Source organism: Melopsittacus undulatus, chromosome Z (genome assembly GCF_012275295.1).
Source record: "Melopsittacus undulatus isolate bMelUnd1 chromosome Z, bMelUnd1.mat.Z, whole genome shotgun sequence".
Taxonomy (NCBI): domain Eukaryota; kingdom Metazoa; phylum Chordata; class Aves; order Psittaciformes; family Psittaculidae; genus Melopsittacus; species Melopsittacus undulatus.
In genome coordinates, this window is record NC_047557.1 from 22059914 (window position 1) to 22183258 (window position 123345).

General features: G+C 38.1%; 1 protein-coding gene across 1 annotated transcript; it reads left to right on the forward strand.

Moving 5' to 3' along the window:
• The first annotated feature begins 45648 nt into the window (after positions 1-45648).
• RNF180 (ring finger protein 180) lies at positions 45649-115008 on the forward strand. Its single transcript, XM_031051629.2, has 6 exons — positions 45649-45770; positions 48023-48118; positions 51662-52585; positions 89584-89809; positions 94563-94688; positions 111820-115008. Exons 1-6 carry the CDS (start codon positions 45669-45671, stop codon positions 112023-112025), a joined length of 1680 nt encoding a protein of 559 aa, XP_030907489.1. The 5' UTR covers positions 45649-45668; the 3' UTR covers positions 112026-115008.
• The last annotated feature ends 8337 nt before the right edge of the window (positions 115009-123345 follow it).

Sequence of the window (123345 nt, forward strand, 5' to 3'; positions counted from 1 at the left end):
CAAATCATCAACCCTTGAATGAAACAAGTCAGTGTCTTGGCTGACTTGAATTACTAAAAGCCATTATTTAGCTGGAAACCTGCCAAATGTTCATCATATACACTGAGTGGAATGCTGGGAAAAAAATGAATGCATAAACATAAGATAGGATGGTATGACTCTCTTAAGCAAAGAGACTTTGTGACTTAACAAGATGAAGTTGGGGAAAACTTTGTCACTAAGGTATTTGTAGTTCAACTTTTAATAACCTGGTTAAGGTTTTATGTTATACATTTTTTATAGATGGAGTTGAAAGAAGTACAATAAAATTATTGGCTGGTATGAATACAATTCACCATCAAAGAAAGTGGTAGTTTAAAGAACAATCCTTCCTTTAAAGGCAAATGATGGTATGACTCTATGATGATATATATGATATATATGCAAGATTTGGAGCTTGTGAGGAAAAAGCAGACAAACCATAACCATTTAGCAATCTCTGTGACAGAAAATTCATGCTCACCCCTAGTATGTTTCTCATTTCTATAGGCACAGAGGTCAAACACTGTAGTCTGGTGATGTGGACGGACCAGGAGACAGCAAGCTCACGTGTGTGTGCTCTCCATGAACATCTTCCCTCAGCAAGCCAGAATTCTTTTGATAAATGATCAGACATTGGACAGAAATACATCTGATCAATTTTTAGCTACACATAGCCACTATTTATCACTCTGAGATATGGGGTTACACTTGACAAAAAGTAAAACACATATTTTTATAGATGCTGCATTTTTATGGGCTGGGAATTTCCTGGACATCAAGGGAAAAAAATAGGCTAACACTGAATGCATCTGAAAATATTTTCCTAATGGAAAGAAAGTAGTAACAGAGCAAGTAGACATTTTAATATATTTAATTACTATTTATTGTTTCTATTAATTATTATTTTGTGTTACTACTAGTGTCCTGGGTTCAGCAGTAGCAGTCATTTTTCTCCTTCTTAGTAGCTGATGCAGCGCTATGTTTTTGACTTTCAGTCTGGGACCAGAGCTGATAACACCAATGTTTTTAGTTGTTGCTAAGCAATGTTTACTCTGTCCAAGGACTCTGTGAGTCTCATGCTCTGCCAGGGAGGAGGGGAGGCTGGGTGGAAGCAGAGACAGGACACCTGACCCAAACTCAACAAAAGGGTATTCCATACCAAGGCACATCATGCCCGGGGAGGTAACTGGGAGTTCCCTGGAAGAGCTCACTCTCTTCTGTGTCGGGCTCATTTTGGCAGGTGGTATTGTATTCTCTTCCCTTGTTACTTCCCTTATCATTATGATTATAATTGGTGGCAGCAGCAGTGGTTCGTGTTATACCTTAGTTACTGGACTGTTCTTATCTTAACCCGTGGGAGTTACATTCTTTTGATTCTCCTCCCCATCCCTCTAGAACAGGGAGGGGGGGAGGAAAGAAAAGGATGGGAGTAGGGGGTGGGAGAGAGACTGTGTGGTTAGGTTTAAACCATGACAACTAGTTATTATTTTCTATTAATAATTTAAACAGTTTGGGCAGCATCAGCCATTGACAGCACCCAGTTCTATAGTTACGGCCAAGGCAGGCAGCTTACCCTGTCTGTTCTAGTCAGTTAAATGGGAATGCTCTTGGGCAGTGAAGTGACAAGTGTGAAATGCCTACAGCTACGCTAACAATTTCTCTTAGCACCCAAAAGATGGTAGCTGTATGCAGTATGTCCTTTAAGAAGCAGTTTCTAAGAAAGCACAGAAATTGACTGGAAGTGACAGATGATCTGAGATGAAGGTATCCCACAAAAAACTTGTGCAGTATAAAGGGGAGATATTCCAGTGCATGAGTATGTCTGGGCTACAGCTTAGCAGCTACAGAAGGTGTAAGCCGCAGTAGATGGACTCACAGAATTCAGGTGTATTGTTACATTTATAATTTGATGTCTAATCTCTCACACATGCATACACATGTATGTGCAAATCTGAACAGTTACAATCACATGGTTCAAAAATCTTCTGTGATAAACTGCCCAGACTAGAAGGGCAGGGACTGCTCTTTTATTTAAATAGATACATATTTTGTATAATTCTAAATTTTGTTAATCTACCTTGCTTCTGCACCCAGATTTTCTCCTGTTCATTTTGTTTGACACTGGCACCAAACCAGGCTTCAGTTACTAGCCTTTGGCACAGGGTTACTGAAATGGGCTGTTGCTGAAATTATCAATATCCATAAAATGAGAAAGGTGCAATGGCTGGTTATATGCCATCCTGAGCTAGTGAAAGGGTAGGTTTGGCAGTAGTAAAGACAGACAGGTTTGTTTCTCTGGGTTAAGTCCCAATGGAATTTCTGATCATTTAGCCTGGTTTTTTAAACAAAACAGGCCATATTATTTCTGCCAATTGCCCCTATATTTATCCATATCATACAGTATCCAATTTTTATTTGAAAGCATTTGGGCATTAAAAAAAAATAAAAGAGGGAGGCTTTGATAGTTTGTTCCAATACTTTACACCTTAGCTGTTAAAGCCCATACTTAACATCTACTTGGAATTAGTCTCATTCCAGCTTCCAGTTCTCATTTGCAAGAATTACACTTTTTTTTTTCCTTCACAGTCAGAGAAGAGATTTTTAGCTCTGTGATATTTCAAAGGAAAAATGAAAGGATTGTAGCAACTTTCAGAGTAATCATCTCTCCCACTTTGGAAAAATTTCATGGTACATCTTTTCACCATACTTCTTAAAGAGACATACTCATTAGCAGTTTTGGAGGTATTTCTATATCTGTTAAAAGCACTCATCTGCTTTCCCTGATTAGCTGTTTGAACACTAAAGCACTCTCTCATTTTGAAAAGAAACACACTCAAAATCTCTTCAGGGAAAATCAAGACCTAGTATATTTTCAGCATTAACAAAGCTTTTTCCAGTCTGTGATGTGTTCATCACTTGTAAATGATATTCGCACTGGCTGGGTATGATAAGTGTATATGTGATACTCAGCAATATTTTAGAAATATATTTAATACTTAAATATTTACATTTTTAAAAAAAATTTTTAAGTGAATCCTATATGTGATTAAACTTGATTGCTTGTTCCTAAATGTTCACCATTTATTTCATATATCTATTATAGAGATATATGTGCAATTTATTTCATATATCTAGATATATGAACATATATCTAGATATAGTCATTATATAGATATAGTTCAATTTATTTCATATATCTAGACTAGTTTCTTTCTCTGGGTTAAGTAAAAACAGCTTCTAATCACACTGGTTGCTTAATTAATTATGAAAACCTTATTGATGTATTCCTCAGAAAATGTGTGCACTTCCTCTGTCATTTTTTGTCTACTGGTACAGTGAATTCCTGCGTCACTTAGTTCTGTGAAGATCACTGAATTCTTACTAAGGTATTTTCCCCTAGTATCTTTAAAGTCCTATAAAGAATTTAAAGAAAAAGTTAACTTTTGAAAATAGAATGCTAAATACTAATGAGTATGGCCATTTGAGGTGAAGTATAGTGAAAATACATACATAAATAAAGAGAATATTATTTGCAGTTGTTTCATGATATGACTCACAAAAGACATTCTCTTTTGGGTTTGGACCCTTTAATTTAACACAGACACTCTGAATTCCAGTCTTCTTGTCTTCCCTTCAAAGTACTTCAAATCCACCATAGTCCAGTGATATGTGCAGACTTTCTCAACATGTTCTTTATTTCACTATCCAGGCCATTAATTAAATTCCTGAACAGAAGCATGCACCAGGCAGATTTATGCAGTACTTCCAACCTCCCAGAATGAGAGCACACCTTTGAAAATCTGTTTGTTCCCCACTTTATTTCACCTGGACCATATTTCCTTAGTTTGCAAATAAGAATGTCATGCAGGATAGTGACAAAAGTCTTACTGAAACCAGTATATCACATAACCTGCTTCTTCCTCATTCGCTACACTGATTCTCCTATCAGATGAGGAAATTGCATTGAATCCATGATTTGATCTTGACAAACCTACATTGAATACCTTTGTCATCATTGTTATCCCATAGATGCTCACAAAACAGATTATTCTACACTTTAACTAATACTGATATTAGGCTGACACACCTATAATTCTCTAAGTTCTTCCCTGGTCCTCTTCAAGTTATGTTGCATTTTTGCCTTATCCTTTCCAGATTCAAAGTGCTAATCTCTACTGATTCTAAGGTTGCTCAGGATTTCTTCAGAAAACCAAACTGAGTTTTGCCAGCCCTTGCAACCTGTAGTCACAGAATAGTATCAGATTAATCCAGGATTGTGTGTTGGAAGAAAGAATCAGGTAAGAGACCAAATTATACACTCCCCTATCTCAAGCAATCACAGGAGATTCCAACCAAAGTATAATAGATCTGTAGTCTGTGGGTTACTTATGCATTATGCTGGAAATTAAGTGAAGAATCATGTGATTGATATAGGTCAGATGCTCTACTGTGGTGTCTGAAATAGTCAATATTTCTCATGTCCATCTGCTTGTATTTCTGTGAAGTGAGGCTTAAGTAGGCAGAGTGAAAACTGATCTGACTCATAAGCAATCAGGTAGGTTTGCTGCAGAGGCAGCAGTTCTAGCAAGAAGCTAGGTAGCAAGGTGGGGGCAGTAAGCTCTCTGGGTTTGCTAACAACATACATCATCTCACAATGCCCAAAGAAAAGCAACTGTGGCAACTTGCTCTGGACTATTACACCTGTTAGCTGCATGGAGCCACTAGATTAGGACCTGTCACTAGTGGTGTCCCCCACAGGTTGATTTGGACTCAATATTGTATACTATCTCCATGACAGGATCAAGTGTACCCTGACTAAATTTGCTGACAATACCAATTTGAGTGGGGAAGCATATACTTTGGAAGGAAGAGCCACCCTGCAGAAAGACCTGGATAGGCTGGGAGAGTGAGCTAACAAGAATCCTACGAAGTTCTGCAGGAGCAAGCAAAAGCTCTTGCACCTGGGAAAACATAATCCAGGAGTGCAGCACAGGCTGGGATCTACTTGAGGATCTACTGGGATGTATTTGTTCAGTCTTGAGAAAAGAAGGCTCAGGGAGAGCTTATCACCACATTCCAGTATTTAAAGGGTGATTACAGAGACGGTGGGGAATCCCATTTTACAAGGAGTCACATGGGAAAGACAAGGGATAATGGGTACAAGTTGACCCCAGGGAGATTCCAGTTGGACACTAGAGGAAAATTTTTCACAATGAGGACAATCAGCTGCTGTAATAATCTCCCCAGGGAAGTGGTGGATTCCCCAGAATTTGACAGTTTTAAGATTTTGCTGGGACATCTACTCTAGATCCTGCTCTGCCAAGAAAGGTTGGACCAGATGATCCTTGAGGTCCTTTCTAACCTGGTATTCTATGGTTCTACAATTCTATAATTCTATGATTGTATGACTTTGGTTAGCAGTGGATTTGCTGGAAAATCTACATATATCTTCTGCAAGACTAGTTTAACTGTTAACCGCATCTACATTTTACCTCACCTCAAAGGTAGGCCAGTCATTGAAAGCTTGGAACACTGCCTGTCACTCCTGAAGGACTTTTGGGTTCTACTAATGCTAAAAGCATGAATTCAAGTTTTTATGCTTTTAAACCTTTTCTTTATTCTATGTAAATCATGTATGCCCTGTGTAACAGGGAAGGTTTTAGAGACTTACGCTCATAAAGACAAACATATAATCTTAACCATCTCATCCACCCAAGATTTTTTGAAAAGGCCATGGTTTATATTATATAGAACCTGTTTCTCTTATCGTGGACGATTTCCTCTTTTATTACATATAAAGTTCTCTATTTCACATTAATACATAGCAAATGTTAAAATGTTGCCAAGGTCAGATGACAGTATTTGATGTTTCAATTGCTTTGATACATATCACACCATGCGGGGTAATAGGTCATTAAAAGAGTAATTTTCTACTCTTCGTGTAACATGTCACAATAAAGAAGATTTTATTTCACCATTTCTTACATGTGAATAGAAAAATGACACTCAGCATTTGTAATTTCTGTCTGTTTAGGCTGTGAATCACTCCTGCTATGCAACACTTCAAGGCTGTCAGCAATATCTTTTAGAGGTGTCAAAGCTTTTAGAAGTCTTCCTGCAGTATTTACTGATTATAAAAATGATATGCAGCTGCATGCCATGCATCACATGGTGGGGGAGTGTATATTCTTTAAAACAGATTTATTCAGCCATTGCACAATACTCTGGGATTGAAATCCTGTTCAGTGGTGAATCGTTTTCTACTGGAAACATCTCTATTTACACAGAAACACTGAAATAATAAAATATTTAGTGATGATTAAAACTTAAGGCAAATAAACCTATTAGATACAATTCAAAAGATTTATTTGTCTTATTGTTTCTCCTTCTTTTTCTGACTCATCAGGATACCAGAATGTATAAGTCAGGTACAGCTTTTCAAACTTTTTATACAGCCAGAGACACAGTAAACACACACTCAAGACATACAACATGAAAATAAAACTCTCTTTCCATTATTGAGCCTCCAGTTTGTTAGAATTCAATTGCACTAATAGGGGAAGAGCAACCCCTTACAATAATTCTTTTGCCTATTAAGTACGTCTATACCACATGCAATATGTTGTTGCTCTAGACAGGAGAGCCATTCTGTTTCTGTAGCAGGATCCCAAAGACCATGCTGATGCTAAAGGTGGATTTTCGTTCCTTCACACATGTCAAGCACAAATGTTTTGAGGATTCATTCATTCACAGGTCTCCCTTTGTGTTCTTAGCATTTTCTTAAGGCCTATTCCCATGTGCCTTAGATAAACCAAATGGCAGTACTGTGACTTGGTAGCAGCTTTGACCTGTGGTAGGAACCTTCTCCTGGTCATTAACATTGGTCAGGCATAAATTCAGAAGAAATATGCTAGTTCCAGCAGATCTTTATGAGAAAGCCTGATTGTGAATCTTAAAGGTCATGCCCACTCCTTTTGAACAGCTACTTTTATCTTCCAGTACCCAAGAGTGTGTCTGGGAAGCTTAGGTCAGTTAAGTAATTTCCAGAGATGTTATCTCGTGTCTTCTTCCTAGCATTTGTTCTGAGGAGCAGGCACATGTAATATGATCTTTAAGAAAAAAAATGCTGTCATCACAGGTAATTACATGTTCTATCAAACTAGTTAAAACTAAATTATTTAATCTGGGGGGAGATGGTAGCCCTCTCTCCCCTGTACACCCCTGGACTACTACCCTCTTTCACTCTTCTCCCTCTGTCTTTGATTTTGACATTTACCACAGTCACACAGTCAACTTTTATAAAATTATAATTTAAGAAATGTAACTCACTTTGAAAGCCCAAACATACTTGTTGGTTTTCTCATTCACATATTCGTGGCATATTCTTCTAGGAACAAAAGATGCACTATTATGTGTGCCATAAGAAAAAGTTAACACCTGCATGTTAATCTGCTCTTCCCATGAGAACTTCTGAGTCTGTTTTTCCTTCAGTCTCAATGTTTTCCACTGGATTAGGTGGATTCTGTAACATCAGCAAATGCTAACAAGCAAATTTTTATGCCACCAGTACATAAGAGGGTAAGTCTGTGGCATGAAGAAGGGCAGAAATCTCAGTGAAATATATACAGAAAATATTTTTCCAAAGTGAACTGCACTGAAAATTGGACAGTTAAGCATAGATAAAATTAGAGAACAAAATATAAAATAATGAACAGTTATATTTTCTCTGTACACATTTCACAGCAGTGAATGTAACTACTTTCTGCTCAAAGCAGGACTTTCTTATAGTCCTAACAATGAAAATATTGTGTATTCTCATACTTTTATCTGTAGCCACAGTACCAAATTCTATTTTCTTTAGATCACAGCTGAGTAAGCTTTCCCATCATTACAGAATTCTCATATGCATGAACCTCATTGTGATTCTGCATATTTCTCCTTTATTTGATTGAAATTCATGGCTCATATACGCTGATGTTTTCTTCACCTCTATTTTATCCAACCTGATCTCTACTATACTCTTCACTGGCAGAGATTCATAAAACTACAGAGCAAGGCTGGGCTTCCTTTGAAAACAGGTCTTTCTTTTGATTTCCTTCTGCTCGGGTACTATCACAGCTGTGGAAAATTTTATGCAGTGTTTCTGTTTTATACATTTACCATGGTTTTGATATCTTCAAAACTTAGTCACCTTTAGAAGACTGCAATTTAGCAAATCTAAATCAACTTATTCCCCAAAGGTTATTAGTCCATTTTTTGTTCATAAAGCCCTATAGCAAACATACTGTAGCACAGTTCTGTATGGAGAGAGTTTTCTCTATATCTATAACCTGACTGTATAGACAGATAGTACAGGGTCCACAATGTCTCAAAAAAAGTTATATATTTTTTGGTTTTGTTTAAGGTAAAAGAGAAAAAAATCCTTACCTTGGCATTAAGCCTCGCTAAAATTGCACAGTCTTCTAGATACAGCAAATGCTTATCTCTTGTATTGAAAACCAGTTTTTCAATATTCAGTCGTCTGTTATGATTCATGGCGCCAGAGTTGCTTAAAGTAATAGCAAGCTCACTGGGAAAGTCCTATGGAATGAAGGAGCAAATAAATCAAGGAAGAAATCTAAAACACAGATTGCAGAATTTACTCACGCAAGCTATGATTTGTACTCGTACAAGACATCCCTCCTAAAGGATTTTATTAAAATAATTGTATGATTATTAAAAGTGTCTGTGGTGAAATAATTTTTCCATCAATTTTTGTTAATATTCAGAAGTAACATGTTACTCATTAAATGCTATTTCTGAAAAAGCGAATAGCATCTGACATTAGGATGTTAACCTAATGTGAACTTTTTACAAAATGAAATAGAAGTTTAAATGCACCTGCACAGTTAAATGCATAACAAATGCTAGCAGAAATATCATTGTCTTACATAACACTGGTAAATAAAAAAAAAAATCTATTATTGCAAGATTTTATTCTTTTTTATACCTAGAGTTTCACATGTATTAGAAAGCAGGTTCTCACTTGGTGACTTGTGAACAATTGAGTGATATTAGAAACATTTTTTTTCTTAACAGCTAGATGAAGATGTTGAAACTCAGGGACTGAGTACACCCGAGAATAAATCACATAACAGTGTGAGGATAACAGAACTAACGTATTTTCCTTGGCCAAATTGTTAGCAATTTTATGTTTCTATTTTATTCTACTTAAATATCTCCACTTTTTCACCCATAAAAGTCCCTCTGATAACTTATTGCTCAAAGTACTAAGTACTTAACTGTTTTAAAAGAAAACATATAAAAAGTGGTATCTGCCAAGCACAAATTTATTTCACAAAAAAAAAAAATCCTGAATCTAGAAAAACTGTTTTGCAGAAAACCTTCAGACAGATACTAGTTTTTTCTGGAAACACTTATTTGTATGGCAAGATTTTGGTAGCAGAAGAGTTACAGTGCTGGCTTCTGTGAGAAGCTGCCAGAAGCTTCCCCTTTATATGACAGAGCCAACACCAGCCAGCTCCAGGATGGGCCCACTGCTAGCCAAGGCTGAGCCCATCAGCGATAGTGGTAGCACCTCTGGGATAACACAGTAAAGAATGCAGTGGTGGGAGGGGGAAAGTGCAATTGCAGCTGGAGAGAGGAGAGAATATGTGATAGAAACAGTTCTGCAGACACCAAGGCCAGTGAAGAAGGAAGGGAGGTGCTCCAGTGCTGGAGCAGAGATTCCGCTGTAGCCCATGGTGCAGCCCCTGATGAGGCAGCTGTGCCCCTGCAGCCCATGGAGGTCTATGGTGGAGCGAATATCCACCTGCAGCCCAGGGAGGTCCATGGTAGAAGAGGTGGATGAGCCTGAAAGAGGCTGTGACCTTGTAAAGAGGAGCCCGCAGAAAACCTGGAGCAGGTTTGCTGCAGGACTTGTGACCCTGTGGGGGATCCACACTGGAGCAGACTGTTCCTGAAGGGCTGCACCTCATGGAAGGGACCCACACTGGAGCCGGGGAAGAGTGTGAGGAGTCCTCCCCTGAGAAGTTGGGAATGGCAGAGAAAACGTGATGAACTGACCAGGACAGCTATTTCTGGACCTCGTGTGCCGCTGGGGTGAAGATGGAGCAAATCACAAGTTAAACCTGAGAGGGAGGGGATAGGGGAAGGTAGTTTAAGGTTTGGGTTTATTTCTCATTATCATACTCTGATTTGATACATTAAACTAATTTCCTCAAGTTGAGTCTGTTTTGCCCATTACAGCAATTGGCAAGTGATCTCTCCCTGTACCTATCTTGACCCACAAGCCTTTCATATTCTCTCTCCTCTGTACAGCTGAGGAGGAGGAGAAATGGAGCAGTTTTGGTGGGCACCTGGAGTTCAGGTAAGGTAAACCTACCACTGCACCAGAGTTCTTTATGCTAGCTGGCCCATTTTCCTAGTGTTACAGCTTTTAATGATGCAAAAAATCACTGTGATGTGAGGACAGCACCAGAATGCCATTTTTTATCATTTCACCTCTAAGGGGAGCTGGTAATAAGTCAGATAAAGAAGATACAATCTTCCTAGGAGCTTTTGTACTCACTACGGCAGTGATTCCTTTGAGAATCAGTGCATGGTGTTTATATTGGACAACCAGATCAAACACATCCAGCAAGGCTGAATCCACTTTTGTCACGTTATATAGTGCTCATGTGATTTGCAGTTTCTTGGTGGCATGTATTACTCAGTATGTACCACAAACTAAAGCTTTGAACTGGTCATGCTTCTTGTTAAGCAGGTCCTAAAATAAAAATTACATTATATTATAATTTAATTATAATAAAAATATTAGAAAATATTAAGAAAGGCTCAAACAACAATGAAAGAGCAAATACAGTGTAATTATTTTTAGGTGATAGGCACTTGGTGATTTTGCTGTATAGTTCTTGCATACAACATAAAAGAAAATACAATCTCAATTAATTTTAAATATAACATAGTCTCTTCTTCTGAGGAGAAATAAAGTCTGACAAATTTCCTGAGAAAAGCTTATAATCAACAACCCACCCCCTGGATACATCTTTTTAGTATAGCAAATGGGCACGCATATAGGACATGAGAAAATTGCGCCAGTTACACCTGCCTAAAGTCAGGTTTAGACATAAGTAGTGGGAGAAAGCCTCAGACCACTGTAGTGAATTACATTTAACTTAACCTCTGCCTGATTAAAGCACAGATTTATCAGTAAGACAAGAAAGGTGTAAATTCTCTTTTCTGTAACCACCCAGAGTTGCCTAAGAGGGTAAACTGTGATCTTAAGGGTAATGTAGTAGCTGATAGTAGAATACAAATTCCACCATTTGGAGGCTGGAAGGAAACAGCCTTTGAATGAGTGTGTAAGTCTGAATAACTTCATTTTCTGTATTTCAGATTTTTCTTCTATGGAAGAAAGCAAATTATTACCTTTCCAACACTGATAGATTTTCCCCCCTCGAGTAAATAAAGTTTATGATGGGAAAATCGTTAATAATTATTTTCAAATTCATCATTAAATGTAAAGAATTCCTTCTTTTGCCTTTTGTGCTAGACGGTATGCAGAACTCAACAACTCTTCAAAGATCGTGACATAGAAATTATAACTGGATTTTTTCTGAAGTTAGGTAGAAGGCATGCTTCAAATTACTATTAGCATTTGTTCAAGGAAGCCTAAAAACCAGAAGAGTAAATATTGTTTACTGTTATACTTAAATTTGTTCCTATGACAAATTAGGTCTTTAAAAATTACTATGTGTAGCCATGTGCAGCATTTTCAGTATTTTTTATTGCTTATCTTCATATTCTGGTTTCCTTTCGTGTCTTTCCAGATCAGCAACTGCAATGCAGTTGTTTTCATTCTGTGAAAACTTTGCTATGACTGGATATAATGCAGATGGATTAGCTTAAGACATTATCATTTTAGATCTACTGAACGAACTTGAAAGTATTATGCTAACAAGGATCACTTGTAAAAAATTGTCATTGGAAACAGATGTCTGTCATTGCTGGCTAAGACCATTGCTGGATACACTTAGAATGTGGTTTGATATTACTTTAATCCCAACATAAATGTAGGTTACTGCTGAAGGAGGTGATTTACATCATCCACATAACCCTCATCAGCACATTCAGAGTGCACATGAACATTTGTTTGGTCACTTGATGAATCATAACAGGAAACAGATCCAGCTGAAAATTAATCTTTTAAGCTATTTGTTTATCTTGCTGATTCCAGCTGGATCACTTCCCAGACCCAGCTCGCTTACCTCAACACAGAGATCTGCACAAGATAGGGACTAGGAACAAGTGGCTGCAGGTAAAGGGCATTTAGGTCAGATTAAAGGAACCATGAAACAACAACCTCAGAGAACAGCAGTAAGTGGTTGTGCTTCTTTCTTAGGCTGCTGACTTACACTTCTCAAATCTGTCACTTTTTAAAGTTAAATTATAATAAAAAATATTAGATTTTGTCAAAAGGAGCTCTGCACAAATCATACTTTTAATAGAAGAATTTATATTGACTACCTAATACATTCAAAATACAATGTCTGTGCTAGATTTTTAAAATGCTATTTTAAAGATATTAACGTGTACAAAATATAAATAAATAAAAAAATCCAATTTTACATGGACATAGATGTACACAGAGAAGAAAATCAATATAAAAATACCCTGTGATCCTGTTTTATCATTAGACAAGAGTAATAATATATACATATATAACATAAATTAGTTTCCAACAGGTATTTTAGATGAATCTCACAGAACTTACTTGGTAATCTGTAAATGTCAAGATAAGCTGTGATTTATACAGTTTATCAGAATGCAGCCTATGGCACCAGCACAGGGAAATCTCAAATTTTAACTATTAGCTTTAAACATAGCCATGCTATCTTTAGGTACTGGATTGTAAAATAACATTTACCATAGGAAAGTTTTACTCTTGTGTGCTACTGCCAAGTAGCCCAAATATGATTGCATTTCTAAAGCCAAAGCAAAATCATGTTTACTGGCCTCCTGTTTTCTGAGCCTCTGAAGACAAGCATTTTCAGATTTTCCCCTACTGTTCACCAAACTATGAAGAGGGCTTTATGGCAGAGACACTTAAATTATGTTTTATATGTGATTATGTTTTAACGTGTCTCTTGTTCCTACAAGACCTGTTCTTTAGTTCTTAGTCCTCAAATCAGTTTTGGTTTCCTTGTTGATTTTTTTTTCTTGGCTTTTTGCTTGTTTGTTTTTCTTATTTTACACATATGTGGATTAAAGAAAATGTCTCCATGCAGCCTCTACACCCAGTGTACCCTCTGCCTAGCACTGGCATAACTTTTGGATCTAGAATCAATCCCCAATGCCTTAAATAGGCTCCATAGAAGGACCTAGTGGAGCATGGTGCCAACACAACTAAAACCTTCAAAAGGTAAGTTTTGTTTCAGGGCAGCTTTGCTGAAAAATGCTGGACAAAAATTACTGTAACAAGCCATAGATTGAGGTCCTTTACCATTTTGTATTGTTTCAATACTGATAAAAGACATAGCACCTTCCTTACCTGATGTATACAATACACCAATTTTATAAGACTGAGATCTAAATTCTGTCCTCATTGTACAAGGTCATGCTCACTGAAGTGTAAGAAATTCTGATGCAAAGAAAAGACTAGGAACTGTCTTCTGTGTCTATTACTGCTTATCTATAGAGGAGAAGGGATTTAATTCCTTATGAGTCAAATGTGACCTGTGCAGAACTACTTTTTCTCTGATCACTGGAAGAAAAGAATACGCTTTGGTTTTCTGATCCCAGTTGTGCCTGCACATAAACATACGGGGGGGGGGGGGGGGGGGAAGGGGGGGGGGGGCGGGTGGGGAGGAGTATAGTAAAATAAACAGATTTGATCAGAAATAATGTGATATATTTACCAAACCTTCCCGGATCAATGAGCCACTTTGATGTTTGAAATAATGTGCATTGAACATAGTAGATCCTACCAACAAAAGTAATGTATTTCACAATTGCTGTCGGGTTTTTGTGTGGCAAAGTGGACTCTTGCAAAACAGACTGAAAAAATTATGCAATTCCCTGCACACTTGAACTGGCATGCACAAGCTCTCTAACTCAAAAAATTACTCCAGCTAGAGAAGGGTTTATTGAATTATGATACTGATCACACATCTTTTATAAACTTAGAATCATAGAATAGTTAAGGTTGGAAAGGACCTTAAGATCATCTATTTCTAACCTCCCTGCCATGGGAAGGGACACCTCACACTAAACCACATCACTCAAGGCTCTGATCAACCTGGCCTTGAACCCTACCAGGGATGGAGCATTCACAACTCTCTTGAGCAACCCATTCCAGTACCTCACCACCCTAACAGAAAAGAACTTCTTCTTTATATCCAATCTAAACTTCCCCTTTTGAAGTTTTAGCCTGTTACCTCTTGTCCTATCACTACAGTCCGTAATGAAGAGTACATCCCCAGCATCCCTATACCCCCCTTCAGATACTGGAAGGCTGCTATGAGGTCTCCACGCAACCTTCTCTTCTCCAGGCTGAACAGCCCCAGCTTTCTCAGCCTGTCTTCATATGGGAGGTGCTTCAGTCCCCTGATCATCCTCGTGGCCCTCCTCTGGACTTGTTCTAACAGTTCCATGTCCTTCTATGTTGATGGCACTAGACCTGCACACAATACTCCAAGTGAGGGTTCACGAGAGCAGAGTAGAGGGGCAGGATCACCTCCTTCGACCTGCTGGTCACGCTTCTTTTGATGCAGCCCAGCACACAGTTGGCTTTCTGGGCTGTAAGCGCACACTGAAGCTGGCTCATGTTCATTTTCTCATTGACCAACACCCCCAAGTCCTTCTCTGCAGGGCTGCTCTGAATTTCTTCTCTGCCCAACCTGTAGCTGTGCCTGGGATTGCTCTGACCCAGGTGTAGGACCTTGCACTTGGCATGGTTAAACTTCATGAGGTTGGCATCAGCCCACCTCACAAGTGTGTCAAGGTCCCTCTGGATGGCATTCCTTCCTTCCAGCGTATCAACCGAACCACACAGCTTGGTGTCATTGGCAAACTTGCTGAGGGCGCACTCAATCCCACTGTCCATGTCACTGACAAAGATGTTGAACTAGACCAATCATAACACCGATCCCCATGGGACACCACACGTTACTGGCCTTCAACTGGACATCGAGCCATTGACCACAACTCTTTGCGTGTGGCCAGCACGCCAGTTCTTTATCCACCAAATTCACATAATTGAAGACTCAGGATCATCTTAACTCAGATTTTGGGGGTTTTTTTATTATCCTGACTTCAATCACATTCTTGTAAATAAAATCCTAAAGAAAGAGAAAATAATCACAGATTATTTATTTTTGCTGTTAGAAGTGCAAATTTTATTCTATAATTTTGAAAAGGAAAAGATGGTTTGTAGGAACTTACATTGAAATTTATAGAAAGTAGATTAATCAGTGCTGTCATAAATCCCACACATAAATGCCTTCTCTAGAACCTTGTGCTCCTCTAATTAAACCTGTCATGAGAAAACAATTTTCAGAAAACAGCAAAGATTAAAACTATTTATTTGTATGACTTATCCTTGTGATCCTGTGTTTGTTTACAATGACAATGGGACTGTTCAGCCTGGAGAGGAGAAGGCTCAGGTTGGATCTTTATAAAGGGAGCTGCAAAGAGGACAGAGCCAGTTTCTTTCTGATGGTGCCCGGTGATAGGACAAGATGTAATGGGCACAGACAGAATCACAGGACACTTATTTTGTACATCAGGAAACACTTTTTTACTATGTGGGTGACTGCAGTCTTGCACAGGTTGTCCAGAGAGGTTGTGGAATTTCCTCCCTTTCAGATATTGAGGCTGCATTGCAAAAACTATGTTCAGTCTGGAGCTTCGCACTACAAGAGGTGCTAAAGTATGTCCAGAGGAGAGCAACAAAGCTTCTGAAGGGTAAGTCTTCTAAGGAATGGCTGAGGGAACTGGGTTTTTTTAGCTTGGAGAAGAGAAGGTGTCAGGTGAGACCTTTTCACTCTCTTCAGCTGCCTGACAGGAGGCTGTGGTGAGGTGGGGTCGATCTCTTTTCCCAAGTAAAAAGTTATAGGATGAGAGGAAATGGCCTCAAGATGTGCCATGAGAGGTTTAGTTTGGATACTAGGAAAAAAATATTCAATGAAAGGGTTGTCAAACATTGGAATAGGCTCCCCACGGAAGTGGTGGAGTCACCATCCCTGGAGGTATTTAAAAGACATGTAGATGTGGTGCTTAGGGACACAGTGTATTGGTGTACTCAATGATATTAAGAGTCTTTTCCAACCTAAATGATTCCATGATTCTATTCAATAGCTGTCTGGACATGATCCAGGGCAACTAGTTTTAGGTGACCGGGCCTGAGCAGTGGGGTTGGACAGAGTGACTTTCAGAGGTCCCTTCCAACCCCAGCCATTCTGGAATTCTGTGATTCTGTGACAACTAGTCCATTACTGAAGTAGAATTTTCATTAATTGAATCATAAATATTTATTGCATAATTATGCTTACTATACTTACAGGAACTTTGTATTAAAATAATATGAAGAAAGCATGTGGAATCAGTTCAACTAGGAGAAATGAATGACGTTGAAAGTCCAAGAGGGCTGCCCACTTTATTGCCTACAGCTTTTTGCCGTGAGATGAGGTGAGATCTGTAGAAGCAGAAAAAGGAGCAAAATGCCATTAGATGAGGATGAAGAAGAGAAATCTGAACATGTTTATCAATGAAGTAACTACCTCTTGCTTTTCCTATTGAAAAGTAAGTTAGGATTGATGCAGAGAACCTTTTATAATTAACATGTAAACTGACATATTGTTGATAGTTTTTCAGACCTTTTTTAATTTTGAATGGTTGCCATGTTTGTCAGTTACTTCACCTGTAGATCATCCTTCACGTTATTCATTTCATACTATAATACTTTTCTATGGTGTCATGGTTTAAGCCCAGCTGGAAACTCAGAACCATGCAGCCACTTGCTCAGTCCTCCTCTTTTTCCTCCCCCTGCTCCTGGAACAATAGGGAGGAGATTCAAAAGAATGTAACTCACACAGGCTGAGGTAAGGACAGCCCAGTAACTAAGGTAGAACACAAATCACTACTGCTACCACCAATAATAATAATGATAAGGGAAATAACATGGGAAGAGAATAAAACTGCTCACCACCCACTGACCGATACCCAGCCCTGCCATGGAATGGACTCAGTCAGAGATTAATATGATCAGACAAAAAGCCACTTATTGCAAAGCATTAACTCCTGCCTCAAAAGGAGCGTGACCAGCAGGTTGAAGGAGGTGATCCTGCCCCTCTACTCTGCTCTCATGAGACCTCACTTGGTCTGCCCAACCTGTATTGGGCAGTCTGCCCAACTCCTCACTTGGAGTATTGTGTGCAGTTCTGGTGTCCTCAACATAAAAAGGACATGGAACTGTTGGAACAAGTCCAGAGGAGGGCCATGAGGATGATCAGGGGACTGAAGCACCTTTCATAGGAACACAGGGTGAGAAAGTTGTGTCTGTTCAGCCTAGAGAAGAGAAGGCTGCGTGGAGACCTCATAGCAGCCTTCCAGTATCTGAAGGGGGCCTAAGGGATGCTGGGGAGGGACTGTTCATTAGGGACTGTAGTGATAGGACAAGGGGTAACGGGTTGAAACTTAAACAGCATAGGTTTAGACTGGATATAAGGAAGAAATTCTTTACTGTTAGGGTGGTGAGGTACTGGAATGGGTTGCCCAGGGAGGTTGTGAATGCTCCATCCCTGGCAGTGTTCAAGACCAGGTTGGATGAAGCCTTGAGTGATATGGTTTAGTGTGAGGTGTCCCTACCCATGGCAGGGGGGTTGGAACTAGATGATCTTAAGGTCCTTTCCAACCCTAACTATTCTATGATTCTATATACTGTTGCTTACACACACCTACAGCAATTTGGCATATCATGATTGGATACTTGTCTTGAAGACCCTTAGTGACTAACATATAATTGGTTAAGCACAGGTGTGAGAACTTGACCTCGAATGCTTGCCAACAGTCCACAGTTCTCATAACTCAGTGAACTCCAGCTTCTTCTTATCTTGCTTGCTTAAGCTTCCTCGGTGCTCTCATGGCCTTGCTGTATCTTTCAGTTATTCAGAGTTCATGTACCAAACATCCATTCTCCTGTGAGAACACTGTCTCCACACAGCCCAACCGCAGCAGTGATCTAGCCCTTCCGGGTAACTGACCTAAGTTTCTATACTGGGCATGACATGCTGTGGTATGAAATACCTCTCTGACTAGTTTGGGTCAGGTGTCCTATCTCTGCTTCGTCCCAGCTTCCCCTCCTGCCTGGCAGAGCATGAGACTCACAAAGTCCTTGATCAGAGAAACATTACTGAGGAACAACTAAAAACCTCGGTGTTATCGACATTGTTCCCAGGCTGAAAGTCAAAACCACAGCACTGCACCAGCTACTAAGAAGAAAAAAAGTGACTGCTACTGCTGAACTCAGGACATATGTTCTTTAGAGTTGTCAGAAATTAGAAACATTGATGGAAATTTTGGAAAATGTAAAATTTAGTCCACACAAACAAGCTCTTAACTGAAATATCAAAAAAGGCACTTCAATGCCAGCATACTGGGACTCTAAGCCAATTGGTAAGAAGGAATTTCTTTCTTACCTGTGACTTCATTAGTAAATTTGAGCTTCAAAGGAGCTGTTAGGTAAGACAGATAGTTGCAAGTCAAGGCTGTAATACAAAATCTGCGTTATTGTGATCCCAGAGTGTCCTAATAAGAATGCTTTGCCTGTATCTCCATTGCTCCGCTTATTTTGTGTCCATAATATATTACCTTTACTTAAATGCCTGAAAGGTTCACTTTGGAAATCAGAAATAGATTAAAAATCAAAAACATCAGAATTCGTATACAAAGTCACATCTCAACTCCAAGACAGTCACCAAAATACTGCTGTTGTTAAAGGTCTGCTCTTGTTGCTGCTCTGTGTGAGAGTGGAGCATACAATTATTAGGATTCTGCTAAGCTATTATTTCCTTATTTAAAAAGCTAGAAAGGATGTTTGCTTTTGTTTCTATTAGATTTCATAGACCATATGTATAGCCTGACTCCCATGGATGCCAAGTAACAAAAAAGTCATAATGACCAAGCTCAGCTGTCAAGAGTTGAATGAAAATCAGCAGTGAGACAAACTTGTTAGACTTATTATAATTCATAATCCATACAGCCATACACACGATTAGCACTTGTGAGTACATATTGCATTCCTTTTCCTCATCTACTGTCTTTTTGGTATGTTAAAACAGAAAGTTCTTAGTCTGGGGACTCTCGTATTTCTTACTAATGCTTTGAACCCGTGGAGATCATTCAGCTTCCTGCACATCTCTCCAGAGTTATGCAGCATACTTCACATGAAGAGATGAAGTAATGCAGCTCCCCTTATGCTCCAAATCTCAAAAGTCTTTTCTATCTGTGATGCCAACTGCTTTTGCTGATAGCTTTGGTTCAGAGTAGACTAGACTGGGAATGATGGAAAGATATGACTGGGAATGATGGAAAGATATAACTGGGAAAAGACTGCAAGTGCAGCAGTGTAAAAATCCCAAGGTTGGTTGCTTAACAAAAGTGTCTGTACACAATTTGAGTAATAAAGACATGCAGTTAGAAGAATTGTGGCATTTTTGTGTCCCCTTTTATCAAATCTACAAGCAATTCATTTTATTGCACAGCTGTTTCCAACATCTCATCCCTGTGCAGTTTTAGCATGATGGTGCATGAAGGAAATATGTGCAGCTTTAAAAATAATAAGCAGCTTAAAAGATAACACAGATATTGTCAATGGACAGATACTACACTAATATGTAAACTCCATTTAAGATTTATTTATACCTTATTTTAATGATCTTTATAGGAAAAGAGTTGAAACCGACACTTTCAATTAGATAATCCTTAAAATTACTGAAGTCTTCAAAACTGTTTTCCAGAAAAAAGTAAGAAATATTGTTCAGGAATACTTCCAGATCTTCTCACATTTGTACCAATAAACTTTCAGCTATTCTTGATTCTGTACCTTCATTCTGTGGCTCTTTGATTCTTTCAGCTAGAATCTGCAGCACCATAGACATATTATGTGACAAGCAGAACACTGTGTCATCCAGGAAGAAGAATGAGACTGCTTCAGAATGTAGTAAGACATCAGAATAATGGATAAAGCATGCCTTAACAATCAATTATGGCATGAAACTCAAGACTTCAATCAGTTCTTCAATACCATTTAGGATTTGAGGTAAAATAGATTTCAATTGGTTTTGAAGAGGAAATTTCTTTTCCATCACTAGTGAGGACATGAAATGTTTGACTACTTGAACTCAGACTGCTGCAGAATATATTTAACTCAGACAGGTGCGATCAACAAATCCCTTCTGTATCTTCAAGAGCTTCTTTGATATAGGTTTCATAGTTTAACAAGTAAGAAATTGCCCTTAAGAATGAGTTAATTATTTACATTCAGCTACATCACTGTATTAGCAATCATTTTCGAGTAAAGCTAAATTATCTTCTCAGAATACCTTAAGTCAGGGTAATGTGCATATATTAAATATCCATATTAGTTGGCCTAAACTGGATGGGTACACACAGAGCAAACACCTGTTTTAGAGAGAGATTTAGAAACATAGCTTTCACTCTGCCTGGCTTATGACTTTAGGATTTCTCTCAACTCATAACACCTAATGAAGTTCCCTGTAATAATGTATATTGTCTGTCATTTTTAGTGTGCAATTTGTACTTTTACCTTGCTTGAGTGAGAAAATGCACCACGGGCGCATTTTGAGAAGCAGGATCAATGCTTTCACACTAATAAATCCTGTGACTGAGAGCTTGCAACACTTTCTGTGCAATAGTAGGCAAAGATTCTGTACAAGTGAATGTATCAGTTCTGGTTGAAATGTAAGAAGGAGGTAAGCACATTCATGTATAGTCTTAGGATGCTCAGTCATATGTCAAGGAGCCAAGGTTATTCTGGATGTCTAACCTGAAAAGAGGAATAAGTGAAGCTTGCAAAGTGAGATTGTTACTAGCCCTTCATTATGCCAGTGAACAAAATTATATAATCCCTCTTGTGTCACTTGATGTATCATAAGTTTAGCTAAGTGTGCCTGCGTACCAGTTGCTGACGTTAAACAAGAGAGAATGGCTCACTTCCACACTCCTAAATTATCCTAGCCTCTAAAACAGCATGGGCACATACAAACTGCCTAGTGGAAATGATTTGCAGTACATTACGAACTCGGCTTGGAAATTGTTTGGAACAGTGCAAGCTCACATGGGCCAAAAAATATAGTAGGAAACTCATTAAAAATTCCACAGCATGTACAATTGAATTTCAGTGCTTAGAAGTGTTCCCTTGCACTACTCAATCTCATAGTAGGTTTCAGAAAGACAAATGATAATAACAGTGAGATTAATGGTCTACCTGTGCATTTTTAATTTATTTTACCTAATACCTAAACCTCTTCATTTTCTCTTTTCCATTTTGGCCTTGTTTTGTTCTCTTACTGAAGGTGAACAAATTTCCCTATGTTGTCTGACTTTCAAAGATTTCTATCAGGACTGGATTATACTGTGTGTCCTTAGCAGTTTTGCAGATCAGGCCTTTCAGATTGTACTTCCTCTATCTGCAGCTGCGGCTCTGTGCTTGAAACCAATGCACGATCCAAATGAGAATGTAGACCAGTGATGTGGAACTAAAGTTCAGAGGAAAGAATTGAAGTGCCTCATTTATGTCTGATGTCTTAAATCTGGAGTCAAATGTAGACATTCGAAATACCAATACTGTCAATTATGTTATATTCAGAGGTGAAAAATTAATCTGAAAGGGTATTCCAGGGGGATGACAAAGCATTATGGCTTGAGGGTGTTATGCCTCACTAAGAGTGCAATTGCTAGTTCCAGAACTTGAGGCAGTGTAGATGTTACACTGTGTGCTTGCTCATCACTTGGGACTTCTGTCCTCCAGTTGATGGATCACATTAGCAGACAGTAGAAACAGAAGAGTTAACCTTTGGAGATACTGGTTCAGAATCCTTCTACAGAAACTGAGATTCTTCTACATCTTCCCAGTAGTCCTGTCAGCAAATGCACAGATGTGAAGCAGTGTCGTGGTTTAAACTAAATCTGCACAGTTCCCCCTTTGTTTCCCCTCCCCCCACCCCTCACCTTCCCACTCCCAGAGGGATGGGAAGGAGAGCCAGAGGAATACAACTCCCACGGATTGAGGTAAAATCAGTCCAGCAATCCAGGTGTAACAGAAATCACTACCGGTACCAATAACAAATCAATGTTAGAGGAGACAAACAGGGAGAGAAAATACGATACCACCCGTCGCCACGAGGCCAGCCCGGAAGAGAGAGCTCATCCCCCCCTCCCCTCCTGGCCAGCTTCCAGTTCCCTCCCCGAGCAGGACGTGCTGTGGTATGGAATACCTCCCCGACTAGCCCAGACCAGGTGCCCTATCTCTCCCTCCTCCCTGGCAGAGCATGAGCTACTGCTGAACCCATGACAAGCAGGCTTCTGTGAAATGCAAGCAAATAGTTGCCACTTTTGAAGAGATGGAAGATAGCTTCCTTCCAGTCTTGCTCTGCTGCATGAAAATCCAGCTCAAAAGTTAAGACTTAAGTTTTGGAAAGTACAAAGCACAGATCTGACCTCTTTTTTGCACAGAGGTAAATCTTGCTTACACATGGAAGCAACCAACTAAGGCTGCTGGATGATACCTGGCACAAAAGGGCTATGTCTGCACTATGCAGACATCCTAGCTGCAAAAAATAGCCATGTCAAGGTAAAGTATAAGCCAAAGAAGACAGTTAAAGAAGAATGTATTCTCATTCTGTTGCCTTTCTAAATTGTAAATGTGAGATTACAGCCTTAACAGTAGAAACTTCTCCTCACATTCACTGTGCTTCAAGATACCGTTAGCTGTTACAATGACTACTGAGTAACACCTCTGTTTGTGGGAGAGGAGATTGTTTTCTAGATCTAGCACCTTAGACTTCTTCCATACACTGAGAAGGTTCAGAGGGGCAAGCCTATGTATGAGGCAAATTTCAGCCCACCTAATTTTATTACTAGGCAATGGAAAAATCCCTTTCAGTGTGGGCTAACAGAGCAGGTACTCTGTTTGTCATCTAGTAAGCAAAAAGCAAGTCTGTAAATCTTAGAGCAGATGGTAGATTTATGCTACAGTCTGTGTGCTTTTCAAGGGATTTATTACCATATGTGCTGCTTCTATTTTACCATCCTTCTGTTTTGATTACTGATACAACTCTGTTTGAATGCAAGAACGATTAGGGCTCAGTGTAATGAATCCAACTCAGGTTCCAAAAGAGCAATAAGCAATGCACTCATCCTTAATGTAAAGATTGTACCAGATCAAAAGTTAAGATTAGATGAAAGAATTCATCAAATTAATTTAGTTATCTAAATTTTTATATGCTGTGCCTTGGGATTTGAATTCTCCAAAGAAGGGGCTAATGACCACCATAAGCTTTTAAGAACATTCATTCTAAATTAGCATTAATTAGCACTAGTATTAGCATTTAGCTACACACTCAAATCCACGAGGCAGCTGGCAACTTCTGAAAGCCTTCTTGGGTAGAGTGTTAGACAGGTGCCTCTTCTTTGTCTCTTCAGTCCAAGATGCAGACTATTATTCCTACTCTTCTTTCATTCTCTCATCCTCTTCTTTTCTGTCTCTTTCTTCATTTCACCTAATTGACTTCAACAGATGGGAGAGGAGCAGCCGAAAGGTAAAAATATTCAGCCAAAGATTAATCAAATGTACCTTTATTTCTCTGAAGAAGTTAGTGCCTGTCACTTCTGTCAGGTTGCAGAATTAGAAAGAGGATTAGTATATTTCACTGGAAGTAAAAATTAATTTTGCAATACCAGTAGCCCAGAAGAGAGGTGATATTAATTCTAGAAGTTCAAGAAGAAGCTCTGTTTGACGTCCTACCACTCTGTTCTCCTGCATACCTTTGTAACAAGGAGTAGGATGGACAGAACCTAGCCCTCAAAAAACAGCTATGACTGTGGTGCTATTTTCATTGAGCTATAAAATGCTCTAGGCCTATCCAAAAAAAACATCATCTTTCCTGGTTTCCATTTGGTTTGGTTGTTCAAGGAAAAGGGGAATCCACCTTTCCAAGGATGTGTTTGGTTTTTTTATTTGTTTTTTCTATTCCAATAATACTCTGGAATGAAAGTGGTTCATTGTACATTATTGGTGTCTAATCGTCGTCTTTTTCTATTCTGGTAATAATCTGTGACTTTGGGACAGCCTAGGACAGCTAATAATCAAAGAGTTGTGTTCTATTTGTTTACTGTTATATAAATGCTAAAGTTATGTCAGACACGCTGGAGAGGTCAATCACAGCCCACTCAGATCTGTGTATAACATACACTTGAAACCTGACAGAGTCAGTAAGAGCCAGTAAATCCCTACTCAGAGCATGTATTACTGACCCATGTTACAGTTTGCATACCCAGAAGTGCCAGAAGAAGGATTACTCTTCAAGTTTCTTATTTTTTTGAAGCATAACACCTGAAATCATTTGCCATGCCACAGGGTAAATTCTGGAAATAATTAGTCAGAAACACAAGGCCTCACCTAAAGTTCAGTTATCTCCTACCAAGACACTTTATAAATAAAGGTAACTTTTAAACAAATTACAATAACAGAAATGGAAACCACATATCACAGTGAAAGCCTACTACAATTATGCTTGAGAAAACCTCGAGTACAAGTCTGCTCACACCCAGCACCATTCAGCACCAGTACTAGCAGTCATTGGGCTAACTTTAAAGAAGCTAAATCAGGAACCTTTGGGAATCTAGCCACAGTCACACAGCTCAGTGGAAGTTAAATTTAACCTGGTAAATACAGTTTCTTAACTCAATGGTGCTTTGAGTGGACAGCTCTTCATTCTCACGCGAGGTTTGGTATACCCTTATAGTTAGAGCAAGTCAACATCCTTAATAGCCTTAAAATAAGCACCCCAGTATGACTCGGAGAGTGTACCAAGTGAAATACCATGCCTGATATAGAAAAGGGGACATACAGTTTTCTAAACCAGTTGTGAAAAGGAAAAACCTGAGTGGCAACACTTATCAAACTTTGCATTTGAATGAAAGGGTTGATATCTGTGTCTGCAAATATTTGTTAAGCATATAGAATCATAGAATCATTATTTCTCTCAAATAAAACCTTACTTTCTTAAACATTGCTCCCTTAGACCTTTTAGAAACTACATGATTACTGTACTTTGGCAAATACATTACTACAACATGTCACTCCTACTAACAGTGGGCTCCTGGGAAATAAATATAATTTGTAAGTTGACATACAAGTCAACATACAAAACAAGTAATAATGTCCACATTCATCTTTTCAAGATACTACAAGTTCTTTTGAAGGTAAATACTATTGGTAGTGAGCCAACACCCAGTTATACCAAATATAAAATAGTGCAACAGAAACAAATCCACCAAAGACATGTTAGGTGAATGTCTAGAACTATGCATACCAGAGCAAGCAAGGCTTTTCTGGGGAGGAGTAATGGAGAAATAACACATCTGCCAAAGGAAAAACACACAAAAGTTGAATATATGCATTTTAGTCAATCCATACTAGTGTTTTCTTCCACCATGCATTATTTTTCTTTGGAAATTCAAAGAAATCCAGAATTTCTCCAGAGTACAAATAATACTATGTAAATTCTGTATTTTGGAGGCAGCTTGATGGTGAGATAATGGTGGTAATTAACATACCACCAATGAACATACATTGATTATCTCACATAAAAAAGATACTTTATTAGACAATCTAAAAGTTAACTAAACTCGAGGTGGTGCATGTAAAAGATGCTTTTTGATGCCTCAAATCAATTAAAATTCCTATCATTGATGAAAATATCATTGTGGGTGAAGAGGCAGTAAGTATAGCAATATGTCTGAATAAAGTCTCAGTCTTGTTCTTCCAAATACTTAAACCATTTATGTCATGATACTGGGATGTTGTCTGCAGTCTGATGATGTCTCCTTTCAATGGTGGTCAGCCTTCTTGAACACTGCTTGATTTTTTACTGATCACATCACTCATTCTAAGATAAGCTATTAAACATCCCTAGAAACCTGTCCCCTGCCAAATAGAAGAAACTGACTCAAAAAAGTCTTAAAAAATGACACTCGCTAGTGGAATACTTCTAAATACCTGTCTTTCAAACCCTATGTCTATATAAACAATTCAGAAGAATTAACTTTTTAAATTCTATATCAAAATAATCACACCAACTTGTTATTGTTTAAGCCCAGCAAGTAACTCAGCACCACTCAGCCATTTGCTCATTGTCCCACTTCCCCCCACCACTCTGTGTGGGAGAATCTAAACCCCACAGGTTTTGATGAGAACAGGCAAATAATATACTACTATTATATAGTAGTATAATATAAAACTACTACTACTACTAATAATAATAATAATGATGATGAGGGAAGTAACAAGGGGAGAGAATATAAAGCTAAAAGGGGTATGGAATTAAAACAACAGACACAATGCACAATACAACTGCTCGCCACCTGCTGACTGATACCCGGCCTGACCTGGGCAGCGATCTGCCCTTCCGGGTGACTCCCCCCAGTTTATATACTGGGCATGATGTGCTGTGGTATGGAATACCCCTTTGGCTAGTTAGGGTCAGGTGTCCTGTCTCTGCTTCCTCCTGGCTTCTTGTGCCCCTCCTCACTGTCAGAGCATGAGAGACTGAAAAGTCCTTGACCAGGGTAAATGCTACTGAGCAGCAATCAAAACATTGATGTGTTACTGGCATTGTTCTTAGACTAAAGTTGAAACACAGCATGCACCAGCTGCTAGGAAGGAGAAAAAAATAACTGTTACAGTTGAAGCACAACTAGAGCCAAAAATAGCTGGTGGGTCACCCTCCAATTGTTTCCCTGACAATATTTTAAGTTTCTCTTGTAGATGTTACACATTGACGAGACTCAATGACATAGCATAGAAATCTTTATGTTAATCTTTGCATTCTTTTGAGAGTGCCAGTGCACACAGTATTTGCCATCCCTCAAAACTTTAGTTTTTATGTTTTTCATTACCAACAACTTCAGTTTCCTTTATCTTTTGAAATTCTAATTTTCTGATAAGATCTGAATTACATGTATTCTAGTCAAGAAAAAAAAAGGAAGAAGAAAACATTACCTAACATCATCTCGCTTTCTGAGGAGAATATGGATTTGGTTGATGTTATCAAACTGCTAATTCTGAGCCTTATTTTCAGACTGCAAGAGACTGTTAAAATAGGAGTAACAGGTGTCCATTCCTTGATTTAATGCTTCTATTTTATTAGATGACAACACCTGTAAAATTCTGCTCATTGATGGTTCCCAGCTTGAGACAGGATTTTTAGGAGAAGCATTCTGTCTCAACATAGTACCTAACACAACAGGCCTCCCTGCCTCAGCTGCAGCTAGTGTGAAATTACTGTAATATTTAGCAATTAATTATGGTGAGCTAGATGTTTCTGTATTTTCCCTTTGAATGTTATTATTAGACATCCTTAAAGCAGCTCCTAATGGCCAAAAGCATGCTGAGTTCTATTGTGGCAGGTACAGAACAAACATATAGGAAGTAAGCAAGGTTCATAATTTTCAGATGGATTTGCTGGGGGGGGGGGTCCATCTTCTTTGTACTGAATTTTGGAACTATTTCTATGTAGTAAATGAGTAATTTTTTATTATCAAAATATATATCAAAAGCTTTTGATATATTGAGAAAATGCTATCAAAATAAAGTAACCCTCTTGACAAAATCAAATACTCTTTCACTACCCTCCTCAGTGGCAACAGTCTAGGTAAATATTACTTTGGCCTTTGGCATGATCTAAAGACCAACAGCAGTAATCCTCCTTACTTCAGCCAAGTTCCAACCAGTCTGTATGTATTACAGATCTGATTACTTACCCAAGAATCCACTGGGTGTGGTTTAAATTGTGATTTAGTACTGCTTATTGTTAATAAACTGTTAAGAGTATGCTTTCTGAAAACTACACACTATCATGTCCTTTTATCTTATGCTTTGAACTAAAATGACATCCTACAACACTGTAAATCCATAAATTGCTATTTGGACCATAAACATGGTACATTGAATGTTATTGTTCCTAACAATTGACTTTCTGTGAATCCTGACACCTCCTCAGTTAGAGTAATTAGCCTTTAGCTCATAATAACCAAGTCCATTATTTTTTTTTCTAATCTAAAGGCTCAAGAGAGCTATTGCCCAGCAGCCCTATTTTTAATAGAACTAAAAGTTAATTTCAGTAAATTATGGAAGGAAGGAATGAAGGAAGGATACCAAACATAACCACAAGCTTGTGTGGGTCAGTTTAATTACTGGGCCGTTATTCAAGTCAGTCCACTTTGCATATCATCTCTATTCACCCTTCTCTGTTTCTGGTAAAATCTGAGAGAAACCAATAATTAAATAATCTAGCACAGCCCACAGCTTTCTTAGAGTTCATTACACCTAGAGATCAATGACTGCTTGCAAAATGCTGACAGCTCATGGATAAATCAATCCCCCTTTTCCATTCATTCCCAGGAATGTACTTCAGGAAAATCTTTAGAATTACTGAGAACAAACATTCTGCAGAAACATCTAGAGATTTTTACCTTGTTACTTGCTCAGAACATACTGATCAAAATAAGATTCATAATGTTCCAGGTACTACCAGTGGATTAATTACGCATTACATAGGTTGGCTTTATGAGTTTTTAATGGGTTTTTTTACATAATTCCCATAGTTAGTGGTGACGATTTTGTTAACCAATAAGCATTACAGCAAGAAGATCAATCGTTTCAGTTTACACTCTAATGAACTGATATGAAAAATTACATGTTCCAGTAATGAAATAAATTTCCCTATTAAAGACTTAATCTCAGTTCGTCAATATTTGATTTGTAGCAATCATAAAGATAAATATCACCACCATTAATTAAAAGCAGTTCCTCAGTAATGTTTCACACATCTAGTCAGCTAACCATTATTTCTGCATTCTTACTTTCTAAATTCCTCAAACTTTTTACTAGTTAAGTAAGAATTGCAGCTATTTCAAGATAATACTTTCTGTTTAGGTAGCTTAAGTATTTTGCTTTAGCAATCTCTTTTTCTTACACATCTCCTCACAAGCTTTATTCTTACGCCTTTCCTGGCACTCCGATGCTCGCTTTTGAGGCTGCAGTCAGGCATCCTTGATAGAGAAGTAATGACTGTGGAAATCTCTCCCTCTGGTGGTCATTCTAGCCTCTCTCTTTCAACAGTTTCCAGTCTCAACCCAGCATTTACCAGATGCATCTGATCTACGGTTTTATCTTTTTCTATCTGTCTAGTGGCCCACTGTCTGGAAGAACAGTTTATATTTTTGCTTCACTTCAAGAAATCATCCCATACGTATTTTTACAGTGAGCAAGAGATACTGTCTTCATGTTTTCTGTTGAGCTCAGAAAATGATGAGAGGAGATACTTGGTAAACAAAAACAAGGAAGAAAAGCAGTGACAGATAAATAAAACATACTGACTGCAAATACGAAAAAGTTAGATAAAAAACATAACACAGAATATTACTACTTTCAACAACATAAGACATACAAAAGTTTGCAAACGGGAAAAGAAATGTTTTTAAAATATTAGCACAGAAAAAAATACACAGGCTAAGCAGGTACCAAAAAGTGCATTAAAAATGCAATTAGGAGAAACATGGAAAACAGAAAAAAGTCAAAGGCATATACCTAGAGCTGGATTCTGTAGCTACTCCATAAACTCTGTGGTTACTCTATAAAGCAGTGTGAGAAATGTATGTATTCCATGTAGCGTAGGATAAGTGTGCAGGACCATCAGTTTAGATCAGGGCTGTATTGCTTCTGATCATTGACAATTCAACCTCTTGGAAGATTATGGATGGCTGAAAATGCAATTCTCCTGATGTTTCTACTTTATTTAAAGAATGTTACATTAAAAAATGCCAAAGCACGCATCTGATTTCTCAGACTAGAAGACATGCATGGTTATGGGCACAAGCCTCTTCATGACATCTAGTTGTTCCTTCCTTCAGATGCAGAAATAGTACCTTTAGCTCTTTTGTTAAGTGATGCGCCACTTTAATGTCACACCAAAGGTAGGTTGCTTCGGGACATGCCTGTGTCCCAGAATCATTCAGAAGCATCCAGAGCAGTGACAGATGTGCTGCCTACACACCATGACTAATCAGGAACAGAAAACTGAAGGGCTAGTGTGGGCCTAGGAGGGAGAACACCAGTCCACAAATCTCTCCAGCTGTTCTCCTGGAGCTCTTCAAGCACTAGTCCAAATAGGCTCTCACTGCCAACCTGACGCAGGCAATATTCCAAGAGGGGAATGTGATTCTTTGACCCATCACTTAGCTTCTCCTTGGCATGTTGCTTGGTTCCAAGTATACACAGAGCACAAATGACTTTCTGATGTTATATAGATTCTTTTAGCCATCTATTTAGATTATTTTAGGACATTGTTTTTTTCCAAATGTTTTAAATTAATCCCTCTTCTCAGTATAATATGAAAACATTTTATTTCTCCTTTTTATTAATGCAGAATTATGCTTTCAAGAATTCAGCTTTAAAGGACAGTAAAATGTTACTACAATCCCGCTATTTCTATAACCCCATGAACTGGGCAGAGACTGTCACAGAGAACTAAATTTGCTTGCAAAGTACTAATAGTTCTTGGCATTTCACCTCACCTTATAATGCATGAGAAGAATTAAAAATACTTCTATGAATGTATAGAAGGATTTATTATTCATAATTAAAATGAAAGAACAGCTTCTTATGATCCCTATTGTTTACATTGCGTATTCATTTACAATTATTTTGCTGTGCATAAGGAACCACAGGCTTCCTTGTAAAGTATGACACTATTAATACAGAAATCAACAAATATTGTTTCTCATATGTCATTAATATTAACAATCTAACCAAACGGGGAAAAGAGTGCATCAAAACAAAATCTGAAATATACACAACAGATCTTGGATTCCTGCAGCACAGAAAAAGAGATGCTATAGCAAGTATTTGGCACATTCAGAAACAGTGACATCATGGACCAAAGGACAAAGCATTGGCTGAAGATTCACACTCAACACAAAAATTAGGATTACATGCCAGTTGTGTGTTGCATTCCCACTTTATACAGTAGCATTACTTAAGAGTTCCAGTCAGAAATCCAGTCTCTGTCATACTCATTGCTGAAGATACACACACAAACACACAAAAAAAAAATCGCTGTGCAGGCTGTGAGGATTTTCAGTTTGAGTGATGTGAGTGGACCACCTGGAGAAGGCCACATCTGGACTAATGAGTGATGAGGCGCATGCTGTAGCTGGAGACCACCCCACCCTGACAAAGGGCTTCATGGCTGTGCCCCATCCCACCAGACAGGCCATCTCAACCAGACTGCAGCAGACACAAGGGGGAAGTTGTGCACAGCACCAGGAGAAGGAGGAGAAAGCATTGTGTGTTGGGATAAAAATACCAGCTGCACTGTTTGTAATGAGGACTAAGTCTTTATCTGCAGTTCCCATAGTTTCATTTTCTTCTTTTCTGATTAGATTATTAGCTAGTGCCTTCAAGTCCCTTTGGGGGACAGTGAATGCCCTAGCTTGCTGGTCTGACCCTATTTTCCTTGGCTTCTGGGGCACCCTACTGCTGCCAGAGGCATGGCCTCTTGTGGGCTGAAGAGGCCCATGAGCTGCTGGCCTTCCTTTCTGGAGGGTGCTGGGGCATCCCAGGTGAGCTATCCAGGCCCTGGCAGCAGTGGAAGGATCTGCCACCACATGCCCCAGCTCCTCATACAGCATCTTCTCCTCCTTAAGAATGGGGCAGGATCTCCCCCAGGGAGGCAGCAGGACCAGGAATGGCACAGTGCTCTCCTCCTGCTTCTCAGCAGCAGCAGCATAGGAGTCCAGGAGGTTCAGCTGTGGGAGCATCTCTCTGCATGGTTCTCCTGCAACACTGATAAGCTGGCACACAACTGTCAGTACTCTTTGCTGCCTAAGAAGCCATGCTAGGAAGCTCAAAAGGAAAGGCACATTTTGCACAGAAAATTCCTTGGATATGGCAGAAGTACAACACTTTCAGAGATTTTTGGAGTTGTTCACTCCAGGAAACTAATTCCCCAAAAGGTTTTCTCTTTCTTTTCCTATTTATCATCCTTAAAAACAGAAATACTTGGGCAAATAAGAACCCCTACTTTTTTGACATCTCAATCTCAGATGTAATATTAACACTCCATTCAATTCCCAGTAAAAAGGCTTCTAGAGCCATATGTCATGCCCCCAGATACAGAACCTGGCCTCCAGATGCTGCTCTAGAAGGGTATGTTGTATCTGCCAGTATGATAAATATGTGAGCATTCAAGTAGCAATAAAGGCATATGTGTGGTTATCTCAATCAAGCCTGGTATCAAAATCATAAAAAGGACTCTGAACACCAGCTTTCCACAGCCAAAAAGGTCTTAAAGTGCCTGTGATTTGCAATGTCCACATATAAACTACAAAATTTTTAATAATATTTTTTCTACTGTTTTGCTCAGAAACCTGCAGTGCCTTAAGTCTGAAGAAAGGATACGACTAAACTAAGACAAAGCGATTGCTTTGCTAGTTTGCAGCATCAGTACTTCTACTTAAAAGAGAGTTCAGCGTCATAATTAATGGGTATATGTTCTTACTGTCTTGCTCAGGCAGCATCCTGCCAAGTGCTGGAACAGAGAACTGCCCTTTAAAGAATCTCACTCTCCACTGACTCCGTGGGACACATGGCTGACCTGAATCACCTCATCAAAGCAGGGAATTTCCTTTTAGCCCATCAGTACATAGTTTTGGCAAAGGAAATAGACACTTTAATAGGTCCCTTTGACAGGATAAACCAAAGTTTACATTTAAAGATCACAGAAAGGCTTCCATGGCAAAAGCTATGAGGTAACACTCAGTTTATATAGAAACTGGTAAGAAATAAATAACTGAAGTTAACACATTGTTTGCTGTAGCATCTTACTCTGACATATTTCGGATGCCTGTATCACAGGAGAATTTTTTATCTCTGTGAGATGCATCAGAAGAGATGCATTCACAGGCATCATATTTCAGTAACAGTAAAAATATTATACATAATCAGGCACGAGTGTAGGAGGATTTTTTGAATACAAGAGTATTTGAATACAGTATCATGTTAGAAAAACAAACCTTCCAAGTCCGTTTTGCTTCTGTTAAGCCACTAAATTGCAAATGTTAAGTACAACATAGCATTTGCCAGACCACAATTCTCAACTCAAAACCTGTAAAATATAAATGATTATTTTTCAAAAAAAGTGGAGCTAGAAATTACCTCAAAATTATTTATGTCCTCAACTGAAATTGATATCTGAATCAAGATACCATCCTCTGAGCATAAGACAAGTTAAGTTGTGAAAAAATTGAATGTTTACGTTGTGTGATATGAACTGGAATGTGTATGTAAATAAGCTAACTCTGAAGTAATTTAGAGATCAATTTATTGCCCATTGTTTTATTACAAACCATGTTTTTTAGTTGATAAATTCAAGCAAGTTAACAGGCTAAAAAGTGTTTAGAATGTCATTAATAGAAAATACAACTGCACAATCTGTAGAAATCATTAATTATGCAAAAATACCTTCTGCACACTGTATGTCCACTTAAACAGGTCTTACAAAACTAACACTTTTATCTGCTCTCAAGGAGAAAGATATACCTTAACCTGCGGTGTCTTCTAAAATGAAAACCAGATTATGTTGTTTTCTTCATCAGTCAGACAAGTTGCTTATTCTTTCTACTTCCTATCTACTTAATATTTGTAAACTATAGGATTAAATATATTATGTGTACAGACATCCAAATGAAAGAAAAGCACTGCTTAAAAGCTAAACTGATTTAACGAGTCTATACAGTAAAAGCAATTTTCAGTTTAAGGGGATAATTAATTTATTTGCATCTCAGCCTGAGGACAAGCCTGCTACACGCAGGCATTAGCACTGATGAGTGAAAGAAACTTCCACTGCTTTCCACTAATTCCTGTTGAAAAAGTGAAATTGATAATTCTAGAAAGAAAATTAATTTCAGGCTGCTGTCCTAAACCATATAACATTGGACTTATAGAAAAAAAAAAAAAAAAGATTTAATTTAGACAGTGGTAACACACTGTTGGAGTCTTATGAAATCTAAAACTTCACCAGATAGAATTTACTGTGGAGAGCTGCTCAGAATGTTTGAATGATAGCACCACTGAAAAAACCCAAACTCCCTTATATCCCTTCTGAAGGATATAAAAGACATTTTTACACTTCTTAGGAAATTTTATTTTATGTAAGTATTAAGCACTGACAATGCAGTGCCCCTCATGGAACAGGAAAATCAGAACTAAGCCCACAGGGAGACACTCAGTCACAAGATAGCAAATTACCAAGGATAATCTCCTTTTCCCATAAACTGTAAGATTTAAAAGAAAAACAACCAACCAACAAAACAAACAAACAAAAAACCTACAAAGAACCAAGCAAACAAAAAAAAAAAAACAAAGAGCTGGGACTGTAGTAAAAGAAGACTGGAAAGAACCTTCGAGATCTTCAAGTCTCACACCAGCTGCTGTAAGCTTCATATCATAGAGCTGTACTTCAAATCAGTTGGTGGTTTTCTCCAATACTTTTCTTAGGAAGCTCTTCCAGTAATCTCACTGGTGGAACAATTACAACTTTTTTATTTTCACCCTAATTTTTTTTATAGTCAATTCATACCTACTTCTTTTTTTTCTTTTTTTTTTTTGCATACATCTTCTAGGCTGTACAGTGTTGACATAAATCTTTTATTTCCCCACTGAAGACCTATCAAGAAGAACTATTCTCAACATTGCTGAACTGAATAAGTAAAGCTCTGTCTTCCCATAACACAGACTCTATCCATTTTGATCATCTTAGTATTACTTCTTTGTGCCTATTCTAGCCTCAATTTCTTTCTCGAAAAAATTATTATTACAACCATCTCTATTACTTTAAATAAAGAATTACCAGAGCATTGATATTCCCCCATATGTACTGGAAATATACCCACAGTCCAAGTCACAGATGGCGTTTTCAAAGCTACATCATCCTGTCAATGCAGACATTCTGTGACCAATTAGTATACTTCAACACTTCTCTTTTTACTTCCATTTGATGAGTCCTCAGCTGATAGCACAAATTCTTGTCAGCAGTATCCAAGTGCATAACTTTGCACATTATTCACCTGAATCTCAGTCATTTTCCACTTCTCTAATAGTCAAGGTTATTAAGTGCTTTCTTAATATTCTCTGCAAGTTCTAAGTCAGCTTTGATTTAAACAGTTTTTATTCCCACTCTACATTCTAAGAAATAACTTTATTTGCTGATCAGTATTTTTTTTAATTCCTTTCTGTTGTTTTCTATTCCTTACAGTGTTCATGTACTTCTAAAATCCTTCTTTAAGTGACTACCCATTTAGTTCTGGCGCCATTTCTGAAAGTCTTTTCCATGCTCAAATATAAGGTTTTGGTACTTTAAATAAATTTAACTTCAATTTCAGATTTCCTCTCCATTAAAACTCCTGAGCAGCTCAGACTGAAGTTTCCTTAGCTTATCTAAGCTTACTCTTCAAATCAAGCACTTCACTTGAAGACATACTTTTTTTCTGAAGGAAGGTTAGACTTTTTTGGCTAAGCTGAATCAATGTAATCAAAAGCCCTGATCAAAATTTACAAGGACTGATTTAACTCCAGTGTCATTGTTTACCCAAACTAAACATACAACGGTACAAAACCTGTTTCAAAGGGTTGTTAATTTTTACTTGTCAGCTTAGTGTAGAACACTTGAATCAGTCCTTGAATTTCCTTGAAATTCTCTTTCCCACAAGTTCTACAATTCTTTAGGCACAGTCATGTTCTCTTCCATCCCTTATAGTCCCACATACCATAAATACTTGGAAGCTGTGCCATTGTGAAGAAAATGAAAGTGTGCTTTTAGCTCTAGCTAGGTAACTAGTATGTTCTCCCAAGTTAACAGAAATATGGGACAAATAAGCAAGTTGTAGATAGAAGTGATCTTGGGTCTCTTTTCTGTGTAAGTACTTCTGTGCAAGTACTTTCACTTCTAGGAATTAGTTCCCAAGCGGTGATAAACAGAACACACCTAATGAACTTCACTGACCTTACTCATTTTCAGAACATGGCTTCTTTATGACGTTTTCTTTTACCCTACCTCAAGACAGCAGGATTCCTTGATCAGCAGGATTCTGAAGCACAGAGAAGATGTTTGCATTTAACAGACTTCAGGGTTCCATTCCAGGAAACAAGTGACCACAAGATAAGAAAAAGCTATTAAGAATTACTCTGCTAGATCTAGCCCTTCGTGACTTAAAAAATGTTTTTCCTAGTTCTAATACAACCTACGACCATACAGAGCAATTTTAGACTGATCTAATTGCTTTTCAAAAGGAAATAAAATTATTCATTAACTGATGGGTATTCTGTATAGGCTTTAAATTTCTTATGAGTATCACAAACTTTACAAATCAGATTTGGAATCTTAACTGCAAATATAAACCATTATCTTCAAAGGAAAGAGAAATAAATATATTTTTCTTACAATTGACTTTGTAAGAGGAAAAGCTGTTCAATGATAAGTTAAATAGCAAATCAGGGTGTATTTTTGATAAGTTTAATTGGAAATCAGGGTGTATTTTTGAAAGGACAATAAAAAGCAAAAATATTATAATCTCTGTACAATGAAATGTTATGCTTTATGTAATGCCTAGTGTTGTTAGCAAAGTTTTTTCCAACGATTAATCCTATAGTGAAGGCTTCTCCCACTACAATGCTGTGTAAGTATGCAAGCTGCTTAGAAAAAAACAGGTAATGGCAACAATAAATTTCCTCCTGTGCTCAGTATCAGGACCTGAAAGTTCTACCTAACAGCTTCCATTTCTTCATTCATTTCTCCTCTCTGACCACCTTCTTAAGATACTTTCCTCTAGCACAGATGATGAAATAATAGATATGCAGGTTTTAGAGGCGGCCCAGTTGATGGGGACAGCCTAACAGGCATCCCAGACTTTAGCCATTATTGCACTCCTGAATATCTGGAGAAAATGTATTTTTTTCTTTTGGAGAAGATGTATTTTAGAAAGGAAATCTACAGGAGTAAAAGTCAACTCATTCAGTTTCTTAGGCAGCCAAGGATTATTTTTCCCAGCTTCATCAACACTATTGGCAAGGAAAATGATGCATCCATGCTAGGGCTTTTGGAATACGCTGCCACCTGTCAGAAGTGTTCATGGAGCACATGTGAACTAGATATAGTATCTATGTGCCACGGACATGAAAACAGTATGAGTCATTTTCTATGCACAAATCACAACACCACTGCACACTGTTTCAGTGATCACTAATACACTGCATACAGCCTTCAGTTAGCCTTACCACTATACCATCCTTGTCTCAGAACAGCATACTCTGTGGCTGCTGATTTCCTGTGTGTTAGTTTGACACTGATCCTTGGACTGCTCACCACAGACTCAAGGGGCTATCCCAGTAAAAAGCAATTCATATGTATTCTGCCTTGAAATTAACATCTGCACCAGGCTGTCACACATCCCAAAGCCACAGCACAAGCAATACCCATTAAACTTCTTAGTGATCACCTAAGCCACTCTGAACTTTGCACAGGCCAACTGCCCTGCTCTCATCCTCTGACAAACTTTAAGAAAATAAACAGAGCTAACCACACCACTGAATGGCACATTGTCCTTGCTTCCTTTGTTTAACAAAATCAAATATGCTGAACAAAATTCTCAAAATATAATCTTATAGAAAGTAGCAATGTTCTATTTTTCCTTATGCTATTTGCTGTTGCTGTGACATGAGCCATATGGTGCCTTTAATTTCTTTCCCTCCATGCTGTCTTCACTGATATTTCTCCTTAAGGATCTGTTGCCATTAAATTCAAATAGTCCAACCCTACATCTTACTAAAGTGGAAGCAAATGAGATAACATTTTAAGAGTAAAAGCTTTCTCCCCTTATAGTTTCAATATTCTTTTATGTCATATGATGAAGCCTTAAAGTAATTTTAATTTCCTCAATTCATCTATTTCACTTGTTTCTACCTGCCTTTACCAATTAAGTTTACTAGAAAATGCCTTATAACCTGCAACTCCTTATATATATAGCATATAGATACCTATAAATATACACTGTATAGATAGTGCTTTATCTAAGCAGTCCTTTTAGTTTAAGTATACTGTACCACACTAGAAATTATTTCAAAATAACAGCCTGTCTCTTCTACATATAATTACTGCACAATCATGGCAGAGCAAAACAGAATTATTGTGAGAATTTCTAAACTTTATGTAGACTTTCTTCAATAGGTCTACATTAAGCTAGAAAAAATATCAATTAGCACATGTCACCAAATATATCATTAAAAAAAACCTTAATGGTCCTATCCTCAAAAATAAAACCAACAGCTTTTCTAATCATGGAGTAGAGAGAGGATGTTAAGATAGGAAAATGGTTCATCATAGCACAGAGTAATCTGATGTTTAGAAAAAAAAACAAAAACAAAAACAGAAACAAACCCCAAACCAAACCAAGACAACCCACGAGATCCAATTATAGTGTTTAAACACAAGTATACAGTTAGTTAACTGTAATTAATGTAAAACAAGGCTTTCTGAACAGATGAGGTACATTATTACTTAAAATATTTGTATCACACTGTCTGAAAACTTTTTACATGATTAGAACTCTAAATAGCAGGAATAATCTATACTCTATCAAAACAAAACAGACTAAATACTTCTAGTGTTACTAGGCAGCCTGTTAGAATAATAACACGGCAGTAAAAAAAAAAAAAAAAAAAAAAAAAAAAAAAAACAGATAAGAGCACTGAAACTAATTAATTAATTAATGGTGGGAGTACACTTCTGTACCCATGACAGCCCAAATCTTACAGTGAGTCCTACCTCATCCAAAATAGCCTACCTGATGACAAACCTTGTCTTGATCCACAGGGAATGTGCATCGAAATGCAAGCAAAATCACTAAAATTATATGTAAGTGTAGGAGAAACAGTGAAATGGAGGTTTCAGTATTTCAAACCACCTCCACAGGAAAAAGTGGGCAGATTCTAAATTTTTATTCCTCAGCAATCTTTCAGCCTTCCTTACATTCACATTGCTTCAATAACTGGTCCCTTTTCGTGTTTGAAATTGAACAACTATTATTAGCAGACTGTCAGCTACGAGCACGTTAGCTCCTGCTCAAGTCACAGTACCATCACTAAAAGCCAGAACACTTCCGAGGTGAAAACAAAGCCCACTTAGTTTACCAGTTTCTACTCACTAGCGAGGTATGGACACCAGCGAACAGCCCATGGTGTTGCTCTCTTCAGAGCGGTATGCCTGCCTTTTCTCCCACGCAGCTCTTCACAATTTGCAGAAATTCCCTATAAAAATTTCACAAGTTTACTTCATTTCTTCCCCCCCTCCCCGTCTTTTTACTGTAAAGCTCCCTCTTTGCTCTTGCAGCCTACTAAAATAGTCAGGGGCTACTTATGACACCCTTCCAGTATGTGGTTCCTTGCTGGCACTTGCCAGTCCCTCTGATGTCCCTAGCCCCGCTCTTTTGACTTCTGGGTCTGGGCTTGTTCCTCGGGCATGAAGGCACGTATATTTTGTCCCACTTTTTCCTGAGAAGTTTCCATTCAGCTCCCCGTAATTCACCGTTGCACCCTTGCCACCTTGGCTGACCCCACCCCGGCTCCATCTCTGCCAGTCAGGAGACGAGAGGACGTGCCACCCTCAGGCCTCGGCAGGGCGCCGGCTGGCGCGGCCGCTGCCCTCTTCCCGGTGACAGCAGGGCCGGCCCCGCGGCTGGCGATGGGCCCGTCCTCCCGCGGAGACGAGGGACGCTGCCGACGCCGCCCGAAAGGTCTGGCCTTCCCCTGGGTGAGTTCCACGGCCGGTCGGGCCGGGCAGGCGCCGCGCTAGCGCAGCGCTTTCCGCCGCCGTTTGTCTCCCGTCTCTTCCCGTTCGCCGGAGCAGCTGCTGCTGCTGCGCAACCCCTTCCCCACCCGCCCGCTCGCTCGCTCGCCCCAGCGGCGTCGCCTCCTCTCAGCCTCGCAGAGCGCGGCCCGGTGAGCTGAACCCGGTCAGGGTCGGGGCGGGAGGGCGGAGGGAGGTGCCACCGCCGCCCGTTGGGCTGAGCCGGGCCCTGGGCTGTGCTGGCCGCCGAGCTGGGGGTGCTGGCTGCGCGGGGTGAGCGCGGAGGTGCAGACACCTGCCCGGAGCGGGGGGTCGGCGGGGCTGCCCGTCCCAGGCGTGCATGAGGGGGCGCCGGAGTGCGGCGGCGACGGCCCCGACTTCTCAGAGTTAACTTGGTGGTGTCGCCGCCGGCGGCCAGCACCCGAGACGCCCCGGGAGCCTGGGGAGCCCAGCCCAGCCCTCCCTGTGCCACTCTAGGGCGGCTGCCGCGCCCCCACGGTCTCCTTACGACCAGCAGGAGCCCCGGCCCGAAGTTGGTCGGTGCCAGGCCGGGGCAGCTGCGGCGGCTGTGCAGCCTGGTGGCTTGCGATCGGTAGCTAACGTTACGCTGGGACGCGGGCATAGTATTCCTGCCTCTGTCGTCCTTCATTCCGTGCTACAACTAATGTTAGTGCATGCAAGAGCGTGAAACGGACAGTACTGGTCTGAAGAATCTCATGGAGGAAGGACATTCCCAGCCGATCCGTGGTTTTCTGTTGACCTCTTAGGTCTGCTCCCTGTCAAAGAAATTGTTGCAATGTCTGCTAGACCTGTTGACTTAAGCAGCATGCAGTAGCATTTTTTAACAGGTTAATATGTTGCATTTATTAACTGCCTTTATCTTAACTGTCTATTTAGGCTACTCTTGCTACAAGAGAAAGTGTATCATACACTGGCCATTCTTTCTCATCAACCAGTGGGCCGTGATAGGGGAGCTGATCACACAGCAACAGCTGATCTTGTAGGGCAGTTCATAGTTGGGCAGGGGCTGGCACAGGAGCAGGTGGCACAGCTCTTGTGCACCTTGCTGCCTTGCTCTTCTGGCAGCCTGGAAGCAGTTCTTTAAACTTTGTTTTCTGTCTTCCAATCTAAATCCTATTTTATTGAGAAACATTGATGATGTATTTAAAAGTGTCTCTTAAGGAATAAACACTTAGGAGATCACACAATAGCAGCAAGGGTGTTTTTGTAGCAGAATGCCTTTCATGATTGTTTCTCTTCCTAGCAAAGTGTCAGTTCCTGCCTTTCTGGGAGCAGGAACTTCTTGTATGGACACTTGTTGGCTAGGACAGCTCATCTAGCTTCTGTCATGTCATCCTCCTTCAAAGGTGCCACTCATCTAATATTTTTTCAAGACTCTTGTTAACTAATGCTCAAGTTTCTGTGCCCTTATTTCTCGTGACCTAATTATTGTTGTAGTGTCCATGGCTGCAGTAGTCTGAAAGGATCACAGGTGACTGAACAAAAAGGCATTGAGAACCACTGTGCCACTGTACTATTTTTTTTTCTTTTTCAATTTATGCATTTGGGGATTAGGGGCAAGCTAGCTGAAAAATTCTAGGCCAGGTTTTCGATAGAAATTTAGGGGCTTGTATTTAGTTCTTGATTTGTAACTTTTGAGAATTTTTTCTTGGGGCTTTACTTCATGTTTTCCTGCAATCTTTTTGAAGAAGAAACGGGCAAAGCTTAATGCATTGTACACTTCAGATTGTATAAGGAACTTAAATATAAATATCAAAGAGGACTTCTTACTAGTGAGAGGATGCTAGAAGGGAAAGTGTCCCATTCAAGGAGTGCTGAATAAACACGAGGCTGATAAGCTTTGTACCATTTCTCTGACTCCTGTCTGCTGCTTGGTCCTTCACCTATTTTTTGTTGTTTTCTTTGTGACTAGTTCCACTAGCTTTCTGTGGTGTTGCTCCTAGGTTTTCCAGACAAAATGGGAAGAGGGGAAAAAATGCGGTTCCTGTTTCCTCTTCCTTTAACATGCTGACGAGCATGTATGAATCTGAAAATCTTAAAAATCTCATGCTGAAATTCCTTAAAAATTATTTGTTGTTGGGAGTTGTTATTTAATGTTCCAGTTACCTGCCCTTATAACTGTAAGAAACAACATTTTCAAATGAATCCAGTGAATATTTTGTATTCATTTTCACCATAGTGAGGCATTCTCAATTCTTTTTTACCCTCGAAAATTTATACGAGTGGTCTAGTGTGCTCCCTAGACAGTGAAAACTTTATTTTGAGTTCTGCGTCCAGATTTAAACACTGCTATGAAAGAATAGGTGACCTATTTGAAGAGTTCACTAAACAGCAGTGGCAGCTGGAGATCAAGAAACCATGATTGGTGAAGAAAGAGAGCAAGAAGTGGGTTTATTTAGCACAAAGTCAAGTTTGAAGGAGAGCTAATGTATCTAGTAGGTGTTTAAAGTTGTAAAATTTTCTTTATGGAGAAAAAGAGTTGTTCTCTGTATTCACGGTGAATAAGGGAAATTGCAAGAAAATTCAGGGTATATATTGGGGAAGAATTAAAATAATAGAAGATAAGAAGGTAATTAAATAGTTTGGGAAGGGTGTGAAGTCTCTGTCAAAGGTCTGTAAGAGAAAGACAAATGGTATGCAGGAAAAGGAGCTGAAAGCCTGACTTGGGAAGGAGGTCTTAGGACCCTCTGCTCTTGGCTTTTCTGGGACTGAAGCATAGAAGAACATTTGAAAGAAATAAAACAAGACACATGAAGGAGCACAGGCTTTTTAACACTTTGATAAGTCTACATACTATTCTGGAGGGAAGCATGAACTCACACAAAGCAACTGAACTGAAAGCAGGACAGCCACAACAAACATGGCTCAGTGCCAAGCTGGAAAGATCCAGTGAGACAGACCCTGTTTAGTTTCTGAGTGGCAAACTGGAATATTTTCTCTTTATGTTGGCATTTTTTGCTGAGAGACAAAGCAAGGTGAGAACAAGTTGCCTTTAACAGTTTTAGAGATAAAACAATACAAATAAAACCTTTTTAAAATATATCCAGACCACTATAGTTGATCATCCTCATGGTCCTCCTCTGGACTTGTTCCAACAGTTCCATATCCTTTTTATGTTGATGACACCAGAACTGCACACAATGCTCCAAGGGAGGTCTCACAAGAGCAGAGTAGAGGGGTAGGATCACCTCCTTCGACCTGCTGGTCATGCTCCTTTTGATGCAGCCCAGGATATGTTTGGCTTTCTGGAGGAAGACCATAAGGATGATGAAGGGGCTGGAGCACCTTCCTTATGAAGACAGGCTGAGAAAGTTGGGGCTGTTCATCTTGGAGAAGAGAAGGCTGTGTGCAGACCTCATAGCAGCCTTCCAGTATCTGAAGGGGGCATACAGGGATGCTGGTGAGGGACTCTTCATTAGGACTGTAGTGGTAGGACAAGGGGTAACTGGTTAAGACTTAAACAGGAGAAACTTAGATTGGATATAAGGAAGAAATTCTTTACTGTTAGGGTGGTGAGGCACTGGAATGGATTGCCCAGAGAGGTTGTGAATGCTCCATCCCTGGCAGTGTTCAAGGCCGGGTTGGACAGAGACTTGGATGACATGGTTTAGTGTGAGGTGTCCCTGCCCGTGGCAGGGGGGTTGGAAATTGATGATCTTCAGGTCCTTTCCAACCCTAACTATTTCTGTAAGTCTGTTATTCTGTGTTATGCATAGAAACCTGTGCAATGTGTTAGAATGCATTTATAGCTTTTCTTTCTATGTAAGAACTGCAAAAGACATATACATGAAGACCTACAGGAATTTTCCTTTTTAAATTCTATGAAGCCAGAGGAACACTTCAGTCTACTGTGGGATAGTCTTAAAAAGTATTTACATTCTGATGGCTTGTTTTCTGTTGTTTTTTTTTTTTTTAATGAGTTCACTATTAGCATTCTTTGTTACACAAAATACAACCTATGCTGTGCAGGTTATGATATTATTATTATTATATATATCTTTCTGTCAGGAAAGGGTATTTTAAAATTAAAGATACATGCAGAAATATGAAGGTCATTTTAAAGTGTATAAGTATAAAAAAAAGAGCTTTTATTTTGCAGTACAACTGTGTTTGCTTGCTAAATATAATTCAGTTGAGAGGGATGTTTACATCACTTCAAATGCCAATGATCCCTGGGCAGCCTTTGTTTGCATGACTTGAACCTTGTCTTTTAAATATAAGAAATGCATTCATCTGTCAGTCATTTATCTTTTGGTTCAGATTACCACTAATAGTTTTATACCCCACCCCAGTATTAGCCCCAAATGAAGCAGCTGTTCAACAGATAGCAAAACAGGTTTTTCTATAACAATTAGCATAAGAGGAACAGGACATATACAGAGGCTTAAATATATACTATTTGAGTACACATATACAGCATATAAGGTATGCAAGATGTATATCACTAACTGTAGTACATTTCAAGAATATATTTTAATCGCTAGGGATTTGGCTGTACCTGAAAAACACATCTGAGCTAGCTTTATGTAAAGTCTTTTCAGTCCTTCCTGGTTGGTGTTAGATTTGAAGTTCTTACTGAGCTGTGATAAGATTAAATTCATTCTACCAGCATGTTACAAAATTGTGAACAATAAATTAATTAGAACAACTTTAAAATGTTTGAGAGATAAAAGCAAATTCATAACTGGTAATAATTTTTTCAATACCCTTTGAAGTCTAATGCCTCATTTATCACTGCAAAGTGATACACACAGCCTGTAAAAATCTTTCAGAGCCTGAATTTATTTGGAAAAAAAAAGAAGTCATTCATAGAGAGGTCCAGGATTTTTATACATTACACTTTTGAAATGTGTCTGATACAGAAGGTAGCAGTGCTGACACAGCAAGGTTAATAAAAACTTAAGAGAGATTCTGATTTAGTCAAGGCATTGAATCATCACGTTTTTGTCATAAACAAGACAGGTTTCCAGTGTGAATTCTGCCTTTTCTGTGAGTGTCTCTTCCATGATACTTTGCTTGGCCACCTTAAATTAATGAAGTCTTAAATTATAGAAATTACTTACAGGCATATTCTGGGAAAACTGGAATTGTCTTTTATCTAAACATTGAGGAAGTTTGTGGGTTTCACTCTTTGTTTGGGGTGTGTGTTTTTAAATTAGGTCTTGTTGTTACCTTTTAGTAATGTATGCAACCTGGAAATAAAAACAACTCTTTTCATTTTTGCTATTAAAAATGTCTAGGTGATATGCTACATAAGATCAGAGAAAGTTTGTAAATAATGTCTCCTCTATATAGAAGAGGCTATTGATAGACATCTGGGTCACAAAAAGAAACCATCTGTGGTTTCAACAGGTGACTGAATTGAATTTTTTGTATGTATGTCTTTACAGGTAGCCATACAGAACTGAAGAATCACAAGTTGAAATGAATAACCAAGAGGCTGATGTTCTGCGTTGCTGGAGATGCAGAAAATATGTAGCAAATTCTGTTTGCCTTGAAAAATCTCATAAGAAAGAACCTTCTAATGTAAGTATAGCACATGGAGGGAGTTTGTAACATTTTCCATTGTCATTGGTTTTAAATAAAGGAGAAGAAATTAGGTGTGCCCTCAGTTATTAATTAATAATCTGTGAAGATAAGTACTAAAATATGGAAAATTCCACAGAGAGTATGTAAGCAGCCATGCTACAGAAGCCAAGCAAGCAGTAATCACCTTTTTGTTCTGCAATAGGAAGGCTGGTATTCGTGACTCATTTGACTACTAGATTGTGTGGAGTATATAGTGTTACCATTTTTCATATAAGACTGGGTTCTTATTCTTTTGACAGTTTTAATGAAGTAATGTTTTTGTTTTAATAACTATTAATAGAGAAGTCTTTTTTTCTAAGGAGTGTTTTAAATACAGACACTGATTTCTGCTGTGGTAGTTGAGTGTGCATTGAGAGTTTCCTACATCAGAAACTTTTGCTCTTCATTTTGAAAAAGTAGGGGATAGTCTGTGCACAAAAATAGCTCAGATTAGCCTGCCCCGAGGGGGGAGCATGTTCTGTAAGGCTAAAACGCCACTTAGTCATTTACATTATTCTGTTAATATATTAAAATGAACAGAAAAATAATCACAGGGAATAAAACAATGACAGAGTATTTCCTCTGCTTTATAATGGCAGTTAGTAATCATAAAGAATTAGTGTCTTTCCAAATATGCCAAAAAACTGTGCTTTCATTGCATGATCTTCAATCAAAGCAAAAAAGCAAATAGAAGGGAAGTTTTATTAATGTTTTTATTAATACACTAGAAATGTAACACCATTCTTTTTGGCACTGGAGGATGGTATAAGCAATAGAGGTAGATCTAAGTTGTTATTTTTTAGATCCTGATATAATTATTATTGTTATTATTATTTTAATCAGTCTTCTTACAGAGCTTGAGGTTCTGTAATAACTTTCATACTTGGGAGTCTTTATTTTGTCCATCATTTGAAGCAGCTTTTGGGCGTATGGGAGGGAAATTTCAACTTCTTTAGTGGGAAAGACGTAGTGAAAAGAAGGAGATTTCTGTGCCCTGTGGTGGAGCTTTTAGTTGTTAGTGGAGATCTACCATCACTGTGCACAAGACTGAAGCATCTCCTTCCCTAATTAAGTAGGATAGCAGATAAAATAATGTAATTTAGTGCTACTTCCCAAGACACTGGGAGGCAGATTGTACTATGATGAGAAATGTTTTCAGTATGTTATCTCTCCCTGATGAATTTTAGACCTTTAGTCAAAGACATAGCTGAAACACGAGTAAAAGAGAAAAATCTTAGAACAGACCTTAAAACCCATTGTTGAAGTTACGAATGCAGTATAAGCACCTTAAATCAGAATTACATCCAGGCTGAAGTACAGGTACTGTCCAAAGATAGAAGAAAGATGGTAGCATAGACATGGCAAACCATTCTATCTGTCTGCTGTCATTACTTGGAGAATTTCTAAAAGTTTCTGTCTTCTGTGTATAGCCCCACTTTCAATTTTTAGCATAATGAAGTTTATTCCTATGAGTTTCATAACATAGGAGTCAGTGATATTCCATATTCATAAATTTTAACAACAGGTTTTAAGACTTTCTCACCAGTTCTCTTATCCTTTTAGCCATCTTTAGAACTTTACTGACATTCTAAATCATATTGAAAGATGTAATTACAGTTGTATCACTTCTGTGCTAAAAAGCAGTTAGGTAATTGTTTTTATGTTAGGATCAATTAATGAAATGCTACAGTTCTTAAGATTTTGTTTTCTCTTCAGTTAGTCACATTGTCACAGTTAAAAATCAAAAGCTACTAAGAGTCCCTGATTTCTCTGCTAGTTACTCTAACAAGCATTAGAGAAATAATTTAAAATATTTTTGGCACAGTTGTGTGGTACTAAAAACAGTCTTTATATAAACTACAACTTAAATTCTGCTTTCTTTACTGGAAAATTGTGCCAGCTGATAGTGCTTCTGAAACAGATTTCTGAATATACTTGGGAGATCATAAGTTGCACACTTTTTTGTTAATAAAATGAAACCACCTCCAAATGCCTGCATCTCCACAGTGAAGTCTGTCCAAAATAGAGAAATATTGACAGCATTTACCTGATTTTTAGCTTAAGGAATGCACCAACATCTTTGAGTTCTGTCATTTGTTAATATTTACTGAATTTAGGAAGCTGACTCCTGGGTATATTTAGACAAAAAAAAATCTTAAATAAAGTTGAGTATCAGGACAATAATTCTTTCTTTTTTTTTTTTTTAACAGACATCTCAACCTTCATCTGCTGCTCAGGAGCCTTGCAACGTATGGCATGTGAAATTAGAAGCAATTCCAGAGTGGGTGAAATGTGTTATTGAAAAGGTAGATAATTTTTTACTTGCCTCTTTATAATCCTAAATGTGAAATAAGTAAGAGAAACAAATTTCAAGGGCATTTTTCTTCCAAGGTCCACGTGTTTTACAGAGACCCTGTAACTAAGGGGGCTCTTGGTAACTTCTGTCATTACCATTTACAGAGGCATTTTTTTTGATCTTACATGTTGGGGTTTTTTTTTACGTAGGCACAAAGCCTACAAGTGATAAATTCTGTTCCTGCCCATTTATAAATGAATGTATTTCAGTTTGTCCAAACAACTGTTGCAGGCACCTCTGCAACAGTTCCAGTGCTTAAAATTCTATTATCTAGGCTTTGGGTTTTGGTTTGTCTTGGTCATCGTGTCTTGCAGTACTGGCACATATGTTGACAGTGACAGTAAGAAGCATGTTTCTCCATAAAACTGCGCTGGCGTTTGTTAAGATTGCAGTTGCCAGAATATGATGTGAAGTCTTTTATATTTAAGGTGTTATTTTGTCACATCAATAGAAAGCAAATTCAAAGGCCTGATGACAAGCCAGTGTCACTGCTTTTGAGTTTTAACTCCCCATCTGAAATGACAAACCATCCCACAACTTTTCTGTTGTACTGTTGCTTGAATTAAGTATTTTCTTTGGCTTAAGTCTACAAGTTAATGTTGAATAGATATAATAAGCAGAAACAGTGCTTTTCCTTTGCCCTACAGTTTTTCTCTGATGGATCTTTGATTTTTAAGAGAAGTGATACCTGCATTTTGCTTACACTTCAGTGTCTAAGTTTTATTACACTGCAAGTAACTTCAGTCTAAGCAAATGTACCCTGAATATGTGAAAGAAAAAAACATGATTGTAAACCTAAGCATTCAAAAATCAGGAAAAATTGTTTCATCTTTCCTCATTGTATTGCTCTCTGTTTTATTTTGTTAAACATTAATTAATTTTAAAATTACTCATCTCTTCAATAGTGCATGACAGAATAGTGTATCTGTTTCACAAACATTAATCTTGGTGGTGTATGTGAAAATTAGGAGTGATGAAGTATTTCCTCACTTTACAGAACTGCCTGATCTTGAATGCCTGATCATAGGAATGGAGGTTTTTACACTACTTTGCATTGTATATTATTTCAGTAATATTGGATTCAGTATTGGTAGTAATACTGCTCTTTTCACCTTTAGCTGTAAATGGCTGGCCTTCTGCTTTTGAAAGCCTAGAGGGTCAGGTTGGAGACCTGGGAAATACAGAACATGTAGACAGGTCAGGAAAGGCTTAATTGCTCAAGATTGCAGAGGAGCAGTGCTCTGCTGGTGGCAGAGGCAGAGAATGCAATTCTCTGTGAATATCTTCAGTGTCTTAGTGTTCATTTTGCGCTTTAGTATCCTGGGAACTCTTGCCTCATTCACTTCTGACTTCTCTGGAAGAATCCTGTGGGTTTATGGACAGATGTGTGGGTTTTTTAAGCAATTCTGACTTATCCCCAGATCTCTTGGGCTCTGAATAATTTTGTGATCATGTGTTATTTTCTCTCTTATGACTCCTGAATCAAAGGCTAAATCATTTTACATAAGCACAAAGTCTATTTGCAGGCTGTAAAAACCCACTGTTTCCCAGCTAGTTCTTTTTTGCCATCTGTCCCTGTTCTTAACCAATCTCATTAGGTTTCATGCACACATTAGTGTAAACTTCAATAATCACAAATATTTGGGTAGTGATACTAGTGAACTTTATTTGCCTACATTTTCTTTTTCCCATCACTCTTCACTTGTATGAGCTTCTTTGACTAACCTGTCTCAGTTTTTCCTCTTTATGCTGTCCATCAGGAAATCTGTGTACCCTCAGCTCCTTTTCGTATCTTGCTGATTTTCCCCCTACCACCTCCTCCAGTAGTAGGCTGTTACTTATTTTACTGAGTCAATGCTTTATCAGTCCATTGCCAAACTCATGCTAAATCAGTCCTGGACTCCCTTGTACTGCACCTCATCTCCCAGTTTCTCTGCACATACGACCTAGAGATGTCCTTTTTCTTCCTATCATCTATTGAATTCCCAGTTTTGCCAGGCTTCTAGCTTTCTTCCCAGACATTCATGAATCACTCTTTCTCTCCGTTTGGAGATCCCAGTTTCTGTTCCATAATGCCCAAGTGGCAGAAAGACACATTAGCAGCACTAGAGAGGGCTTTCTCTGAATTTCAGTGCATAGCCCATGACACCTGGATATGAAGTGTAGGAGACTTACAGTAAATCTCTGAGCCATCTTAATTCTTCTTTGGAAATGGCATATGCATAGATTGGTCAGCCTTCTAAACTGAGAGTGACTGTGCATGTTCAAGGAATTTTCAGGGATTTGAAAGCCTTTGGACATATGTCAACTGAGATGTTTTTTTCTCTATGTTAAAAACATATCCAGATTTAAACAGAATCTCTTAAGTGCAGTGAAAGGCACATCTTTGAAGGTTTGTGATGTTTTGCAGTATTAACCCACAAGGCAGGAGGAGTATGTTTCTCAAAGAAGTGTTTTCAGAAGTTTTTCTAGCATTGCATATGAAAAATAATCTTTTTTTTCTGCACAAGATTGTTTGTTTTTTTTCTGAAACTGCAAAAGTGATTTTACTGAAACTTTCTGAAGCATTCAATCAGACAAGCATCAGTCATAGAATCATCTTGTCAAACTACCTTGAAAGACATCTGCAACTTAAAGCAATGCTTTAACTAGAAATGTTCAGCTTCTGTATTTATGGCTCAGCCCCACTTTAGGCACACTATTGAATAATATGTGACTGGAGCTGATAATGTTGTTTCTCATACAGGCTTTGATCCTACAAACACTTGCATAACTTTAATCCTCAAAAATATTTCTGCTGAGATATTTACTGAATTTAGTAATAAGTGTGCTAATATGTAAGAGTTTATAGATCTTTGATACATATTTTCTTTTGAAAAGTGCCTTTAAGATTGAAATGAAATTCATAGAATAACAAGTAATGAAAATAACTGTCTCCTTACAGATAGTGTATTAAGGATTTTCTATAGTATTTGTACAGAGATTATGCTGTAATAATATATACACCAAAATGCAAATGCCATTTCAAGCTTTTGTAAACAAAGCAAAAAGCTGTATTCTTTTTTGTAAGAAAAGTCCTTCCACTGTACTTAGTATGCAAGAAATGTATCAGCATTCAGAAGACTCAGCTGAGAAACTGTGCTTGCCAATTCCAGATTAACATGGTAAACTGATTTTGCTGCTTCAAAGGAGCTAATGTTTTCCTTAGTATTGCAGCATAATTCTATCTATGGACAATTTTTAAAACATATTTTTAAAACTACATTTTGAAATGTGTGTTCTAGAGTTCTTAGAGTAAGTTATCACTGCAGCAAGCAGAATTTTGACCAAAACATTATTTCTGGTGGATTTGCTTTCTGCTGTGAAGTCTCATTTGTTATATTTGAAAACCAAAGAGTAAACCTTTTTATTAACAGACCAAAGTAACTCTAGTAATGATTTCTTAATGATTTGTTTGCAATGAATGCTTCTGATTTTTTTTTCTTATCAATAGGCACAATGGACAATTGGGAAACTGCACTGCCCGTTCTGTGAAGCGCGCTTAGGGGGCTTTAACTTTGTTTGCAACAAAAAATGTTCCTGTGGACAGTTAGTAGATATACACTTCTGTAAAAGTCGGACTGACTATCAGCCAGCTTTCTCCATTAAACTGGCAAAACCACCAGGGAAGCACTTACCTCTCCTCAAAATTCACTCTGGCTTTAGCAAGGATGCCTGCCATGAAGTGGTAACTGCAACTTTGGAAATCAAAAATCAAGGGCTTTCGTGCATGGCCAGGAATAATAATAATACTGGCAGATTAACAGAAGCACTTTGTCTAGAAGTAAGAGCTCCCAGTTTTGAGAGAAGTAAAACATTTCCTTTAAATCAGAAGAGAAGTATTTCTGCTTTCTATCCTATGAATGATACATGCAAACTAAAAGCTTTTCACAGAAGATCACACAGTTTGGATTTAAGTATCAGAGAGAGACTTGTTTTGTCACCTGCATTATATGAAACAATTTACAGTAGCCAAAACAAAAATCCACCTGTTTACACACGAAGTGGCTTGCAGTTAGAGTCCAATAGGAAAGATGTTAATCCTTTGAAGGACCTGTCTAATTCCAGTGCTGACAAATTACAAAAAAGGTTTCAAGTTACTTCCTTTACCACATTGCTACATAAAGAAACAGAAAGTGAGCATGATTTTGAAGTTCCTGGACAATCTTCTGGAAATGCCATTGCTGATGGGTCACCTTTTGTGATGAATCTTTCTTCACCTACAAATGCTGTGGAAGAGGAACAGTACATCACACCTGTTGATTTCGTGCAGCCTACAGGTATTTCTTTCAACCAAAGGCTGAGTAAGAGAGAAAGAAACAAGTTGAAAAGCTTGAGAAGAAAACAAAGAAGGAGAGAACGGTGGCTACAGAAGCAGGTAGGTGTTTAATTATGATGCTTTTTTTGCAAACTTAGCCTTGCTTTTGTAATTTTATTTTATTTTTTTTTATGCTGTCCCTTAATACAGCTTAGCATGGTATTGTCCAGAGTCGTGTCCTACAGACCAGGATTTGTTGCATCTTCCTAGATGTACTTTTTCTAACTCAAACCAGTATGGGTTTTTTTCTGTGTAAAATCAAAGCTTGGTGGGTAGATATAACTAGTTTCTATTGGCCTTCTTATTGGTTTGTAATGTAATAATAAATTTGAAGTGGAAAATAGTAGGTTAAAGTTTATTCAGTGTTTAATCCACTTGCAGTCCTTTCTCTTCAGTGTTCTCACAACCCTCCTGTAAATATGCGTGTTTTATTACAGCAGTACTTAAAATAGGAAGCTGATCTGTAATACTGTGTAACCATGATTTCCAGTATACTTCCCACATAGGCTTAAGCAGTCAGATAGTAAAGAAAATAGAGTATAAACCTCTCAGTGAGTGGAGTGAAAGAGTTTTTATAAATGACAATGTGAAGTATTTAATTTAAGGGCTCTTTTGAGAAGTACTTCAGTGTAGCAGAACCCTAATGTGAGGTGAATCTCTTCTAAGCTCTTTCTGTTAAAGGCACTGTACATCTAATTTTTACATTTAAATAAAGCTTTTTGGGTGGCAGTCCAAGAAAACAGGCTTGTTCAGACTTTTCAATTTCTTTGTAAATGCATAGGCTGTGACTGTAAGTTCATTTTGTAATGTGGTAACTTTTATCTGTCAGCCATTTTTTCTGTCTTGCTGTAAGCCAAAACGTGCCCATAAATGTTGTATTGTGGCAGAATGCACTCTGTTGTTGAGCTGAAGTATATAAACCTTGCATTTTAAGTAGGAGTGATAAGCCTCTGATCTGCAGTTGTCTCCAGAGGCCTACCCTGATGCAGGATCTGTGGTGAAGAGCAGGAGTGAGCTAGCCTGCTAACAGCAGAGGGACCCAAGCTTCCGCTTTCTGTTCCACAAGGGAAAGCTCTTAATGCCTGAGCTGGATGCTTGCATTTTATGTGTGTGTGTGCACAACAGTTGTGTTTATGGGGTTTTTTTAGGTTTCTGATATATTGCTAGGGTATGCTAATAACTACTTATGCCTAAGAATTGCAAGTACTAGTAATAATTCTTGTTACTGGTGCCATAGCCAAGAAAATGAAGCATTTATGTTCTAAATTCCTTTTTGTATATATCTTGTTTTATGTTTGTATTGTTTGCTAATGCCTGGAGCTTGTAATAATTTTGTGAAAGATCTCTCTTGCTTCTGTTCCAAGGTTATATTGATTACTATTCCAAGGAAATATTTATGAACAGCCTATAATTATAGAAATACTGTATGCTTCTTTCTTGTATAGTCTGTGAGTATTGGAAACTATTATAATTTTTCTAGAAGCCCACAAAGAACCTGGATTGTAACAATTTATGAGGCTTGCTGTCCCACAGCTTAGACAGTGACCTGTTTATGGAGGCAGGTTGCAGTGGTGTGCAGTTAGGTGCGTGCCAGAATTCCAGCATGGATTCTTATTACACAGATAGAGTGAAGAGCAGACTAAGTTGTAGTTACATAAGATGACTTGTGGCAGATAAAAATCAAGGTTCAACAATTGTATGAACAACAAAACAAGAATACTGTCATATTTATGAGGTTTACTATGTATTATGACAAGGACCACATCAAATGCACAAGGAGAGAGTTTGAGGTGAGACTTTATATAAGAAAAGAATGTTTTTTATCAATTTTACAGGATTTTGTGCCCCAGGTCTGTAGTCCTTCTACAAATTGTTACTGACTCAGAGTTAAGAATTTGAGTAAATTTTATATTCCTAGTTGGTTTTCATGGTACTAAACTCTCTTGAATACATATAAACTGAGGTAAATTGAATGCTGCTTGCATGGAGATGTAAGTAGAGTGCAGGGCTTGGGTCTTCAATTTTTTCTTTTTTTTTTTGAGGAAAAAAGGAATTCCTAACAACTGGGAGAATTAAAGCTCCTCATCTTTTTTTTTTAAAAACTATTTCTTCATGCTTTGTAGTGGTCAATCTAGGAATGTTTCTCATCCATGACCCCCCTTTAAATTTTACAGTATCCAGTTTCTAAGCATTTATTTCTCCTCATGTGTGTATTTGGAGAAAAGAATGCTGTTTCAAAAGATTTTTTTTTCTTTAAATTTCTTCAAGTATTTTAAGTAAAATTAGAGGCAATTGCTGAATAGTAGAATGCATAAAAAAGAATGCATAAAAAAGGAGTAATACAAACAGTATAGCTTTCATAAGAACTTATTGTTTCTTAAGTTGATTAATAATTAGTTATTTTAGTAGGAAATAGCAAAACTAAAGTAGAAAATTAGTGAAATAAATTATTGAAGAGATGTTGTATGGTAAATGCATTTCCGAAGTAAATGTAAGGAAAGATAGCATCCACTGTTACAGCTGAAGAAGTTGTCAGTCTCTTGGCATATGAATATCTTTTGCATATCCAAAGTACAAACTTATACCAATACGTTAAATAAAACAAACGTTTTCTGTGTTTTGATCTAACATCCTGTCGCTGGAAAGCTGTAACAACATAATTTTTTTTAAAGCCAGCTATTGCTAAGATTTTATTTGTACAATGCTTTTTCTCATATCATATGCTTTTTTAGTGCTTTTTATCAACACCTGAAGTAAAACAATTACACGTCAGAAGGGAAAGGTTTCCTTTATAAATGACTTAGCTAAAAACATGATTCATATTTAATAGAATTTAGAATTATGGGGATGGAATGTATGAAGGTTTTTTTTTTTAATTTCCTTTGAAGTATATATCATCTCTTTGTGAAGATGCTAGAAATTTGTCACTTCATGTTATTAGCAACTTGCAGTCCATTTTCTAACTAAATCATTTCACCTTTCATTTGAGCATTAGATTTGGTGTGTTGTTTCTAGGCACTGGAGACTGGAGCATGAACGAGAAAATGGACATAGTGAACATGAAGAAAAGAAACATTTTAGTTGAGTAGTGATCTCACACTTTTGAAAATACCATCAGTCAGAAAGAAATGTATTCATCTTCATTAAGTAAGGTTTCCTCACCATAGTCTTTTTAAAAGAAATCCAACAGTTTAATCCAGAAGGTTAATCAAATCTTTATCTTTTGTTGAAATATTTTAAGTGATCTTATTTTCATATTTTATACATCTCATTTTCTTCTATGTACAAATTGAGGAGAGCTTTCACTACTTTTAATAATCAATTTTGTATGAGTAGTAAAAGTGTGTAGAGTCAAATATTTGATGGTGTTAACGCTTACTCAAAGAAATAAATCATTTGATTCTTCTCTCAGCTTGTAATGGAATTATATATTTCATTTATCTTTAGTTCAGTAGCTTTTAAAAGCTGTTCTGAGTTTTGATTGTGATTTAGACTTTTTGCTAAAGTGCAGTGCTAATGATGTTTCAGAAGCAAATTGCAAATAGCTAGCAGCTTGAGAACTAAACTGTGATCCTAGCTAAGGGAGGCTGAGAGGAGGCACTGGTGAAGAAAGGTGATTCTCTTTCTTTTCATAAATGCAAAAAAGTTTAGTTGAAGGTTTATTAAAAGCTCTACAGAAATTGAAGAAATGTTTAACAAAAAATTGGGGTAAGAAAAAACAATTCCATGGACTTTTTTAAAAAGTAAGATTAGAAGATTCAAATACCTCAGCTTTCATTTGCAGATTTAAATTAGTATGTCTCAGGAAGAGGAGAGCTAGAATTATAGTGCAACTCTGAAATGTGCTTTACTGGAAAACAGAACTCCAACTGTATGCTTACTCCACTATTATTCTTGTCACATTAGTTTTCATGCAAAGCAATCTCCACAGGTTAAGAAAATAAGTCCTAGAAAACGATTTAATTCATAAAAAATAGAGCAAAGAGCATTCATTAAAATATTTAAAAGAGCTTGACTGCAGACATGGTGAAGGAAGAAAAACATTAAATAGTGAAAGAAACCGTGCAATGTGGAATGTTACATCAGTGGGCTCCCGGAATTGGAAAGGACAGGTGATCTTGACTGTTTTCCAGTCTGATATAGCAGAAGGTTTGTTGCTAAAAATAATTGTGTATATGATTAGAATGAAAAATAACAACTAAGATTCTGAAAAAAAAGATAAAAACTGGATGCCAGTCGTTCATATGGAAACAAATTTATATTCCTTGGTTTGTGTGTTTTCTCAGTACTTTTTACCCCTTTTGTTCATTTCAGCCACAATTGATGGTGTTTTATCTTTCGGTAACTACTAATATTTAGAAAACTTTTGGAAGGGGGGTAAAAAGTCTCAAATGTGGGAAATGCTATATATGAATTTTGCAAAAGGAAAAAATACCAGTAATAAAAAAAATACCAGTAATAAAAAAAATATTGTAGAAACCAAGCCCCATAGTAGCAGACCTGCCAGCATTGGCACATCCAGAAACAGCATGTCCACAGCTTCTATTGTTAAGTAGTACTCCCCTTGATGTGGGTCCAAAATCCAGACTGAACTGAGAATGTTAATTATATTACAGTAAAGTAATATTTTGGTATGCTAGCAAATTCAATTTTGGTTTTGTGCATTAGAAAAAACACTGAACAGAAAGATTTTTTTTCTGGGTGATCCTATCTCTTCTATAGGGAACTACTAAACTGAAAAGCAGAACACCATTTTTGTAGTTGCTGTGGCAGTATGTTGTTTCCCTCTGCAGCACAGCACAATAGACCAATCTGGTTTCTAATAGTAAGCTGGTTTAGGAGGATTTAAATAATGCATCAGAATTCCTACAAGATGAATCTTTCTGGATTGAAAACTTAATCTATGGAATATAACTGTATTTAGAACAGTATTAACCACTGCGTGGATGTCTGCCTTTTGTATTTCTTTGTTCTAAAAGTATCCCAGCTCCCTTTGGCTTAATTGTAGATGTAGCATTGACTAGTATACTGAAATTATTTTTATACTGATGTGTGAGCAGTACTGAATTTTGGAGACATATGCTGAAAACTACAATATGCAACCCATCGCAGTGGGGACAGAATGTGATAAAGATCTCCTGGGATTAAGTTGATCTACTATTAGTAAAATATCATCTCACTTCTTAATGGAGAGCCATAGTGGTAGGTGGTTGTTCAGCCAGAGTGCTGAGATGGGCTAACAGCTTTGTCCACATGTGCTCTATACTGAACTTCTGTAAAACCTGTCTTGGGAAGCAGGGGAAGATCTTACTGAATTCTGGCTCTACCAGTACATTAAATGAATTTTGTTTCACTTTACCAATACCACTATCTATACCACCTTTAGATACAAAGATACGTTTTTTTCTTGCTTCTAACACAGATTTTGTTCATCATTTTGAATCTTAACAAATCCATTGATTTGGTTAGGTAAGATTAATAGTATTTGTTTATCTAAGTTTCTCTACCTAATCTCTCTGTCCTCTTGGCAGCAGTTTGTCTCTTTTTCCCTTTCTATGCGCTATAGATGGTACCATATCAAGAGGCTTTGGACAAATGCGATTGCTATTTTGAAGTTTCGTGCATTTTCTTATCATCTGCTGTTCAATTTCTTATTTGGCAAGGTTTCTTCCTACTTGTCTTCCATCAGTGTTCTGTCATTTTTCAAATATGGATGTGCATGTTTTGTGAAAACAGACTTGCTGTTTATTTGCATGTAGTAAGCTTTTTATTATCATTTCTTGCAGATAGAGTTCAATTACCCATGTAATTCTTCATGAAAATCAGGCAGAAAGTGGGATATTGAGTACAGTGGAAGAAAACAGTTCTTACACCTTAAAGTGGATACCATAAAAAGATGTTTGTCAGTGTTTTCCTAGCCATTAGATGATGCATGAAATGTGCACTAAAATGGTACATTTTAGTGCCAGAGGTATTGACACATCTGCTGTAGGAACCCTCAACTAGTAAACTATGGCATAAATGTAACTCACATGTCACCTTCTGCACTCCTTTGCGCCCCAGATACTGGTTTGTAAGGGGTCCTTAGTATGTGGAGAGGGCAGAGAGCTGGCACAGAGCTAGCTGGAAGTTCACTGACAAACTCTGAATCTTGACTCCAAGAGTGAGACCACTTAGTCTGAGAAAGGAGAGGAACTAAGGGTGTCTTTTCTTCAGCTGTCTCTTGTCATGCTCTTGTTCTGTTGAATAGGACTGCAGTTGGAGGTGGAACAAGAAGAAAAGGTAGTGGAGCTGGAGTGCAAATGCATGTACTTTCCCTGCTTTTACTCTTCTTTGTTTTGAAGCTGGACTAGAAAGGGGAGTGGGGTGAAGCAGAACAGGTTCTTCAGAGGCATTAACTTTTTACATTCACATAAGTGAAATCTAAAAAGTAGAAAATAGAGACAGAATAGTGACTCTCAATTCACACTTATATTTGGATGTTTAAGAAAGAGGCCAGGAACGTGTGAGGGTATGTGAAACTCAGAATGGAGAGCATCTTTTTCTCACTTTGCGCTGTGTTTCTAAAAAAGAGGAAAGTTAAGACATTAGTAAAAAGCAAATAGCTGCCATTTCTGTGGTTTATCCAAGAACATCCTCTGTATACTCCTATGATCTTGAGAATTTATCTAAGGAACCTTGTCCTGGGTTCAGCAGTAGCAGTCATTTTTTCTCCTTCTTGGTAGTTGGTGCAGTGCTGTGTTTTGACTTTCGGGCTGGGAACGGTTGCTGATAGCAAGTATGTTTTGAGTTACTGCTCAAATGTTTGGTTTGTCCAAGGCCTTTTCTGAGCTCACGCTCTGCCAGGGAAGGAGGGAGGCCGGGAGGAAGGAGGGACAGGACACCTGATCCAGGCTAGCCAAAGAGGTATTCCATACCATAGCACGTCATACCCAGGAGGTAACCAGGAGAGACCCGGAAGGGCCGGAGAGCTCTGGGGGGATGGAGGAGGTATCAGTCGGTGCTCAGTCGGGCAGGGTGGGGTGAGTTATGGGCCTGTGGCTGGTGAGATGTTGTATTCTCTTCACTTGTTATTTGCTTTATCATTGTTGTTTGTAGTAGTAGTAGCAGTAGTGGTTTGTGTTATACCTTAGTTATTAAACTGTTCTTATCTCAACTCGTGGGGGCTTCATTCTTTGGATTCTCCTTCCCAGCTCTCCGGGAGTTGGGGGAGTAAGGGGGGGAGTGAATGCACAAGCTGTGCAGATTGGTTTAAACCACAACAAACCTCCTCTTTAGTGTAGAGCAATAATGTTGAACTTTCTTGTTTTTATGAAATTTTCATCTTTAGTGTCAAATGTAGTCAAGAAAACACAGTGCTTTGTCAAAATTGTGTTTCACCAAAAACCTGTGCTGAACAGCAAACTTCTTATTAATGCAAACAGCTCACCTTTCCTGATTTAGAACCTGCTAATGCAAGATGCATCTTCTATGGGAAGAAGCTCACTGGAGCTTGTGGAAGCTCACTAGCAATTCAAGACATATACTCCTTTACAGGATGGTCCTTTTGACAAGCTTACTAACCAAGCTATATGTTTGGCACAAGATGGCAAAAGGCATGATACTTGTACTATCCTGAATTGTGTGCCCTTCTGCAGGGCTCCTGTTAGCGACTTTGTGTAGGCTGTCTGAAGGATGCTGGCCTGTCAGAAATGGTGGACTGGAATGGTGGGTTTGTGACTGAACTAGAACTTTTCAGGAATTATGCTTTTGCCAGGAAGCATCAGCAGGGAAGGTACATGACTCACCACACCAATGATACACTATTGCAACATGGTTTTATGAATGATTTTCTGGGAGTTTACACAATTGTTTGTTCACAGCACTATCACAGTCAGAAACACATGGCAGTGCCAAAATACACCAGTATTTAATTATCTTTTAGAGTAAATGGTAGTGTAAGTAGGCAATGTAGGCAGTTGTTTCATGTTATAGTGGGTGAAAAGGAATCCACGTACAATTCTGGCCACAAGTGTCTGCTTCTCTTGTCTCATCTGACTACACAGTGCTTCAATTCAGAGAAGAAAAAAAAGGCAAAAACCAGAGTTCTCTCTTGATTCTTCTGACACATCAGCTCATGCTGGGTCAGCAGGTTGTTGTAGCCAGCATAAGAGTATAGTTAGAACTGTGCAGTTGGAAGTAAAGAAATGTTAGCTGATAGATCAGCTGAGCTGTAACATTAAAGGAGGGCTTTATACTTAGTATTTTTGCTAATTATTAGTTTCATATTCTAACAATGCTCCTAGAAAATGTACTGATGTTAGTGTTCTGTTTGTTTGCAGTCATATCGTTTCCTATCAGCAAATCATCTTCACCTGATGGATGTTTCTTATGATGGCTATAACAGTGTAGTTATTGTCAGTGGAAATAAATGTATGAGACATTATCTGAAACTGACTTGCTGTGAATGGAATTAAGTGGAGGGCTAGTACATAGTCACAGTGTATTGATACCCTGACTCTATAATGTGAATGATCTAGCTTTTATCTTCATGAATTTTTAAGATGGACTTCTGTATCTGCTTTGGAAATTTTGTAGCCTTACATATTTAATATATTTTAATAATCTATACTTAGATCATTACTTATTCTAACCTAGCACATACAATGATATGTTGCTTTGCATTATAGTCAGGGAGTTTGTATTTTGGTTCTATAGCATTTTCATGCTGCTATACAAATTACCGCATTTAGGGTTTGTTTTTTTTTTTAAAAGGAATGCTTTTTCAGCAGCAGACCAGTACCATGGAAAGAAGCATCTACTCATTATTATTTAATTAAGATCAGCTTCAGTAGCTATGTGATACTATTTATGCAAGGAAGTTTGTAAGAGATATTAATACAAATATATATTTGTTTATTTCTAAATGGGTAAATGTGAGACATCTGTTCCAGCTGTATGTTCCACTTCTGAAATGAAAAGTATTTCACAGTGATCTTTACAGAGCACTTCTTAGGCACTAAGAAAAGCTTGCTCATCTAGTTTTGGACAACCGTTTTTCCACAAGGCACTCAGCATATTCTTGTGTTAAAAAACAGGCATGGTATCATATAGCAAAAATTCAATGCAAACTATGTGGTGTTTTTAATTTCCACGCAGTATTGCAAGAATAAGGAATAGGAATATCCTACCCAGTAATTGTGCTGGGTGAACTGCATGCTGATAATACTGGATGACCAAAGACTTAAGATACACCCTGAGATTTAAGTTAGTCCTCAGCTGGTTCTAGGAAAGACAGATTTTCACTCTCATGTTTGGCTCCTTACTTTTGTGCTAATTGTGGCCTGGCTGGACATGAGTGGTTGGAAGAGACTTCAAACACCATCTAGTTCCAAGTCCTCTGCCACAGGCAGGAACACCTTCCACTAGAACAGGTTGCTCAAAGCCCTGTCCAGCCTGGCCTTGAACACTGAGAAGGAAAAATACTCCTTTTTTTCTGCCTTTACAGAGCTTAGTTAATAAATGGATATACACAGTGACGATGCTTAAGAGCATAAGAACTGTAAGAGTTACCCATAAAAACTGTTATGACATTTATTTTAAATATTGCTAAATTAATACTTAACAGTTTGGTTTGTAAGCAACATTTTTAGTGTGTAGTTTTTCTGTAGAAGTGACATACAGCACTTTAAATGAAAGATTTAGGAAATACATTATCCTAGCATCTTTATTTGTTTCAGAGAAGTTCAGAAGTGTTAGATGCTTTTCACCATAGGTAACTCAATAATCCCTGTCTCAAGGGCATGCAGTTTACTTTCAGTAATGATTCAGTGGAATAGAACAGCTAACAGAGAGATGAATATCAGCTGAACTAAAGAATTATACCATAGGTACTTCATCTGGAGCACTAGAAATTCGAAAAACCCAAGTAAAATGGATTCTCCAACCATGCTGAAAAGGCACTTCAGTTGTTGCACATTAATCATTTTGGACCTCTCCTGGCCAGTGCTGAACTTGTGTCCAGTAAGCCTGTCTTGGGGAGCAAGCTGAATTTTGTAAGTGTTCCAAGTTCCTTTGCTGTCATCTTCATCGTCACAGGGCAATAAGTGATATGCACTAAGAGCTACATACAAGCTGGTTCTGCAGTTTGCACCATCAAGAAAGAGCATGATACAGGACCATGAGGTTCTGTATGAATCAACATGAATCCAGGCAGGGTCACTCAGGTGTCTTCACCATACAATCCTGTTTCTGGATTTATCATGAAGAAATATCTCTTATATGCTAAATTTATTTCTTCACAATGAATAAAGTGGCTAGGCTGCTCATTTTTCTAACTGATGCTGAAAGCTTAAGATCAGCTTTAATGTGATTCTGGATCTGTGTAGGAGACCTGCTAGATATAAATGGCTGTGCAAAGAAGCAGTTGTCTCTGAACTGATGACAGTTAATCACAATGTGAAGAGACATCCCAGAAATGGGTAGTTGATCCTGCAGAATGAAAGATCAGTCTGTATCAGAATGTTAGCAGACAGTGGCCAGTGATTTTTCACAAGGTATTTCCAATGTCACAGGATTACAAAAGATTAATTTTAACGAGCAATGATGTGCTTGTTTTACAGCACATTTGAGGTATGCTTGTTTTTTTACATTATCATTTTACCCAATTGTAAGATTTATATATATATATATATATATATATATGTGTGTGTGTGTGTGTGTATATGTAAATATATGCCTGGTGCAAATCAAAAAATCATCTCTGATTTGAAAGATCATAATCTTACGAAGTAATTTTATCAGTTGGGTTAAAAGCTGCTGTATTGATAGTGGTATTTTGGAGCAGTCTGAATTATTAATTTAATTTGGCACGTTAAATAGTCTTTATTAGTGACAAAATATGATAGATGCTTATTACTGTGGTATCTGCATTTTAAAGATATTAGAGAATATTTAATATTGAGTATGCATGAATTAATGTGCTTCAAAACAGCATAATCTGAAACTAAAAATATATACTTGACAAAGAAAAATTCTGTGAAGAGTCTTTTATAAAAATCAAAACTACTTAAAAGGCTGTAGTTCAGGTAATACATTTAAAGTTTTAAAAGATGAGCTGTTTGCTGAATAACTGTTGCATATTGCTTTGAAATAACTTGTTTGAAGCTCTGAGTAGATGGCAAATAACCTTTATCAAGGTAGGTAGAACAGCTTCACACATTTTAGTAGCTGTCTAGAAACAGTTTCTGTTAGTAACATACATTTGGCTTGCTGTGTTAAAACGGGTGTGCTCAAGCCTGAGAGAGCAGAGGTAATTAGAATCATAGAATAGCTAGAATTGGAAAGGACCTTAAGATCATAGTTCTAACCTCCCTGCCATTGGCAGGGACACCTCACACAAAAACATGCCACACAAGGCTCTGTCTAGCCTGGCCTTGAACACTACCAGGGATGGAGCATTCACACCTTCCCTGGGCAACCCATTCCAGTGCCTCACCACCCTAACAGTAAAGAATTTCTTCCTTATATCCAATATAAACCTCCCCTGCTTAAGTTTCAACCCGTTACCCCTTGTCTTATCACTACAGTCTCTAATGAAGAGTCCCTCCTCCGCATCCTTAAAGGGCTCCTTCAGATACTGGAAGACTGATATGAGGTCTCCACGCAGCCTCCTCCAGGCTTAACAATCCCAGCCTTCTCAGTCTGTCTTCATATGGGAGGTGCTCCAGCCCCCTGATCATCCTCGTGGCCCTCCTCTGGACTTGTTCTGACAGTTCCATGTCCTTTTTATGTTGAGGACATATTGTTGTTTTCTCTGACAACTTTCCTTGGTTTTTGACCAAATTATCTTAAGAACTTATAAAAATTGTTCCAGTTTTTAATTTAAATAAGTTATAGTTCTTTCAAGAATCATATTAACCTTTGGATTCTGAAAACAATTCCACCTCTATTGTAAAGAACTACAGTAGATTACCATATGTAAATTATGTGTATATATAATTATAATGTGTACACATTTCATGAAATCAGTAGTTGCAGGTTTTTTCCATTATAAAGTTCAGGATCTTGACCTGTAATCTCATTTGGTACAAGGTAAGAGCTGAATGGGGGTATGTGTTCTGTAAATGAGTTTAAGGAGAAAAATACCAGCATCTTATTTTTGTAGCATGTGTACCTCCAACTGCTGGAAGATTGTAATTTTAAAAATATAGACCTAGAAAAGTGTATCATACAGATTGTCAGATTACATGCTTCTCTTGTAAACACTGAAAATTAAATGTTCTTTTGTGAGAGATAAAAGCAAAGTCATAAAGAAACCTTTTGCCAAAGGCAATGTCTGAGGTCATACTTTTCAAAGAAAAGGACCCTAGCAGAGGTAGGAAAGATTTTTTTTGTTTGGGATTTTTTTTGGGGGGGGGAATTTTTGATGTTTTGTTTGTAGAACATGTACTCACTTAGAAAGTCACCAGTTTGTGGAAATTTGCTCCTCTTACAGGTAGGCCAAATGCTTTGATATTAATTTCTCAGATTCTGCAATGATAGGTCATCTTTGCAGTAAACTAAATGACTAGCCAGGAAGAAATTTTTCAGACAGGTCAAACTGGTGAAGGCAAGTGTTTAGTACAGAAATCTGGACAAATTCATAGATTCCCAGTATTATCTGCCATTGAGTTCCTTCCTTTTAGTTTACTAGGTTGACAATTTTGCTTTCTTCTTTTAGTACAAATAAAAAAAACTTATTTCAGGATGCTGGAATGGCCTTTAGGATCTGTGGCTTTGGAGGGGCAGTCAGTGGAACTCCTGTCTTACTAGTTGTAATTTTAGAATACCGGGCTCAGGGATCCAGAGAGTCTTTTGATTCTGTTTGGTTTTTTTGGTTGTTTTTTTTTTGTTATTATAAGGTCTTTTAGCCAGTGCAGATCATATTTCCACCCTGCACTAGTTCAAGTAAATCTGCATCAGGCATGTAGGCATACCGGGTACATTTTTAATTGCTGTAAGAGGGCCAAGGAATCATCCTCTGACCTGCAGCCTTGGTGGCCCTGTTCTTGTCACTCTGCTAGGAACTCCCTTCCCCCAGAACATACTAGTTGTGTCCATCTTAGAATCATAGAGTCATAGAATAGTTAGGGTTGGAAAGGACCTTCAGATCATCTAGTTCCAACCCCCCTGCCATGGACAGGGACACCTCACACTAAACCATATCACCCAAGGCTTCATCCAGCCTGGCCTTGAACACTGCCAGGGATGGAGCATTCACAACCTCCCTGGGCAACCCATTCCGGTGCCTCACCACCCTAACAGTAAAGAATTTCTTCCTTAGATCCAATCTAAACTTCCCCTGTTTAAGTTTCAAGCCGTTACCCCTTGTCCTATCACTACAGTCCCTAATGAAGAGTCCCCCACCAGCATCCCTGTAGGCCCCCTTCAGATACTGGAAGGCTTCTATGAGGTCTCCACACAGCCTCCTCTTCTCCAGGCTGAACAGCCCCAGCTTTCTCAGCCTGTCTTCATATGAGAGGTGCTCCAGTCCCCTGATCATCCTCGTGGCCCTCCTCTGGACTTGGTCTAACAGTACCATGTCCTTTTTATGTTATGGACACCAGAACTGCACACAATACTCCAAGTGAGGTCTCACGAGAGCAGAGTAGAGGGGCAGGATCACCTCCTTTGACCTGCTGGTCACACTCCTTTTGATGCAGCCCAGGATACGGTTGGCTTTCTGGGCTGTAAGTGCACACTGCTGGCTCATGTTCATTTTCTCATCTACCAACACCCCCAAGTCCTTCTCTGCAGGGCTGCTCTGAATTTCCTTTTTGCCCAACCTGTAGCTGTGCCTGGGATTGCTCCCACCCAGGTGTAGGACCTTGCACTTGTTATGGTTAAACTTCATGAGGTTGGCATCAGCCCACCTCACAAGCGTGTCGAGGTCCCTCTGGATGGCATTCCTTCCCTCCAGTGTATCAACCGAACCACACAGCTTGGTGTCATTAGCAAACTTGCTGAGGGCACACTCAATCCCACTGTCCATGTCACTGACAAAGATGTTGAAAAAGACTGGTCCCAACACGTATGCCTGAGGGACACCACTCGTTACTGGTCTCCAGCCAGACATTGAATCGTTGACCACAACTCTTTGAGTGCAACCATCCATCCAGTTCTTTATCCACCGAGTGGTCCACCTATCAAATTGATGTCTCTCCAATTTAGAGACAAGAATGTCGTGTGGGACAGTGTCAAATGCTTTGCACAAGTCCAGGTAGATGATGTCAACTGCTCCACCCCTGTCCGTCATCTTTGTAGCCCTGTCATAGAAGGCCACCAAATTGGTCAGGCAGGATTTCCCCCTAGTGAAGCCATGCTGGCTGTCACTAAGCACCTTGTTGTTTTTCATGTGCCTTAGCATGCTTTCCAGGAGAATCTGCTCCCAGATTTTGGCAGGCACAGAGGTGAGACTGGTCTGTAGTTCCCTGGGTCATCCATTTTCCCCTTCTTGAAAAAGGTGATGGGTGAGAGCCCCAGATGGTGCCCTGCAGTCTGAAGAAGTAATGAGGCCTTGGATGTCTGCTTTGTTAGGTCAAAGTGGCTATATATGCTACAGCACTCCAGGGTGGTAATTTTACAGCATGATATTATGAGTAGCTATTGCTTGTCTAACAAGAGTACAGCCCAAGCATACAGAATAGTATTAAGGGATGCAAAACGTGAAGTTGTTAAAAAAAAAAAAAAGATGTGTTGTTCTTCCCTTTGTCATATAACACAGCTTCTGCTGAAAAAAAAATACATATTTTTGTTAATTGTTCTTGAATAGTGTCTGTTCCCCTACCTGTAAGCTAATTCTGGCATAATGGTGAATTAGTCACCATGGTTAAGTGACTAATTCAAAATGCATTGCTTCTAAGCACTTGTGTAAGATACAGCATTATTTCATAGAATCATGGAATAGTTTAGGTTGGAAGGTACCTTAAAGATCATCTAGTTCCACCCTCACTGCCACAGGCAGGGAAACCTCACACTAGACCAGTTTGCTTAAAGCTTCGTCCAGCCTGTCATTGAACACTTCCAGGGATGGGGCATCCACAGCTTCTCTGGGCATCCTGTTCCAGTGTCTCACCGCCATCACAATAACAAGTTCTTCCTCATATCTACTCTGTGTATCTACCCTCTTCCAGTATAAAGCCATTCCCTCTAGTCCTGTCACTACCTGCTCTTATTAAAGTCCCTCTCCAGCTTTCTTGTAGCCCCCCTTTAGGTACTGTTAGGCTGCTATGGAGTATGGAGGACTGTGGAGACTTGAAGGTCTCCCTGGAGCCTTCTCTTCTCCAATCTGAACAAGCCCAGTGCTCAGCCTGTCTTCCTAGGGTTCCAGACCTCTCATTGTCTTTGTGACCTCCTCTGGACTCACTGGAGCAGATCAATGTCCTTATTGTTTTTAAAGGTGGATGGTTATGCTTATGCTACTGAATTTAGAACTGCACTGAGGGTGGCTTATATAATGTGTTTTGTATAAAAATTATAGCAGTAAGATCTAACTGGATTGTATTACATTTTATTATAGGTTTGGGCTACTTACAAGATCTTTTTAAATAATATTTTAAAGCACTTAACAGGAATTGGTTTATTCGGGCATTTCAAAAATACCTGTTGAAACTCAAAGTTCACATGTAGTAATGTAAGGAGCAGTGTAAATGCACTGTGATTGCAGGCTGAAGAACTATTAAAAACTGTGTAGATTATTTACTTTAGTACACAGAACAAAATTTATAATGCTTTCTTATATTCTTTCTGTAATTAGCCTCCACAGTTGTGCAACAGGTAATTTGAGTTTTAATTATTTTCTTTTTCCTATTTTAAATAAAATAATGTTGTGATCTATATGCCTCCTTATTCCTGAAAAGATACAGTCTTTGAAAGAACAATTAAGCACTTATTTAGCAATAGCAGCTCAGTATCTTCAGGGCTGTGGTGTGCTGACCCCAGCCAGCAGCCAAACACCCATCCAGTCTCTTGCAGTGTTGATGGATGGTGAGAGGAAGGCAAGAAGACCTATGGATTGAGATAGTGACAGTTTAATAGGCAAAGTAAAAGCTATGTGCGCAAGCAGTAAAACAGGAATTTATTCATTCCTTCCTGTCAGCAGGCAGACGTCCAGCTGCTTCCTGGGAAGCAGGGCCACAGTTGCTTGCACAGTTGCAACAAGTAATGGTTGCTTGCACAGAAAAATGTGATAACCACAAAGCTCCCACCTTCCCCCTCATCTCCCTGAGAATTTATTGCTGAGTGTGACATCCTATAGTATAGCGCAGCTGTCTTGGCTATATCCACTCCCAGCCTCAAGCCCACCCCCAGACTACTTGCTGTGTCAGGAGTAAAGGAAGCATGAACACTGTGCAAGCACAGTGTTCAGCAGTAGACCAAACAGTAGTGTGTTACCAGCACTGTTTTGGCCACAGATGCAAAGCACAGCCACATAATATACTACTATGAAGAAATTTTCTTACTTCTCTCATTGCTGGTTGTTTACACATCTTCATGCTTTTCTTAGCATATTTTTTCCAGCAGCATCTCCAGTTTCCAGCTGAGTCAGTTTCATTGCCATTTCATACTCTGTGTATCCACTAAATGATCCATGGTTAAGTGACTAAAGTTGACAGTGATGGACTTCAGAGCTAAGACTGCACTCAGGCTTAAGAAGGGCAGAGTTCGCATCACTGCGTTTTTCTTTCAGGTTGACTGCACCAGTTAAATTTCATAACTTATGAAGGTTTATCTGCAGAATGAGGGCTAAGAACTTTTTAGTAACAAAATGTCGAGTGCTAGAGGATTTGGAATTGTTCTGTGCACTCTTTGTGCTGTTTCTACTCTTCACAAAGGCTTTATATTGGATCTTCTGCTTGAGGGCTTCAGCTTGCATCCTTTAAGACTAAATCTCCTAGCCCCCATTGAATGTACTGTGAAACCCATAAATTGAAAATATGTAGCCTAGCAGGTTTTATTCTTTTTAAGGTAGGCTGGTCTTTGAACAATAAAAAGCAAGCTTTGTTGCTCCAAATATGCCCTGATTTTGCCTGAAGAAATGACATAAATAATACATCTAAAACCAAACACAGTTTGGCATCTACAAACTCACATTAAGGAGGCAACCAACCCAGCACAATCAAACTGAATAGCATTGGTTTGTTTTGTGTGCTTCACTGTATTGGGTCTTTTGTTTATGCCTGTTAAGTTTCCTCATTATAAAAGATTTTTTCCATTCTGATGAAGTAGGACATAGGATGCTGCCCACATTAAGGAAATTAAAATCAGTAGCTAACATCAGAAAGCTTCCAAGACCTCACTTGAGAGTCCTGAATTATGTGGTATGCCATTGTGTGAGATATGTCCCCTGCTGAAGTCTAGTAAGATTATTTTGATAGTTTCTCCTTTCTTCCCCCTGCTGTTTTACTAGGTGCAAAGCAGGTTTTTAGTATCCTTTCTGTCAGTACAAATAATTAAAAATAAAATCATCTTTTACTGACATGTTAATAGTAGTGTGCAGTATTCGCAGTCTACTGAATTTTTCAAAAAGAGGGCATGTATTCTGATAAAAGAATAATTTTCAGCTCATTTTGCATCTGATTTTACTTTTCTCCTTGTGTGTATTTTGAACCGGTCTTCACACAAAAAAGCTGTGTTTTCCAATTTTGTTTTATATTTTTACAGATTTCCAAATTTCTCTTTTCTACATTCTTAGGGTAGAAGAGTCTTACAAAGACTTTCAGGCTGTCAGCAGTGGTATTTTTGAGATGCTTTGTCTACTAATGATTGTTTTCTATGTTGGCTACCATTGTCAGATCTGAGTATTATACCTAAGTTCAGTCAAATGGGTGAAGTATAGGGCAGTGTATTCACTTCTGTAAATCCAGGTATCTTGAGACTTTTAATGAATGTGTATAGCGGGTTTGCTGTAGGAACAGTTAAGCTTTCCAGATAAGGTGTACCAGTGCTAAGATAAATTCAAAAGCTGAAGATCCATTTTAGATGTAATATGATCATGTGTAAAGTTGGGGCTTTTTTTCCTGGACTACTTTATGAAAAATTTTAACCCTTAAACAAGAATCTTGCCTGCATCTGAGTATCACAGATAATATTTTATAGTAATGTTACTTTTGTTGAAAGATAAATAACTGCTCAGACTTACTCTGTGCCTGTTTATATAACAGATTATTAGCTACAACCTGCACATTTATAAATATAACTTCTCTGTGTAGTAGTTCTAAATGAATACATGCTATACTACTAAAATACACTAGGCATGTAATTCTGCAGAACAAAATCCTAGAGCTGTCCAGGTGACTTTACTGGGACATAGACTTCATGCTATTGTTTACCAAAGTGCTAAAAGTACAGTCACTTTAAAATGTATTGTAATTACAGAAAATTTTGTGCATTTTATAAATTTATGTATATTTGGTGGAATTAAATTGTTTACTGTAGTCTCATTCTATGTTGTATTTCAGGTTTTCATTAAAAGAAATTAATTCTGTCCTATTAACTTTTTTTTTTCATATCCTCTTTGGTCCTGAAAGATAGGGCCCAGCAAGCTTTTGGAATTAGTAAAGAATCCCGACAGACATTGTCTCTTCTTTGTAACTATGAAAATGTTCACATGTACATGGCTTGGGAGTAGATTCTTCCTGTAAGAGGTCAACTTAACATCTGAGTTCTATTTTTGTTTTTTATTGAGCCTAAAACATATTGCTTGACTGAAGCAGCATATTCCATATAAGTTCAGTAACAACAACAACAAAACAAAAAAAAACCTGTGTGAAGCTTTTTCCATTATTCCATTATTTTTTTATGTTAGTCTTTATTTGTCTACTGGTTCTGTTTGATTAGTGAATTCCTCAAATACTGGCTAATTGGTAAATTGAATATCAAAATTATTTAATTCTCTGTTTCAGTGCGTTTAGTGTTACAGGCAGAAGTATAAGCATTGTTTTCAAATTTTATTTTTTTTATCAGCTGTATTTTGTTGGAATGATAAAATTATGTGTATTTCCTTCTTACTCTTTTTTTAGCACTTGTTGGTGTGCGGACACTACAGCTGTGCTTGAGCATTTGTTGCTTTCTTTATTCTTAATTAGAAAATTGTGTTCCAGACATGTTCTAGTTGACCATCATTTTCTGTAAGTCTTAGGGAGGCCAATAAGTGATCCCCTGAACACTGAGCAGTCTGTGCTAACCGACCTGAATGACAGCTTCAGCAAAAGCTGATGGAGATTCCTGCAGAAATTTATAGAGATTGCCGCTATTTTAAGGCTTAATTTCTCCACTGAGGTTTTTCTAACCTTTTCATAGGTGATCTTTTACTATTCACTATCATTTGATTGACTTGCCCGAGGTGAGCAGCTCCCGAGAGGCGCCTTCAAGCACCGGAGCGTTGCGAAGGCGCAGCGTCCACCCGCCTCGGCCGTGAATTGCCAGAGCCACCAGGGGCAGTCCCAGGGCCTCGTCAGTCCTCGCTCGGGAGCCAGCAGTGCTGCTGACGCAGCCGCTGACTCATGGAGAGTGACCGCCGCCCCGGACCGCGGCGGACGGAGCAGGCCGACAGGCAGGGCAGCGGGCGGGATGGTGAGCTCTCGCCGCGGGGCTGGGCTCGGCTGTGGCAGCTCTGCACTGGCTGCCTCGGCGGTGTCATCGTCGACACCCTGGCGGAGCTGATGAAAGGGGAGGCTGCAGCGCAGACCTCAGGGTGTAGAAAGAGCTACTGGAGCCGCTCCAGCCAATGAGTTAGTTTTATTCGGAGTTCGGCTCAGACGCTGCTGTGGTATTCGGCAATAGTGTGGGGAGTAAATAAGACAAATTAGAGCTGCGTGCACCTATAGAGGGATATGACATCATTGGCATCACAGAAATGTGGTGGCATGGCTCCTGTAATTGGAATGTTGGAATGGAAGGTTATAGGCTCTTTAAGAAAGACAGGCCTGGCAGATGGGGAGGGGGTGTAGCTATTTATGTCAATGACTGGCTGGAGTGTATGAAACTCTGCAGAGATGGGTGATGGGCCAACAGAGAGTTTGTGGGCTAGGGTCAGAGGGAGAAATTCAACCATCAAAAGGAGCATGACCAGGAGGTTGGAGGAGGTGATCCTGCCTCTCTACTGTGCTTTTATGAGACCCCGCTTGGAGTATTGTGTACAATTCTGGTGTCCTCCCCGTAAAAAGGACATGGAACTGTTGGAACAAGTCCAGAGGAGGGCCACAAGGAGCTGTGGAGGCTGGAGCACCTCCTGTATGAAGACAGCTGAGAGAGTTGAGGAAAATCTATATCTGAAGGGGGCCTACAAGGATGTTGGAGAGGGACTTTTCATCAGGGACTGTAGTGATAGGACAAGGGGTAATGGGTTTGAACTTCAACAGGGGAAGTTCGGGTTAAATATAAGGAAGAAGTTCTTTACTGTGAGGCTGGTGAGGCACTGGAATGGGTTGCCCAGAGAAGTGGTGAATGCTGCATCTATGGCAGTGTTCAAAGCCAGGTTGGACAGAATCTTGGGTGACATGGTCTAATGTGAGGCATCCCTGTCCAAACCATTCTATGATTCTATTTACCAAAGTATTTTTCTTCTTTTTGTAAGGAAGTGTTATAATTTTATTTATTTGTACATATAAGCAAAATGGGAAGGAAGAAATTTAGTTGGACATCTGTTTGAAGATGAACCCAGGTGAAAAGTATTCACCACATAAAAATTATCAAGAAATTGGAATTCTTCAATTACAGCAGAATATGTTGGAGTAGCTTCAATTTCTGGAGTTGATGCAATATGAAATACTGTAATAAAGTTTCTTTTACAGTATAAATTCACAAGGTTTGAAGCATATTTTCTGCTTACCAGGACCTTTTTTCTAAAGAATAATCTGTAGGTGAAAATGAGAACACAAAGAGGATTTCTGGATATTGGCAAGTGTGAAACTAACATTAAAAGCAACGGGGCTGCATTTTAGTAACTGGCGTTGACGCTTCCTCTGGAAGACTGCTGTCCAAGATGTTCTAAGCAAGGACAAGTCTAAGTCTACCTCCTAAATATTGCCTGTTAAAATGCTGGGTAAAAGAAAGGTTTTCTTATCTCCTCATCCAGCTCATTCTTTGCAAAACTTTTTCTGCCACTTTTATGTCATCCACAGGGTTATAGTCCCTTTAAACAAAGATGAGAGAAATTTGAATTGAATTCCTGTCCACATGTAGTCAAGTGCTTGTTTCCTCTGCTAACACAATTTCATCAGCAAAGCAACTAGAAAAGAAAACCTAACATTGTTATTATTTTGATTTTTTTTAATTGAAAAGTCTAGTATAGTAGCAACATGTTCTTTAAACATTAACTCAAGGCATAAGAATTATCAGAGTAGCATGTGTTATGTAAATAAAACTGTGTATAACTTCATGCCAGCTAAAGAGGTACCACATGTCATGCCTAGCCCATTGCTAGGGGAAGAGGTTTCTGTACAAGAGAAGGAACAGCTGGCAGGGCTTGTCAAAAGACCTTGTCATCAGTCTGCTGCTTAACATTCAGAAAGCTTTAATTTGTGGACAGTCTAGACCTTTCATAAGGTTTATGTTTTAAGTAAGTTATTGCAAAGGGAATGGTGTTTGAAAAGTGGTGGACAGGAGTAAATGGCCTGGGATTTTTTTATTGGTATGCTCTTTCTCACACAGTTGCTTTCTTTTGCTAATAATGCTATTTTTAGTTAGTTACAGACTGTAGCAGAGTAATTCTTAAATCTTTCTGTTGGTGAGTATATTACACAGACGTTAATAGTTGTATCTTACTTTTATAATCCAGGCAGAGAAATGTGAAATAGCAGATGTTCATCTCAATCTTTCTATTTCAGCATCCTGTCATTCCAAAGAAAAGCTTTAAACTCACTTATGGAGGGTGAGAGGGGGGAAGAGATATTCATGCTTGGTTTCTGGGAAGCTTTGTGAGAGACTTCACTGGAAAAAAACACTGCAGTATTAAACTATAGCAGGGAGAAAAGATCGAAATCTTCAGAAATCATTATTCAGACTCCTCAGTGCTTTTGTAAAAGGCTCTTGAGAAATGTTGCCACCCTAAAAATTTAAAATGGCCTTACTGTCTTCATAAATAACTTCTGGGAAAAATGAAGTACGATGCAACGTGCTGCTTATACAACACAGAAAATTCATGTCTTGCATAAAATAAAGTCTGAGTGTTGTAATACTTGTTCAGTGAATGCAGTTTTCTCTCAGTGAAAGGAAAAAAATAAAAATAAGAAATAATTTCTGCTCTGTTTATCAGACAGAAAAGATTTGAATAGCAGTAGCTTAAATCAAGTATCTGGAAAGAGGATTTATTTATGTATCAGTGTACTGACAGCTGACCCCTTTGAGGCCATCCATGTTCAGCACTTTCAGTCTGAGGCTTCTAATGAATAAATTTGAGGAAAGCAAGCTTTTGCACATTTTCAATGACTTTGGATACGGCTGACTAATACCAAGAGAAGAATGTAGTGCTTATTCCTGACAGCTGCCATTACAGAACCATAATTTCTGACATAACTTCTGATAAAATACCATCAAAATTAGAGTTGAGGAAAGATAGCTTAGTCAAATCAAATATCTAGACATTATTTGTCACAAAAACAATATATGAAACAGTTGGATTGCCTTTTATTATTGCAGATCCACATGGATGGTTTTTTTTTAATAGCAAAGGATCAGATTTCAGTGTTAACTTTCCAAAGGTTGCATGTAAAGAAGTAGAAAAAGGGTCTTTTTTTTTTTTTCTCTATCACTAAATGAAGATACCTGAAACACTTTTGTATTTTGGTGGTTTATTGTTTTAATTTTTCATTACAATATCTCCTACAGATGGATTACAAACTGTAGGTTTTACTGAGTCTATGTAATCAAAATGGAGAAAAATATCTTGCTTCTTTTGGTTTTGTTGATGACTCCTAGAGTCTTAATCTTAATTTTTTTTTCAACTTCTTCTCTTTTCAAAATAAAATCTTTAGAAAGGTATTAGAAGTTTTATAGGAAATCAGAAATATTTGGACTTCTTGCAAATTTGTAGTAATTGAAAATCTGCCATCATTTTGCTGTTTTTTTGATGTAAAAACATACTATGTATTTCAGTGATCTGTTGGATTGCATTTTAACAAAACTATATGGTTTTTTTTTCAAGTCATCCCAGAACTGCATAAGAAGTTAATTCAAAGATTTTATTCTGATGAAGTTACTCAATAGTGATTTTAGTAGGTTTAAAAAAATTGAGCAACAGTGATGAAATGTGATTACCTTTCCCGCAGGTTTCTCAGACATATTCGTCTTTGAAACCCTTGTCTTTATTTTCCTTCAGTATAAGTGAATGAGGTACTTTAAAAACTGCTTAGAGGTGGAGTCTATTATGTAATAAATAATTAAATTGAGTTTAAGAAATGCAGTCAAGACACTTTAAATAGGTGGCCTGATTGTTCTGAGCAAGATGATCACTCAGTTATTCAATCCAGATATGGAAACTTCAAAACCGGGAAAATAGTTTTGTCTAAATACAGTTTTAGGTTCCCAATTTTAGACTTATTCTAAAGCAGTTCATCTTACTAGGTGGATCCTTTTACTGTAATATGTCACAAACTATGCCTCAATTGTGGAAACAGGGTACTTGCAAATTCATAAATCCAGGGTGTTCTATTTGTATCTTGATTTGTGGTGAGAGGTAGGAATGTCCCAGCCCAATGAAAAGGACACCTGTGGGAACCCAGTCCAACAGAGGGATGTTACATTCCAAAGATGCCCTCCTGAAGGGTCAGGGTTGGCATACCATAATATGCATCCAGGTGAATACAGAGACAGAGTTAATTCATCTGGGTTAAATGCCTTTTTGGAGTCATAGTTGTGATGGTTCTTAACTAAATTCTCTCTCATCTGATGAATAAAAGGCAAGAACTTTCTCACTTCTGCCCCAGTCTGTGTTGGTAATGTGTGTTATTACTGTATTAATAAAATCTGAGTGATTGTGTAGCCACCACAATTAATGACTGAAAGTATCATATTTACGTAATACTAATTTGTGAAAAATTTATTTTTGAAAAAGAAACCAACCCAAAAAAACAAAACAAAAAAACAACAAAACAACAAAACTGTGATGAGAGTTCAGTTCAGCAAACTCAGTTTTCTGTCCAAATCAGTAGTATGCCTTCTATAACCATATCTAACAGCCAGAAACTCTATGTAACTCATCTTATTGAACTCTTGATAGCTGTTAGTAGACAGATCTGCGCAGTTGGTGTAGACTGTATGAGCAGATAGAACTGTAACTTGGTGCTGGCAAATACAAGGAGCGAGGCTTCGGTAGGAAACTTGTAATCTGTAGACTGATGTTGTTATTTACAAAGGTGTGTTCCAGATGTGGCACTGCAAACAGTTTGTAAGTGCTGTTCAAAACAGTAGTGGACCTCCCTCTCTGACCAGTACTCTTCCCATGTTGCCTACTCCACTTTCTGCTGCACGGTGCTGGGGAAGGAACCTATATTAATGACAAGAGTAGGTGTTCTGCACTAAAAGGCTTTTTGTATGCTGGTAATTTAGATTGTGTCATGCATCGCTGTAATTTGCTTCAGATTTATGCTGAATCACAAGAAAAAATTCAGATGCATTATTTGATATATTTATGCAAAGCTGCCAAAACACAGCATCACTGTTACAGACATTCTTTTGCAAACATTATGAGTATTTTCCCTAACATAGTAATAGTATATACATTTGTGCAAAGCTTAGAAGTAAATGGAAAAATGAATGCACACAATTGTCTGCTATTTCAGTAGTGCAGATCTCTTTGTTAAAATATATGCTGTTTTTACGGGTATAACATTAATATTTCAGCATAAATACTTTACTGATTCTCTAGCTCTTTATGTACGTGAATTGACAGGACTTTCATTTTTTGCCATGTACCAGAACAGCTACTGGGTTGTACTAGAGAGCAGTTGTACTCTTCTTGTACTAGAGAGAACTCCAGCTGTAGATAGCAAATGCTTTGATCTAACTAACAAGGCAGTCTTTGTGCTTGGAGCTTATTTATTTCTTCAGGACTATAATTTAACCCTCCAGTCCACATATGTCTGTAAACCTCAACAGTATGCTTATTGCATGTGTTACTCCCAATTCTACGTCGTTGCAGTTTCCATAATACGAAGGAGATCTGTAATATCAAAAGGAAGTACAATACTCTCCTTTCCCCCCCCCCCCCCCATAAATTCTTTAAAGAAAAAAAAATTGTTAAAAAAGAAAATGTTTTCTCTGCATGGAATTCACACCAGAAGGACCATCTCAACCTTCTGTTATTTAGGCATTGCATCAAGGCTCAAGGAGATTCACAGAAGTTTCTGCAGGTCTCTGCAGAATTTTCCTCCTCTTTGAAATACGGGTTACAGTAAAGATGAATGATTATTAATATTTACTTGTTAGGCATGCTGACACTGATAGCTGTGCATGGGTGCTCTAGTCTGCATATTCATTTTTGGTGTGAAGTTTCATTTGCCAGATTAGGTGTACTGCTCACCATTCTCTTTAATGCCTGAATAAATAATGTGTGTGGTTTATTAAATACAAAATCAAAATAAAAGTGAAGATAGGCTTATAAGATGGCACTTCTTAAATACTAGTTTAGGGGTGGATATAAATATTAAAACATTCAGATGATTGTAGCTCAAGTATTTTGAGTAACATTTATTCCAGGTGCCATCTCTGAATTCATATTGATAATTAAATTATCTTAATAGGAATAATACTTTATGATAAGTCAATGAAGTAGTTGCCATGATCTTCAAGAGATCTCCATAAAAGCTGTGTTTAGAGATGTTGCTTGAACAATAAATCTGATTTTCCTAAGAGAAATTTCCAAGAGGGTAATAATATCTAGAGCTAGCTGCCAGTTTGGCTGTATATTCTTAAAGTTTTAATTCTCAGTTACTCCAAAGATGTAACTGCAGAGATTAACCAAACTGCATAACAAAAATGCTTAAATAATTTCAAATCAATCATAACAAGAAACTGAAATATATGATAGAAGATGCTTGGAGAGAAAGGGGATATGTGCATAATACAGCATCTAGCACAGGGGTTATTCTCTTGCACGTGGCCTGTTTCAACGTGATCAAAATCAGCAGTACAGCATCGTAGTCATTATTCTGGTTCTGTGAAGAGTGTACAGGAAAAAAAAGAGAAGATATTAGATCATTTTCTTCTGCTTTATCTTTTTTCTGAGTTTCATTTTTCATTTCTTCTACAGAATAAGCCTTTATCTCCTGACATAAGTAAGATTAAAGGTCTGCTGAAGTAAAAATACTTCAGTGAGACAAATCGGTTGACTTGCCACATAGACTTATAGAATCATAGAATAGTTAGGGTTGGAAAGCACCTTCAGATCATCTAGTTCCAACCCCCCTGCCATGGACAGGGATACCTCACACTAAACCATATCACCCAAGGCTTCATCCAGCCTGGGCTTGAACACTGCCAGGGATGGAGCATTCACAACCTCCCTGGGCAACCCATTCCAGTACCTCACCACCCTAACAGTAAAGAATTTCTTCCTTATATCCAGTCTAAACCTCTGCTGTTGAAGTTTCAAGCCGTTACCCCTTGTCCTATCACTACAGTCCCTAATGAAGAATCCCTCACCAGCATCCCTGTAGGCCCCTTCCAGGTACTGGAAGGCTGCTATGAAGTCTCCACGCAGCCTTCTACTTCTCCAGCCTGAACAGCGCCAACTTTCTCAGCCTGTGTTCATATGGGAGGTGCTCCAGTCCCCTGATCATCCTCATGGCCCTCCTCTGGACTTGGTCTAACAGTACCATGTCCTTTTTATGTTATGGACACCAGAACTGCACACAATACTCCAAGTGAGGTCTCACGAGAGCAGAGTAGAGGGGCAGGATCACCTCCTTTGACCTGCTGGTCACGCTCCTTTTGATGCAGCCCAGGATACGGTTGGCTTTCTGGGCTGTAAGTGCACACTGCTGGCTCATGTTCATTTTCTCATCTACCAACACCCCCAAGTCCTTCTCCACAGGGCTGCTCTGAATTTCCTTATTGCCCAACCTGTAGCTGTGCCTGGGATTGCTCTGACCCCGGTGTAGGACCTTGCACTTGTCATGGTTAAACTTCATGAGGTTGGCATCAGCCCACCTCACAAGCGTGTCAAGGTCCCTCTGGATGGCATTCCTTCCCTCTAGCGTATCAACCGAACCACACAGCTTGGTGTCATTAGCAAACTTGCTGAGGGTGCACTCAATCCCACTGTCCATGTCAGCAACAAAGATGTTGAACAAGACCGGTCCCAACACGTATGCCTGAGGGACACCACTCGTTACTGGTCTCCAGCCAGACATTGAATCGTTGACCACAACTCTTTGAGTGCAACCGTCCATCCAGTTCTTTATCCACTGAGTGGTCCACCTATCAAATTGATGTCTCTCCAATTTAGAGACAAGGATGTCGTGTGACCTAGTGGCAATTACAGAGACATGGTGGGACAGCTCACATGACTGGAATGGGCTCATGGATGGCTATGTCCTTTTTAGGAAAGATAGGTCAGCAAAGCGAGGTGGTGGAGTTGCTCTTTATGTGAGAGAGCGACTAGAATGTATTGAGTTCTGTCCAGGGGCAGATGAGGAGAAAGTGGAATGTCTGTGGGTACGAATTAAGGGACAGGCTGGTACAGGTGATACAGCTGTGGGAGTCTATTATAGACCTCCTGATCAGGACGAAGGAGTTGATGAGGCTTTCTACAGGCAACTGGAAGTAGCCTCGCGACTACATGCCTTAGTCCTCATGGAGGATTTTAACTACCCTAATATTTGCTGGAGGACTCACACAGCCAATCATTCACAGTCTAGGAGGTTCCTCCAGTGCATTGACGATAACTTCTTAATGCAAATGGTGGACAAACCAACTAGGAGAGGAGCACTGCTAGATTTAGTACTCACCAAGAAGGAGAGTTTGGTTGAAGTGGTGATGGTCAATGGCAGCCTTGGCTGCAGTGACCATGAGATGGTGGAGTTTAGGATCCTGTGTGGGAGGAATAGAATACCTAGCAAGGCCACAGTTCTGGATTTCTGAAGGGCCAACTTTGGCCTGTTCAATCAACTGCTAAGGGAAGTCCCATGGGAAAGGGTACTAGGCGGTAAAGGGGTTCATGGTAGTTGGTCAGCATTCAAGGACCACTTCTTCCAAGCTGAGGATCAGAGCATCCCAATGAGTAGGAAATCAAGTAAGGGATCTAGGAGACCAGCATGGTTAAACAAGGAGCTGCTGGGAAAACTCAAGTGGAAAAGGAGAATCTATGGATTATGGAAAGAGGGGCTGGCCACTTGGGAGGAATATAGGACAGTTGTTAGAGGATGTAGGGAGGCAATTAGGACAGCTAAGGCCTCCTTGGAAATTAATCTTGCTAGTCGGATTAAGGACAATAGGAAGGGCTTCTTCAAATACATAGCAAATAAAACTAACACAAGAGGCAATATAGGCCCACTGTTGAACGAGGTGGGTGCCCTGAAGACAGAGGGTAGAAAGAAGGCAGAAGTGCTGAATGCTTTCTTTGTCTCTGTCTTCACTCCTGCAGACTCTACCCAGGGGCCCCAGATTCCTGTAGCCCCAGAAGGAGTCAGGACAAAGGAGGAGTTTGCTTTGGTAGATGAGAATTGGGTTAGGGATCAGCTATGCAATCTGGACATCTATAAATCAATGGGTCCAGATGGAATGCACCCACGGGTGCTGAGGGAGCTGGCGGAGGTCATTGCTAGGCCACTCTCCATCATCTTTGGTAAATCGTGGGAAACGGGAGAGGTGCCTGAGGATTGGAAGATGGCAAATGTCACACCAGTCTCTAAGAAGGGCAAGAAGGAGGACCCGGGTATTTATAGACCTGTCAGCCTTACCTCCGTCCCTGGAAAGGTGATGGAACAACTTATTCTTGACTCCATCTCTAGGCATATCAAGGATGAGGGGGTTATTAAGAACAGCCAGCATGGTTTTATGAAGGGGAAGTCATGTTTGACCAACCTTATAGCCTTCTATGAGGAAGTGACTAGGTGGAGGGATGATGGTAGAGCGGTAGATGTGGTTTTTCTTGATTTCAGTAAGACATTTGATACTGTCTCCCACAGCATTTTCATAGATAAGCTAAGGAAGTGTGGGCTTGACGATCAGGTAGTGAGGTGTATGAAGAACTGGTTGAAAGGAAGAAGGCAGAGAGTTGTGGTCAATGGCACAGAATCTAGCTGGAGGTCTGTGACTAGTTGAGTCAGTGCTGGGACCAGTGCTGTTTAATATTTTCATCAACGACCTGGATGAGGGAACTGAGTGTACCCTCAGCAAGTTCACTGATGACACTAAACTGGGAGGAGTGGCTGACACACCAGAAGGCTGTGTTGCCATTCAGCGAGACCTGGACAGGCTGGAGAGTTGGGTAGGGAGAAACTTGATGAAATTCAACAAGAGCAAGTGCAGAGTCTTGCATCTGGGGAAGAACAACCCCATGTACCAGTACAGGTTGGGGGTTGACCTGCTGGAAAGTAGTGAAGGGGAAAGGGACCTGGGGGTCCTGGTGGATAGGAGGATGACCATGAGCCAGCAATGTGCCCTTGTGGCCAAGAAGGCAAATGGCATCCTAGGATGCATTAGAAAGGGTGTGGTTAGTAGGGCAAGAGAGGTTCTCCTCCCCCTCTACTCTGCCTTGGTGAGGCCACATCTGGAATATTGCATCCAGTTCTGGGCCCCTCAGTTCAAAAAGGACAGGGAATTGCTTGAAAGAGTCCAGCGCAGAACCACAAAGATGATTAAATGAGTGGAACACCTCCCTTATGAGGAGAGGCTGAGGGAACTGGGTCTCTTTAGCTTGGAGGAGACTGAGGGGTGACCTCATCAGTGTTTACAAATATGTAAAGGGTGGGTGTCAGGATGATGGGTCTAGGCTTTTTTCACTGATATCCAGTGGTAGGACAAGGGGCAATGGGTGTAAACTGGAGCATAGGAGGTTCCACGTTAACATCAGGAAGAGCTTCTTTACTGTAAGAGTGACAGAGCACTGGAACAGGTTGCCCAGGGAGGTTGTGGAGTCTCCTACGTTGGAGATATTCAAGGTCCGCCTGGACAAGTTCCTGTGTGATGTACCCTAGGTTACCCTGCCCTTGCAAGGGGGTTGGACTTGATGACCTTTTGAGGTCCCTTCCAACCCTTGGGATTCTGTGATTCTCTGTGGGACAGCGTCAAATGCTTTGCACAAGTCCAGGTAGATGACGTCAGCTGCTTCACCCCTGTCTGTCATTTTTGTAGCCCTGTCATAGAAGGCCACCAAATTGGTCAGGCAGGATTTCCCCTTAGTGAAGCCATGCTGGCTGTCACCAAGCACCTTGCTGTTTTTCATGTGCCTTAGCATGCTTTCCAGGAGAATGTGCTCCAAGGTTTTGGCAAGCACAGAGGTGAGACTGACTGGTCTGTAATTCCCTGGGTCATCCATTTTCCCCTTCTTGAAAATGGGGGTTATATTTCCCTTTTTCCAGTCAGGAGCTTCACCTGACTGCCGTGATTTTTCACATATCAAGCCATTTTATAAATTGGTTTGACCTTTTACTTAAGAGAAATAATATTAATATTGCATTTAACTAGTATTAACTAGTTTTTGTCATTAACAGGTTACTGAGGGTATTACAGTTCTGTCAATCTTAAAGAACCTCTAACCAGAAGTACAAAGAAATGCTCCAAATATTGTTCATTAATTTATTTAATAATTAAGTGTGTAAGAAGGCCATGGTTCCTTCAACAGTTAGACTAAATAAATACACCATGTTTCTTTGTAATAATTTTAGTTCTATCAAAGTCAGATGTCGTCAGCTTTCTTTGATATTTTTGAACGTAACTGCTTCTCCAGAGAAATAAAATGCAGACTGAACTTACTTAGACTTCAGTGAAGTGCCCATGTAAAAGGATGGGCATTATTATCCGTGAAGTGGTGAATTAATCCAGCCATGTCAGTGCTAGTACTGTCTCTCTGTTAACTTCTAACTGCAGCAGATCTGTAATAGTTATACTGATAAATAACCTCCCATAGGCTTTGTACTCAGGGTCTTATCCCTACTCCATTAATGTACATGCCATGAGATTAGCCATTTTGAAAAAAATAGTCCACATACATAGTCTGTAAATGGTGGAGTGTTTATCACCTTGATAATCTACTTAAACTGCTATTGTTCTCACTTGAATTTGAGGCTTATTTTCAGTTTGAAGTGTAATTGCATGTGTAAGATGTGGCATCTTGTTATTCCTTTTTCTGATCGATTTTAAAAAATCAAGTTGATTAAATTCCTTTGCCTTCTGTCGCATGATGTATTTTAAGCTTTTATATGTTTTTCTTGTGCCTTCTCTGTTTTTCAGTGCCAATTATAAATTATAGATGTTCAAACTTGGGTATGTGATTCTAGAAGAGATCTCAGTAACAACCTGTACAGAACTTCAGGAGAGTCTTTAAAAGAGTTCTGTGTAGGCAGCAAGAGATTAAATTCCTTTGGGGCAAGCACAAAGTATATCATTCCAGTGTGTTTTTATATCCATGCTTACTCTGTGGTTATGAAGGTGTCCTGGCATTCAGCACTTGGAAGAATTTTTTGGCCTTACAAGACTCTGTAGAGCTGGCATTTTTTTCATATCTCTTTGTAATCCATTAGTGAGGCCTCTGCTGATGACGTAAATGTCCTCACCAAAGAGGCAAAATTACATGGATTGAATGAAATGCAGAAATCCTTGCCTCTGGACCCTTGACTTCTTTCTTACTGGTCATAAGGAATAGTTTCCAGTACTGCTGCTCCAGACAGTCTTTATAAGCACTGAAGCAAGGCCTGTCTGTGTCCAAGTATATCAGTTGCTCAGCTCCTACTTCCCAGTTACCCAAGTGTTTCCATTTGGAAAAAAGTCTCTTATCCCTTCCTTTACTCTTCAACAATATTTTCAAGCTAATGTTTCCAGATCAGCATATGAAAATACTTACTTGTATTTCAGGGTGCTCAACACAACATCTTTTAACTCCTGAGAGCAGTGAACTCAGAGCAATTCTTAATGATTTGTTGACCATGCACATCCTTGTCAGAGCCTTTGATCCTTCCTCTGAACTGTGTCAGGTATCAGCACCTGAACAAAAGAAAGCAGTACTACTGCCAGGTGACACATTAGGGCTCATAACTAACAAGCATAATTTGCTCTCTTTGAGCATCTCATCTTCAGGCAAATTGTTTACTGTTTTAATCTCTACTAACTTTTCTGTATGCTATTCAGTATTTTCACATGCATGTTGATTTGTGAGTTAGACCTTCTCATGACTCAGCAGTAATTTGCGCAAATGCAGTCACTTAGTCAAGTCCAAACAACACTGTGCAGAACTTCACAAGTTTATAGCTGAGTAGGTTGGCAATAGTACAAAGTCACAGACTTGTGAAGTGCTCATATACTGAAATAATAGACTAGATAATTATCTTAGGCAGGAGTATGAAAAACTCATAGAGTTGTTGACCTGACTCTTTGTAGTATGTGTGATGTTTGGATACAGTAAACATTAAAAAACCCTAATACTTTCTCAACTATTATAGTTTCTCAACTATAATAATTCAGTAAAATTTAACTAGGTAAGAAATTTATCTTGCCTGTATTTTTTGCTGAGATCATTCAGGATTAAGAAAAGATTGTAGTAATACTATTGTAGCCATCATTACCTAAAGATAAAAACAATTTGAGACTGATAGAAAAAAGTTAGTATGTCTACATATATTTGATTAAACAAATAAAATGAAGCATATTTGATTGGGCAAACTTCTAGGGTGTGGAAAAAAACAAAGCTTGGAAAGTCAAAAAAGTCCTTTCATGTCTGAAAAGCAGTAACCCTCATGAATAAACATGACCTCAGAACAACCTTTGATAACTCAAATAGAGACAGAAAGGGAATTGAAGTGTTAAGGAACTGATCTTCCATGAGAAGCAGGAAAATAGGTTATTTTCTCTGGAAAATGTAAAAGGCTACATAGAGGTTAGAGTGCAAATATGTACTGAGAATATTCTGATTTTAATTTTATTATTTATTTTTATTATTTTATTTATTATTTATTATTTTTATTATTGTCTTGTTAGAGCCCCATATACAAAAAGCATAGGTATCCTATCAATAATTGACTTAGAAGCCTTGCAAGAAGACTTAGATCTGCAAAACGCCTGATCACACAAGAGCCACTCGACTGCCTGAAGCTACTTCTAAATGGAATATATATATATATGTACACTGATAGCTTTAAACCAAAGTTCACTAGAATAATAATGAAGAAAATGTTATTCAGTTTTATATTCTTGAGAAATTTATCCAACCCAAATGCAGCAGAGAGGGTATGAATGGAGGGTGTAGGAGTAGGCAGCTTCAGAGAGCTGGTTAGGCTGCTTTGCTCTGCTTTGAATTGCTTGCCTTTGGATTTTTCTGAAATATTGTATGGGGAGAAATTTTAGAGTGTAGAGAATTCAGACTGAATTATTGATTTGTACGGATATTTAAGCCATGGGCATTAGCATCTGCGGCCTATCATGGTATATATGTTTCAAGCTTAGGTTTGCTAGATATGTGGAAAGATGTCGTTCTGCATTCATTATATCAGTCCACCAAAACAGAGTGCTCAACAGCATACAAACTCTGGTGGATCTTACAGCCTGATTTGGAAGAACTTCTGCTAGATTAGGTTGTCAAGATTTTTAATAGGTGTTTTTCTACATTTTAAAATTGCACTGGCATTTGTTCTGTGTATTTTCTTTTGAAACCCCATAAAAATTCACCAATTTAGTCTGCAGAAATTAGGCTAGATAAATTCTTTTCATAACAACAAAGCACCTGCAGACTTCTCTGTAGCAATGACACTCATTTTTACCTCTCTACTCAATCTAGCTGTCAATTTTTATAAAATTTTCACGAACCAAGTATACCTGAGGTCACAACCCTTGTGTCAGATTTGTATACAATTGACTAATGGGTTCAAAAGCTGTTTTGGGATGATCTGTCGGATAGATGTGGCACTCCTACAAGCTGCATTTCTTTTGGGCTAAACCCACTGACCATTCTTTCCAGCAGGAACCAATAACTATTTATTTTTAATCCATTTCTATACAAAAGAGTATCTATATTCATTCTTTAAACTTTTTCAGACCTGGGTGTATAATTCTGATTACATAGTATAATTGAAGACTTAAAAGTCTATTTTAGAGCTGCAAATCATGATAGGTTTATTTATGTACAGTTTATTAATAGCATAGAACAGATTACCAAGAGGCATCTTCCAAGATGATGAAAGAGAACATGCATACTGCACACTTTCAAAATGTGAGGTATGTGCCTGTGCAGCAAATGAAGTCTTCCTCTTGATTTATAATGGTGAAAATGTGACTTCTTAAGCTTCCTACACCACTGTTTCTCTTTTTGAGGTACTGTTCATGTAGGAGAATAGGAACAGTTGTCTCTGCAAAGAGACTCCAGTTTTATCTACCTTCAAATTAAGCATACAAGGGCAGAGAGAATTTTTTTCCCTCCTAACCAGTTTAGATTGTAAAGCAGTCAAACACCAAAACTCTGGCTCTAGCTGGAACATATGGGCACTGCTTAATTGCAAATGCACAATAATGCCTGTTTAAATTATTGTGCATTAGCTTGTTGCCTGAGGAGGTTGCTCTGATTTTAGCTTTGCAATGCAAAATGATGCCATGTGCCTAGATAGGTCTTTAGGTCTTTTGAGAAGGGGCACAAAGCTGTAGAAAACTCTTCCTTTGATCCACTAAGGAGATTATTCTTAACTATAGTCTGGTTTGCACATCAGAATAATTTTGATCTTCCTTCTATTTGCAGTTGGTTCTGAGATTCTCCTGTTTGTGCATTTTATTATGATTACAAACCTATCGCAGAACCAACCATTGTCCTTGAGTTGTCAGCCATGTTGCCACTAACACCCTCATTTACCTAACTGCTCATTTACCTAACATGCTAAAGATGTTTAACTTTCAGGCACTGAGGTAGGCAGCTCCTCTGTACACATTTCATATTTCAAATCAGTTCTTATCAAAACCAGTCAGCAAAAACTTTCTTCTTCCCTTTCTCCCCTTGCTTCCATCTTTTCATTTTGTGCTAACTTCTGTAGATGTTAGTCCCAGCCGGACTTCTGCTGTCCGCTTATCAGTACAGCCTGGCTGCCTCTGCAGTAAGTTTCAATATACACTGAATTTTTCTGGTCCCCTCTCAAGTCTGGCATGGAGAAAATCAAGTTGGAGTGATAAGTGTTGAGGTAAGCACTACAAGAACCACAGTTATTAATGCTTAGGGTTGCACAAGAGCTTAAGTCTGGACACACTGCTAAAACCAAACTGTCTCCATGGGTTTGTGTCACAGCAGGACAGAATTTATAAGCCCTCTTGGCACCTAGTATTCTGGAAAGTACAATGTAAAAGCTGAGCTGGACTGACAAGATAAGTGCTTATCCAGAACTGATAGATTCTGGGTAAATACTTCTGTGTATTTTTTAATTAGTTCCCAGTACCCATACTGTTAGAATTATTCATTATTCGCAGTGTCCAGTATCCCAGGTAGAAGTGGACTACTGAGACACAGCAGAAAACCAAGCATATTAGCCATATATGCCATCTAGAGACTCCCATCTCTACAGTAGGCACAAAGTAACAGTCATTAATATTAGGTATACCAATAGCAGGCAGTGGTTGTCTGTAATGGTCTATGAGTGTCAGAAGTGGCCTGTGAAATACACAGCCAGTGGGCATGCAAATTAGATGCAAATCAAGCAGCTGCTCTACCACAGAGTAGTATTTATTGAGTAGCAGTGCATCAACAGGTGTCCTTAATGTCAGTTATAGGTGTCTGGAAAGACTTGTGGAACTAGTGTTGCAGGACTAGCAGAGTATCTACAGAGCTGTGGTTGAGCAAGGGACATGAGGTTGTTAAGAATGGATACTGGAGCTTGCAAGAAGTCACAGATACTACAAGGCAGCTTAGAATTAAGACGCTTAAACTAAGATAATGAGACAATGACTGGGAATTTAAAACAAGGGACATGAGGGAAGAGTTCTGAGCAGTATCTGATACTTTCCTCTCTCTTTGTTCTTTCCTGGTGGGTGTCTTAGATACTGGGCTGTGTTGGGTTCTGTTAGATGTGAAACAGGGAGAACGCATAGAGGAGCTAGAGCAAAATCTCTGTTTCTTGTAGGACTCCCATACAGATGAAAAAGATAGCTTTTTTCTTTAAGCCAAAAACCTCAGATGAAATTAGTATCAGATTACATGGGAAGGTTTAGTCATCTTGCAAGACAAAAGCAGAAACCTGGCAATATACACAAGGTGTTACACTTACATGGCAAGTACACTGTTTGGGAAGTCCAGCTATGTTCCCCTACAGATATATCAATGCAAGAAAATTTGGAACACACGTGCTGGCAAAAAACAGTAGTTACCAAAGATGTTAGAGGTTTCTAGACCCTACTTTCTTCTCTGAGGTTTAGATTCTGCATTATAGTAATACAGTTGTAGCTTATTTCAAACTGTGAGCCATTATTCTTGCTGAAAATGCCCTTTGTAAACTATTTTTCAAAGGCGGAATAATCCTGGGGTTATTTTTAGAGAATTTTTATTTTGTTTTGCCTTTCCTGGCAATGTAACCAGATATTTTTGTAATAAAGTTACAAATAATTTTTTAAATCCATATTAAAAGAAGGAACCTGATCATAGTAGAGTTTTACTCAGCCTTTTTGCTTTTGTTATTTTGTTCTTTTACTGTCTCATATGATTTTTGTTCTCGTTTCCCACAGAATGCATGTTCTGACATTCCTCTTATCATTATGTTTTATCATCTCGTTGAAAGTAACTTGTATTAAAAATTAAGAATATCACCAGTGTGTACCAGCTTCTTAAATGTTATTGAAAGTCACCTTCCTAGTGATTGGTTTATCCAAAATGGTTACGAGCTGAGCTGTGAAAAGATGTTTTCTTTTTCTTCTTGCAGACTGCAAATGATAACCTGCATACAGATGATGAGCATGACCTCAGAGGAGATAAAGAAAGCTATCTCTGTGCAGTGTGCCTGGATGTTTATTTCAATCCTTACATGTGCTATCCATGCCACCACATCTTTTGTGAGCCTTGCTTAAGGATGCTTGCCAAAGACAATCCAGCCAGTACTCCATGTCCACTGTGTCGCACTACAATTGCCAGAGTCTTTTTCCAAGCAGGTATCAAAATGCAAGTTTTTAAAATAGAGAAAAGTATTTGTGGCTTTCCCTGTTGTATTTATGGCCTGAATAAATATGTAGTTTAAAGTATAGTAAGGCCCTAATAAAAGAAAAAATAAATTAAAAACAGTATGCAATGGGCCACATCCAAAATGCATGCATAACAAAATTTAATTATGTTAATCCACTGTAAGGTCTTCTTTGCATTTAACTCTTCCTAGGACTATTCCATGCAGGCTTTCTTCAGTAGCGAGAAACTATTCTGAATGCATATTTTAAAACTTTTTGATTTTTGAAGTGTGATTCTGGTATTTTGCATTTCGTCGGCTTCCTCTTGCTAAATGCTCACAGACTCCAAACATAATAAACATTTTCTTAAAATATCCTACCAAGAAAAGCATTTTTAAAGTTACTAACATAACTACACACCAAAAAAATCGCTTTTCTTGGTTTCATGGCTTTAATTTAGCAATGAGTGAAAAGAAAGACTGGCAGAACTATATGCTCCTCACGAAACTTCTTTTAAAATTCTCCCTTCCTGGCCTCTTACTCCCTCATCTCTAGAGTTCCTAACTTTTAGCAGTAGGAAAACATGGTGAATAAGGGATGTTTGATGTCAGAAAAGGTACAAGAATAGAAGAGGGTAAGCAGATGTAGATGGGATACCTGGAACAGCACAAGTCAGCCTTTTATACCTGGAGCTTAAAAAGGTAAATTCAAGCACCATGGACAAAATTGCAATATGATAACTGGAGCTAGGCCTTTTAGAGTTCTTAGAATGTGCATAGACAGGTCACAAAGTAATGGAAATGACTCAGCCACTCAGGAGTATTTGTTTATTTTTGCATGCTGCAGAGATCTTGCAGCAATCCTTTTAAGCTGGGAGAGTGCTGTGATGATGACAGGTTGAGGATGCAGAGTATTGAAGTATGATATCACATTCATCAGCAGACCTGCCAAACTTGTATTTCTGTTTGTGCAGATTCTTGCTCTGCACAAGCTCAACTTTGTATAATTTCATGGCAGACCAGTTCAAAGAACAAACTGAGTCAAATACGAATTCCTTTAGGAGAAAATTTTCAAACTAACCAGTGAACCAGGATGGTTCAGTGTAGAGCTGCTGGTGGCCAGAAATAGGGACTGACTATATCAGTACTGCAGCAGGGAAAATGGATGGAAAGCATTCTCAGCACCCTGCCTGGCTGTTGTGTAGAGGTTTCAAGCTGTTCTCATTTAATTTGCTTAATGTTTGATGCTCCTTTGGATTTGATATACAGATGAAGTGTGTTTCACTGGTAGATAATTACTTTTAGTTGTTTCTTGAGGGCTATTTAAATTGAAAAAAGAAAGAAAAAAAGCTACTTAACAGGTTTGATGTAGCAAAATACTTTTGGGAGAGCACAAAGAGGAAATACAGATGCTTGCTAAAATGTATTTGCAAAACTTTTCAACACATTCAAAGTACTGCCATTTAAGTGAAATATTACCAGGATTATTTGGAATTTTTGAGTACTTAATATGCAATGTGTAAAATACGTGATGGGAGGGATTGAAGAGGGAGCTGGACTCTCCTCACTGGTGCCCACTGACAGTACAAGTAGTAGTGCTCACAAACTGAAACACCATGTGAAATTCCATGTGAACACAGGAAAACACTTTTTCCCTGTGAAGATTGTCAGACAAGTTGTTCTGAAAGGTTGTGGGGTCTCCAACGGTGAATACTCAAAACCCAGCTAGACACTCTAGGCTGCCTGCTGTAGCTGACCATTTTTGAGCAGGGTGGGTTGGACAGAGCCTTGGGTGACATGGTTTACTGTGAGGTATCCCCTGCCCAAGGCAGAGGAGTTAGAACTAGGTGATCTTAAGGTCCTTTCCAACCCTATTCTATGATACGGTGATTCTGTGACTGGTTGATCTCAAGACATCCCTTCCAATGTAACCCATTCTGTGAAAATATTAAAAAGGTATGTACTGGTTTTGAGGAAAAGTATTTGTGTGGCTAAAGTGTAAATACAATGTCATAAATATATAAATAGGGAGCTTAGTCTAAACAGAGAGCCATAGCAATGTATGAGATGTGTTTAGTATTAACAATTTCAGATGAGAGAAATTCATATGGCCTTACAGCAGCTATTTGTATATTGCTATTCAATACATAGAAATATATGCTTGACATGGCAATATATTTTGAAATTTACTGAATTTACTTCAATTTGTTATACATATATTAAGAAAAATACTTTGTAGTTTTCAAGTGCATATCATACTAAGTAGCTTTTAAATCAACCAAGAAATACTGATGATGATATCATATCCTTAGAGAAGTCAGTAAAATCAACACTTTAAGGAAGATGGCTGGTGCCAGATAAGTGTAAAGGGTAGTAAATACATTTTTTTTTTACTCAGAAGGTTTAGTAAGCCATATAATAGTTATGCTAAAGTCACTGCTGCTATAGGTTTGTGCAGCCAGCAAAACAAAGTTGCTAGCATTTTTGCGTATTGCTGTAATGCCACAGCTGAGAAGACTTACTTCACTCTCTAATTTATTCTGGATGTTTTCTACACCTTTGCTTTTGTATAACTGTATTTTACCTTACAAGCATGTCAAAAAAAGAAAACATTTAAGGGTATATTCAGAAATTCCCTTCTTAGCTTGCACAGTTTTGCAAACTGAATATAGCTGTAACAGAAGGTTGCATGTAACATGTAAAAAAAAAAAAAAAAAGAGGAGGGCTAGGAGTTCAATTATCCAATTATGAAGAAAAAGAGTGCTTAAACCAGAGCTACAAAGCTGGATGTGACCCATGAGGATACTTTCTCCAGCCTGTTGCCTTGATCAAGTGAGCTTTTTTTACTGATTCCCTTTAGAGTGAGTTCCAGTCCAGATAGGGTTAGGGTTAGGTTTAAGGTTAAGCTCTGATGGTGTCTGCTGTGCATTTCCATCTTTTTTAAAGGCTTTATTTAAAGTCCTTCTCACATCAGGATAAAATCATTTCTGGTCAGTTGACTGGTGCCCAGGATACGCCTAAGACAGCTTTTGATCTGATAGCTACAACCCAATTAAAGTAACTCTGAAAAAGTCCTTGATCAGAGTAAGCATTATTTAGCAACAGCTAAAAACATCGGTGTTTTATCAGCACTGTTCTCAGACTAAAGTCAAAAACACAGCACTGTACCAGCTACTAAGGAGAAAAAAATAACCTCTACAGCTGAATCCAGGACACCAAGAAACCTAAAAGCCAGTAAGGGTTGTCACCACTTCCTTTTGTGAAAAACAGGAATTGGATACTTGACCAGAGATTTCAGTATTTGAATCTGGACAATAAAGTTGAAAGAACTGTGTTGATTTTTATGACCAGTAGAAGAAAACTAAAATATTCTGTATTGATATGATGAGAGACAAGCAGAGTCTCATCAGAGGCTATTTCCCTGAATCTGAATAGTATTTAATCCAAATATATTCAGTAGCATATAAAGCTCTTGCATAAAAATTAAAATGCACATTTTGTTCCTTTTACATTTGGGAGAGAAAATGGCCTCTTTTCCCATTGGTAACAGAAGTTTATGGGTGCAGTAGCATTGTTCTTGCATAATGAGATAGAAGGATTTAGAGATTTCTGTAGTATGCATGTGTTGTGTTGATTCACTTCACCTGTGTTTTGGCATGGTGAAAATACAGGATATATTTTAGGATAAGACTGGGGGGGGGTTTGGCTTCAAATCTGCCAATGCATTCCTCTTATACAGAAAAAGCTACTGCAATCCAAGGGCATTTGGAATTTTTCCTTCTTTCTGGAACTTCACAAAAACCTTAGGTTCCTCAAATTTCTCAGAAAAAAAGATTTCATAAAATACAGATTATTGAAAAATTATGTACAGTTTCAGTGAAACAGGTAAACAAATAGTACATAAGACTTTTTGAAGGTCTGTGAAGGGTCTTTTTTTCTATTAAGGTACAGAAGGAATTATGGTGGCAGCTGCTGGTATTTATCTGGAGCCATGATGGTTTGAAGAGTCAAAATGTGGGGGTTTTGAAGCTTTCCCTGTTAACTTCTAGCTTAGCAACTCTGTTACAGGGTAAATCACTTCTTTCTGTCTTAGGAAAGTATGGTTATTTTAAAATAGTTTTACATTGTTAAATTACTATGGATAAGTTAGTTTTGACAGTTTTGAGTTGCAGTGCATGTAGGTATTTCACAAGATTGTATCATGAGAAGCTGATGATCTCTTGAGACTAATAAGGTATGTCAACTCTTGCAATGTGCCATTAGTCATTCTACAAATGAATTCCTGTTAATCCACAACATTTTAAAAATCTCCACAAAGGTTTTCAGACTCTTCCCATCTCTTTTCATTACAGACTGTTACTGAGCAATACTGTTAAACAGAAAAGCATTATGAACTAAGAATGTGTCAGTCAGTACAATAGGTGTCATTTTGATTCATAGAAGTCATCAGTTTTTACATGAAATGGCCTGATTTTTATATGCTTTCTTTTTGCTAGATTGCCATCATTGTTCCTAAATGGAAACAAAAGGAACATAATCAAAACAGCCATGTTTAAGACTTGTTCTTGCTATATCTGGAAATATTTGGGTTCATGTGATATTAAAACAGCTTAAGAGATGTTATAATTAGAGAAAGGATTACACAGTAGATAAAGCTTTTTTTTTGTTTTGTATTATAAGTGTATGCAAATTATTGCTATATTTACAGCATTGATTTGTACATTCTTTCCCATTAATTACCATAGAACTGAACAACTCCACCAAATCTTTTTTTCCTACGGAATATTTGAAGTTAAAAGAAAATTTTCAAAAATCAAATTCTGCAAAATGGCCTCTACCAAGCTGCAAGAAAGCCTTCAGAATTTTTGAAGGTAAGTTCTTTAATTATTCCCTAAACTTCACTCAGTCCTGAGTATAATATTTGAAAATAAGTTTCTAGCTGATATTTGCCACAGGAAATCAAAGATGGATGACTATTAAGTTAGAACTGAACTAAATTCTCCTGGGTAACTTATACACAGTGCTCTGAATCTGAGGATAAACTGTAAAATTCTGAAAAGGCAATTGGTGTGTGTATGTACCATTTTATTTATTAAATCTTCAATTTTGTGTACAGTATCAGAATAATTGTAGTTTTCTGTTTGGGAAAAATTGTGTCTGCATAGTGGAATAAAGAAAATTACTCAATTACTCTGGAAAGAAAAAGTTCTGAGTGGGGTCAGTAGAGATGTCAAAAAAAAAATAGAATCACTTTTCTATGAAAGAAGTCATATAAAAAAGCTGGAATAACATCAGATGTATTATTATGTGTTGTTTGTTTCATATATGAAAAGGAGTAAAGGCTGTGGGCGTTTTAGCTTTGTTTTCTGCTTATTATATGAAGAAATCTTAGTCCTCTTGTCGATACTCTAACACTTAAACATTTTCATGGTTATTAACTGGTTGTTAACTGAAAAAGATTTAAGTTAGATGACTGAAATGTGGGATTCACTCTTTACTCCGTTTTCCCTGTTTTCAGTCTAATGGCCTTTCTTCACCAAGCCTCATCTATGTTTACTTACAAAGTTACTTTCTGTTGTGCTGAGTCTTCCTAGCAAATACATTTTTCCTGTTTGTTAGAACAATACAAATAGCTTCTAAAAGTAAGTGGAAAGAATAAAACAGGACATCCTTTTTATATTACTTTTGTGAGTCTACCCCGGCCTTTCTAGAGGTAAAATTTCATAAATTCTGGTCCTCCACTTACAAAATTGTGTCACACAAGGGGGATGATTAAATACTGAAAATGACAAGAAATGCTCCTAACTATCAAAAAATAGCAGACTTGAGAAGTTTGAGAACAGATCATCTTTGGTATTGCTCAGAGGAGAAGCTGTTGGCAGGAAGAGCATGAGTATTTCTTTTCTCTAAGGCAGTTAATGTAATGCAAATGTTGATGCTGATGTAATACGTTATATATGTGACATAGTTCATGTATGTTCCATAGTGTCATATTAATTATGTTGTTCATAAATATAAAAAGCTACCATACTGAGCCTTGTGCAAAGTATAAATAATTAAAAATAAAAGAGAGATCATAGAGGGTTAGTACTGTGCTGCATGAAAACTGGGCATGTCATTCCACCACAGTAATTCTGAATGCTGGGTTTATGTGTCTCCGAAGGATAGCCTGTAAGTGCCACACCAAATGAGAATATGACTGCATCTAGTTAATAGGAAACCTGAACCACATAGCTGTCTGGAACATTGTCTTTACCTTCTTAAGTACAAGGGTCACTGCCATATCCCTCTCGAAACATTGATTTGCCTTCTTAAGTACAAGGGTCACTGCCATATCCCTCTCTTTTTACTTGTTATTTGAATAAAAACTACTGCAGTGTTTATGTCAGTTCAAAACACAAGTGTATAATACTTTCTCCTGGACTGCTTCTTTTGGCTTACAGCTACACTGTTTGGCAGCATCTAAAATTCCATATTTGGTTTTCTTAACTTTGCTGATGTTCCCTGTCTCAGGAGACTCCCAGGGATACACAGACATAGGAGACTGAGCATACAGGCAGCAAAGACTTCTGACAATGTAATAGATGCCCTTTACAAATACAACTCCCTAATATCAGTGAGACCAGTAGGGGAAAAGATGCTACTTAGATTAATTTTTGTTTAATTACAAAAGTAATAACCAAATAAGATGTTAGAGTTGCAGAATGGGAAGAATAACATAGTGGGGTGCATGAGAAGAGTGACCAGAGTGAAAGTGGCCCTGTTAGAAATGCATATGCTCTTTTGTCTAGTTCATATCCAGCAGATTTCAGTGGCCACTGAGAATCTGGCAGCTCTTTTCAAACTTCATATGGCTTTGGTTTTCCATACGACAAAACTTCCTCTGTAATAGTATTTTCCTAATCTGGACATAAAAATGGTGAACTTTGAAGTAAACCACTCATTAGAGATACTAGACCTGATAAAATCAGACCTCAGAATTAGACTGGGATGCAAGGAGAGAAAGCTGAATGCTGAGAAGCCTAGATTGAGTGCATTTGCCAGCTGTAAAATTTAAAAAGTCTGATTTAGACTTTCTGAACATAGCAGGACTGCTAGGTAAAATTAGATATCTTTTCTTTTTCCTTCTATTTTTCATGGACTGATTCTCTGAGCCAAACAGATTTTTTAATCAATATGAGAGTCATCTTTGATGTGAGAATTTGCATGAGGAATGTAAGTGTCCAGTAACTAAAAAAAAAAACAAAACAAACTATGTGAGATAAAGTCACTACATTAGTTGCTGTTTTGAGTATTTGTAATTATACAGTAGAATTAACATCTCAAATAATAGTTTCCTTAAACACATTTAAAAATAAATAGTATCATTTGAATAGAATAAATAACAGATGTGCTTTATTAGAGTCTGTTATCATATCGTTATAGTTTAATAATTTGATACAGGAAATGTGAACTAAAAGAAGTGATAAAGATCATTTAAATTGAAAATATGATACTTAATTTGATAGTGACTTTGTTGTAGTCAAGTGCAAAATTAAAAAGCGGACCAAGACAGTACACTGGGCCTGAGAGGGTTATTTCAAATGCTTTTGCGTAAATCTGATGTAGAAATACATTGAAGAGATCAGAGACACAGAATGCAGTATTCAAGATAGTGATGCTAATGTTGTAAAAGGGTGCTGGCTGCCTGCTTTTAGAAAAAGCTTGTAGGTATGCCTGAATGTAAGTACACAGCTAGGTTTTCAGGAAGAGAGAGGGATTATGAAACCTCGGAGTTACGGCCTTGGTAACTAATTCAAGATGCAGGTATTCCTAAGCTAATAGGAAATTCCCACCAACTGGTTTTATGCTAATGTTTTTATTTAAAATGCAATGACTACATTGAAAGTGGGAAAGCCTATTTAGAAATAATTTGTTTTAAAGGCTTAATCTAGAAAATATTCCCCAGTGTTGCATACAGTGAAGTCTGTACTAGTTCCTTACTGATCTCATCTCTGTAGTGGCTTAATAAAAAGCTATTGATTTCTGCATCAGTCAATGATTGCAAGATACAGTGTTTTCAACAGTTGCTAATACCAGTGGAAATTCCCGCCACCTCAGTAGGTTGCATATATCATGTCCTTTTGTCTAATAATTCTTAATAGAAAAGGATGCTCCATTTCCTAAATGTTGGGTTGTTTGGGTTTTTTTTTGAAGAAATGTTGTAAAAGCTTTTAATAACACCTGTTAATACATTTTTATATCTGCCTTTAAAATTGGGGTACAACACTTTAAAATCTGCTTTATTCAAGATTCTTGTTATCATAATTTCAGTTAGGCAATAAAGGAAGGATATTAACAGCCGTGAAAATTTCCAGCTACGAAATTACATCAACTATGTTTTAAGTTCATAGTTCTCTGTTTAAAAAAATGATTATACTGGCTTTCAAGTTTCTGATGATGTGATCTATCAAGAAGACAAACAAAATAGCTGTTACTGAAACTAGCAGGTCCAGCATTCATTTTAGCTCTAAAGTGTGATGCTGGAGTATAAGAAGTCTCTCAGAATAATCCTTGTATCAAGGTATTTTTTCCCCAAGTCCTCTTCCATCCCTCCTTACTGGAGTCTTTTCTTTCTGTTAATTTCCTTTCTCATTTCTTTAAGTTGCTTGTTGCTTTGACATACTGCTCAAGACTGCAGCTGTGGGACCATGCAATGCTTCTTCACCAGAAGGCTTTCCTTTTTTAATGAGATCCATCAGATTTTACAGTATAGCTTGTGGAATCACAAAAAGCTAATTTGCACACATGCATATCTCACAAGATGCATTTACAGTCTACAGTCTTCAGAGTAAGTGAATTTTCTGCCTCAAGGAGACACACATTACTCGGAAGTGTTGTCTTTGAACATCTCTTATGCCCATATGTCATGGTTTGAGCATGTTTTGAGGGTGTTTTTTGTTCAAGGTTTTTTCCAGCCAGGTGGAGGAGGGGAGTCCGGGAGGAAGGAGAGACAGGGCACCTGACCCAGGCTAGTCAATGAGGTATTCCATACCATAGCACGTGATGCCCAGGATGCATACTGGGAAAGAGAAAGCTGGAGGGGGAGAGCTCTAGAGGAAAATGGAGGAAGGAGCACGCGGTGCTCAGCCGAGCAGGGTGGAGTGAGTTATGGGTCGGTGGCTGATGGGGTGTTGTATTCTCTTCACTTGTTGTTTGCTGTATCATTATTATTTGTAGTGGTAATGGCAGTGGTGATTCTGTGTTATGCCTTAGCTATTAAACCGTTCTTATCTCAATCCGTGGGGGCTACATTCTTTGGATTTTCCTTCCTAACTCTCCGGGAGTAGGGGGACTTGGTTTAAACCACGACACCATAGTACACTAAAACTGAAAACACAGAATCCAAATACTGCTGGTTTAGTGTGTCTTAGGTCAACTGCACTGGTGGCAACTTTGTCCCCTGGTGCAGCTGTGCTCCAGTCCTTCAGTTCTTCACTTCTGCACCTCACCAAGCAGAAGTGAATCTGAAAGAAAAATGAAATAAAACGGAATGGGAACTTTTAAGGTACAAAGGTCAGTGCCACCGATGTGTCTTAAGCTTCAGCCCTCATAGCACTGCCACTTTTTGTCCCTGCTGTTTTGCCAGCAGTGTTCTACAGATTATTGTGTAAGTAGCAATAGCCTTGTCTTCTGGGTTCGCCTGTAACAGCTATTTTTCTTCTTAGGAGCTGGTGCAGGACACCTTGTTTATCTTTTAAGCTATTTTGCAGAGGCAGCTTTAGAGACTTCTTCAACCCACAGTCCCATTGAAAAGGATATTTTATAGCCTTTTCCCAGTCCTGAAGACTGCATCCATTGCTAGGCTATGCAGGAGAATGATACAACTCACTCTCAGAAATTATGGCTGCTCAGTCATCACTATTGGTTCATCAGTGCATTGAAGGGAACCAAATTCTAGCTAATCTGTATGTGTCATCAAGATTGCTTGTTTCCATCTATTAGAAGACTGTTGTACCAGGAATATTGATAGCTATAATTATGCAAACAAGGACTGTGATAGAGTGGCTACATCAAAAAAAGCATACTGAATCCTTTCCACATCTATTTCTCAACATGTCCTTAAATGAATATCAGATTGACATCCTTAGTTCTACTTAGAGAACCATGTGTTCATACTGGCTTGAAAGGCAAATTAAGAACATGAGAGACCTCTTACAAAGCCGTGGTCCAGCACCTGAATTGGAGAGACCCAAATGAACTTGAAGGGGAATTAGAGGTATCATGCTTGGGGAATTAGAGGTATCATGCTTTTCACACTGCAGCTTACAAATTCCTCAAAACTTTTAAGAAGGTGCTTGTCTGAAGATGCTTAAAAAAACATAGCTGTGTTCATGATAAGAGATAAAGTGAATTTATCCATTAATAGCTAGTTAAAAGATACCAAACAAAGGATGGAAAGAAGTGATTCATTTTTCTCACTGGAGAGACATTAGAAGTCTAGTCCTAGATGGGTATATGCTACAGTTTGTACTATCCAGCATATTTGTTACTAGAAATGGAGGAGATAACATTTGCTTACGTTACTGAAATATTTGGGATAATAAAAATGAAAGCCAGGTTCGAGCAGTAGCAGAAGACTGAGTGATCTTTAGCAATGTTTACATTGGTTTTGTTTCATGGAAAAAGGAGATAGTAAACTGGATGGGTACAAAGAAGATAAATAAGAACGTAATTTTTAAATTACTTCCTGTTGAGTAATATGTAAATAAACTAGAATGCTTCAGCCAAAACAAGAGGTGACTAAAGAGGAGCAATAATAGAGGTAATTAAAATCATGAGAGTCATGGCAGAAATGAACGGGCTGTTGTTATTCAATGCCTTATAGTAAAAGAACTAGAGGACAGTATATAAAATTATCATTAACCCAGAGCATGGCTTCAAATACTGGCAGTTACTTGGAAGAAAATGAAGTAAAGACTGTTAAAATCAATAATACCACACCTGCCTGTGAAGATTTTTGAACTGCAAGTCCCTGGGAGCTGAGAGAGAATATCAGGAAGGTATTGCAATATGCTTGCTCTGTTCTTATGTTCTTTCCTCATCACTCACCAATTTGTCATTGTTTGACCTTGTCAGAGAAAGAATTAAAGTGTATGTAGACCTTTTGCCTACCCTTAGAATGCCTATTCTTATGAGATATCCTACAATTTTATGACAATGGTGTCTTCTATTGCAATTTTAGCTTAGGCAGTGTAAAAGGATTTTGCACATTTATCAAGTAAGGTTATGTAAATATTTACTATTTACCCTCTAAAGACAACTGAGAATAATACATAATCCTAGTTAAATCACTGTGAGTAAGCTGAATTGCTAGCTTTTTGAAGTGGTAGTCTTTCATCACAGAATCTGTTTAGAGTGTAAAATATCTCTTGATCATTATTTTTCATGTTTTGTGTAAGATTCTGCTGAGACTATTTCAGGTTATGACAGGTGTCCTTGAACAAGTGGAAGCAAAGATGCCTTCTGTCTTCATCACTGGCAGGAGTTAGCAAGTATCTTTCTATATACTTCTAGTGGAAGTGAGGAATAATCCTTGCCAGCTCTGAAAATAGAATGGCAAAAAGATTGTGGCCACTGAGCAAGGATCAGTAAAATTGGTTGTATTCCTAATTAGCTGTGAACTAATTATATTTAGTAAGGATAATACCAGACATGCTTCCCTAGCATACTCCTCCACTCCACTTAGCACGGAAATGCACTGCGTAGGAGAGCAGTTTGTACTGATGTAGCCCTAAAGAGTCAATTTTACTGATGTAAATACATCGTTACTTGGAAGTTCAGTTTGAATGGTGTTTAGTCCTGTGATTTGATGCCTCATAGAAATCCTGTTTGCTATAAGAATAACAAATAATTCTTGGCTAAGAATGGATTGTAAAGATATCATTTGGCTTCATCACTATTGATGAGTTAATTGAGAAGAAACTAGGGCAAATGTGTATGTTGTTTCAGCTACCTACCATGCATGTGATTTCCATTACATACATCTCTACCTGCAACACAGGGACCCACACCATTCCAAAATTTGGATATGAACACAAGTTCAGTTTGATCCTAGAGCATTTATTGGGTAGAAAACTGCTAAGATATCAGGAAGTATATGTTATTTGCATAGCATAATTATAAAAAATGAGGCAATATTTTTGAGGCAAGATAGAGTTTTGGAAACCCCTAAAAGTGAAAAAAAAGCTGGAATTTTAATTTGATGGACAAAAGAGGATACATGAATGTACTCAAGGTGACATGTGAGTACAGCAAGGGGGAAAAGGTAATAGTATTTTTATTAGATCAGAGCCATATTAAGTGTACCTTCTTAAAGAAACAAGAGATGAGCAAAGTCCAGAGACCTTTGGTGACTATTTTAGGTGAGTAGGTAAAGGTGGATATTTGAAATGGCATCAGAAAAAGTCAGAGTTAACCACCGTAAGATATTTGACGGTGAAGGATTAAAGGAAGGATTTTTTAACAGTTCATAAACTTACTTTTTAAAATTTAAATAACTTCTTTCTTGATAGCCTTTGAAGTAACTTTACTTTGGGGAAATTTATCTTTAATTTTCAGTCGAATATATATGAAGGCTTTTCAGACAGCTTTTTCTGTAAAACCTTGGTCAGCATCCTAAACACTGCACCAGCAAATTTTCAGTTCAGAAAAAAGGTGCCAGTTTGCCCATGACATAGTCTTGCACTTCATAATTTTTTGTTCCTGGGAAGAATTAATTTGTTTGCTCAGATGAGAAGTAGGGTTGGCATTCACTAAAGCTGAATGTGAATTTGTTCGAAGACAATGGCATGACTCCAAGATAGGTCATTCACCAATTTCTCTGGGGGAATTAAGGGAGGCATGTTGCCAGACAGCTAGACTTGCAAATAAACCAAATGCTTTGTGTATTCGTATATAAAAAAGATACACACAGCCTTGTCTTACAGAGTGGTGCCGTGAAATGTCCATCCTGTCTATTGCCTCTAACCTTTTCTGTCAGACAGACCCTGATTTAATACAAGTAGAGACAATTCATGAATTTATTTTTAAGAAAGGATTTACACTGCTGTTATCTTACAGTGTTCCACTAAAACTGTCTTGAAAATTAAAGCTTTAAGCACTGAAGGACTTACAGACAGCAGGGTATAGCATAACTCTGCAAAGTTTTGTTAAATAACCTTTAATATTAATATTATTTTATCAACATGTAACAAACTTGCAAGCCAAGAAATACATATCTAGAGCAAATTGAACAGTATGCCAAGTAGCATTGACACTAGAGACATCGATATGAGATCCTTTTTAATGCTATTTCATACTTAGTCAGTCATTTTGAGCTATTGTATAAAGCCTACCTATAAATATCAATAGCTTTTGCCTCTCCTTACTTTACACAGTAGCAGTCTAAACAAACGGAGTCTGAAGAGATTAAGTATTTAGGGAGGAGTTATAGGGAAGAATGAAACTAGAGAGCAGTGATGCCATTACAGCAATGATACAAAAGGCTATATGATCTTATGATGATAACTTAGCGAGAGTTGCTGACAGCTTAAATGTAGTATTTGATCATCTGGAACGATAAAAAATGTAAAGAAAACATAAACTTGCAACATGATTTTTAGAAATGTTCAGTGATGAAAAGTAACAACAGAAGAGGGTGTTGATGATGAATAGAGTTTGAGACCATTAGATTTACCAAAGAGACAGAAGAAAAGACATGGAAAATAGATAAAACTTAGTAAGAAAATTCACAGAGTCAGAATATTCTTAATACTTTTTAAAATTCATTTTTCCTGTAGATTATTGATGTGTGTACCATGGAAATCAGATTCTTCAGGCTGGTGCTTGAGATTCTCCCATTCTTTTTGTTTGCACTATCATAGGAAGGAGTGAAGTTGTCCAAAGGTTAAATTCACTGTTACAATAGAGTTTATCTACTCTGTATGTGAACAAAAGTGATTACAGATCCCCATCTCAAGAAACATGTATGAAAATTGTTGTAACTATAATATGTATGTCATCAATATACAAATTAACTTACCTTTAAAATTAAAGAAAGCTATTTACAGTCTAGAACATATGAAAACTGTACATTTACATCCATGACATGATCTTACATGGAGACCATGAAGTTTCATTTCCTGTTGCAACAGTACAAGGGGTGATGGTTTTAAACTTAAACAGGGGACATCCAGGCTGGATGTGAGAAAGAAATTTTTTATATTGAGGATGGTAAAACACTGGCACGGGTTGCCCAGAGAGGTGGTGGATGCACCATCCCTGGAGAAATTCAAGGCCAGGCTGGATGTGAATCTGGGCAACCTGATCTAGTTGAAGATGTCCCTGCTAATTGCGGGGAGTGTTGGACTAGATGACGTTTGAGGGTCCCTTCCAACCCCAACTACTCTATGATTCTATGATACCAGTCAGCACAACTCTATGGATCACAGTCACAACAGGTATGGTGAAGGGGAGGTCAAGTAAAGAAACCAATGTCTCATTTATTCACAGAGCTAGTTTGCACCCTGAAAAACAAAGGCATGCGTTTCAGTTGCTGTATGTTTTTTTTGTATCATCTGTATATTCTTGTTCCATCACCTTTAATTGAATTTTGTAATAAAGTGATTTTAAAGTAAGAAAGAGAGTAGGTTTTGCTATAACTCATATTTCAAAGCTACAGTGTGGTGTCCTGCCTGTTTTGTACCTATGTGTTACGGTTTAGTGAAGGAAAGAAAAAAGGCAGATGAATAATGCACTTGGGTTACTTAATAGATTAATTAATTAATTAATTAATTAATCTGCCTGCAGACTGGATTCATGGCTTCCACAGACTAAAGACGTTTACATTGTAAAATGTGAGATTGTTTATTCCTGGTTTACTGTGTATCCAAGCACTTAAACTAGCCAATTAGCTTGTATTTGTGACTATTGATAATTATAGAATAATCATCACAGATGTTTGGACAGGGTATGTTTTCAAAACTCATTCAGCTTTCCCACAGTGCTCTTGCTTCTTGATTCTTCCAGGGAAATAAACATCCCAAGACAGAAAACACAAATTGTTCTAGTTTTGTTTTGAATTTATGAGAGGGAGTGAGCACAAGTGATCATTGAATATTGCTCATAAAATTGGTAATAAATTACATATTTAATAAATAAGTGAAAATGTTAGTTATACAAAATGCTCAATGTAAAATGCGTATGCTGGTGTGTAGTCTGGTTTTATGGATTTTGTCATTCATTTTTAAAGTTTTCTCTTGTTTTCTTTTCAAACAATGTGAGTCGTTGATAGTTTATAGAATCATAGAATCATAGGATGGTTTGAGTTGGAAGCAACCTTAAAGATCATTCAGTTCCAAACCCCTCTGCCATGGGCAGGGACACCTTCCATTAGACCAGATTGCGCAAAGCCCCATCCAAGCTGGCCTTGAACCTTCCTAGGGATGGAGCAGCCACAGCTTCTCTGGGCAGCCTGTTCCAGTGTCTCACCACCCTTCCAGCAAAAAAAATTTTTCCAAATGAGTAGTCTCTTTCAGTGTAAAACCATTCCCCCCTTGTCCTATCACTGCAAGCCCTTTCCAGAATTCTTGTAGGCCCACTTAAGGTACTGGAAGCTCCTCTAAGGTCTCCTCTGATCTTTCTGTTCTCCAGGCTGAACAAGTCCAGCTCTCTCAGCCTGTCTTCATTAGGAGAATGCTCCAGCCCTTGGAGCATCTTCTTGGTATCCTCTGGACTTGTGCAAGCAGGTCCATGTACTTTTGTGTTGGGGCCTCAGAGCTGAACACAGTGATCCAGGTAAGGTCTTATGAGAGCAGAGCAGAGGGGCAGGATCTCCTCCTTCAACCTGCTGGCCAGACTTCCTTTGATGAAGCCCACAATACTGTTGGTTTCTGGGCTGCGAGCAAACACTGTTCACGTTGAGCTTCTTGTAAGTATCTCCAAGTCTTTCTCCTGAGGACAGCTCTAAATACAGTCTCTGCCCAGCCTGTAGTTGTACTTGGGATTGTCCTGACACAGGTGTAGGACCTTGCACTTCACTTCATTTAACTTTGTGAGGTTTGCACAGGCCCACCTCTCAAGCATGTCAAGGTCCCTCTGAATGACATCCCTTCTCTCCAACATATCAACTGAATCACACAGCTAGGTGTCATCAGCAAACTTCCTGAGGGCGCAGTCTTTTCCACTGTCCATGTTGCCAACACAATGTTGAGCAAGACCAGTCCCAACACAACCCTGTCCCCTGAGGAGCATCACTATTCACAGATATCCATTTGAATATCAAGCCATTCACTTAAATATCAAGCCATTCACTTGAATGAAGAACTCTCTGAGTGCAACCATCAAGCCAATTCCTTATCCGACAGGTGTTCCATCCATCAAATCAATGTCTCTTCAGTTTAGAGACATGGATGTCATGTGAGACAGAGTCAAATACTTTGCACAAGCCCAAGTATGGTATCAGTCGCTCTTCCCTTATCCACCAGTGTCATGACCCCATCACAGAAAGCCACCAAATTTGTTAGGCACAATTTGCCCTTAGTGTTGTCTGTCACCAACAACCTCCTTATTGCCTGTGTACCTTCACATAAGTTTCCAAGAGGATCTGCCCTGTGATCTTGCCAGATACTGAAGTGAGACTGCCTGGCCTGTAGTTCCCCAGTCTTCCTTTTTTTTCCCTTTTAAAAGAAGAGGATTATGTTTCCCCTTTTCCAGTTGGTGGGGACTTCACCAAACTGCCATGACTTCAAATATCTATCAAATACGAAAGATAGATAATGACATCCGCCAGTTCTCTCAGGAGTCATAGATGCATCTGCTCAGGCCCCATGGGCTTGTGCACCTTCAGGTTCCTTAGATGGTCTCAAACCTGACCTCCTATAAAAGGTGGTTCTTCACTCTCCCAATCCCTGTCCTTGTCTTCTGTGACTTGGGCGGTATGACTAGAGCTCTTGCTGGTGAAGACATGCAAAACACTTCAATTATAAATAATCTGTACAGAAATCCAATGAGCTGTATTTGAAAAATATCACATCTTAATTTCGTGCCCAGAGTAAAATTGTCAAATCTTCTTGTCAATTGTAAATATTGTAATTGTGATTGAAAGAAATTTAGTTTATTTCACAGAGGAAATAGTGAATATAAAAATTGTTTTAGATAAGATTCTGTCCAGCTTAGGTACATTTTACATCCATCTACAACCCAACTGCTAGCATGAAAGTAGGACATGGATTCTGGGGGTGGAAAAGGAATGGAAAGAGGTTTAGGCCACCATATAAGTTTAGTCAAGTGTGAATGTAGGGTGCTGGCAGCCAGTGGGAACCCACAGTGAAATCAAAAGGGCAAGAGCAGAGAAATATTTAAAGGGAGTAGGGTGGCGAGGAAGGTTTGGGAAGATGATTGGACTTCACAGTGAGAAAAGCCTTGAAAGGTGATGTTAGAAGCTTTAGCATAGGAAAGCTGGAGATTCTGGTGTGCATTCTGGGGCAAAAGGAGTTTGAAATTTGAGGGCTTTCTCTAGGAAAAATATGAGATTTTGACTTCTGAAACAATAAGGGTGTAGAGCTGATATATCTGAGGGAGGAGGGCAGAGAGGTTCAAGTTTTTCATGTAGGAGCAGGAGAAATGTTAAAACTGTAGACCTGAGAAGGATGGTGATTGGCTTCGGTGGCCTTGTTTGGGGGAAGGAACTGGATGCTCTGTGGACTTAGGTTTGGTGGAGGGCTTGAGGCTGAGTTAAGAGTTTTGGATATGAAATCAGGAGTCAATGGGACATTCACACTGGCTAAGTGCCATCATCCCATAAACATCTCTAGCAATACATGCTTTTTTCTTTGTTGGAAATACAGATCTCATAGCTAATTTTAACTAGCAAATCTCGTAATTTAGCTATTATATTAGCATAACCAGAACGTGATGCCACATAATGAGCATATGGGAGAAGGCTGGTGTTTAAGCAAGAAGTTTGGGATGATACCTTATTTGTGAATGCATTATAAAAACAATATATCCTTGAAAAAAAGTACAGCATGCTGTGAAATTTTGGCCCATTTCTCCATACCATCACCAGGTTTGCAGATGACAGCAAACTGGAGGACTGGTTGGTAGACTTAGTGGCAGGGCTACTATTCAGAGATCAAGAGAGGCTGGAGAATTGTGCTGAAACAGTAAAAAAGGCATTTCAATACATAAAAGTCCCTTTCAGCAGTGTGCATAAACAGACAAAGGGAGAGGATGGAAAATATGATATAAAAGAGCATCTAGCAAATGATATTGCATTGTTGTTGGAATCTCACAAGAGTATGTGTAGTTCAGAACATTCATATGTGATTTGGAAAAGTTATATATATACAGCTTGATGAAGTTTATTAGCGATACTGAATTATTCAGTTCACTGATTATAGTAAATATGAACTTGCCAGCTAACAGTTCTCTTGATCAGCAGCCTCAAGGAGACAAGCGAATCCACTTTCATCAGGTCTACAGAGGACAATAAATTGGATGACAGGTTGATAAACTTAGCAAAAGTTGTCACTCATAGAAACCTAGGCAGGCCAGAGAAATGTGCTGAAAGAAATCATGAAATTCAACAAGGACAGTACGAATCCTGCACCTGGGAAGGAAGAGGCCCTGGCAATGAGACAGCCTGGGCACTGACAGCCTGGGGAGCAGCTCTGTGGAAAGGACCTCAGCATCCTGATGGAGAGCAAGCTGCACATGAACTGGCAGTGTGCCCTGGCAGCAAAGGCAGCCAACAGCATCCTGGACTTTATGAACAGGAGCATGATGTATGAATAGCAGTAGATGAGGAAAAATTTTGTCTACTGCTACTCAGCTGACAAGTAAAATACTGCAATTTTGCCCTTTCCCCCTCCTCCCCTCCACCTTAATACAGGAAAAGTGTCAGTAAATTGGGTAAATTGAAGCAGGTTTAAATTGAGTAAATTTATGAAGGTTTAGCAAACGGACATCAGGATGCTCAGGGTCCTGGAGCACCTAACCTGTGAGGAGAGGCAGAGGGAACTGGCTTGTTCAGTCGGGAGAAGGGTAGGCTTTGGGGAGGATCTCCAGCCAGCCTTACCATTACATATATGGAGACAACCAAAAGGAGAGACCAGCTCTTCACAGCGGTGCATGACAGGAGGATGCGATAATGGATATGAGAAGTTCGGACTCCAAGTAAGAAAAATGCTTTCACTGTGAGGACAGTCAAGTGGTGGTGGAGCAGAGGCTGTGCAATCTCCACAGTACACAATATTGACTATGATGAGCTGTAAATTAGCTACTGCCACTTAGGAAAAGAGATCTGGGTAATACTGTGATTAGTTTTCTGAAAGCATTCAGTGCACAGCCACAGCCAAAAGGTAAGCAGGAATTATTAGGATCATAGCAAAATGGAAAACATTATGTCATTGTCTAGATTTGTGGTGATACCGCATCTCCAATTTTCAATATAATTTTAATTACATCATCTCAGAGAAGGATAAAGCAGGGTGAAGAATAATGTGGAAAAGATGATCTGAAGTATGGAAGCTTTTCCATACAAAGGAAATTTACAAGTTTGTTCTTTGAAAAGGATATTACAGAAGACAGCTGAAAGAGGTCTATAAAATTATGAATGGCATAAAGATGTTTTACGAAAGATTGTTGGCTGTCTCTCAGAGGCATTCTTGCATTAGCAATTATATCAGCCATATTATAGGTCAAAGGAATTGGTGCTGAGGGCCAGATGTCCACATTTGGATTTTAGAGAAAAAGGGCAAGTTAACTTCAAGTCCCAAGGGCTGAATGCCCATTAGTGGTTGAAGTGTATTACTGGAACATATAAGAGCTCTTGGAGCTTATCTTCTGGTTTAGTTTCCCCTGAAAGAAAATAAATGTTTTTGTTCTAAGACTTCTCCACCAAGAGACACAAAGCTCAGTCAGTGGAGGCAGTGAGATCTGGTTCAGAAGCATGCAGAGACACATGTATGGAAAGAAAATCTTATCAATGCCTTTTTAAGACACTGTTCTGAGCACAGATTCCAAATCACTAGTATCCTAAGTTGCTGTTGCAAGCACATATATGGGAAGGTGTCAGCCTGTACTTGCCTTTTGTCTTTCAGTAGCTCTCTCCACTGCAGCTTATAATCAGAAAGAAGAGACTGTCAAAATGACCTTGGTACACCTGATTACCTAAGAACACTTGTTTTAGTGTAATATAATTTTACATGAGTACTTACAATGTAAATAGTTGTTACAGCTTGAGTATTATTCATTTGGGCACATTTTTACAGTAAAAATTTCCATCTCTGATATTCCATAGTAAAATAGCAAAATGAGGTCAGTCAATTGACAATATTGTGAGAATGTCTTTGATTGTTTGTACTCTCATTTTGAGTATTGCTAGTACCTCAACAGGAGGTTGCTGAAACTTTGGCAGGGACACATATAACAGATGTGCCTATTGATGCTTTGATGAAAATCCTTTTTGATTTGCATGCTTTGGTGGGTATAAAAGTGTGACTTGCACACAGCATTGCTTTTGTTATCTAGTAACAAGTTTCCACTAAGAGCCTGCCAGACTGCTGGCACTGTGCATGCATATTCATGTGATTGGAGTGGAAGTTCTTGCTCAGAATATAGCGACACAGGCATGCACAAAAAAGTTTAGTAAAATTAATTTTAACAAATACATGCCCATGTAGAGAGCATTTATGGACTGTGTTCATCAAATAATATAGGGTTTCTTTTTAAAAAAGGAGTAAATATATTAGAAGTAATTTGAAGCTCCCTCAGCTCTCCTATTTCATAGTGCAAACCGCTATTCCATGTTGCTGTACAGTTTTTTGAGGAGCTCTACAACAACTAGTTGTTATCCACAGATGGCTAGAATCAGATGTAAAGACATGGCTTATTTCCACGCTAGCTGGAGAGAGAGAAATTTGAAGGTATTTTTCATATCAGAATTCATTAAAGACAGTAGTCGCAGTATGGAACACAGAGTCTGCAGTAATATTTATGTATGATCATACAGGGTTTCTAAATCTGATACTTGGTTTCAGTACTATACAAAAGTTTGGTAACATACTTCAGTTCTTTTTCTTTGTTAGCCTCTGTTGAGTCCTGGAATTCAGTTTACATAATAATTCTACTGTTGACATTTTCAGCTGAAGCTTGATCAGTTTACAGATGGTAAAAAAGACATAATTTCAGCCACAGAATGTAAATATGTATGTAGTAGCTTTACTCATACTCAGGGAAGCCACAGGGATTACATATGGTGTAGTAAGTGGTTGTTGATTGTATAAATACCTTTAATACAGCACCAAGAATTTTTCTGTGGCTTTCTAGATGAAGAGCAATTAGGGAATAGCTGGTTTCATAAACTGAAAATGCTGTTTTCAATGTGTAATGATTACATTACAGAGTCTAATCTGTCATAAACTCAGTGCAGGTTTGCTTAAGGTGAGTTGCAGATGTACAAATCAGGGATAATACTTGCCCAAATCCTTTAGAAGGCAATGACTAACAAGTTAAAACTAATGTAGCTACATGTTTGCATAATTCCCTCATTATCCCTTTTGATTCAAAAACAGCCTCTAGCATTTTGGTTTATATCTACATTAAGTATAGAAATAAATAAAAAGAAAGCGCAGGTAGCAGTCTTGACTCAGACCCCCCCCAGAGAGTATAATATACACTAATATTCATGTGTAAAAGGCACAGTGAATGATACAGCATTAGTATCATTCATATCATAAAATGTAATGTCAGTTGCAAATTAAATTTAAAAATTAGAATGTAATAAATAAATCTAGGTTTCTAGTTGATAATAATGCTTTAAAAGTGTTAGAAATTAAGAAAAATAACAGGTTTGAAATTGGTGCAAGTTTTGAAATTAGCATTTTTGAAGTAAATTCAGTCCTGGCAGGTTTAACTTTTTTTTTTCTCAATCTCAGTGCTTTTATACAGATTTTTATCTTCTAGTTTGTTTTTCATCAGGTTTACAAAGACGTTCAGATACTGTAACAAGGAGGCATTTCCCGCATGCCGCTCACAGAATGGACTACATGGACTTTGAGGATGATAGCCGTGTATGGCGGTTTGATATGGACATGGTGATAATCTACATCTATTCAGTCAACTGGGTAATAGGATTTATTGTGTTCTGTTTTCTTTGTTATTTCTTTTTCCCTTTTAGTCTGTAATAGTCACAGATATGGAAAAAAAGCAGTCATGTGAACCACAATAATGTGAATAGAAAAAACTTGAAGAAAGCAAATGCTTGATATTGCATTTTTATCATTCAGAATTGTAATAGACTGCATCAAGCATGCTGTGAGGCTATTTGATACTTGTGCTATGTGTGACAAAGTACTTGAGTTTGGTTCCAAGTATAATGTGAATTCTAGATTGTACTTCATTCAGTGGGAGTTTTGCCTTGATTTTGGTGGAAATAGGATTTACCCCTAATGTATAAAAGAATTACTCTGTAAATATGGAATACTGCTTGTTCTTAGGGGAATTCTGTCTAGTACAAAAGAATATGATCCATAGAGTCATTTTGGGGTTTGACTCTATGTTGACACACTTTGCTCGCTCAATGGTGCTTCAATTCCACATACATCAAAGCAATAAATATGCTTCCCATTTATAGTCAGATCTTTAGGGAGCGAGGAATTATAAGCAGTGCTGGACCATGCATTAACAGACATTCATGGCAGCTATTTCAATAGCATAACCCAGTTCCTGATTTTGACAATTGATAGACCTGTCAGCATTCTACTGTGGAAATACGCTGTACTCGGTGCCTGAAATTTTGAGCCTCTTAACCAAAAAAGAAGTGATTCTGCACAGTGTGCTGACAGTTTATATTTCAGCAAATGGCAATCAGAAGGAATCAAACAACCCCAAGTCCTACACATTAAAGGGACTGGTTTTGTGCAGATTCCCAGAGTAGCACTGCAGCTGTTCTTACGCATCCAGATGAATGTGTGTGGATCCAGCAAGACAGCTAATGGAGGACAAGCAGCAGGCCTCCTGGCTATGATGATGTGAGACACTAATCCAGTAAATATTGGAGAAAGAAGCATTCTCCAGTGTAAGAGATCAGTACCATTACTGAATTGCTGTAACAATTTGGGGATACTCTCAAGTGTGGGCTCACCAGGACTATGCATCTCCAGGGAGATCACATAAGAGGACACAGTATTTATTTGCACCTTTCATGTGAAACAATTCTAAAGCACTTTATAGTTACTCTATATATAGATTGCTGAGATGCAGTACCAAACTGCAGCCAGTTCAGCAATCATTCTATACTTGCTGCTTTACACAGTATTTTCAAACAGAAATGAAAGAGCATCTATTAAATGATAAAAAGAACATTAGAAATTATTGTGGGAATAAGGTGCTAAAACTTAGTATTAGAGGCTTACTTTTCAGGAAGGTACAAGGCCATTTTTATGGGGCATGACCCTGCAAAGTACAATGTGGTTTCATCTTGAAAAGCATGTGAGTATATGTATGTATCTGGTATGAGGATTTGTGTGGGAGACCTGTGGTTTTTCAGTAGGTGGTGTACTCCCCTGTTCTAGCAGAGAACAAGGAGAAATGTGTTGTGGAAGGTGCCATCTGCCAAATGTGATGGAATGAATTTGGGGATTTTATTAAGCATGTACTTATGCTTCTTTACTGGAGCAGGGCCAATATGGTCAATCTCTTATAGGCTATGGAGGGATTAAGACCAGACACTTTTCACTTAACCTGAAAAACAGCAGTAAATCAGCTACTAATATTTAGTTTTACTACAGGCTGCATAAAATAATCTCTTTGAGAATATATGTATCAAATTGAAAATTACAAGTCTAAATATGCTAATTAGACTAAATAATTCTTGCCATCTTTTTAAGTATGCGTGAACTTACAGATATATAACAATTGAAATTCACCATCACCACATAGTCATGTTTGTGACAGTAATGCATTTTCTGTAATTGCAGTATTATCTAGTTACTTTGTCTTTACCTAAAGGCGATTGTCTCTATTACTGGTGGCATTAGGCATAACATTTTAAAAGCTTTAAGACTGCATTAGAGCATTCAGTGATTTTCCCTCTTTACACTGATACAAACAAGTCTTTTAAAAGCTAGGGTTTTTAGGTCATAGGCTAATGTTTGCTTCATACATATGTGTAGCTTTGTATGCTGATATATTATAAATAATTTTAAATACCTTTCTCATCTATGCCAGGACTGGGATTTTAACTGCAATTTTTGTTTGTCACTCTAATTTTATGAATTTACTGCTCCTGTCTCAGCAAGAGAAGGAGTAATTCACCTGTTAAGTTGAAATTGCTTCTACCTTTTGATCTCAGAAAATGCTAAAATAAAAACATCATGAAAAATTACTTTAATTTAGCTGACATAGTCTGGAGTTCCAGTAACAATGTAATTTAAAATTATTTAACCAGGATATCTGATCAAACAGTATCCTTAAGTAAAATATTCTAAAATATATTGAGACATAAGAAACATAATATAGGTACTAACTAATTAGATAAGAAAGAGTTACTCAAAATAATTTTTAACAGCATGTTACAATGGTTTTATTGTGAAAAAGGCAACAAAGGAGAGTAAAAAGTCCAATGTAATATCGGCCCCTTTTGTACAGGAAGAATTGATGGCACTGTGGCTACATTTTCCTAAATTTAGTAGGTGTGACAATTTTGTATGGCATTTCTAACTGTGTAACTCTGCCTTTCTTCAAATCCTAAACAATAAACTGCTTCTTGGACTATATTGTTTTATTTTATATTGATTTTCCAGGAGACAATTAATTTTAAAAGATTACAAATGTACATAGTGAAGACTGTTGCAACTCTGGGAGACAACCTCCATGAGAAAAAAAAGCATAGAGTGGGTGGTACTTTTTTTTTTCTTTATTGCTTTTTTGAGATACATACTTTTGTAAAAATACAGTAACAATTTGAAGGCTTAGATCTGTTTTTTCTTGAAGTCTGCCTGTAATATGCTGTCAGTATCTGTGGGATCAAGAGCAGATCCTTCGTAAGCAATTTTCTGGTTAAATTGATCCTGCTTTGATCTGCTTGTCTTTCTTATCTACGATAGTGTTAAAATATTTGCAATAAAATTTGTTTGTAGTATTTTGCAGTCATTTCACTAGATTTTGTGTGATGGAATTAAACTTTAATATTCTTTTCAATCAATGCCTTGTTTGTTATCCTGTGTATTCTTTACCTGCTTGTGGTGCAGCTAGGGTTTGCTACATTTTTTACTACTGTGATTAACTCTTCATACTAGCAGCCTTTTATTTGTTTCAGTACTTCCCAGGAAACAGCCAGCTTCTGTCAGAAATCATCTAAAGTCTGGGTTTTATACAGGTAAACATTTGAATTCAAATTTCGAAAAACACTTCCTAATTTTGAATGCCTTAGTTTGCATTCCCAGCATGAGGCCTTCCTTCTAAAGGGGTCTGATGCAGAACTGAAAATCACCTTTCTCCAAAATAGTTCTTTAGGATTTCTTATGTTAGGAACCAAAGACTGATGCAAGTTAAATACACCTGTTTATGATCGATTTCAGCAGTGATCCAAGTCTGAGCAGAATATATAAGAACCATAATTGTAAGGATCTAGTTTAAACCTTAAAATGTAATACTTCATTTAGGATATTTTGCTTTTTGCTTGATTATACTTTTACACGAGATTTCTTATTTTTTAAAAAAAATACGGTGTTCCTAAAAGAAGGCTGAAGTATGTGTATTTCATATTTTGGTTCCCTAAAATTGAGTTTTTACAGATTATATAGGACAAACTTCATCTGTGACATACACTGGAGAAAATGTGCTGAATAAACTGAAAAATCTAATCTGAGGAACGTTTTTGAGCAAGCCAGCAGATTGACACTGTAGAGCAAAAATCTGAGGGACCACTTCTCAAGGAAAAGCTCTCAGAGGGACAGAGTTAAGTACAAAACCAAGTGGCTTTATCTTGCCCTTTGAATGCTACACAGGACACTTTCTACTTACTTGGATACACAGCCTCCACTGGCACTGCTGCATCAGCTTTTATCCTCTACACCCAGGTGTCCCATACAAGTCATTGGAACTTATCCAGAGGATCTGATGGCAGACATTGATTTTCCTTCTTCATTAAAACATTCCTGAATGTTGCCAGTTTTCTTCAGGTTTTTTGATTGAATTGTGACTGCTGAACTCTACCCAAGGGAGACAAGATGATGTGCTATTATTTTTCATTACTTTTTGCCCTTTGGGACTGATCTTCCATTTCAGTCAGTTGATGGACTGAGACATGTATGACATACGGCCCTGAAACTCTGAACAGGATTTTTTGAAATTTCAAGTATATCTGTTAGCACTTCCTTTAATATTACAGCAACAGACAGTATCCTTTGTGTACTTGAACTAAGTAGGTTTTGAGTTTGAAAGATATTCTAGACTCAGTACTACAGCATATGCTAACCCAATACTCCTCAGGCACTCGTCAGCGATGCTGCCTTACATCAACCGCATTATTAATGTCTGTTCTACTATATAACATTTGGAAAGACTCCTTCAGCTTCATGTCCTCAACATCTCAGTACTAATTCACAAGTGAAGTAAAACGGTTCCCATGATTTCTAGTTTGATGTTATACAAGGGTTATGTATTATACTATGATACTGTATTGGTGATGGCTCATTTAAAGTTAGTTTCGGTTTAGGATGAAAAAGCTGCAGTAATTATATTTGGGATTTTCACTAGATATAATTGATAATAATGTATTTCATTTTCCATCAAACATTTTCAACATTCAGTTGAAATATTTCTACATTTCCAGATAGGCATTAAAATGTAATCAGGCAATCACTTAAAATATACTCCACATGTAATCTTTTATCCTCAAACAAGATGATGAAACATAAAAAGTAAATGCAACCAATAAAAAAGTCATTTTAAGTCATTTGATACTGATACAGCATTAAAAATTCATCATTTAAAATCATTTTTACTGTCATTAAAAAAAAAGTATTAAAATGCTAATTATGTAATGTACTCCAGTGTTTCTGAGCTGGTCAGTGAAATTCACACTGAGTAGAAGGGAAGTCTTATGTAGCCTTTCTGTATTATCTGTATAAAATGAAAAATGCTAGATATTGACATAAAAATCTAGATGACCATCCTGTTCAATGAAAAGTGAAAAATGATACTTTAAAGAATCCTATGTAATCCAAATCTCCCTAACATAATCTGCAGTTTGGGGGTATTAACTCTTCTTATAATTAGGTTGCTACCCAAGAAATATTGTTTAGACTTGCTGTCAAAGTGTGAAAATAACTGAAATGCACAAACCCCTGTCCTAAATCCATGCAGATTATAAATCCTTGGGGATGTACATGAATCCAAAACTCATTGCCAGTCATAGCATGGCATCTGATAGTGCCTGAAAGATAACACGTTCCAATTAGAAACATATGAGGTAAGAATGTGTTTGCCTTGCAGATGGCTCTAGCTAGCTAATGTATGCATTTCAGCTGTCAGAAGTTAAACTAGTTCTAAAATAATTTGAATTAGACTTCAGGGGAGGAAGAATATGCTAATTTTCTTTTATATCTTTCCAAGCAGAGAATGTTTGCAAAAAGTTAATGTACAGGCAATTTATAGCCCTATTTTGTTCCATCTTAAAGAACTGGACCCCTCTTTTTATCTTTTTAAAGAATTCTGAATTAAGTGAACATAGGAGTTAATAATTAGCTGTATGGTTGTGGACTTTTCCAATGTATATAGAACAGTTTTACTTGAACAGCAATTACATGACCTATAAAATGATCTGACATACTCACCTAGGAGTTAAGGCTCCCAAACTCATTTTTATTTGTCATCTGGATTGTCACTTGAATTCTAAACTACAAAAAAAGACATAATGGCATTAAATTACCATGCTATACTGGTAGTTTTCTTTAATTCTGCTTAAGATGGGAATATAGGGTAATGATAATAATAGCATAAAATCAAGATACCCCTTCTTTGACCATCTATTATTCATAAAATGCCTTATTTCAGTGTGATTTACAGGTCAAATTCTCATCATTTTTGATTTCTAAAGCCTAATTCTTCAGTACTTCCATTTTCCATGCAGATTCTAGTAGCAACAATGCTCAATGTGCAAAGCACTTAGAGCTTTTCAAGTGAAAGGCACTTTTACAAGAACAAAATGACATCTAAATGCAAGTACTATAGGTTATCCAACAGGTTAGTGTATGTTTTGGCAACAGTAACTAAGTTATCATTATTACCATAATTTAAATCAAATGACAGCCAAAATGCATGTGCATGTCTTGCATAGATGCTAGCAATTCTTCACTGATTTAAAGGGGAAAAAAATAAAGCTGGTTTAGTGTGTACTTCTTGACAGGAATTTTAATATTAGAAGCTTTTCGGCATTTGTGTGTGACCCACTGATCAAAAGGAGATTTCTGGAACTAGCCTCCAAGTACTGGTTAACTAAGTACCATGAGCAGGAAAAGGAGAAACCTTTAAGTAATAGACCTTTAAATAGTGCAGATAGCAAATTGGTTCATGCAACAAAATATAAAACACAATGTAATTTATTAAATATTTATCTGAGGTTTTTTTACTTACAGGAAAGATGAGCTTATTTAACATCTGAGCTTTTTAACAAATGTAGTTAAACCAATCCAGTAGCTATTGCACAAACCTGAGTCAAGATCATCGGTGATCAGCAATGTGATCACAGCAACTTTTTTTTGTACAAAAGGATGCTGCTAAAGACTGTTGAACTCTCTCTCTGAAAACCACTATAAGCATATTTCAGCATTATTTTGGAAAAACAGCACAAATGCGACATATGATGAGTGAAAAAGAATGCATTGAAATGACTGACATTTTAGACAGTAATAATGAAGGACTTGGAGGAGAAAATGTCAGGTTGTAGAAAAGAGAGTCTTCCAAACAGGTAAGGGTGAAATGCTGAGGCAGCAGTGAAAGTTGTCCACCAGCCTGTTATTTATAACCTAGTGTTATGGACAAATCCATTCTCTCTCTAGACCTTTTTCTGTACCCACTGCAACAACCATACTACGCCTGAAATTGCTGTGCTCTGCTCCCCTTGTAGTGCAGGAATCCTCACACAGACTAGAGCCAGCATAGTTGGCTGTATGCACTACCACTTGGCATGAGAAGTCATACAGATGGCAGGGAGCATGGTCAGATGACACTGCAAATTGCCCATACGCTGCTGAAAAAGGCTCTTCATGACTTAAAAATGTGGAAAATGAGTGACTGCACCTCTGCAAATATTTCTTCTGTATTCCAAGGAAGGAACTGTAATGTAGAATGAATTAGGCTTATATTATCCAAAGGTCCTGGAGACATAAGACCTCTTAGAACGATGGTATCTGTGGTGTATAATGATACATGTGCTTATCACTGATCATGGTAGTCTTTTTCTACAGATCAGTTACCAGAGTGCTTCCAGGAAAAAGGTTTAAACATACCATCCTAGAACCAAAATTCCCATTCTTGATAGCAATTGCCCTAAGCACTGGGTAATAACTTAGGCATGTGAGAGGGCAACAACACTTTACTGTCAAGAAGGAAGGCTACTATATTACAGTTGGACTTAATGATCTTAAACCATTTTATCCAACCTAAATGAGTCTATGATTCTATCAGAACTCGCATACATTATTAAGTGCAGAAGATGGAGTTCCTAAGTTTCTGTTTCACAGAAACTGAGTCTTCAAGATACATTCTTTAGCTTGGGGTACGTGGGTGAAGGGGAAAAGAGGCAAATGCTGCTCTTGGATACACCTTTTATATTTTAGTTTCAGTTTTTCTCCCAGTCACTATATGACATTGTGAATCCCATTCTTCTGCACTTAGCCTTTTCTAGATAGAGGGAATTCTATCTAAATCCTATTTTCAAATTTCAGTTCCCTTGGTAAATGCCTAACTTGAAAATTTGTTGGAGCAAATCCAGAGGAGGCTACAAAGGCACTCAAGAGGGCTGGAGATCATCTCCTGGGAGCACAGGCTAAGAGAGCTGGACTTGTTCAGCCTGAAGAGAAGGCTCCTGGGAGACCTTAGAGCAGCTTCCAGTGCCTAAAGGGGCCCAACAAGAAATCTGGAGAGGGACCTCTTGAAAGGACATGTAGAGACAGGACAAGGGGCCACGGCTTTAAACTGGGAGAGGGTGGGTATAGTTTATATATTAAGAAGAAATTCACTAATGTGATGGTGATGTGGCAGTGGCACAGGTTGCCCAGGGGAGCCGTGGCTGCCCCATCCCTGGCAGTGTTCAAGGCCAGGTTTTACAGGGCTTGGAGGAACCTGGTCTAGTGGAAGGTGTCCCTGTCCATGGCAGGTAGGTTGCAACTAGGTGGTGCTTGAAGGTCCCTTCCAACCCAAAATGTTCTATGATTCTATGATCTGTGATGTATTGGAATAAATGTTTTTCCTTTCTATGTTAATTTATACCATTTATCTAAGCATACGCCTGCAATCTTTACTGTGGCTTATGTAAGTATTATGTGTGCTAGTTATTTTTATCTTGGAAACCAGCAGATTTCTCATTTACTTTTATATTGGTAAATATATTGTTAATTTAATATTATAAAAAATGTATACATACTACTACTTTCAAGTAATGCAGTCAATAATATTTAAGGAAAAACAGGAAAAATTGTTTAATAAAGCCATTAGCAGAAGTCAGTTACCAAATATGTGAACATTTGATTCTCAAGTTTTTAAAAACCTTTTAAAAAAATGTTTCCGTTGTCAGATAATGGATGAGTGCAAAAATATATATGTATCTGAAATAAATGTTTATAATAATGAAACTTTTTAATGAGAAGAAAATGCAAAATAGCGCTTAACATAATTATGCTGAGTGTTCATGAAGAACTTGCTGTTTGACCTTACCAGTTAATATGAGGTAGAGTTTTTAGGTACTGTGTTAGGCTTGCTGCTGTTTATCCCATTCAGTCAGAGCTGCTGCAGTCCTTGATGGGAGCCATGGGAACATGTGCAAAACCTCCTCTCTCACCATTCTGAGTTGTCATGAGTGTTCATTTTCTGGGAAATGTGACAAATCTTTCCTTCTATGCCAGACACTGCATTTACTGATGGTTTTTTACTGTGCTTTCTTCAAAGGCTTGTGGCAAATTAAAAAAAAAATATATATATATACATATATATATTAAAAAAGAGAATAAAAATAAGTATATTAACTACTGAGCATTTAAACAAATATTATCTGATTATATGGTAACTCTGATATATTTAATAAACCCTTTAAACCCACTTTTTATTATGAACTCTAAGTTTGATAAATATCCAAATTTCATTATGACTAAGACCACAATTGTGGAATTACTCTTTGTTCAAATTTTTGAACTACTCATTACCCCATCACTTCTTCAGTCTCATGCAGGCAAGTTGAGGCTAAGTTAAGCTTCAGTTTAATTGTTACTGCTTTTTGTTGGAGATTTCATACATGCCAGGTACACACAGTACTGTTTTAAGTCTTTGCCCTCAAATCCACAGTTTGAAAGATCTTTTCAGTAGTCCTACATCTGTTCCTTCAGAAATACCACTGATACACCGTGCAGTGAGCACACTAGGAATCTGTGTACAGACCAAAACGCATAGGGTGCACATGTAGTACCCAGGAGCTTTTCAAACATTGAAAACTCCTGCTGATCTACAAGCTAAGAACAGTACTCTTATTGTGCAAAGTGAATATGATGATCTATTATTGCAAAAGAAAGTCATCAGTGAATTTAAATATTTTGAAAATCATGAAAAAGAGTTGTTTTTTTGTTTTGTTTTGTTTTTTTTGTTATTGTTTTCTGTATGAGGAAAAAGATGATGTGGTGTTAAGGACGGAGCCAATATGCTATTCAGAGAGGTAGAATAACCTGGCTTGATCTGTATGCATGTATCATAAAGCCCATGAGAGAGCCCCAGCTCGCTGTTCTCATGAGCCATTTAAAGTAATGTGGGAGCTATATCAGCTTTCGATAGGCAGTGAATAAGATGACTCTTTGCTGCACCAAAAATTCCTGCTGGAGCAAGATCAATAAGGAAAGGAATACATTAATTAGGCTGCTTTTATTACCCATCAAGAGATACTTGTGCTAGGAATAAGTCCAACAGGAAAAAAAGGTTACTTTTTTTTATTGGCTTTTCAGAGAAAAAAAAAGAGAATAAAGCAATTCACGCAGCTATATGGAGATTTAGAAGGGGAAGAGGAACTTCTGTTTCTCGCTGAATTTTGAGACGTCTACGTTCATCAGAAATTAGATCATCACTGCATTATCCTCCATTGTGGTATGCTAATAGTGTTCCTAGGTTTTCTTCTGTGGCTTTGACCTGATTTCCTTCATACTTTCTCAAAACAAAGCCGTCTACTCCCAACAGAATTTTTTAAACCTTTACAAACATGGGATTATAAATTACTTAGGGTTTAGCTAATGTTAATGCTTTGAGAGACTTTTTTTGTGCTTTCCAGCACCATTCATAGGCACACATAACCCTTTGTCTGGCTTTTGTAATTTAGATCTATGCAAATAGTTTCAACTACCTTTGCTTTTCACACCATTCTTAGAATCAAAAGGATGTAGCAGGTACTTATCCCAGAATGTCAGGTAGACTTTTCTGTACTATTCTGGAAGAGATTAAAATGTTATTTCTTATTGCATCTACTACTAAGTGACATCTCTGTCTCTCTGTACAGTTTAAAAACCATAGACCATATTCTTAATTTCCTGTCTGTGAAGGAAATATTATTCTAAATTAAAGCCATCATTGCAAGTTCACAAGGTGAAACATATGATACAAAGGAAATACAGCATTATATTCACAGGTTTTTGGGTGTAGAAAAAATAGAGCAAGATGGAAGGTAAGCCACTGTTAGACATAACATAAGCTGTTCATTTAAGTGACAAAGAATAATGCCTCACTTCTTGAGCATTTTATATGTCTTTGACTAGAATAGCACTGCTTTCTGGACTATTAAAAGGATTTTACTCACTGTCTTGAACTGCCTGTAAGTAAGTTCCATTTTTTTAGCATTTTCTTCTGCATTTCAGACTTTTGACAGAGTTGTAGTTTATTGGTATGAAAATAAAAGCGTATGTTTCAGCCTGTAAGGGTCATGAATAGAAGGCAAAAGTCTCATACAAAGACATTTAAGTTAGTATTGCAGTGATCTAAAGAATTACTTAGATCACCATCCATCTATTTTCGTAAGTAAATAGTGTTTAGAAGGAAATGGCTTTATTCAAACATCACTGAGATAAAGGACCGTATTCATGGCGCTGAAGAAAAAATCTTAGGGATTTTTTCAGACCTGCCCAAGTAAATCAGGATTTAAAATCACAGAATCATAGAATCATAGACTGGTTTGGGTTGGAAAGGTCATTTAGATTATCTAGTTCCAACCCCACTGCCATTGGCAGGGATGCTTCACACTAGACCTTGTCA

Excerpts from the sequence above, each read along its gene's own strand:
- RNF180 (XM_031051629.2), top strand. The coding sequence starts at position 45,669 with ATGAATAACCAAGAGGCTGATGTTCTGCGTTGCTGGAGATGCAGAAAA. Across the intron at positions 52,586-89,583 it reads AACGGTGGCTACAGAAGCAG|ACTGCAAATGATAACCTGCA; the intron begins GTAGGTGTTTAA and ends TTCTTCTTGCAG. Across the intron at positions 94,689-111,819 it reads AGCCTTCAGAATTTTTGAAG|GTTTACAAAGACGTTCAGAT; the intron begins GTAAGTTCTTTA and ends GTTTTTCATCAG.